The following is a 143557-nucleotide window of genomic DNA, read 5'->3' on the forward strand; positions in this document are numbered from 1 at the left end:
GGTGGTTTCCTGGTCAGAGCTTTAATTAAACCAGGACTAGGCTAATTCAGCTACTATTGCTTATCTTCAGATTACTGACTTCTAGACTATGGAGTCCTTGATTTAATGAACTAGGTGCAGGTGGTTATGATGTGAAAAGTTGGAAAAGTGGCATGTTTTAGATTTGGGTTGGGCAAGCAGAGTGAATTAGAGGCAAACAAAATACTTTAATTTAAACATTGATATGTTTTTTAATGATTATGTTTCAACACATTCTGTTTTTTCTATTATGTTAAATTGCTTTGTTTCCAGAAATATAATTAACTAACTTTTTACTCTAAAAACCATTTAAAATTGTCAGACAAACATCCAAAACAAAACAAAAAAAACAAAAAGGGGAACAAGGAAGTGATGCGTCTATTTTCTTTAAGGTCTCACTTCAGCTCAAACAAACTCCATTAGCCATGTGCTCTCATCAAATGAAGCCGTTACATGCTCAGACAAAAACTGGGATCCACCATGAATGTAACCATGAAATGTTTACTCTTTATAAACATTAAATTCAATTGGTTAATCTTCAGTGCTTCATGAATGTAGATTTTTTTAAATATTCCAATCTCAACAGTATTTTCTCTAAACAATACATGCAAAAGGTTATTTAATCTAAACAGCTAAAGGTAATTGGTAATTAAAAGGTAAAAGGTAATTGTGTAAATTGTGCACCAATAATTAATTTTAAAAGCCTGTTATGTTAAATGAAGTGCCCTTTAATATAGACCACTTGGAGAATTCAAAAAATCTGACTTGCATGACTAAAGACTTGCAAAAGTGCACAAAATTATGCATTTTGACATTTCCTCCGTGCACACTGTGACTTTTAGGAAGATTTTAATGCATTTAACCCCAACATTTCTTCATGTTTTCACCATCATTAAAGCACTAGTTATGTTGTTGCTTTGACAAAGTCATTTCTGAAGAGTATTATTTATTTCATGTGATTATTGATTCAATTACGTCTATCCCTCATTTTATAGGGAGGGTTTGGGATTTTGGCAATGAGGCCCTTTATCTACTTCCCCAGAGTTAGATTAACTTTTTTTGCTAAGTAGCGTTAGTGCAATGACTGGAAGTCCTGTAGACTTCCAGTCATTTCACTAACACTTGTTAGCATTGGGTTGCAAAACGACTTCCTTCATATTTGACGCAGATACATAAAAAAAGTATCCACGAGTTCATATGAATCTGGGGAAGTAGATACAATAATTTGATGATGCCAGAAAGTCACATTAAAGTTTGATCCTGAGATTAACACTTTTATTTATTCTGCTTCAAATGAGAAATGTACCAGAGTCCTCTGTGGTAGCAGAATCAGAATCCTTTAGGTAACATTGATAAATAAGATGTTTATCAATTTTCATAAAGTATGCTTATGTGGGTAAAAGTTACTTGGGGACCAGAGAGGGGAGAGGTCAGGTTAGGTTAGTCTTATCTGTGAATGTGTCTGTAACTATTCCTAAACCATGTGAAGGGATGGTGTGATTAATGGGGAACCAGTTAGGTTGGCTCCACAATGTCTGTGTGCCAGTCACTCCTCTCTGTAAGCTTGTCCAGGAGGGGTTGTATTTGTTATGGGAGTATCTAGAAATTGACTATTGATATATGCCATTGGATGAGGTAATGTTTTGGTTCTAAGTGGTACCAAGAACGAGATAAGAACTTCGGTTTAGGAGAGGGCAAACTGAACGATAATTTATAGCTAATGCTGTCTGGCTATTGGATACTCCTTTTTCTGGTAAAAGGTTCTTTGTGTAATGTTCCTAAGATCTGTTATTTGTCATGTGAGTTTAGATGGGTGTGTCTTTGCTATAAAGGTTCTCAGTTGCCATTATGTTGACACTCTCGGAAAATTCATTTATAGACACTGAATTGATCTGAGATTCACAGGGCTATGTGAAGCTCATATAATTAAAGATGGACTTTATGATAACTCTGACTTGTGTGGTTTGCTCTCTCATGATTTGGTAATACAGGACATTTCCACGACACATCTCACCAGAGATACTTTACAGAGAATCTAGGAAGATCCATTTAGTTAACAAAGTAGGACATTTTCTCTGAACTTAAACTTTAGATTCAATATAACAGAAAGTCAGTGAAGATGCTTAGAGAGCTCCTATGTTCCTTCACTCTTTTGGATCAAACCAATAGACACGTTTACTCATACAGAAAAACACTTGTCGACAAGCACGGAGAGTATATTCTTATTCATTGCTTGTAGTTCTGTTAGCAATTGCATCATGTAGTTTTGTTGATTCATATATTTATGTATATATTTTTATTTCACCTTTATTTAACAGGTAGTTGAGAACAAGTTCTCATTTACAACTGTGACCTGGCCAAGATAAAGCAAAGCAGTGCGACACAAACAACAACACACAGTTACACATGGAATAAACAAGCAGGAATTGGCTTTGGGGGTGACTGCCGGAGTGCATGCTACGGGTGGGTGCTGCTATGGTGACCAGTGAGCTGAGATAAGGCGGGGCTTTACCTAGCAAAGACCTAGATGACCTGGAGCCAGTGGGTTTGGCGACAAATATAAAGCGAGGGCCAGCCAACGAGAGCATACAGGTCGCAGTGGTGGGTAGAATATGGGGCTTTGGTGACAAAACGGATGGCACTGTGATAGACTGCATCCAATTTGCTGAGTAGAGTGTTGGAGACTATTTTGTAAATGACATCGCCGAAGTCAAGGATCTGTAGGATAGTCAGTTTTACGGGGGTATGTTTGGCAGCATGAGCGAAATAGGAAGCCAATTCTAGATTTCATTTTGAATTGGAGATGCTTGATATGAGTCTGGAAAGAGAGTTTACAGTCTAACCAGACACCTAGGTATTTGTAGTTGTCCACATATTCTATGTCAGAACCGTCCAGTGTAGTGATGCTGGACTGGTGGGCAGGTGCGGGCAGCGATCGGTCGAAGAGCATGTATTTAGTTTTGCTTGCATTTAGGAGCAGTTGAAGGCCACGGAAGGAGAGTTGTATGGTATTGAAGCTCGTCTGGAGGTTTGTTAACACACTTTCCAAAGAAGGGCCAGAAGTATACAGAATAGTGTCGTCTGCGTAGAGGTGGATCAGAGAATCACCAGCAACAAGAGCGACATCAATGATGTATACAGAGAAAAGAGTCAGCCCAAGAATTGAACCCTGTGGCACCCCCATAGAGACTGTCAGAGGTCCGTACATCAGGCCCTACGATTTGACACACTGAACTCTGTCTGAGAAGTAGTTGGTGAACCAGGCGAGGCAGTCATTTGAGAAACCAAGACTGTTGAGTCTGCCGATAAGAATGTGGAGTCGAAAGCCTTGGCCAGGTCGATGAATACAGCTGCACAGTATTGTCTCTTATCGATGGCGGTTGTGATATCATTTAGGACCTTGAGCGTGGCTGAGGTGCATCCATGACCAGCTCGGAAACCAGATTGCATAGTGGAGAAGGTACGGTGGGATTCCAAATGGTCGGTGATCTGTTTGTTAACTTGGCTTTTGAAAACCTTAGAAAGGCAGGGTAGGATAGATATAGGTCTGTAACAGTTTGGGTCTAGAGTGTCTCCCCCTTTGAAGAGGGGGATGACCACGCAGCTTTCCAATCTTTGGGGATCTCAGGCGATACGAAAGAGAGGTTGAACAGGCTAGTAATAGGGGTTGCAACAATTGCGGCGGATACTTTTAGAAAGAGAGGGTCCAGATTGTCTAGCCCAGCTGATTTATAGGGGTCCAGATTTTGCAGCTCTTTCAGAACATCAGCTATCTGTATTTGGGTGAAGGAAAAATGGGGGAGGCTTATGCAAGTTGCTGTGGGGGGTGCAGAGCTGTTGACCGGGGTAGGCGTAGCCAGGTGGAAACATGGCCAGCCGTAGAAAAACGCTTGTTGACATTCTCAATTATCGTAGATTTATCGGTGGTGACAGTATTTCCTAGCCTAATTGCAGTGGGCAGCTGGGAGGAGGTGCTCTTATTCTCCACGGACTTTAGTGTCCCAGAACTTTTGGGAGTTTGTGCTACAGGATGCAAATTTCTGTTTGAAAAAGCTAGCCTTAGCTTTCCTAACTGCCTGTGTATATTGGTTCCTAACTTCCCTGAAAAGTTGCATATCACAGGGGCTATTCGATGCTAATACAGTATGCCACAGAATGTTTTTGTGCTGGTCAAGGGCAGTCAGGTCTGGAGTGAACCAAGGGCTATAACTGTTCCTGGTTCAAATTTTTTTTGAATGGGGCTTGCTTATTTTTAAGATGGTGAGGAAAGCACTTTTTAAGAATAACCAGGCATCCTCTACTGACAGAATGAGGTCAATATCCTTCCAGGAAACCCGGGCCAGGTCAATTATAAAGGCTGAAATGTTTAAGGGATCATTTGACAGTGATGATGGGTGGTCATTTGACCGCAGACCCATTACGGATGCAGGCAGTGAGGCAGTGATCGCTGAGATCCTGGTTGAAGACAGCAGAGGTGTATTTGGAAAGCAGGTTGGTCAGGATGATATCTATGAGGGTGCCCGTGTTTACGGATTTGGGGTTGTACTTGGTACAGTGCCTTGCGAAAGTATTCGGCCCCCTTGAACTTTGCAACCTTTTGCCACATTTCAGGCTTCAAACATAAAGATATAAAACTGTATTTTTTTGTGAAGAATCAACAACAAGTGGGACACAATCATGAAGTGGAACGACATTTATTGGATATTTCAAACTTTTTTAACAAATCAAAAATTGATAAATTGGACGTGCAAAATTATTCAGCCCCCTTAAGTTAATACTTTGTAGCGCCACCTTTTGCTGCGATTACAGCTGTAAGTCGCTTGGGGTATGTCTCTATCAGTTTTGCACATCGAGAGACTGAAATCTTTTCCCATTCCTCCTTGCAAAACAGCTCGAGCTCAGTGAGGTTGGATGGAGAGCATTTGTGAATAGCAGTTTTCAGTTCTTTCCACAGATTCTCGATTTGGATTCAGGTCTGGACTTTGACTTGGCCATTCTAACACCTGGATATGTTTATTTTTGAACCATTCCATTGTAGATTTTGCTTTATGTTTTGGATCATTGTCTTGTTGGAAGACAAATCTCCGTCCCAGTCTCAGGTCTTTTGCAGACTCCATCAGGTTTTCTTCCAGAATGGTCCTGTATTTGGCTCCATCCATCTTCCCATCAATTTTAACCATCTTCCCTGTCCCTGCTGAAGAAAAGCAGGCCCAAACCATGATGCTGCCACCACCATGTTTGACAGTGGGGATGGTGTGTTCAGCTGTGTTGCTTTTACGCCAAACATAACGTTTTGCATTGTTGCCAAAAAGTTCAATTTTGGTTTCATCTGACCAGACCACCTTCTTCCACATGTTTGGTGTGTCTCCCAGGTGGCTTGTGGCAAACTTTAAATGACACTTTTTATGGATATCTTTAAGAAATGGCTTTCTTCTTGCCACTCTTCCATAAAGGCCAGATTTGTGCAATATACGACTGATTGTTGTCCTATGGACAGAGTCTCCCACCTCAGCTGTAGATCTCTGCAGTTCATCCAGAGTGATCATGGGCCTCTTGGCTGCATCTCTGATCAGTCTTCTCCTTGTATGAGCTGAAAGTTTAGAGGGACGGCCAGGTCTTGGTAGATTTGCAGTGGTCTGATACTCCTTCCATTTCAATATTATCGCTTGCACAGTGCTCCTTGGGATGTTTAAAGCTTGGGAAATCTTTTTGTATCCAAATCCGGCTTTAAACTTCTTCAGAACAGTATCTCGGACCTGCCTGGTGTGTTCCTTGTTCTTCATGATGCTCTCTGCGCTTTTAACGGACCTCTGAGACGATCACAGTGCAGGTGCATTTATACGGAGACTTGATTACACACAGGTGGATTGTATTTATCATCATTAGTCATTTAGGTCAACATTGGATCATTCAGAGATCCTCACTGAACTTCTGGAGAGAGTTTGCTGCACTGAAAGTAAAGGGGCTGAATAATTTTGCACGCCCAATTTTTCAGTTTTTGATTTGTTAAAAAAGTTTGAAATATCCAATAAATGTTGTTCCACTTCATGATTGTGTCCCACTTGTTGTTGATTCTTCACAAAAAAAATACAGTTTTATATCTTTATGTTTGAAGCCTGAAATGTGGCAAAAGGTCGCAAAGTTCAAGGGGGCCGAATACTTTCGCAAGGCACTGTATGTGCGAAAAAGATTTATACACGGGACACAACAAGACGAAGACAAAGACGCCTGACTGCTACGCAATCTTGGATTATCATGATCTAGTTATTGTTAATTAACTTTTAAGCACACATTTTCATTAATAGTGCAATCAACAATTAATACATACAGTTAGACTTAAGTTATTTATATGTACCCATTGATTCTTGAAATATATATCTTATGTCTCATGAGCTTAATTCTCCTGTCATACCCCATCAGAACTCAATATATATAGTTATGCTTGTTTTACTCTGTTTGTAAACAAGGTAAACGTGAACAAATACTGTTTAGCCTCAAAACATTGTTAAAACTATAATTTTGGTCAGATAGTATCAACTATTACAGATAGTAATTTGAAAGCGGTTACATTTCTGCAGGCCAGTCCCTCAGCTGTTTTCCAAAGCAGAGGTGGGGGTGACCACTTTACCATTGGTTCAATTAAGGACTCTAGCTTTAATGCAATGTTGAAGATACAATTATTTTCCCATTCTTTTATTAATTAATGACACAGGGATCCTTTAGAGATCTTTGGGATTATACATGTATATTACTATAAACAATATGTCCAGTGTGTCCATAAAAATATATTTAAGTTATAATGACAACCCCTCCTCCCTATAGAGTCAAACCCAATGAGGATTGTGCTGCTGGGGAAAACAGGAAGTGGCAAAAGCAGTGCAGGAAACACCATCTTTGGAAGAGGAGAGGAAGAGTTCAAGATAGGTCGTTCACCCAACTCCGAAACACACATGTGCGAAACAAAGACCAAGGACATCGATGGAAGAAAGCTCACTGTAGTAGACACACCTGGACTCTTTGACACAAACATCCCTGAAGAGGAGCTGAAACCTGAACTAGTGAAATGTATTGTAGAGTGTGCTCCGGGGCCACATGCCTTCCTCATTGTGCTTAGAGTGGACAGGTACACAGTCCACGAGGAACAAGTCATTACAAAAATTGAGGAATGTTTTTCACCAGAGGCCTTCAAATATGCCACAGTTCTCTTCACTTACGGTGGGTGACCAGCTTCCTGAAGGAAAAACTATTCAGGATTTTGTGAAAACAAATATGAAACTGAACAAGCTTGTGGAGAAATGTGGTGGCCGCTGTCACGTCATCGACAACAAATACTGGAACAACAGTCGGCAGGATGAGTACAGGAACAACCAGTACCAAGTAGCAGAGCTACTCAACACCATAGAGAAGATGGTGAGAGAGAACGGAGGAGGGTGCTACACCAACGAGATGCTCCAAGAGGCAGAGAGATTAATAAACGCAGAGATAGAGAGTATTAGAGAGTCAAACAGCCAGATGTCAGAGGAAGAGATTGAAAAACTATCCAAGGAAAGAGCGAGAAAGAAACTCCTGATCAAGTTGTCAGGGGTAGCAACAGGTGTAGTGGTAGGAGCTCTACTTGGGGTTGCAGTGCCATTAGCAATAGTACTCTTACTTCTTGCAAAGCCATTGGGACAATTAAGTACAAAAGTAGCAGCAGCAACAGCAGCAAAAGTATCAGGTGTAGTAGCAGGAGGAGTAGCAGGAGGAGTAGCAGGAGGAGTAGCAGGAGGAGTAGCAGCAGGAGTAGCAGCAGGAGCAGGCGGGGCAGCAGGAGCAGTAGGAGGAGTAGCAGCAGGAGGAACTGTAGTTGCGGTGGAGACCGGAGGAAGCATTGGAGTTGGTGCAGGGTTAGGCATAGCAACAGGGTTTGTTATTGGGACAGGAGCATTAGTAGGAGCAATAGGAGGGGGGGTAGTTGGAGCTGCGGCAGCAGAAGATGCAGAGACACCAGGAGAGGCAGCAGAGAAAGCAGCTGAGGCAGTCCTTAAGAAGGGTAAGGGAATCTGGGTGGAGTGTAAAGCAGACTTGGTGGAGAGTAATGGAAGTGTGGAGAATGTAAGAAATATGTCAAAGGGGTACAGGAAACTGAGCTTAAGTAATGAAAAAATGTAGCAGGAGCACTCTAGGTATACAAATAAATAATTAAGGGTGATCACAACCTGTATTTCAATAGTTTTCTCAACACACCAGTCAGTGCTCTACACACCAATCAGTACTGTACACACCAGTCAGAACTATACACACCAGTCAGAACTATACACACCAGTCAGAACTATACACACCAGTCAGTACTATACACACCAGTCAGTACTATACACACCAGTCAGTACTATACCACAGAAGAAAAAAACAAGAACAAAAACAGTTTTAATGTCTTGTGAAAGTTAAGTAACAATTCAAACAAATCCCCAAAAATGTCAGACAACTCAAACATTATAGCATGTTATTGTTTAAAAAGAATTACAGTAGAATATAAGTAGAATATATTTGATTTCAATGTTTTAACAGAATTACAGGAGCAAATGTTGGATTGCTATTTTCAAATTATTAAAACATTTCCTTTCAATGTAAATTATATAAAATGAAAAATACCACACAAAAATACCACATTTTATGTAACATGCATGATTACATCATTGTCATTATAATGCTGTATGTTTTGAAAAAATTGGAGACACAGAGAAGCGACTCATAAAATCGTATTTACCACAATGTTGATTTTATATCAGGGTTTCCCTTTTCACAGCTTACGAGCTTTTAGTTTATGTAAGTGTAGTCAGTGACATCTGCTATTACCAGCATTGTGGAAATGTTAAGTTTATTCACTCAAAAATCTTCCTATTTTTTATGATCACTATGGTATTGTCTGTATTTACTATTTTTAATGATTGAGACTTTAGGAATGCAGACTGGCATGTATTCTACACCCTGTTGATTGAATTACTTACAAACAAAATAAAATGGTTCATTGTTCACAATCTGTTGGATATACATGTGTACATTAAAACAATCATTTATCAAAAGCATAAGAGGTATTTCGAGCATATCAGAGTTTTCCTTATTCAGTATCTTGTTCAGGGCAGCTCTATCGCGAAGGCAGATAGTAATGTGAAAGTTTAAGTTTAGGCAAGAAATGTGATTGCTTGCTTGAACTCAACCAATTCCAATCATCCTGTTATAAGAGCAGATCTGCCTCAAGGGCAGAAAATGAATGTGATTGTTTAAGTTTAGGCACAAGGAACCCATGTGTTGATGTGAATGATAGAGACGAAGCCTTGAATAGAAAGAGTCTGTAGCAACCCAGAAGGCTTTGGAATGTGTTTGATGAAGGAGAGAAGATCGACGTGTTGATATAGGGAAGATAGATGAATAGCTGTGGATTAGGTGGAGGGGTTGAGATCAGGAGGTGAGGGGTGAGGTCAGTTCCTCTAAGGGAGTAATCAGGGTTAGTATCTGGTTACCTTCCTTCTCTTGGGCATAAACTAAGGATTGGAGAGAGGGAGTGTCTTAAGTAGGATGTATTTAAACTGTGATGTGAGAAATGTTTTGCTGTCTGATTACAGCTGTACAGAACCTTTTGGAAGAATTAAACTTGGTTAAAGCTTCTCTAGTGTCCGTGGGTTATTTACTCTGAAAAATAAGAAGCTAACAGATGGCGTTGCGAGCAGGGTTCACCACGATTTATAGTCAAGGCATGGAGTCCAGTTTAGTGGAGTGGAGCGGAGCTGGCAACAAACAAAAGGTAGGCTAAGTTCCTATATCTGTTTCCACTCATTTTGACATCTTGGGGAGATGAGAATCGTTGGCTGAACTAATTATGGGATACGGACCTGGAGAGCCTAAGTTTAATACTATAGGCCCATTGTGTAACGACCGGTCTGAGAAGAGTTATGACCGGCAATAAAAGGTTGTTTATAAATGTATGTTCTAACAGGGGTGATGGGTGCGGAGTTGATCAACTGGAATTTGAGCCTTAATCTCAAAGTAAGCACTGGGGTCAGTCATTCCAAATTCGGGTTGGATAAGTTATAAATGTTTTCGTTGTGATTGGGATACTGAGAGAGAGAATGGCTAAAGCACGATGAGGGGCTGGGGCGCTGATAACATTTATGTGGCAGAGAGAGTTTCCAGAAACTCCCTTCACGTGTCATCGTGAAGGGAGGTAATTTGTTTGGGCGAATCAATGGATGACAGTTTAGGACAACCATGAAAGTTTTTTTTTGTTTTACCCTGTATTCAGAGTTTCTATGTTACATTGCATCATACTCACTTTTGTTGCCAGCAGTTTAGATATTAATGGCTGTGTGTTGAGTTATTTTGAGGGGACAGCAAATTTACACTGTTATACAAGCTGTACTCTCACTACTTTACATTGTAGCATTGTACAAGTGCCATTTCTTCAGTGTTGTCACATGAAAATATATACTCAAATATTTACAAAAATGTAAGGGGTGTACTCACTTTTGTGACATACTGTATATAACTGTGATGTGAGAAATGTTTTGCTGTCTGATTACAGCTGTACATAACCTTTGGAAAGAATTAAACTTGGTTAAAGCGTCTCTGGTGTCCTTGGGTCATTTACTCTGAAAAATAAGAACCTAACACTACATTCCTAAGGAAAATAATGTACTTTTAACTCCACACATTTTCCCTGACACCCAAAAGTACTCGTTACACTTTGAATTCTTAGCAGGCAGGATCCAATTCACTCACTTATCAAGAGAACATCCCTGGTCATCCCTACTTCCTCTGGCTGACTCATTAAACACACATGCTTCATTTGTAAATGATGTCTGAGTGTTGGAGTGGCCCCTGGCTATCCATAAATGAATAAAAAAACAAGAAAATGGTGCCGTCTGTTTTGCTTAATGTAAGGAATTTGAATTATTTACACTTTCACTTTTGATCTAAAGTAAATGTATCAAAAGTCAATTTAATTTCTCAAATATACTTAAGTATATTTAAAACCAAATACTTATACCATTTTACTCAAGTATTATTTTACTGGGTGACTTTCACTTATACGTGAATAATTTTCGATTATGATAATTCGGTACTTTTTCCAACACTGGCCTGGTGTAACCAGCCTGATCGCCGTGTTTGCCATTCTATTTCACTTTACATACTGTATGAGTCTGGCAATACTCCTCATTGAAACATTTTGAGCCTATTATTGTAATGAGGGGTATTATTCAAACTAACTTGACAGTGATTAGATCATCTTCAACCAATCAAAGGATAGCCCATTTCAAAGCACATTGTTTGGTAACGTAGGATTTTGCCCTAAACCCACCCATTGTTTTTGAGAAGATTCTGATTGGACCGGCAATTTTCTAACTTATTCCAAACACCCATCCATTGGAGAAAGACCAAACTGATGTGTGAAGTGAAACAGAATAGTGAACACAACCTGTCTCCTAGCAGGGCATTTTTTTATTTTACTCTGAGGTCGCTGTAAGCTCCACCCACTGACTGTTGAGATTTCATCCAACCAATCACATTAATTCAGACGTTCCCTCAGAACAACATTGAATAAGAAACTGCACTGAGCTATTTAGAAGTCTAGAGTGTTGGTTGCCATGTCTGTCATGGCTATACAGTGCCACCTACTGTCATCATTGCTATATAGTGATATATACTGGCATCATTGATATACAGTGATATCTACTGGCTATATGAAACTTTACCTTGGTCTTTTCTGACTCCAACATGACCAAGCTTTCAAATGCATCACCTCCGCCATCTTCTCCAGCCTGCTTGGTTGAACAACTGATGTAGCCTACAATGCATATAACACAATGGCTGTGATGTGACTGATATTTTTGTCGTGCAACAACACAACCATTGTGCGGTGTCACCACCACACTTGTGTAATTATCTTTGTGCAGAATAAATGTAATATAAAACACTTCCTGGTCCTGTTAAGACTTTTGTTAAGCCGTTTTCCCTACATTTTGCCCCAGGTGGGTCAGCCCAATAGCAATTTGAGTTTCAGCCAATGAGCTTCAGCCCAATATGAGTGACAGCTAGATAGATGCACATGACACATCCACAGCAGAGCAAAGAGAGAGAGCAATGACATGGTGCACGTAACAACTTTCGGGGATCACTTTTGGTTCGAAAGTGCTATTTCAGAACTACAGGCTAAAAAGTATATAAACGTATGGGAGAATCTGTTTAACCAAGACACCTTGAGTGTCAGGTTGAGGTTCTATGCTAATGTCCACTGATACTATACACAAGCTCTAATTCTGATGAGTGTATTAATTCAAATAATTAAGTAATGACGCAAGGATCTTTTCGGCCACTCACATTTTATTAACATTAAATGGATTTCATTTGATGAAAAGTGAGTAGAGCAGCGAAGAAAAATAAAAAATGAAATGAAAGTTGAACCCCTTGGTAAAAAATACAAAACAAACTTATTAAAACACCTAGCAACCTTACCAAAAGATTTGAGCCTTTTGGTACTGTACAATGGTTCTGGAATGACTGTTACAGGAACCAGGGTTCGAGTCCAAGTCAGGATATCCCCATAATTAACTAGACAGAGTCAGGAGTTGGATAACACCATTGAAAGCATGTCCCGGCAAAGTTTTAGACCGTTCATTTTTCAGAGGCATAGTTCTGCCATTTTTCATAATTGATGTCCTAGCTGAAATACAGTGCATTCAGAAAGTATTCACACCCATTTCATTTTCCCACATTTTGTTGTGTTACAGTCAGATTATTACATGGTTTAAATTGAGATTGTTGGTCTGGCTGGAACATGGCTGACGTTTTTCATTCTCCCAACCACTATTTTGTTATTTTTTTTGCATTTTGTTTAAGTTATTTTTGAACTTATTGTGTACATAATGTTGCTACTACCGTCTCTTATGACCGAAAATAACTTCTGGACATCAGAAAAGTGATTACTCACCGCGGACTGGAAGAAACGTTTTCCTTTAACGAGTCCGACGAGAAGGATATCCTGCTTTCACTGGAACAGGCCAAGATGAAAGAAAAGACCGTGGAAAAGGTGACACAGTCAGATCTCTACAAGTGCATAGGGCGCAGGGGTATTCAACTCTGACCCTACGAGGTTCGGAGCCTGCTGGTTTTCTGTTCTACCTGATAATTAATGGAAGACACCTGGTGTCCCAGGTCTCAATCAGTCCCTGATTAGAGAGGGTCATTGAAAAAATGCAGTGGAACTGGCTTCGAGATCCAGCGTTGAGTTAGAAGGGCGTAGGGTTTAGGGGTCAATTTGGGATTAATCCCTTATGTGTGGAAACCTGTGTTATGTTCCTCATCCACCATCAACCTAGCCTAGTGATCAGTCTGGTTTCACCAGGCTACCACCAACATGTCTCCTAGCGAGGCCTTTTTCCTTTTCACTCTCAGAGGTTGCTGTAAGCTCCATCCACTGACTATTGAGCTTTCATTCAACCAATCACATTAATTCTGCCCTGGAGGCAGACCTGCAATTAGAACAAAATTGAGTAAGGAAAACTGTAGTGAGCTATTTAGAAGTCTGGAGTTTTGGTTGCTGTCACGACTTCCGCCGAGTTCGGTTCCTCTCCTTGTTCTGGCGGCGTTCGGCTGTCGACGTCACCGGTCTTCTAGCCATCGCCAATCCAACTTTCATTTTCAATTTGTTTTGTCTTGTTTTGTATTCCCACACACCTGGTCATAATTTCCTCATTACATGTTGTGTATTTAACCCTCTGTTCCCCCCAAGTCTGCGTGTGTAATTGTTTATTGTTGAGGTTGGCACGCTTCCGGAGGGTTTATTTTATTACCCGTGCAGCCTGTACTTTGTACTTGTGTTTGTGTACTTTATGCTACCTTACTGGTTCGTTGGGCATTTGTTTTGTGACGCAATTGCTTTCTGTGCAAATTATTGCCTTAGTAGTGCTTTGTCCACTCATCTCTGCTCTCCTACGACTGACTTCGATGCACCAGATACACTCACCTCTTGACAGTTGCCTTGTCTATCATGGCTATACAGTGCCGCCTACTGTCATCATTGATATATAGTGATGTCTGCGGTCATCATTGATATATAGTGATATCTACTGTCATCATTGATATATAGTGATGTCTGCTGTCATCATTGATATATAGTGATATCTACTGTCATCATTGATATATATTGATATCTGTCATCATTGATATACAGTGCATTCAGATTGTATTCAGACCCCTTGACTTTTTCCACATTTTGTAATGTACTCCAAATTGAGCTTGTGTTCTTGGGGACCTTCAATGCTGCAGAAATGTTTTGGTACCCTTACACAGATCTGTGCCTCGGCACAATCCTGTCTCGGAGCTCTGTGGACAATTCCTTCGACCTCATGGCTTGGTTTTTGCTCTGACATGCACTGTCAACTGTGGGACCTTATATATACAGGTGTGTGCCTTTCCAAATCATGTCCAATGAATTGAATTGACCACAGGTGGACTCCAATCAAGTTGTAGACACATATCAAGGATGATCAATGGAAACAGGATGCACCTGACCTCAATTTCGAGTCTCATAGCAAAGGGTCTGAATACTTATGTAAATAACGTATTTCTGTTTTTTATTTTTTATAAATGTGCCAAAAATTCAATAAAGCTGTTTTCACTTTGTCATTATAGGGTATGGTGTGTTTAATACATTTAATTTAATACATTTTAGAAAAAGGCTGTAACGTAACAAAATTGTTTTTTTTACAGCAGTAATTTTGCTGTGTAACTGCAGTTAGAGTGCAGTTAAACTGCAGCACACTGCAGTTATTCTGAAATTACTGCGTCCAAAATACCACAGTTTACTGCAGTTACTGCACTTTTACTGCAGTTTCAAAACTCCAATCTTTTTTTGTAAGGGCCATCTTTCAGGGAGTCCCTTGTGTAAAGAGTAGGGAGTGTTACCAACCCTAATCCTAACCCTAACTTAACTCTTAACCATAGCCCTAACCATAACCATGATCTTAACTCCCAGACCTTCCAGTTGTGGTGTAACCTGAGGAAGTTTGAGCAGAGGATGGGCTGCCAGTACCTGACCCATGAGGGAGACATCACGCCTCTATCACTTCCCCTGGACCTCCGGGCATGACGGCAGCCCCTGTGACCCTAGGCCCAAACGTTCAAAGCTGGTTGGACAAGATAGCTACTGTATTTGTATTTGTATTTATTATGGATCCCCATTAGCTGTCGCCAAGGCAGCAACTACTCGTCCTGGGGTCCAGAGAAATTAAGGCAGTTTATTCCATTTCAATGTGTGTGTGTGTGTGTGTGTGTGTGTTGCTTTACAGTCCCAAAATAAGGTGTTTTTGAATCTGTTTTTAATTTTTTAATTTAATTTTTTATTTTACCCCCTTTTTCGTGGAATCCAATTGTTAGTAGCTACTATCTTGTCTCATCCCTACAACTCCCGTACGAAGGTTGAAAGTCATGCGTCTTCCGATACACAACCCAACCAAGGTTGCGCATCCAACCCGGAAGCAAGCGGAAACACTGTGCACCTGGAAACCTTGGTTAGCGCGCAATGCGCCCGGTCCGCCACAGGAGTCACAGGAGGCATTACTTAATATGCACTGAATGGAGCTGTATGCATGCTACAGAGTGATGCTGAAGTAAAGAATAAACCCCATACAAAACAAACCTTCCCCAGAGTCAGATTAACTCGTGGATAAAAATGTTTATGTCTCTGCGTCCAGTATGAAGGAAGTAGCTAACTGGTGTTAGCGCAATTGCTAACTAGCATTAGTGCAATGACTGGAAATCTATGGTATACTTCCAATCACTGAGCTAACACTAGTTAGCATTGGCATGTGAAACTACCTATTAACTTCCTTCATATTTGACGCAGGTAAATAAAAAAAGTATCCACGAGTTCATATGACTCTGGGGAAGTAGATAAAATTATTTGATGATGCCAGAAAGTCACATTAAAGTTTGATCCTGAGATTAACACATATTTATTCTGCTACAAATGAGAAGTGTACAGGAGGCGTCTCACCATAGAGATACTCTATAGAGAATCTAGGAAGATCCATTTAGTTAACAAAGTGGGACATTTTCTCTGAACTTAAACTTTAGATACAATGTAACAGAAAGACAGAGAAGTTGCTTAGAGAGCTCCTAAATTCCTTCACACTTTTGGATCAAACCAATAATCACGTTTACTCATACAGAAAAACACTTGTCGACAAGCATGGAGAGTGTCTTCTTATTCATTGCTTGTAGTTCTGTTAGCAATTGTGTCATGTAGATTAGTTGATTTATATAGTTAATCAACTTTTTACCACACATTTCATTAAAGGGGCAATCAAGTTAATACATCCAAAGCTATTACATCCATTGTTTGAATTTCGTATTAATTATATGTACTTATTGATTCTTGAAGTACACAGACCCCTTGACTTTTTCTACATTTTGTTACGTTACAGCCTTTTTTTAAATGTATTAAATATTTGTTTTTCCTCATCAATCTATACACAATACCCCATAATGAAAAGCGAAAACAGTTTTTTAGAAATGTTTGCAAATGTATACCTGAGCATCTTTTAAATATTTCTACAACTGGATTGGAGTCCACCTGTGGTCAATTCAATTGACTGGACATGATTTGGAAAGGCACACACCTGTCTATATAAGGTCCCACAGTTGACAGTGCATGGTTGAGCAAAAAACAATCCATGAGGTCGAAGGAATTGTCCGTAGAGCTCCGAGACAGGATTGTGTCAAGGCACAGATATGGGGAAGGGTACCAAAACATTTCTGCAGCATTGAAGGTCCCCAAAAACACAGCGGCCTTCATCATTTTTTAATGGAAGAAGTTTGGAAGCACCAAGACTCTTCCTAGATCTGGTCGTCCGGCCAAACTGAGCAATCGGGGGAGAAGGGCCTTGGTCAGGGAAAGATGAACGGAGCAAATTACAGAGATATCCTTGATGAAAGCCTGCTCCAGAGTGCTCAGGACCTCAGACTGGGGCGAAGGTACACCTTGCAAAAGGACAACGGCCCGAAGCACACAGCCAAGACAACGCAGGAATGGCTTCTGGACAAGTCTCTGAATGTCCTTGAGTTTCCCAGCCAGAGCCCGGACTTGAACCCGATCTGGAGAGATCTGAAAATAGCTGTGCAGCGACGCTCCCCATCCAACCTGACAGAACTTGAGAGGCTCTGCAGAGAAGAATGGGAGAAACTCCCCAAATACAGGTGTGCCAATTGTTTTCGCAACAAGGCACTAAAGTAATACTGCAAAAAAAACGTGCCAAAGCAATTCTCTTTTGTCCTGAATACAAAGTGTTATGTTTGGGGCAAATCCAGTACAACACAATACTGAGTACCACTGTCCATATTTTCAAGCATAGTGTTAGCTGCATTATGTTGTGGGTATGCTTGTAATCATTCAGGACTGGGAAGTTTTTCAGGATAAAAATAAACAGAGTAGAGCTAAGCACAGGCAAGAAAGAGGAAAACCTGGTTCTGTCTGCTTTCCAACAGACACTGGGAGACAAATTCACCTTTCAGCAGGACAATAACCTAAAACATGTTGCCAAATATATAATATAAGCAACTGGAGTTGCTTACCAAGATGACATTGAATGTTTCCGAGTGGCCTAGTTACAGTTTTGACTTAAATCAACTTCATAATCTATGGCAAGACTTAATAATGGCTGTCTATCAATGATCAACAACCAACTTGACAGAGCTTGAAAAATGTAAAAATAATAATAATGCAAAAAGGCAGCTGAAAGAATCACAGCTGTAATCACTCTTAGAGACTTACCCTGAAAGAATCACGGCTGTAATCACTCTTAGAGACTTACCCTGAAAGAATCACGGCTGTAATCACTTTTAGAGACTTACCCTGAAAGAATCACGGCTGTAATCACTTTTAGAGACTTACCCTGAAAGAATCACGGCTGTAATCACTCTTAGAGACTTACCCTGAAAGAATCAAGGCTGTAATCACTCTTAGAGACTTACCCTGAAAGAATCACGGCTGTAATCACTCTTAGAGACTTACCCTGAAAGAATCACAGCTGTAATCACTCTTAGAGACTTACCCTGAAAGAATCACGGCTGTAATCACTCTTAGAGACTTACCCTGAAAGAATCACAGCTGTAATCACTTTTAGAGACTTACCCTGAAAGAATCACAGCTGTAATCACTCTTAGAGACTTACCCTGAAAGAATCACAGCTGTAATCACTCTTAGAGACTTACCCTGAAAGAATCACGGCTGTAATCACTCTTAGAGACTTACCCTGAAAGAATCACGGCTGTAATCACTCTTAGAGACTTACCCTGAAAGAATCACAGCTGTAATCACTCTTAGAGACTTACCCTGAAAGAATCACGGCTGTAATCACTCTTAGAGACTTACCCTGAAAGAATCACGGCTGTAATCACTCTTAGAGACTTACCCTGAAAGAATCACAGCTGTAATCACTCTTAGAGACTTACCCTGAAAGAATCACAGCTGTAATCACTCTTAGTGACTTACCCTGAAAGAATCATGGCTGTAATCACTCTTAGAGACTTACCCTGAAAGAATCACGGCTGTAATCACTCTTAGAGACTTACCCTGAAATAATCACAGCTGTAATCACTGCCAAAAGGGATTCTAACATGTATTGACTCAGGAGGTTGAATACTTACCTAATCAAGATATACAGTGCCTTGCGAAAGTATTCGGCCCCCTTGAACTTTGCGACCTTTTGCCACATTTCAGGCTTCAAACATAAAGATATAAAACTGTATTTTTTGTGAAGAATCAACAACAAGTGGGACACAATCATGAAGTGGAACGACATTTATTGGATATTTCAAACTTTTTTACAAATCAAAAACTGAAAAATTGGGCGTGCAAAATTATTCAGCCCCTTTACTTTCAGTGCAGCAAACTCTCTCCAGAAGTTCAGTGAGGATCTCTGAATGATCCAATGTTGACCTAAATGACTAATGATGATAAATACAATCCACCTGTGTGTAATCAAGTCTCTGTATAAATGCACCTGCACTGTGATAGTCTCAGAGGTCCGTTAAAAGCGCAGAGAGCATCATGAAGAACAAGGAACACACCAGGCAGGTCCGAGATACTGTTGTGAAGAAGTTTAAAGCCGGATTTGGATACAAAAAGATTTCCCAAGCTTTAAACATCCCAAGGAGCACTGTGCAAGCGATAATATTGAAATGGAAGGAGTATCAGACCACTGCAAATCTACCAAGACCTGGCCGTCCCTCTAAACTTTCAGCTCATACAAGGAGAAGACTGATCAGAGATGCAGCCAAGAGGCCCATGATCACTCTGGATGAACTGCAGAGATCTACAGCTGAGGTGGGAGACTCTGTCCATAGGACAACAATCAGTCGTATATTGCACAAATCTGGCCTTTATGGAAGAGTGGCAAGAAGAAAGCCATTTCTTAAAGATATCCATAAAAAGTGTTGTTTAAAGTTTGCCACAAGCCACCTGGGAGACACACCAAACATGTGGAAGAAGGTGCTCTGGTCAGATGAAACCAAAATTGAACTTTTTGGCAACAATGCAAAACGTTATGTTTGGCGTAAAAGCAACACAGCTGAACACACCATCCCCACTGTCAAACATGGTGGTGGCAGCATCATGGTTTGGGCCTGCTTTTCTTCAGCAGGGACAGGGAAGATGGTTAAAATTGATGGGAAGATGGATGGAGCCAAATACAGGACCATTCTGGAAGAAAACCTGATGGAGTCTGCAAAAGACCTGAGACTGGGACGGAGATTTGTCTTCCAACAAGACAATGATCCAAAACATAAAGCAAAATCTACAATGGAATGGTTCAAAAATAAACATATCCAGATGTTAGAATGGCCAAGTCAAAGTCCAGACCTGAATCCAATCGAGAATCTGTGGAAAGAACTGAAAACTGCTGTTCACAAATGCTCTCCATCCAACCTCACTGAGCTCGAGCTGTTTTGCAAGGAGGAATGGGAAAAAATTTCAGTCTTTCGATGTGCAAAACTGATAGAGACATACCCCAAGCGACTTACAGCTGTAATCGCAGCAAAAGGTGGTGCTACAAAGTATTAACTTAAGGGGGCTGAATAATTTTGCACGCCCAATTTTTCAGTTTTTGATTTGTTAAAAAAGTTTGAAATATCCAATAAACGTCGTTCCACTTCATGATTGTGTCCCACTTGTTGTTGATTCTTCACAAAAAAATACAGTTTTATATCTTTATGTTTGAAGCCTGAAATGTGGCAAAAGGTCGAAAAGTTCAAGGGGGCCGAATACTTTCGCAAGGCACTGTATTATTAACTTGTTTTACAAATGTTACATTTTTTCTCCCACTTTGACAATACAGAGAATTATGTGTAGGTCGTTGACAAAAATATGACAATTATATCCATTTGAATACTTTCTGAAAGCACTATAAATCGTACTAATCTTACAGGCACATTACAGTGTTTACATTCATATAAGTATTACAGTTCTTGTATTTATTTTTAATTGATTATTTACTAATTATTTAATGTCCAGAAACTATCCTGGAAATTGGTTGTACTTGTGAACAGTTGCAACTGGTCTAACGTCAACAGTATTGCCACTCCTTTTATGGTGAACAATGGGAAATAAAAACACAACACAAAACTTCACATAGTAATATAGTTTCCCTTTTTAAAATTTATTCCAAGGTGTGTGTCTTTAACTTTGAAATGGATGGTATGGAAGCAAGCTCTTGGACTGGGTGATAGAACAGAATAAAGTGAGGAGGAGAGGAGGGGCATAATAGAGAAGACAGATGAGGAAAATAAAGAATTCATACACATGGGAGTTACAGATGCTGTCTCTGTCCCAAATGACACCCTCTTCCCTACGTAGTAAATTTGGTTACTTTGGATCAGGTCAAAAGTAGTGCACTACATAGGGAATAGGGTGCCATTTTGGACGAAGTCTGGGGCCTAACTATGGTTCACCATATCTCTTTACCTGATGTCCTGTCTCCCGCCCTCTCTCTCTCTTGCGCTCTGTCTCATTCTCGCTCTCTCTCTCATTCTCTCTCTCTATTTAACACCTCTCTCTGTCTTTCTCTCCTCTCAAAATGCACAGCAAACAGACAACCACAATACGAAGGGAGTGATGATAGAGGGTGACAGAGGAGAGAGGTGACGTCCTGTCCTTCAAACAAAATTAGCTTTCCTGTCTGCAGGGTGACGGGTGACCAGTGGTTGACTAACTCTTATCCACAATGCATTACTCAGGTTGCTCTCTCTTGTTGGGCCTATTGGGGGGGGGGGGGGGGGGGTTCATCAGATCTACTGCATTCATTTAGGGTGTGTCCAAAATAATCCCTACAATCACAGGCTAAATTTGATTATTGACAACTAATGTTAACATAACATTAATGGTTGACAACAGGTACTACGGTCTGTCTTTGTCTGTCTGAGTTGAAGGTGAGCTTGAGACTGCATGGCTTTCTTACACATAATATAACTAAACATGTATATCTTGGATAGTTGGGATTCCTACTTAATGACAACATTATGAAAATGTTGGCACAACGTTACAAGTTTCTATGGAAAGGGAGGGGCATGTCTTCTGGGATAAGGGGTGCTATAAAGAAGTTGGGGTGTAAGGGTGGATTCAACCAATCAGATTGGACAGCATTTCCACTACAGTATAAACACAATATGCATCTGCAACAATACATAACCAACCAATCTTCTTCCACATTTTTGTAAGCCATTTTACCAAAACATATTTTAATATTCTGAGAGGAGGACAGGTGTAAATTCTTAGAAAAAAAGGTGATCTCTGGAACCTAAAAGGGTTATTCAGCTGTCCCTATAGGAGAGCCCTTTGAAGAACCCTTTTTAGTTCCAGGTAGAACCCTTTTGGAACCCTTTTTCCTAAGAGTGTAGGGCCGGGGGCTGTGCTCCAATACTCTGCTACTGTTCAACCATTTTAGTATTTTTCTTTATTTCTGTTCTTTCTTTGTGATCTCTCTGTCCTGCTGATCATACTAAAGGTTAGTGTGAAGCGGATTATCGTGTGACTGCAGGTGTTCTGGCTCATCAGGCACTTGGTGCAGTACAGATGACAGTATGAATGAGAGAGGGATGACAGTTAAACAGTAAGATATCCAGACAGACCTAAACAGGACATGGTGAGTCTCTGAGTTTTGATTTGAGTAAAGCCTCCCACCGTCTCTTCCTCTCTGGGAAGTGTGGACAACATGGAGGAAGGTTTAAAATGAGGGAAACTTCAGTTGACTGAGAGGAGGAGGATAGAGGGAGGACAAGTAAGGGGAAAGAGGAGGAGAGGAGAAGGGAGAGGAGGGAAACAAGTCGCTCTCTCCATACAGGAGAGGGGGAAGATAAAGGGAGGAGAAAAGGAAGAGGAGGAGGAGGAGGAGAGGGGGTTTACAAGTCGCTCTCTCCGTAGAGAGCGCTGGAGAAGGAGATGTAGTCGAGGGCTCCGGCTGGGCCGTCAGCTCCAATGTACCTGGTAATAGATATACATTACATTACTAGAGAGGTCTAATGTACCTGGTTATAGAGATACATTATATTACTAGAGAGGTCTAATGTACCTGGTTATAGAGATACATTATATTCCTAGAGAGATCTTATGTACCTGGTCATAGAGATACATTATATTTCTAGAGGTCTAATGCACCTGGTTAAAGAGACACATTACATTACTAGAGAGGTCTAATGTACCTGGTTAAAGAGATACATTATATTACTAGAGAGGCCTAAGGAACCTGGTCATAGAGATACATTATATTACTAGAGTGGCCTACGTCATAGCTGATTATGTTTTACGTTATGTTGCTAGGATGCCAATGTCCATTCTAGTGTTGTAGGTCATTCTGTGTACCTGGTCATGCGGCTGATGCAGTACTCTGCCTGCTCTGGGGGCAGCTCCCTGCGTAGCTCATCAACCGTGATGTAGGACTGGAAGAGAAGAGGCCTATATTTATTTCATTTATTCCATTTGTATGTATTTATTTCATTTTACCAGGTTGTCCCACAGAAGTGCAAAGACCTCTTTCTCAAGGGAGACCTGGCCACAGTACAATGTTCTAGGTCACCTTGTCTGAGGCCAGGATCTTGAAAGAGGCCATGACCTGATCGGCTGTGTCTGTCTCGGCTGTCTCGCGGGTCATGAAGTCGATAAAGGCCTGGAAGGTGACCACTCCAGTGTTGTTGGAATCCACCAGCGTCATGATGCGGGCAAACTCCACCTCACCCTATTGGACAGGACAACACATTAGAGTAAATTAGAACACCTCACCCAATTGGACAACACCTTAAAGTAGAGTAGAAAACGTTATTATCATTAAAGCTGCATTATGTGACTTCTTGAGCGACCTGACCAAATTCACACAGAAATGTGAGTTATAGATGTCATTCTCATTGAATGCAAGTCTAAGAAGTGGCAGATCTGTTCTATGTGCACCTTTTCTATGCTTCACGTTCTTAAGTTTTGTTTTTGCATCTTTTGACTTTCGGTTTGGTACACCAGTTTCAAACAGCTGCAAATACAATAGTGTACATTATTGAGAACATATTTCACAGCAGTTTAGATGGTACAATGATTCTCTACACTTGCTTGTTTTGTCACATAAACTGAAATTAGGTGCACTATTAGAATTAGAATGGCGGAGCGATTTCTGCATATTGCACCTTTAAATTGTTTGCTATTAATTAAAGCATTACACATATACAAAGGTCAATCAATATACAGCAAACACCACCTCGCCCTACTGGTCAACAAGTTAGAATACATTACATCTTCATATCATTGTTGAGGAGAACATGTTTTGGAACATGAATGGAAACTAATGTCATTTTATACTATAGCTGTCTATGACCAGATAGACTAAAGTCATTTCATAAAAAGGGAGCACAGGTGGCTGGTGGCATCTAAATTGGGGAGGACAGGCTCATAATAATAGCTGGAGCAGAATAAATGGAATGGTATAAAACATATCAAACATACCATTCCATTGGCTCCGTTCCAGCCATTATTATGAGCTGTCCTCCCCTCACCAGCCTCCTGTGAAAGGGAACGTTGTATGTGAAGCTACTTCCTGTTGGTAGCTAGGCTACTCACCAGATCGTAACCCATGGAGATGAGACAGGCACGGAAGTCGTCTGGGTCCATCATGCCGTTTCTCTTCTGAGAGAGACAGAACACAACCATCAGTGTTTATGATTGGACACTATGACCAATGTAATGATCCATTATGTGAACGCTACACGCTAGTGATACAGTAACACTCTGTGAGGAGGAGCCACAATGATGGCAAGAAACCACTGAATATTCCAACATTCACACTTAAAACAACCACATTTCACAGGCATTGCAAGTAAAAACCTCTTCAAAATGGCCGCTATCTGCAAAATCAGAGCCAGGACAAGAGAAAAGAGACATGTGAGATCGAGAAAAGCAAGTCCAAGAACATGAAACTGTTTTAGTTTCATTACCCTGTCGAAGTGGTTGAAGGAGGCACGGAACTCGTTGAGCTGCTCCTGGCTGATGCCCTTGGCGTCGCGGGTCAAGATCTGGTTCTCCACCTCGTTGATGGTGCGGGCGATGGTGGTCAGGAGCTGCTCCCAGCCCACACGGATATGCTGCCGAGGTGAGGGGGGTGAGGGAGGAAGAGAAGAAGAGGAAGGGAGATGAAGGGTTTGGATAGTTGGTAAGCATCATAGGTCTACCAAGTTGGGGGTTAGTATGTGAGTGTCTGGGATGGTTGTAACATCTAGACTAAAGTAGTACAGGTGTGTATATTCAAATGCATAGGGATCTTCTCCAAAGTAGTTTATATGGTGTCAAATATTTATGTTACTTGGGTTAGGTTCCTTTACATCAGGGCTCTTCAACCCTGTTCCTGGAAAGCTGCTGTCCAGTAGGTTTTCACTTCAACCCTACTCTAGTGCATCTGATTTGAATAATTAGCTACTTGATACACTGAATCAAGTTATAACTGGGTTTGGAGCGGAAACCTAAAGGCCGGGAGCTCTCCAGGAATAATTTAGGAAGTATACAATAATTGATACGACTTCCATGATGTATTTGGTTGTGTTGTGTAGTTGTCTAGTTGTCTAGCTGTGTGTTGTGTAGTTGTGTGTTGTGTAGTTGGTTGTGTTGTCTAGTTGTGTGATGTGTAGTTGTGTGTGGTGTAGTTGGTTGTGTTGTCTAGTTGTGTGTTGTGTAGTGTAGTTGGTTGTGTTGTGTAGTTGTCTAGTTGTGTGTTGTGTAGTTGTGTGTTGTGTAGTTGGTTGTGTTGTGTAGTTGTCTAGTTGTGTGTTTTGTAGTTGCGTGTTGTGTAGTTGGTTGTGTTGTGTAGTTGTGTGTTCTGGTACCTCCATGGTGTAGTTGGTGTGCTTGTTATCGAAGATGAGGGACTCCTGGCTGAGCTGGTGGTCTCCCTCCAGCTTGTCAATGTTACACTTGTAGTTGATAATGTTTTGTTCATACTGCTTCAGGCTGTTCATCTGTTCCTCTAGAGACCCAGCAATGTCCACAGACACATGACCAATCTCCTGTAGAGGGAGAGGGGAAGGAGGAGAGGGGAGAGGGGAAGGAGGAGAGGGGAGAGAGGAAGGAGGAGAGGGGAGAGGGGAAGGAGGAGAGGGGAGAGGGGAAGGAGGAGAGGAGAGAGGGGAAGGAGGAGAGGGGAGAGGGGAAGGAGGAGAGGGGAGAGGGGAAGGAGGAGAGGGGAAGGAGGAGAGGGGAGAGGGGAGGGGGATGAGGGAAGGAAGAGAAGAGAAAGGGGATGAGGTAGAGGGGGAGAGGGGGAAAGAAAGGAGAGAAAGGAGAGAGAAACATGATGAGTGTTGAAGGTTTTGTGGTTGTGGTTTACACTATGCAATAATACAACACAACTTTATTCACTTCTTTAGTGAAATTAGCTCAGTGTCCATTAATGGCACATTTTGGAGGAGGTGGTGAACCCCTGCGTGTTCGGGGTTCGGGTTCTAGCTGTACTTGTACCTCCATCTTAGTCTGGATCCAGGGTCCGATAATGTTGGCCTGGGCAGCGAACTGGCGCCTCAGCCTCTCGTTGGCCTGCTGTCTGGCTACCTCCTCCTGCAACATCTGGTCCCTGAGAGGAACAAGGTGCTTCACCTATGGAGGGAGACAGGGACATTGGTCGTCAAAATACTGGTAGAAATGAAATCGTGTTACTCTGTTACTCTAGAGACTAACCCATTGCCATGAAGCAACTTATATCTTCAATCTGGAGTGCACAGACCTAGCTAGGGAAAAAGACATCCTTCTCTTTTGGCTTCTCAGTGTGTTTTAGTCACAGCCTTAGTGTAGGGGTTCACTCCTGACAGATTAATACTACTACTACTACTACTACTACTACCACTACTACTATTGTTACTACTACAACAATAACACTACTACTACTACTACTTCTACTACTATACTACTACTATTACTACCACCACCACCACCACTACTACTACTACTACTATACTACTACAATACCACTACTACTACTACTACTACTAATACCACTACTGCTATTACTACTACTACTACAACAGTAACACTACTACGACTACTACTACTACTACTATTATTAATACCACCACCACCAGCACTACTACTACTGCTACTATTATACTACTACAATACCACTACTACTACTATACTACTACAATAGTACTACTATACTACAGTAGTGTTGTACTCACGGTCTCCCACTTGTTGGTGATATCCTGGGGTGAGAGGTTGGTGTAGGGGTTGACTCCTGACAGCTTGATGCCGTAGGTCTGAGCGATCTTTACGATCTCACTCTGGATGCCCATGGTGGCCATGCGCTCCTTATCAGCCTCTGGCAGGGTGGCCTTGAACTGGTCATGGGCTGTGATCAGAGACTGGAGAGGAGAGGGGGATGAGAGGAAGAGAGGAGGAGAAAAGGAGTGAGAATGGAGGGATACAGTGGGAAGTAGTGATAGAGAGGAGAGTCCATCACACCGTTAATGTTACAGTACGTATTGTACGCACACACACACGCACACGCAGACACACACACAGACACAGACACAGACACACACACACACACACACACACACACACACACACACACGCACACGCAGACACACACACAGACACACACACACACACACACACACATACACAGACACACACACACACACACACAGACACACACACGCACACGCAGACACACACACAGACACAGACACACACACACACACACAGACACAGACACAGACATACACACACATACATGGATCTCCTCGGTGCTGTGGACGATGAACATGTCCTGCAGATCCTCCATGGCTCCATCCATCCAGTTGTTGAAGGGCGCCGCCCTCTTGGCGAACTCCAGGTACAGCTGGTCGATGGTCTCCCACAGTTTCTCCACACGCTGAGAAACACATAATATTACTACTACTCCTACTATAACTCCAGGTTTCTCCACACGCTGGGAAAGACCAGGAGAAGATTTAACATCAGTACACAGTATGAAGCCATCACTACTACTACAACTGCTGCTACTACTAGTAACTTGACTAAGTAGTCCCAGTAATACATGTAATAGCTTGACATGACCCCCACTAGTTGTTACCATTAGTTGTTACCACTAGTTGTTATCACTAGTTGTTACCACTAGTTGTTACCACTAGTTGTTATCACTAGTTGTCACCACTAGTTGTTACCACTAGTTGTTACCACTAGTTGTTACCACTAGTTGCTCTCACTAGTTTTTATCACTAGTTGTTACCACTAGTTGTCACCACTAGTTGTTACCACTAGTTGTTACCACTAGTTGCTCTCACTAGTTTTTATCACTAGTTGTTACCACTAGTTGTTACCACTAGTTGTTACCACTAGTTGTTATCACTAGTTGTTACCACTAGTTGTTACCACTAGTTGTTATCACTAGTTGTTACCACTAGTTGTTACCACTAGTTGTTATCAGTAGTTGTTATCAGAAGGGCCACATGGTCAGAAAAACTCTTGGCTCATGGTGGCTCAATTGGTTGAGGGTTCAATTCCTGCTGGGATCACATTCTCCAACTAAAAGTGTATGTACCTTCTGTTCGGTAAGTTGCTTTTGATAAGAGTGTCTGCTAAGTGGCATAATCAATATGACTATAGTGTGTAGTGCAGATAACCTCCTGCAGCCTCTTCTGGGTGAGGGTACCCAGGTTGTCCCACTGTGTGTGTGTGGGGTGTGTGTGTGTGTGTGTGTGTGTGTGTGTGTGTACGTGTGTGCGTGTGTGTGTGTGTGTGTGTGTGTGTACCTCCAGAGAGTCTCTTCTCTTCTGGGTGAGGGTACCCAGGTTGTCCCACTGGTCGCAGATGCCCTGGCAGCGGGTGTTCACTGAGGACGCATCATGGTAGTCCAGCTCACTGGGAGAGGAACACACTGATCACTATCACTGATCACATCATGGTAGTCCAGCTCACTGGGAGAGGAACACACTGATCACTATCACATCATGGTAGTTCATTGCACTGGGAGAGGAACACACTGATCACTATCACTGATCACATCATGGTAGTCCAGCTCACTGGGAGAGGAACATTCTGATCACTATCACATCATGGAAGTTCATCTCACTGGGAGAGGAACACACTGATCACTATCACTGATCACATCATGGTAGTTCACCTCACTGGGAGAGGAACACACTGATCACTATCACTATCACTATCACATCATGGTAGTCCAGCTCACTGGGTGAGGAACACTCTGATCACTATCACTATCACATCATGGTAATCCAGCTCACTGGGAGAGGAACACTGATCACTATCACATCATGGTAGTCCAGTTCACTGGGAGAGTAACATTCTGATCACTATCACTATCACATCATGGTAGTCCAGCTCACTGGGAGAGGAACACTGATCACTATCACATCATGGTAGTCCAGCTCACTGGGAGAGGAACATTCTGATCACTATCACATCATGGTAGTTCATTGCACTAGGAGAGGAACACACTGATCACTATCACTGATCACATCATGGTAGTTCATCTCACTGGGAGAGGAACACACTGATCACTATCACTGATCACATCATGGTAGTTCATCTCACTGGGAGAGGAACACACTGATCACTATCACTGATCACATCATGGAAGTTCATCTCACTGGGAGAGGAACACACTGATCACTAACACTGATCACATCATGATAGTTCATCTCACTGAGAGAGGAACACACTGATCACTATCACATCATGGTAGTTAATCTCACTGGGAGAGGAACATTCTGATCACTATCACTGATCACATCATGATAGTTCATCTCACTGAGAGAGGAACACTCTGATCACTATCACATCATGGTAGTCCAGCTCACTGGGAGAGGAACACTCTGATCACTATCACTGATCACATCATGGTAGTCCAGCTCACTGGGAAAGGCACACTCTGATCACTATCACATCATGGTAGTTCATCTCACTGGGAGAGGAACACACTGATCACTAACACTGATCACATTATGGTAGTCCAGCTCACTGGGAAAGGAACACACTGATCACTATCACATCATGGTAGTCCAGCTCACTGGGAGAGGAACATTCTGATCACTATCACATCATGGTAGTCCAGCTCACTGGGAGAGGAACACTCTGATCACTATCACTGATCACATCATGGTAGTCCAGCTCACTGGGAAAGGAACACACTGATCACTATCACATCACGGTAGTCCAGCTCACTGGGTGAGGAACACTCTGATCACTATCACTGATCACATCATGGTAGTCCAGCTCACTGGGAGAGGGACACACTGATCACTATCACATCATGGTAGTCCAACTCACTGAGAGAGGAACACACTGATCACTATCACATCATGGTAGTTAATCTCACTGGGAGAGGAACATTCTGATCACTATCACTGATCACATCATGATAGTTCATCTCACTGAGAGAGGAACACTCTGATCACTATCACATCATGGTAGTCCAGCTCACTGGGAGAGGAACACTCTGATCACTATCACTGATCACATCATGGTAGTCCAGCTCACTGGGAAAGGCACACTCTGATCACTATCACATCATGGTAGTTCATCTCACTGGGAGAGGAACACACTGATCACTAACACTGATCACATTATGGTAGTCCAGCTCACTGGGAAAGGAACACACTGATCACTATCACATCATGGTAGTCCAGCTCACTGGGAGAGGAACATTCTGATCACTATCACATCATGGTAGTCCAGCTCACTGGGAGAGGAACACTCTGATCACTATCACTGATCACATCATGGTAGTCCAGCTCACTGGGAAAGGAACACACTGATCACTATCACATCACGGTAGTCCAGCTCACTGGGTGAGGAACACTCTGATCACTATCACTGATCACATCATGGTAGTCCAGCTCACTGGGAGAGGGACACACTGATCACTATCACATCATGGTAGTCCAACTCACTGGGAGAGGAACACACTGATCACTATCACTATCACATCATGGTAGTCCAGCTCACTGGGAGAGGAACACTGATCACTATCACATCATGGTAGTCCAGTTCACTGGGTGAGGAACATTCTGATCACTATCACTATCACATCATGGTAGTCCAGCTCACTGGGAGAGGAACACTGATCACTATCACATCATGGTAGTCCAGCTCACTGGGAGAGGAACATTCTGATCACTATCACATCATGGTAGTCCAGCTCACTGGGAGAGGAACATTCTGATCACTATCACATCATGGTAGTCCAGCTCACTGGGAGAGGAACATTCTGATCACTATCACATCATGGTAGTCCAGCTCACTGGGAGAGGAACATTCTGATCACTATCACATCTTCTATTACACACTTCTATCCCTTTTTCTTTAACTTTACTACGTTTATCACTTCTTCCTCCTCCGTTCTTCCACACCTCCCTCACATCATCCCTCCCTCCTCCCCTCCTTACTTGAGCTCCTGTGCGATAGCAGCGATCTGCTCCACTCTGTCCTGGTGGGCGGCCAGGTCAGACTCAAAGGCCTCGTGTTTCCTCATCAGAGCCCTGATCTCCATCAGAGAGGCCGACTCATAGTCCTTCATGGACAGCAGCTCCTCCTTACCTGGACACACACATGGACACGGACGTACACACACACACACAGTTTATACTCCATCACAGAGGCCGACGCAGTTGTTCTCCCCTTCTCTCTTTCTCTCTCTATTTCCCCCATCTAGATCTCTCCCTCTCTCTATCTCTCTACCTCTCCTCTCCATCTCTCTCTTTCCCTCTCTCTGTTATTACCTGAGGTCCAGGACTGGTGCAGGGAACACTTCTGTTTGAACTTCTCAGCCAGGTGGTCCAGTCTTTCCAGACGTCTGATCTCAGTAAGAAGCCACTCCTCATATCCCTTCTCCACCTGCTCCAGACCCTTCCAGGCATTGGCTATGTCCTGGGGGAGGAGAGGAGAGGAGAGGAGAGGAGAGGAGAGGAGAGGAGAGGAGAGGAGAGGGGAGGGGAGGAGAGGAGAGGAGAGGAGAGGAGAGGAGAGGAGAGGAGAGGAGAGGACAGGAGAGGAGAGGAGAGGAGAGGAGAGGAGAGGCGAGGAGAGGAGAGGAGAGGAGAGGTAGAACATGGGTGGTTAGTTGGCTGATAAGGTGTCATAACTAATGTCCACTTTGTATTGATATTGTATTTATGTTCAAGTTGAAGTTTTTACCGGTATCCACATGAGTCAAATACATACAAATAAATACATACATAATAAAACATTTAAGTTCAAATCAATGCAATCCATGACAATATGTACATTTACGGGACTTGTTTTGTTGATGGATTTGCATAGGTAGGGCATGGTCAAATCTTTATCTCTCTTAGTCCTGGCCTGTGGAATGAAGAGCGGCTCTACCATACGTGGTTGACTCTACCTGGTGTTGTGAGGTTGGTGGAACAGTCAGATATCTGGGAGGTTATTCTCAAAACCACCACTGTAGATTAGCTGTGGTGTCCTGAGTAACCTGGGCTGAATGTGACGGCGCCAGGGCTACAGTGCCACGTGGACGTGATGTGTGACGTCACCTACCGAGACCATCTTTCCCTCGGAGGGCATGAAGGCGGGCCGGTTGCTCAGCCTCAGCTTGGTCTGCAGGGTGTTGAAGTTGATCTCCAGCTGACACTTCTCCTGGACGCGGGGCGGCTTGTGGACGCGGCGGTAGTCCCTGAAGTCCTCCAGCTTCTGCTGCATGGCTCTCATGTGATGCTCCGCCGTGCGGTTCTCCAGCCACGGGATGGTTTTGCGTATCCACTCCAGCAGCTAGGGAGAGGTCAGAGGTCAAGTGGTTAAAGATCAAAGGTGTGGTTAAAGAAGAGTTTTTACTTCAGATCACCTAGTTCACACAGGTTGTACAGCTCATATATAACACTTTTAACACAACAGATATTTTGGATGCGTTTTTCTGCAGTGTGAACTAGGCCTTTGAGAGGTTACATCTCATACTGTTTATCATAAGGTGCATAGCGATGCCTCTCTGGATGGGCTTTGGAAAGTAACATTAACTCTCACCTCACTGGCCAGCTTCTCATACTCCTCCATGAGTTTCTCATTCTCCTGGTTCACAGCCAGCACTTTACAGATCCTGTTAGCTGCTGTCTCAGCCTAAGACAGAGAGAGACAGAGAGACAGAGAGACAGAGAGACAGAGAGAGAGAGAGAGAGAGAGAGAGAGAGAGAGAGAGAGAGAGAGAGAGAGAGAGAGAGAGAGAGAGAGAGAGAGAGAGCAAGAGAGCAAGAGAGTAATGGGGGTGGGAGACCGTGACAAGTTTAGACAGTCAGTAGTGGATCTTAGATCTTGCTGAATAAAATGTAGATGCTGTTACTTGTTTCTCCTATGGAACCAGCAGAGACAGTGGAAGGTGTGAGTTACCTGCTCAGCGCCAGCGAAGGCGTGGTAGAAGCAGGACACGTAGGTCATGATGGCCTTCTCATCAGGCTTGGGGGTGTTCACAATGTCTGAGGGGTGACAGACAGGAAGAGCTCAGAGACATGAAATTAACTAAGACAATGCAACTCCAGCGAAATCACTGGGGAGCAGAGGAGGCTGGTGAAGGGAGGACAGCTCATAATAATGGCTGGAATGGACTTAATGGAATGGTTTCAAATCAAATCAAATTTTATTTGTCACATGCGCCGAATACCGTGAAATGCTTACTTACAAACCCTTAACCAACAATGCAGTTCAAGAAATAGAGTTAAAATATTTACTAAATTAACTAAAGTAAAACATGTAATAAAATGTAACACAATGAAATAACAATACCGAGGCTATATACAGGGGGTACCGGTACCGAGTCAATGTGCGGGGGTACAGGTTAGTCGAGGTAATTTGTACATGTAGGTAGGGGTAAAGTGACTATGCATAGATAATAAACAGAGAGTAGCAACAGTGTAAAAACTGGGATGTCAATGTAAATACTCCGGGTGACATGGAAACCAGGTGTTTGATGTGTTTGAGACTATTCCATTAATTCCGTTCCAGCCATTACTGTGAGCCTGTCCTCCCCAGTTAAAGTGCCACCAGCCACCACTGCTGCAGAGAGTCGGCAGAGACGAATGCTAGGGTTGAACATTTCCTGAAACATTCCCAAAATTCCCTGGTTTGACAGAAAAAATGTACTCACCCTCAGCATCGAGCATCTTGGGGATGTCCAGGTACTTCTCAGCCACCTCGAAGGCAGTGTTGAGGTTACCAATGGGGTCATCCTGTTAGGGACAGACACACAGACAGAGAGAGAGGTTTACACATAGAGAGAAAGATATAGGTCAGGGGTTTTTTGGTTTAATTCCCACTGGGGCCACCCATACAAAACATATGCACATGCATGAAAGCGCCCGCTAAATGGCATATATGATATATATATATGACTTATAGATCATAAGAGTTCTACAGAAAACAATATAAAGGGTAATAGATGTATAGAGAAATGATAGAAAATAGTAAGAGGCTATGACTGGTGTTGACCCTAGTGGACTCTAAGAGGAGAAGGGACTGGTGTTGACCCTAGTGGACTCTAAGAGGAGAAGGGACTGGTGTTGACCCTAGTGGACTCTAAGAGGGGATGGGACTGGTGTTGACCCTAGTGGACTCTAATAAGGACTGGTGTTGACCCTAGTGGACTCTAAGAGGGGAAGGGACTGGTGTTGAACCTAGTGGACTCTAAGAGGGACTGGTGTTGACCCTAGTGGACTCTAAGAGGGAAGGGACTGATGTTGACCCTAGTGGACTCTAATAGGGACTGGTGTTGACCCTAGTGGACTCTAAGAGGGAAGGGACTGGTGTTGACCCTAGTGGACTCTAAGAGGGAAGGGACTGGTGTTGACCCTAGTGGACTCTAATAGGGACTGGTGTTGACCCTAGTGGACTCTAAGAGGGAAGGGACTGATGTTGACCCTAGTGGACTCTAAGAGGGACTGGTGTTGACCCTAGTGGACTCTAAGAGGGAAGGGACTGGTGTTGACCCTAGTGGACTAAAAGAGGGAAGGGACTGGTGTTGACCCTAGTGGACTAAAAGAGGGAAGGGACTGGTGTTGACCCTAGTGGACTCTAAGAAGGGGAGGGGGGCACCTTTTTCAGTTTGGAGTAGTCAATGAGGTCAGGTCTGTGTCTGTGGATCAGGGCACACAGTGCCAGGCCATCTTTCCAACTGAATCAGTCACCCAATGGAGGAGAGGAGAGGAGGCGAGGAGGACCCAAAGGGAGGGAGGGAAGAAGGAGGGATGAGGAGAAAATATATAATGGAGAGAGAGAGATGAGAGGAGAACAATGAGCAAGAGGAGAAGACAGAATACAAGAGAGGAGAGGAAAAGCATTAGGACTTGGAAATTGTTGGAGGTAAAGTTTAAAGCAAGTGAAAGATCAAAGTAAGACAGAGATGACCACAGGGTGGCGCCCAGTGCTTGCCTGATGTGGAAGTTTTGAACGTTAACGTTCCTGTAGGGGGCAGTCTTCCTCTGGCACCATAGAAGAAGACCCTCTTTAGCAGAGGTCTCTGCATGGGGGGAGAAAGAGGAGAGACAGGGGGAGAGAGGGGGGGGGGCAGGGGGGGAGAGTGTTATCCTAAAGGAGGAGGCTAAATATGTTCCAGTAACCCTGTGCGGTGAAGGTGTCGAGCTTAGTGACCTGTGTGTGTTTGTGTGCGCGTGCGTGTGTGTGTGTGTGTTTGTGTGTGGAGCATTTGCAAAGTGTGTATGTAGCTGAATCTTGAGTAATATTTGAGTAATATGAATGTGTTAACAGTGTGTATTAGACTGAGAGTAGGCTATACAGTAGCCAAGTGGTTCTGCTATAAGAGTCATGTTATTTTGAGTGTGCCACATGTAGAAAGTGTCTACACCATGAGCCTATGACACCTTTATGAATGTGTGTGTAATTCATGTGTTGATCTGTTAGTGGCAGGCATATGTATAATGTTGTATAGTGCATGGGTAAAGAGTGGGCAGAACACACGTTGGGTTATTTTGAACCCAGCTAGTTGGGTTACTGAGCTATGATCCACCGGGTCAGATTTTTTTAAAAACTGGAGGTGTGGCTTAGTAGGGGCGTGTCTTTCAGATAGTTATTTTTGACCACCCATTAGAGTAAATGTCATTCCGGTTCATCTGTTCTGTTGTATTGCCAACATATGTTGAAAGCCATCATCTGAAAACCATGTCCCTACTAAACCACACCTCCAGTCTTCTGATTTGACCCGGTGGATTATAGTTCAATAACCCAACATTAACAACCCATCTTGAAGAAAGCAACAACTGACTTGGTCAAAATAACCGAACGCGTGTTCTGTCCAATATTTACCCAAAATGTGTTGCTTTTAACCCAGCATTTTTAAAGTGTGTATAGTCACCATGTTAATGAATAGCGTATGAATAAACAGTGCTACTGTGCGTCTGATATCTGTGTAAGTCTATGTAGACTTAGTGTACGTACTGTTCAACTGTGTTTACGTTCAGTGTGTGCACTGGTTTGGAGTTAGTGTTTATGAGTTTATGACGGGTGGAACTGAGGGGAAATGTTTGGTAACAAAGTCGCAAAAATGTATTTTTTAAGATGAATTGAACGACCATGTTCCAGATCCAAGAGTAACCTTTTTCCAAGTCCACTCCTGCATATACAGTGCCTTGCGAAAGTATTCGGCCCCCTTGAACTTTGCGACCTTCTGCCACATTTCAGGCTTCAAACATAAATATATAAAACTGTATTTTTTTGTGAAGAATCAACAACAAGTGGGACACAATCATGAAGTGGAACGGCATTTATTGGATATTTCAAACTTTTTTAACAAATCAAAAACTGAAAAATTGGGCGTGCAAAATTATTCAGCCCCCTTAAGTTAATACTTTGTAGCGCCACCTTTTGCTGCGATTACAGCTGTAAGTCGCTTGGGGTATGTCTCTATCAGTTTTGCACATCGAGAGACTGACATTTTTTTCCCATTCCTCCTTGCAAAACAGCTCGAGCTCAGTGAGGTTGGATGGAGAGCATTTGTGAACAGCAGTTTTCAGTTCTTTCCACAGATTCTCGATTGGATTCAGGTCTGGACTTTGACTTGGCCATTCTAACACCTGGATATGTTTATTTTTGAACCATTCCATTGTAGATTTTGCTTTATGTTTTGGATCACTGTCTTGTTGGAAGACAAATCTCCGTCCCAGTCTCAGGTCTTTTGCAGACTCCATCAGGTTTTCTTCCAGAATGGTCCTGTATTTGGCTCCATCCATCTTCCCATCAATTTTAACCATCTTCCCTGTCCCTGCTGAAGAAAAGCAGGCCCAAACCATGATGCTGCCACCACCATGTTTGACAGTGGGGATGGTGTGTTCAGATGTGTTGCTTTTACGCCAAACATAACGTTTTGCATTGTTGCCAAAAAGTTCAATTTTGGTTTCATCTGACCAGAGCACCTTCTTCCACATGTTTGGTGTGTCTCCCAGGTGGCTTGTGGCAAACTTTAAACGCTACTTTTTATGGATATCTTTAAGAAATGGCTTTCTTCTTGCCACTCTTCCATAAAGGCCAGATTTGTGCAATATACGACTGATTGTTGTCCTATGGACAGAGTCTCCCACCTCAGCTGTAGATCTCTGCAGTTCATCCAGAGTGATCATGGGCCTCTTGGCTGCATCTCTGATCAGTCTTCTCCTTGTATGAGCTGAAAGTTTAGAGGGACGGCCAGGTCTTGGTAGATTTGCAGTGGTCTGATACTCCTTCCATTTCAATATTATCGCTTGCACAGTGCTCCTTGGGATGTTTAAAGCTTGGGAAATCTTTTTGTATCCAAATCCGGCTTTAAACTTCTTCACAACAGTATCTCGGACCTGCCTGGTGTGTTCCTTGTTCTTCATGATGCTCTCTGCGCTTTTAACGGACCTCTGAGACTATCACAGTGCAGGTGCATTTATACGGAGACTTGATTACACACAGGTGGATTGTATTTATCATCATTAGTCATTTAGTTCAACATTGGATCATTCAGAAATTCTCACTGAACTTCTGGAGAGAGTTTGCTGCACTGAAAGTAAAGGGGCTGAATAATTTTGCACGCCCAATTTTTCAGTTTTTGAAAAAAAAAAAAAAAGTTTAAAAAAGTTTGAAATATCCAATAAATGTCGTTCCACTTCATGATTGTGTCCCACTTGTTGATTCTTCACAAAAAAATACAGTTTTATATCTTTATGTTTGAAGCCTGAAATGTGGCAAAAGGTCGCAAAGTTCAAGGGGGCCGAATACTTTCGCAAGGCACTGTATACACACACACACACACACACTGACCTTCCACGGAAATGTCCTGGATGGCGAAGCGCAGGATGATGGTCCAGATCATTCCCAGAGTCATCTTCGTGTTACCGTCGACGATCTCTGCAAGTCAATCACAGAGCCCCGTCAGAAACCATGGCAACATGGAGCACTGGCCAAAACTCAGTCTATGCTGGCATACTGTTCAGGTGTCTCTCAGATATAATACCTCACTCTATCCTTTAACAAGTATATAAACTCCTTGGGACTCTAGAACCACAAATAAAGAATAAATCAGAAATGAAGTGTCACCCTCAGCTCCGATGGACACCAGCTTGACTCCCTTGCTGCAGATGAAGTCCAGGGCTTTGTTCACGTTGGCGATCTTGTGGAAACGCATCTTGCCTTTGTCAGGTTTGGGCAGTCTCTCACCTGTATACAATTTTAAAAAATGCTTTAAACTTCTCTCTGCAACACAAAATGATTGGTGAAGTATTACTCAATTAAGAGAGGTCTGTGCCATTCTCCATTCATTTCTGCTGTATTTGACCTGATACCATCTTAAAGTGACTCAACGGTGGCTTAGCAGTGACTTACAGTGACTTTAAGTGGCTTAAGAGTGACTTAAGAGTGACTCCACTCCACTGTGACTTAAATAACTTGCCAGAGACTTAATAGTGGCTTAAATGACTTAACAGTGATATAATGTGACTTTTTAGAGTAACTTTGCAGTGACTTTGCAGTGACTTAAGAGTCAGACCCACCTGAGATGACCTCCAGCAGCAGCATGAGCTTGAGGCCATTCCTGAAGTCATCCTCTATGTTCTCGATCTGTGTCCCTGCCTTCCTCAAGTGGGAGTTACACCAAGCTGTGAATGTCTGGGAGTGAGGGAGGGAGGGAGGGAGGGAGGGAGGGAGGGAGGGAGGGAGGGAGGGAGGGAGGGAGGGAGGGAGGGAGGGAGGGAGGGGAAGATAGGTAGAGAAAGAGATAAAAAGAGAGAGGGAGACAAAAAAGGGATTAATTAACATTCTCTCTCAAACAAACAGACAGAGACTAAGCCTCACTAACAATGCCCGATAGCACCAACAGACCCCAACTTGAACCCTGTCCCACACTGATAAACAACCCCTTAATAAACATAAAGAAACAAATAGTCTAATCTAAAGTGAAGCCTTAAGCACTCCCTTCAAAAGACTGGTCAGGGTTTTCTTTCCCCAGCCTCTCTGACAGGTCAGAATGATTGGCAACACCCGAAGTGTCCAATCACATCTATAACCTTGTTACGGCATTACTGTGCTGCTCTGTGTCTGTGCCTGTATCTGTGGTAATAAAACAATGGGGAGGAGTGGCTATTTATGTAATATCTTCTCTTATGGCACAATGCTCTCTTAGGATCTCTATCCCCAAAATGTGTGAGCTATTGGTTATAAAAGTGGCCATAAGCCAAAATATGCATATATTTATTGCTGCGGTCTACCGCCCCCCAAGTCGCTTCGGCAGAGGCTGTTGGTATTATTTCTGATTATTTAAAACTCTTTCTGCTATCTGAACTGGCTGTGTTGGGAGATCTAAATCTTGATTGGCTTACGCCTCAGATCAGTTTAACAATATCTGTCTTGAGTTCAACTCAGCTGATAACGAAACCCACCCGGGTGAATGTAAAAAACGTAGCAAAGTCCACATAGATTGACCCTATCTTAACTAACCGTCCCCATAAGTATTTGGCTAGTGGTGATTTTGCAAATGATATCAGGGACCACTGTCCTATTGCTTGAATTAGAGATACCAAATAGAAAAACTCTGACCCCTCGTATAGTTGTGAAGAGAAATGTAAAAATGCATTCCTTCATGATTTATATTGTTCAGAGCTTTTTTCTACTAGCTGCACACCAGACCCTGTTTTGGCACCTCCATGTTTATCAGCCATTTTCACCTCTCTGGCTGATAAACATGCCCCTTTCAAGCAACTCAGTGTCAAAAAAACGGAACTAATCCATGATATTCTCCTGTACTCTCAGACCTCTATTTGATAAGAAATCAAGCCTGGGCCAAGGCTAGAAAAACTGTCTCTTTAGCTGATTGGCAGCTATTTAAGCAATTGAGAAATAGGCGCAACGCATCGGTTAAACAGGCCAAATCAAAGTACTTCCTTAGCCCTATGGCAGACTCTGTTAGTGATCCCTCTAAATTCTGGAAAACCGTTAATTCACCAAGGCGGGGTCATTCCTCTACTTCCCTGCCTAAGCAAGTCGTTTTAGACTCATGCATCATTACTGAAAAAGTTACGATTTGTGATGCTTTTACATTTTATCTCAGCAGGTTTCCTAATTTAAAGAAATGGTGCTCATACTGGTCTTGGCCATTCAGTTGACTGTTCATCCCACACACCGCCTCCCGTTGCCTCGAATGATCAGTCAACCTCACGTGACTTGGGAAATGTTATTAAGGGTTTTTAATTCACAGAAACTAGCAGTTTTTGTGCTACCACTCCATAAGGACGGGGATAGTCGTGATCTTGATAATTACCGAACAATTTCCAGGCTCCCCTGTCTTGCGAAAATCCTAGAATCCTTGGTCAACAAACAGCTATGTTATTTTCTCTCTGTAAATGGTATTCTTAATGTTTATCAATCCAGATTCAGACCTAAACATACCACTACGGCTACCATGCTTGTTGTAAATGATATTGCAAATGCCTTAGATGATAGAAAGGATTGTGCTGCCATGTTTGTAGACTTGTCAAAAGCTTCTGATACTGTAGACCATGTTATTCTGCTGAATAAGCTGTCCTCCATAGGGTTGGGTACTGATGCTTTCAGATGGTTTCATATTTATCTTAATGACACAACTCATGCCATTAGGGTAGATGGGTCAAATCTGAGTTCCTTGAGTTACGTAAAGGGGTGCCCCAAGGTTCCATACTCGGCCCACTACTGTTTACAATCTATATAAATAACATTGGTAATGCTGCAAAAAAAAGTTATATTCATTTCTATGCAGATGATACAGTGTTGTATTCCATTACTCCATCCATTGGCCAAGCCTTTTCACATTTGATTGTCAACCACTGCAGAGGTTGCTGTTGGATCTAAAGTTAGCACTAAATGCAAACAAAACACAATACATGTTTTTTTCTAGGTCCCATAACTCAGATGTAAAGGAATTTGTAATGACTAGTTTGAACAGTACATAAATTGAGCGGGTTCTTTCCTATAAATATCTTGGTATCTGGCTTTATGAAAAACGGTCATTTAATGTCACTGAGCTGGTGAAGAAGTTGAAGTTCAATGTTGGTTTATTTTGCAGAAACACAACTTGTCTGACTTTCGATAACAGGAAGGATATTGTCCAGGCCACTTTTATGTATATTTTAGATTCTGGGGATATTATTGATATGCATGCAGCAGCATCTACATGTACACTTAAACCAATGGATGCTGTTTTCCATTGTGCCATTAGGTTTATTACTGGTGATGGTTCTAGAACTCACCATTGTGTTTGGTATAAAAAAAAAGTGGGTTTGGCCTCATTGTATATAAGGAGAGAGCCACATTTTCTTGTGTTTATCTACAAAGCACTCATGCAAGAAATGTCTTATGTTTCAATCATCCTTAATTATATCCTCAATATATATTTACAAATAACCAAACCCGGTCTCAGGCTCGGATAACACTGGAGGCCCCTTCCGTCTCCACATAGTTAGGTAAAGCTGATTTTACTTTTTCTGTGACCTTTATGTGGAACAACTTCCAGAGATCTCTGAAATGACATGTTCTGGTCCCCCATGGTCAGTTCGGAGTAATGATCGGAGATCTCTATGTTGATAAATGTGTCTGTTATTCTTAATATGTTTTGTAAGTTTGTATATTGTACTGTATATTGTATGTGTTGGATGTATTTATGTAGGGCTCACCCTCGGCTCAGTATGACTTTCCTGTCAAAATAATACATCTTATAATAATAATATGCACAGTGACACTGATGCCACTAATATACTGGGCTAGAACACCCATCCTGACCTCAGATAGTCATTCTGCCTTGACAGCTTTGATAGATGAAATCATTGACGGATTGATCTGAACGTCAGTCCGTATTGAGGGGGCGGAAAGAAAGAAAACCAGCAGCAGTCGAACGACCAACTACAGAGGAGTGTGTGGGAGAGAGAGAAAGAGAGAAAAAAGATTCCATTAATCAGTAATGAAGCACGATGTGTGGTTTGAGACAGAACACAAAGGCAGAGTTCTCCATTAATGCAGTGTGTGTGTGTGTGTGTGTGTGTGTGTGTGTGTGTGTGTGTGTGTGTGTGTGTGTGTGTGTGTGTGTGTGTGTGTGTGTGTGTGTGGGCAGAGAGTGTGTGTGTGGGCACTGAGAGCCATTTAGCATGACAGAAAGGGAGAGAAGAGGAAGAAAGAGACATTCAGAAAGAGAGAGAGAGAGAGAGAGAGAGAGAGAGAGAGAGCGAGAGAGAGAGCGAGACATGGAGAGAAGAGGTAGAAAGAGACATTCAGAAAGACAGAGAGAGAGAGAGAGAGAGAGCGAGATTGAGAGTGAGACATGGAGAGAAGAGGTAGAAAGAGACATTCAGAAAGACAGAGAGAGAGAGAGAGACATGGAGAGAAGAGGTAGAAAGAGACATTCAGAAAGACAGAGAGAGAGAGAGAGAGAGAGAGAGAGAGAGAGAGAGAGAAAGAGAGAGAGACACAGGGAGAGCGAGAGGGAGACCATGCTTGCCAGGAGGCAAAGGCAGAACAGACAAGCAGCCAGGGGGAGGCCCTGGTCTGCATCCCAAATGTTATCCTATTCCCTACAGAGTGCACTACTTTTGACAAGAGCCCTACGGTCCTGTCCCAGCAGGTGTCCCCCCCCCCCCCACCCCTAGTCTCTACAGACCAAAACTGACACGACCCTCCTCACATGCATTACCAAATTTAGACAGGCTCCACATACAGACCACACAGCCTGCTAGTCTAGATAGACCACTAGACCAGAGTCTGCTGGAGAACAGGAGAGGAGAGGGAGGTAGGGAGGGAGGGAGGGGTAAAGGGAAGAAAGGGGAGGAGAGGGAGGTAGGGAGGGAGGGGTAAAGGGAAGAAAGGGGAGGTAGGGAGGGAGGTAGGGAGGGAGGTAGGGAGGGAGGTAGGGAGGGAGGGGTAAATGGAAGAAAGGGGAGGAGAGGGAGGTAGGGAGGGAGGGGTAAAGGGAAGAAAGGGGAGGGGAGGTAGGGAGGGAGGTAGGGAGGGAGGGGTAAAGGGAAGGAGAGGTAGGGAGGGAGGTAGGGAGGGAGGGGTAAAGGGAAGAAAGGGGAGGAGAGGGAGGTAGGGAGGGAGGGGTAAAGGGAAGAAAGGGGAGGGGAGGTAGGGAGGGAGGTAGGGAGGGAGGGGTAAAGGGAAGAAAGGGGAGGGGAGGTAGGGAGGGAGGTAGGGAGGGAGGTAGGGAGGGAGGGGTAAAGGGAAGAAAGGGGAGGGGAGGTAGGGAGGGAGGTAGGGAGGGAGGGGTAAAGGGAAGAAAGGGGAGGAGAGGGAGGTAGGGAGGGAGGGGTAAAGGGAAGAAAGGGGAGGGGAGGTAGGGAGGGAGGTAGGGAGGGAGGGGTAAAGGGAAGAAAGGGGAGGAGAGGTAGGGAGGGAGGTAGGGAGGGAGGTAGGGAGGGAGGGGTAAAGGGAAGAAAGGGGAGGGGAGGGGAGGTAAAAGGGAAGAGGAGGGGTTGAAGGAGGGGGGAAAGTGGGGAAGATAGGAGAGGGAGGCTAAATCGGGTAGCTATGGACACCAGTAGGGACAGCTGAGAAGGCAGGATTCCTAAGGTTGAAAGAGGGAGAGAAGGAGAGAGAGTAAATTACGACATAATGAGTGATGTCAAAACAAACTTGGTTTTTGGTGACCTCGGTTCAACATTTTTCATACACTCTCATCCAGAGTGATATACCTTTCTTCATACTGGTCCCCGTGGGTATCAAACCCACAACCCTGGCGATGCAAGCATGATCTACCCAGTGAGCCACACAGGACATTCAGATGCATGTTTTTTAAGGATTCACAGAAATGGTGTGACAACAAAATAACACATTGCCTTTAAACAGGAGACATTGGGATATCCTGCCTCTCAAATATAGGAAATCGTTAGAAAGATGCCCGACTTAAATCAAGTGAAGGCCTATTAAGAACAATTGAGTACAAAAAGCTATTAATTGGACTGAAGAGGTTATACAGCAGAGACCATGGTTACACCAATATCCATTCTAACCCATTACCTCAACTCTTAACATTGACTGGAGATGTCTGTAGTCAACTAGAGTGCTATGACTATGAAGTCACACCTCTTATCCTCCCCTCTTATCCTCCTTCTGTTCTGTTGTGTCTCCCCTATTCCTCTCCCCCTTCTCCTGTCCCACTGACTCCCCCTCTCCTCTGTCCCACCTCCCCCCTCCCTCTCTTCTCCCTGTTCCCCCACCCCCTTTCCCCTCATCTCCACCTGTTGAACTGGCCCTGAACACACACACGCACCTACACACACACAGTCATCCTGCTAAATGCCTGTCATTACTAAAGGAGGGGGGCAGTGGAGTAGGGGTGCCTTATGACCCTCAGCACAGCTGGGAGGACAAACACACACACCTCTCCTCCCATCCCAGACGTAGCCCCTGACACCACCTGTCCGTCAAGAATGTGATGCAACCACTCTAAGAGCCAATTAATGCTTGATCCCAAAATGTGGTCGGAGGCTCCGCTCCGTACCGGATCACTGTGGGCCTCCCAAACGGTGTAGTAAAACCAGTCTGTGGGAGCGAGTGCAGTAGGCCTAATACATTATCACAGCACATTGGCTATATGCCTGGCTTGCCAATACTGTTCTTCTCAGACCATATTATATTTCAGAACTTGAGCTTTGATAACAAAATAAAAAGGCTTTTTTATTTTACTTGACTGATGGTACTTGCATCAGATGGTCATGGTGGTCAAATCATAACATATCAGTGATCCAGAGCTCAAGAAGGATTTCCGACTTGGAATTCCGATTTAGTCCAAACCAATCGAACCCTGATTATAGCTGTCAGTCCAAACCAATCTAGCCCTGATTATGGCTGTTAGTCCAAACCAATCTAACCCCGATTATAGCTATCAGTCCAAACTAAACGAACCCTGATTATAGCTGTAAGTCCAAACCAAACGAACCCTGATCCACCTGGTTGCTAATGCTAACATCCCATTCCAGATTCCATATCTGCTGTTAACATCCTCTTACGAATAACAGGACAGAAGTATTCCTGTATCAGCTCAACTCAACAGCAGGGTAAAAATAGTCTGGCAACAATGTCTGCACACACCTGTGTGTGTGTGTGTGTGTGTGTGTGTGTGTGTGTGTGTGTGTGTGTGTGTGTGTGTGTGTGTGTGTGTGTGTGTGTGTGTGTGTGTGTGTGTGTGTGTGTGTGTGTGTGTGTGTGTCTGTCTGTCTGTCTGTCTGTCTGTCTGTCTGTGTAATGTGCTACCCCACCTATTCTATAGTAATGTGCTGTCCTATACCACATGTTCTATAGTAATGTGCTGTCCTATCCCACCTATTCTATTGTAATGTGCTGTCCTATCCCACATGTTCTATAGTAATGTGCTGTCCTATCCCACATGTTCTATAGTAATGTGCTGTCCTGTCCCACCTGTTCTATTGTAATGTGATGTCCTGTCCCACATGTTCTATTGTAATGTGCTGTCCTATCCCACATGTTCTATAGTAATGTGCTGTCCTATCCCACATGTTCTATTGTGATGTACTGTCCTGTCCCACATGTTCTATTGTAATGTGCTGTCCTGTCCCACATGTTCTATTGTGATGTACTGTCCTGTCCCACATGTTCTATTGTAATGTGCTGTCCTATCCCACATGTTCTATAGTACTGTGCTGTCCTGTCCCACATGTTCTGTAGTACTGTCCTGTCCTGTCCTGTCCCACATGTTCTATAGTAATGTGCTGTCCTATCCCACCTGTTCTATAGTAATGTGCTGTCCTGTCCCACATGTTCTATTATAATGTGCTGTCCTATCCCACATGTTCTATAGTAATGTGCTGTCCTAGCCCACCTGTTCTATTATAATGTGCTGTCCTGTCCCACCTGTTCTATAGTAATGTACTGTCCTGTCCCACATGTTCTATTGTAATGTGCTGTCCTATCCCACATGTTCTATAGTAATGTACTGTCCTGTCCCACATGTTCTATTGTAATGTGCTGTCCTGTCCCACATGTTCTATTGTAATGTGCTGTCCTATCCCACATGTTCTATTGTAATGTACTGTCCCACATGTTCTATTGTAATGTGCTGTCCTATCCCACCTGTTCTATAGTAATGTGCTGTCCTGTCCCACATGTTCTATTATAATGTGCTGTCCTATCCCACATGTTCTATAGTAATGTGCTGTCCTATCCCACCTGTTCTATTATAATGTGCTGTCCTGTCCCACCTGTTCTATAGTAATGTACTGTCCTGTCCCACATGTTCTATTGTAATGTGCTGTCCTATCCCACATGTTCTATAGTAATGTACTGTCCTGTCCCACATGTTCTATTGTAATGTGCTGTCCTGTCCCACATGTTCTATTGTAATGTGCTGTCCTATCCCACATGTTCTATTGTAATGTACTGTCCTGTCCCACATGTTCTATTGTAATGTGCTGTCCTGTCCCACATGTTCTATTGTAATGTGCTGTCCTGTCCCACATGTTCTATTGTAATGTGCTGTCCTATCCCACATGTTCTATTGTAATGTGCTGTCCTGTCCCACATGTTCTATTGTAATGTGCTGTCCTGTCCCACATGTTCTATTATAATGTGCTGTCCTGTCCCACATGTTCTATTGTAATGTGCTGTCCTGTCCCACATGTTCTATAGTAATGTGCTGTCCTGTCCCACCTGTTCTATAGTAATGTACTGTCCTGTCCCACATGTTCTATAGTAATGTGCTGTCCTGTCCCACCTGTTCTATTGTAATGTGCTGTCCTGTCCCACCTGTTCTATAGTAATGTGCTGTCCTGTCCCACCTGTTCTATTGTAATGTGCTGTCCTGTCCCACCTGTTCTATTATAATGTGCTGTCCTATCCCACATGTTCTATTATAATGTGCTATCCTGTCCCACCTGTTCTATTGTAATGTGCTGTCCTGTCCCACAAGTTCTAAAGTAATGTGCTGTCCTGTCCCACCTGTTCTATTGTAATGTGCTGTCCTTTCCTACCTGTTCTATAGTAATGTGCTGTCCTGTCCACCTGTTCTATAGTAATGTGCTGTCCTGTCCCACCTGTTCTATAGTAATGTACTGTCCTGTCCCACATGTTATATTGTAATGTGCTGTCCTGTCTCACCTGTTCTATAGTAATGTGCTGTCCTGTCCCACCTGTTCTATAGTAATGTGCTGTCCTGTCCCACCTGTTCTATAGTAATGTGCTGTCCTGTCCCACCTGTTCTATAGTAATGTGCTGTCCTGTCCCACCTGTTCTATAGTAATGTGCTGTCCTGTCCCACCTGTTCTATAGTAATGTGCTGTCCTGTCCCACCTGTTCTATAGTAATGTGCTGTCCTTTCCTACCTGTTCTATAATAATGTGCTGTCCTGTCCCACCTGTTCTATAGTAATGTGCTGTCCTGTCCCACCTGTTCTATAGTAATGTACTGTCCTGTCCCACCTGTTCTATAGTAATGTGCTGTCCTTTCCTACCTGTTCTATAGTAATGTGCTGTCCTGTCCCACCTGTTCTATAGTAATGTGCTGTCCTGTCCCACCTGTTCTATAGTAATGTACTGTCCTGTCCCACATGTTCTATTGTAATGTGCTGTCCTATCCCACATGTTCTATTGTAATGTACTGTCCTGTCCCACATGTTCTATTGTAATGTGCTGTCCTGTCCCACATGTTCTATTGTAATGTGCTGTCCTGTCCCACGTGTTCTATTGTAATGTGCTGTCCTGTCCCACGTGTTCTATTGTAATGTGCTGTCCTATCCCACATGTTCTATTGTAATGTGCTGTCCTGTCACACATGTTCTATTGTAATGTGCTGTCCTGTCCCACATGTTCTATTGTAATGTGCTGTCCTGTCCCACATGTTCTATTGTAATGTGCTGTCCTGTCCCACGTGTTCTATTGTAATGTGCTGTCCTGTCCCACGTGTTCTATTGTAATGTGCTGTCCTATCCCACATGTTCTATTGTAATGTGCTGTCCTGTCCCACATGTTCTATTGTAATGTGCTGTCCTGTCCCACATGTTCTATTATAATGTGCTGTCCTGTCCCACATGTTCTATTGTAATGTGCTGTCCTGTCCCACATGTTCTATAGTAATGTGCCGTCCTGTCCCACCTGTTCTATATTAATGTACTGTCCTGTCCCACATGTTCTATAGTAATGTGCTGTCCTGTCCCACCTGTTCTATTGTAATGTGCTGTCCTGTCCCACCTGTTCTATAGTAATGTGCTGTCCTATCCCACATGTTCTATAGTAATGTGCTGTCCTGTCCCACATGTTCTATAGTAACGTGCTGTCCTGTCCCACCTGTTCTATTGTAATGTGCTGTCCTATCCCACATGTTCTATAGTAATGTGCTGTCCCACATGTTCTATAGTAATGTGCTGTCCTGTCCCACATGTTCTATAGTAATGTGCTGTCCTGTCCCACATGTTCTATAGTAATGTGCTGTCCTGTCCCACCTGTTCTATTGTAATGTGCTGTCCTGTCCCACATGTTCTATTGTAATGTACTGTCCTGTCCCACATGTTCTATTGTAATGTGCTGTCCTATCCAACATGTTCTATAGTAATGTGCTGTCCTGTCCCACCTGTTCTATAGTAATGTGCTGTCCTGTCCCACATGTTCTATTGTAATGTGCTGTCCTGTCCCACCTGTTCTATAGTAATGTGCTGTCCTGTCCCACATGTTCTATGGTAATGTGCTGTCTTATCCCACATGTTCTATAGTAATGTGCTGTCCTATCCCGCATGTTCTATAGTAATGTGCTGTCCTGTCCCACAAGTTCTGTAGTACTGTCCTGTCCTGTCCTGTCCCACATGTTCTATAGTAATGTGCTGTCCGATCCCACATGTTCTATTATAATGTGCTGTCCTATCCCACATGTTCTATAGTAATGTGCTGTCCTATCCCACATGTTCTATAGTAATGTGCTGTCCTACCCCACATGTTCTATAGTACTGTCCTGTCTTGTCCTGTCCCACCTGTTCTATAGTAATGTGCTGTCCTGTCCCACCTGTTCTATAGTAATGTGCTGTCCTGTCCCACCTGTTCTATAGTAATGTGCTGTCCTGTCCCACCTGTTCTATAGTAATGTGCTGTCCTGTCCCACCTGTTCTATAGTAATGTGCTGTCCTGTCCCACATGTTCTATAATGTGCTGTAATGTGCTGTCCTGTCTTGTCCTGTCCCACCTGTTCTATAGCAATGTGCTTCTATATAGTAATGTGTCCTGTCCCACATGTTCTGTGTCCTGTCCCACCTGTTCTATAGTAATGTGCTGTCCTGTCCCACCTGTTCTATAGTAATGTGCTGTCCTGTCCCACATGTTCTATTGTAATGTGCTGTCCTGTCACACATGTTCTATAGTAATGTGCTGTCCTGTCCCACATGTTCTATAGTAATGTGCTGTCCTGTCCCACATGTTATATTGTAATGTGCTGTCCTGTCTCACCTGTTCTATAGTAATGTGCTGTCCTGTCCCACCTGTTCTATAGTAATGTGCTGTCCTGTCCCACCTGTTCTATAGTAATGTGCTGTCCTGTCCCACCTGTTCTATAGTAATGTGCTGTCCTGTCCCACCTGTTCTATAGTAATGTGCTGTCCTGTCCCACCTGTTCTATAGTAATGTGCTGTCCTGTCCCACCTGTTCTATAGTAATGTGCTGTCCTTTCCCACCTGTTCTATAGTAATGTACTGTCCTGTCCCACATGTTCTATTGTAACGTGCTGTCCTATCCCACATGTTCTATAGTAATGTACTGTCCTGTCCCACCTGTTCTATTGTAATGTGCTGTCCTATCCCACATGTTCTATTGTAATGTACTGTCCTGTCCCACATGTTCTATTGTAATGTGCTGTCCTGTCCCACATGTTCTATTGTAATGTGCTGTCCTGTCCCACGTGTTCTATTGTAATGTGCTGTCCTGTCCCACGTGTTCTATTGTAATGTGCTGTCCTATCCCACATGTTCTATTGTAATGTGCTGTCCTGTCCCACATGTTCTATTGTAATGTGCTGTCCTGTCCCACATGTGCTATTATAATGTGCTGTCCTGTCCCACATGTTCTATTGTAATGTGCTGTCCTGTCCCACATGTTCTATAGTAATGTGCCGTCCTGTCCCACCTGTTCTATATTAATGTACTGTCCTGTCCCACATGTTCTATAGTAATGTGCTGTCCTGTCCCACCTGTTCTATTGTAATGTACTGTCCTGTCCTGTCCCACCTGTTCTATAGTAATGTGCTGTCCTATCCCACATGTTCTATAGTAATGTGCTGTCCTGTCCCACATGTTCTATAGTAACGTGCTGTCCTGTCCCACCTGTTCTATTGTAATGTGCTGTCCTATCCCACATGTTCTATAGTAATGTGCTGTCCCACATGTTCTATAGTAATGTGCTGTCCTGTCCCACATGTTCTATAGTAATGTGCTGTCCTGTCCCACATGTTCTATAGTAATGTGCTGTCCTGTCCCACCTGTTCTATTGTAATGTGCTGTCCTTTCCCACATGTTCTATTGTAATGTACTGTCCTGTCCCACATGTTCTATTGTAATGTGCTGTCCTATCCAACATGTTCTATAGTAATGTGCTGTCCTGTCCCACCTGTTCTATAGTAATGTGTTGTCCTGTCCCACATGTTCTATTGTAATGTGCTGTCATGTCCCACCTGTTCTATAGTAATGTGCTGTCCTGTCCCACATGTTCTATGGTAATGTGCTGTCTTATCCCACATGTTCTATAGTAATGTGCTGTCCTATCCCGCATGTTCTATAGTAATGTGCTGTCCTGTCCCACAAGTTATGTAGTACTGTCCTGTCCTGTCCTGTCCCACATGTTCTATAGTAATGTGCTGTCCGATCCCACATGTTCTATTATAATGTGCTGTCCTATCCCACATGTTCTATAGTAATGTGCTGTCCTATCCCACATGTTACCTGTTCTATAGTAATGTGTTGTCCTGTCCCACATGTTCTATTGTAATGTGCTGTCCCACCCTGTATAGTAATGTGCTGTCCTGTCCCACATGTTCTATATGTACTGTCCTGTCTATAGTAATGTCCTGTATCCCGCATGTTCTATAGTAATGTGCTGTCCTGTATAGCAATGTGCTGTCCTGTCCCACCTGTTCTATAGTAATGTGCTGTCCTGTCCCACATGTTCTATAGTAATGTGCTGTCCTGTCCCACCTGTTCTATAGTAATGTGCTGTCCTGTCCCACCTGTTCTATAGTAATGTGCTGTCCTGTCCCACATGTTCTATAGTAATGTGCTGTCCTGTCCCACATGTTCTATAGTAATGTGCTGTCCCCACCTGTTCACCTGTTATAGTAATGTGCTGTCCTGTCCCCACATGTTCTATAGTAATGTGCTGTCCTGTCCCACCTGTTCTATAGTAATGTGCTGTCCTGTCCCACCTGTTCTATAGTAATGTGCTGTCCTGTCCCACCTGTTCTATAGTAATGTGCTGTCCTGTCCCACCTGTTCTATAGTAATGTGCTGTCCTGTCCCACATGTTCTATAGTAATGTGCTGTCCTGTGCTGTTCTATTGTAATGTGCTGTCCTGTCCTGTCCCACATGTTCTATTGTAATGTGCTGTCCTATCCCACATGTTCTATAGTAATGTGCTGTCCTGTCCCACATGTTCTATAGTAACGTGCTGTCCTGTAACGTGCTGTCCTGTCCCACCTGTTCTATTGTAATGTGCTGTCCTATCCCACATGTTCTATAGTAATGTGCTGTCCCACATGTTCTATAGTAATGTGCTGTCCTGTCCCACATGTTCTATAGTAATGTGCTGTCCTGTCCCACATGTTCTATAGTAATGTGCTGTCCTGTCCCACCTGTTCTATTGTAATGTGCTGTCCTGTCCCACATGTTCTATTGTAATGTACTGTCCTGTCCCACATGTTCTATTGTAATGTGCTGTCCTATCCAACATGTTCTATAGTAATGTGCTGTCCTGTCCCACCTGTTCTATAGTAATGTGTTGTCCTGTCCCACATGTTCTATTGTAATGTGCTGTCATGTCCCACCTGTTCTATAGTAATGTGCTGTCCTGTCCCACATGTTCTATGGTAATGTGCTGTCTTATCCCACATGTTCTATAGTAATGTGCTGTCCTATCCCGCATGTTCTATAGTAATGTGCTGTCCTGTCCCACAAGTTATGTAGTACTGTCCTGTCACATGTTCTATAGTAATGTGCTGTCCCACATGTTCTATAGTAATGTGCTGTCCTATCCCACATGTTCTATAGTAATGTGCTGTCCTATCCCACATGTTCTATAGTAATGTGCTGTTCCTGTCCCACATGTTCTATAGTAATGTGCTGTCCTGTCCCACATGTTCTATAGTAATGTGCTGTCCTACCCCACATGTTCTATAGTACTGTCCTGTCTTGTCCTGTCCCACCTGTTCTATAGCAATGTGCTGTCCTGTCCCACCTGTTCTATAGTAATGTGCTGTCCTGTCCCACATGTTCTATAGTAATGTGCAGTCCTGTCCTGTCCTGTCCTGTCCCACATGTTCTATTGTAATGTGCTGTCCTGTCCCACGTGTTCTATTGTAATGTGCTGTCCTGTCCCACGTGTTCTATTGTAATGTGCTGTCCTATCCCACATGTTCTATTGTAATGTGCTGTCCTGTCCCACATGTTCTATTGTAATGTGCTGTCCTGTCCCACATGTGCTATTATAATGTGCTGTCCTGTCCCACATGTTCTATTGTAATGTGCTGTCCTGTCCCACATGTTCTATAGTAATGTGCCGTCCTGTCCCACCTGTTCTATAGTAATGTGCTGTCCTGTCCCACATGTTCTATAGTAATGTGCTGTCCTGTCCCACCTGTTCTATTGTAATGTGCTGTCCTGTCCCACCTGTTCTATAGTAATGTGCTGTCCTATCCCACATGTTCTATAGTAATGTGCTGTCCTGTCCCACATGTTCTATAGTAACGTGCTGCTGTCCTGTCCTATCCCACATGTTCTATAGTAATGTGCTGTCCCACATGTTCTATAGTAATGTGCTGTCCTGTCCCACATGTTCTATAGTAATGTGCTGTCCTGTCCCACATGTTCTATAGTAATGTGCTGTCCTGTCCCACCCTGCTGTCCTTTCCCACATGTTCTATTGTAATGTACTGTCCTGTCCCACATGTTCCTGTCCCACATGTTCTATAGTAATGTGCTGTCCTGTCCCACCTGTTCTATAGTAATGTGTTGTCCTGTCCCACATGTTCTATTGTAATGTGCTGTCATACCTGTTCTATAGTAATGTGCTGTCCTGTCCCACATGTTCTATGGTAATGTGCTGTCTTATCCCACATGTTCTATAGTAATGTGCTGTCCTATCCCACATGTTCTATAGTAATGTGCTGTCCTGTCCCACAAGTTATGTAGTACTGTCCTGTCCTGTCCTGTCCCACATGTTCTATAGTAATGTGCTGTCCGATCCCACATGTTCTATTATAATGTGCTGTCCTATCCCCATGTTCTATAGTAATGTGCTGTCCTATCCCACATGTTATATAGTAATGTGCTGTCCTACCCCACATGTTCTATAGTACTGTCCTGTCTTGTCCTGTCCCACCTGTTCTATAGCAATGTGCTGTCCTGTCCCACCTGTTCTATAGTAATGTGCTGTCCTGTCCCACACCTGTTCTATAGTAATGTGATGTCCTGTCCCACCTGTTCTATAGTAATGTGCTGTCCTGTCCCACATGTTCTATTGTAATGTGCTGTCCTGTCCCACATGTTCTATAGTAATGTGCTGTCCTGTCCCACATGTTCTATAGTAATGTGCTGTCCTTTCCCACATGTTATATTGTAATGTGCTGTCCTGTCTCACCTGTTCTATAGTAATGTGCTGTCCTGTCCCACCTGTTCTATAGTAATGTGCTGTCCTGTCCCACATGTTCTATTGTAATGTGCTGTCCTGTCCCACGTGTTCTATTGTAATGTGCTGTCCTGTCCCACGTGTTCTATTGTAATGTGCTGTCCTATCCCACATGTTCTATTGTAATGTGCTGTCCTGTCCCACATGTTCTATTGTAATGTGCTGTCCTGTCCCACATGTTCTATTATAATGTGCTGTCCTGTCCCACATGTTCTATTGTAATGTGCTGTCCTGTCCCACATGTTCTATAGTAATGTGCCGTCCTGTCCCACCTGTTCTATATTAATGTACTGTCCTGTCCCACATGTTCTATAGTAATGTGCTGTCCTGTCCCACCTGTTCTATTGTAATGTGCTGTCCTGTCCCACCTGTTCTATAGTAATGTGCTGTCCTATCCCACATGTTCTATAGTAATGTGCTGTCCTGTCCCACATGTTCTATAGTAACGTGCTGTCCTGTCCCACCTGTTCTATTGTAATGTGCTGTCCTATCCCACATGTTCTATAGTAATGTGCTGTCCCACATGTTCTATAGTAATGTGCTGTCCTGTCCCACATGTTCTATAGTAATGTGCTGTCCTGTCCCACCTGTTCTATTGTAATGTGCTGTCCTGTCCCACATGTTCTATTGTAATGTACTGTCCTGTCCCACATGTTCTATTGTAATGTGCTGTCCTATCCAACATGTTCTATAGTAATGTGCTGTCCTGTCCCACCTGTTCTATAGTAATGTGCTGTCCTGTCCCACATGTTCTATTGTAATGTGCTGTCCTGTCCCACCTGTTCTATAGTAATGTGCTGTCCTGTCCCACATGTTCTATGGTAATGTGCTGTCTTATCCCACATGTTCTATAGTAATGTGCTGTCCTATCCCGCATGTTCTATAGTAATGTGCTGTCCTGTCCCACAAGTTCTGTAGTACTGTCCTGTCCTGTCCTGTCCCACATGTTCTATAGTAATGTGCTGTCCGATCCCACATGTTCTATTATAATGTGCTGTCCTATCCCACATGTTCTATAGTAATGTGCTGTCCTATCCCACATGTTCTATAGTAATGTGCTGTCCTACCCCACATGTTCTATAGTACTGTCCTGTCTTGTCCTGTCCCACCTGTTCTATAGCAATGTGCTGTCCTGTCCCACCTGTTCTATAGTAATGTGCTGTCCTGTCCCACATGTTCTATAGTAATGTGCTGTCCTGTCCCACCTGTTCTATAGTAATGTGCTGTCCTGTCCCACCTGTTCTATAGTAATGTGCTGTCCTGTCCCACATGTTCTATTGTAATGTGCTGTCCTGTCACACATGTTCTATAGTAATGTGCTGTCCTGTCCCACATGTTCTATAGTAATGTGCTGTCCTGTCCCACATGTTATATTGTAATGTGCTGTCCTGTCTCACCTGTTCTATAGTAATGTGCTGTCCTGTCCCACCTGTTCTATAGTAATGTGCTGTCCTGTCCCACCTGTTCTATAGTAATGTGCTGTCCTGTCCCACCTGTTCTATAGTAATGTGCTGTCCTGTCCCACCTGTTCTATAGTAATGTGCTGTCCTGTCCCACCTGTTCTATAGTAATGTGCTGTCCTGTCCCACCTGTTCTATAGTAATGTACTGTCCTGTCCCACATGTTCTATTGTAATGTGCTGTCCTATCCCACATGTTCTATAGTAATGTACTGTCCTGTCCCACATGTTCTATTGTAATGTGCTGTCCTGTCCCACATGTTCTATTGTAATGTGCTGTCCTATCCCACATGTTCTATTGTAATGTAATGTCCTGTCCCACATGTTCTATTGTAATGTGCTGTCCTGTCCCACATGTTCTATTGTAATGTGCTGTCCTGTCCCACGTGTTCTATTGTAATGTGCTGTCCTGTCCCACGTGTTCTATTGTAATGTGCTGTCCTATCCCACATGTTCTATTGTAATGTGCTGTCCTGTCCCACATGTTCTATTGTAATGTGCTGTCCTGTCCCACATGTGCTATTATAATGTGCTGTCCTGTCCCACATGTTCTATTGTAATGTGCTGTCCTGTCCCACATGTTCTATAGTAATGTGCCGTCCTGTCCCACCTGTTCTATATTAATGTACTGTCCTGTCCCACATGTTCTATAGTAATGTGCTGTCCTGTCCCACCTGTTCTATTGTAATGTGCTGTCCTGTCCCACCTGTTCTATAGTAATGTGCTGTCCTATCCCACATGTTCTATAGTAATGTGCTGTCCTGTCCCACATGTTCTATAGTAACGTGCTGTCCTGTCCCACCTGTTCTATTGTAATGTGCTGTCCTATCCCACATGTTCTATAGTAATGTGCTGTCCCACATGTTCTATAGTAATGTGCTGTCCTGTCCCACATGTTCTATAGTAATGTGCTGTCCTGTCCCACATGTTCTATAGTAATGTGCTGTCCTGTCCCACCTGTTCTATTGTAATGTGCTGTCCTTTCCCACATGTTCTATTGTAATGTACTGTCCTGTCCCACATGTTCTATTGTAATGTGCTGTCCTATCCAACATGTTCTATAGTAATGTGCTGTCCTGTCCCACCTGTTCTATAGTAATGTGTTGTCCTGTCCCACATGTTCTATTGTAATGTGCTGTCATGTCCCACCTGTTCTATAGTAATGTGCTGTCCTGTCCCACATGTTCTATGGTAATGTGCTGTCTTATCCCACATGTTCTATAGTAATGTGCTGTCCTATCCCGCATGTTCTATAGTAATGTGCTGTCCTGTCCCACAAGTTCTGTAGTACTGTCCTGTCCTGTCCTGTCCCACATGTTCTATAGTAATGTGCTGTCCGATCCCACATGTTCTATTATAATGTGCTGTCCTATCCCACATGTTCTATAGTAATGTGCTGTCCTATCCCACATGTTATATAGTAATGTGCTGTCCTACCCCACATGTTCTATAGTACTGTCCTGTCTTGTCCTGTCCCACCTGTTCTATAGAAATGTGCTGTCCTGTCCCACCTGTTCTATAGTAATGTGCTGTCCTGTCCCACATGTTCTATAGTAATGTGCAGTCCTGTCCCACCTGTTCTATAGTAATGTGATGTCCTGTCCCACCTGTTCTATAGTAATGTGCTGTCCTGTCCCACATGTTCTATTGTAATGTGCTGTCCTGTCCCACATGTTCTATAGTAATGTGCTGTCCTGTCCCACATGTTCTATAGTAATGTGCTGTCCTTTCCCACATGTTATATTGTAATGTGCTGTCCTGTCTCACCTGTTCTATAGTAATGTGCTGTCCTGTCCCACCTGTTCTATAGTAATGTGCTGTCCTGTCCCACCTGTTCTATAGTAATGTGCTGTCCTGTCCCACCTGTTCTATAGTAATGTGCTGTCCTGTCCCACCTGTTCTATAGTAATGTGCTGTCCTGTCCCACCTGTTCTATAGTAATGTGCTGTCCTTTCCTACCTGTTCTATAGTAATGTGCTGTCCTGTCCCACCTGTTCTATAGTAATGTGCTGTCCTGTCCCACCTGTTCTATAGTAATGTACTGTCCTGTCCCAACTGTTCTATAGTAATGTGCTGTCCTTTCCTACCTGTTCTATAGTAATGACTGTCCTGTCCCACCTGTTCTATAGTAATGTGCTGTCCTGTCCCACCTGTTCTATAGTAATGTACTGTCCTGTCCCAACTGTTCTATAGTAATGTGCTGTCCTTTCCTACCTGTTCTATAGTAATGTCCTGTCCTGTCCCACCTGTACTGTAGTAATGTGCTGTTCTATCCCACCTGTTCTATTGTAATGTGCTGTCCTGTCCCACCTGTTCTATTGTAATGTACTGTCCTGTCCCACATGTTCTATAGTAATGTGCTGTCCTGTCCCACCTGTTCTATAGAAATGTACTGTCCTGTCCCACATGTTCTATTGTAATGTGCTGTCCTATCCCACATGTTCTATAGTAATGTAAAGTCCTGTCCCACATGTTCTATTGTAATGTGCTGTCCTGTCCCACATGTTCTATTGTAATGTGCTGTCCTATCCCACATGTTCTATTGTAATGTACTGTCCTGTCCCACATGTTCTATTGTAATGTGCTGTCCTGTCCCACATGTTCTATTATAATGTACTGTCCTGTCCCACATGTTCTATTGTAATGTGCTGTCCTATCCCACATGTTCTATTGTAATGTGCTGTCCTGTCCCACATGTTCTATTGTAATGTGCTGTCCTGTCCCACATGTTCTATTATAATGTGCTGTCCTGTCCCACATGTTCTATTGTAATGTGCTGTCCTATCCCACATGTTATATAGTAATGTGCTGTCCTACCCCACATGTTCTATAGTACTGTCCTGTCTTGTCCTGTCCCACCTGTTCTATAGCAATGTGCTGTCCTGTCCCACCTGTTCTATAGTAATGTGCTGTCCTGTCCCACATGTTCTATAGTATGTGCAGTCCTGTCCCACCTGTTCTATAGTAATGTGATGTCCTGTCCCACCTGTTCTATAGTAATGTGCTGTCCTGTCCCACATGTTCTATTGTAATGTGCTGTCCTGTCCCACATGTTCTATTGTAATGTGCTGTCCTGTCTCACCTGTTCTATAGTAATGTGCTGTCCTGTCCCACCTGTTCTATAGTAATGTGCTGTCCTGTCCCACCTGTTCTATAGTAATGTGCTGTCCTGTCCCACCTGTTCTATAGTAATGTGCTGTCCTGTCCCACCTGTTCTATAGTAATGTGCTGTCCTGTCCCACCTGTTCTATAGTAATGTGCTGTCCTTTCCTACCTGTTCTACAGTAATGTGCTGTCCTGTCCCACCTGTTCTATAGTAATGTGCTGTCCTGTCCCACCTGTTCTATAGTAATGTACTGTCCTGTCCCAACTGTTCTATAGTAATGTGCTGTCCTTTCCTACCTGTTCTATAGTAATGTACTGTCCTGTCCCACCTGTTCTATAGTAATGTGCTGTCCTGTCCCACCTGTTCTATAGTAATGTACTGTCCTGTCCCAACTGTTCTATAGTAATGTGCTGTCCTTTCCTACCTGTTCTATAGTAATGTCCTGTCCTGTCCCACCTGTACTATAGTAATGTGCTGTCCTATCCCACCTGTTCTATTGTAATGTGCTGTCCTGTCCCACCTGTTCTATTGTAATGTACTGTCCTGTCCCACATGTTCTATAGTAATGTGCTGTCCTGTCCCACCTGTTCTATAGAAATGTACTGTCCTGTCCCACATGTTCTATTGTAATGTGCTGTCCTATCCCACATGTTCTATAGTAATGTAAAGTCCTGTCCCACATGTTCTATTGTAATGTGCTGTCCTGTCCCACATGTTCTATTGTAATGTGCTGTCCTATCCCACATGTTCTATTGTAATGTACTGTCCTGTCCCACATGTTCTATTGTAACGTGCTGTCCTGTCCCACATGTTCTATTGTAATGTACTGTCCTGTCCCACATGTTCTATTATAATGTACTGTCCTGTCCCACATGTTCTATTGTAATGTGCTGTCCTATCCCACATGTTCTATTGTAATGTGCTGTCCTGTCCCACATGTTCTATTGTAATGTGCTGTCCTGTCCCACATGTTCTATTATAATGTGCTGTCCTGTCCCACATGTTCTATTGTAATGTGCTGTCCTATCCCACATGTTCTATAGTAATGTGCTGTCCTGTCCCACCTGTTCTATTGTAATGTGCTGTCCTGTCCCACCTGTTCTATAGTAATGTGCTGTCCTGTCCCACATGTTCTATAGTAATGTGCTGTCCTGTTCCACCTGTTCAAATTGTAATGTGCTGTCCTGTCCCACCTGTTCTGTTATAATGTGCTGTCCTATCCCACATGTTCTATTATAATGTGCTGTCCTGTCCCACCTGTTCTATTGTAATGTGCTGTCCTGTCCCACATGTTCTATTGTAATGTGCTGTCCTGTCCCACATGTTCTATTGTAATGTGCTGTCCTGTCCCACGTGTTCTATTGTAATGTGCTGTCCTATCCCACATGTTCTATTGTAATGTGCTGTCCTGTCCCACATGTTCTATTGTAATGTGCTGTCCTGTCCCACATGTTCTATTATAATGTGCTGTCCTGTCCCACATGTTCTATTATAATGTGCTGTCCTGTCCCACCTGTTCTGTTATAATGTGCTGTCCTATCCCACATGTTCTATTATAATGTGCTGTCCTGTCCCACCTGTTCTATTGTAATGTGCTGTCCTGTCCCACGAGTTCTAAAGTAATGTGCTGTCCTGTCCCACCTGTTCTATTGTAATGTGCTGTCCTATCCCACATGTGCTATAGTAATGTGCTGTCCTGTCCCACATGTTCTATAGTAACGTGCTGTCCTGTCCCACCTGTTCTATTGTAATGTGCTGTCCTATCTCACATGTTCTATAGTAATGTGCTGTCCCACATGTTCTATAGTAATGTGCTGTCCTGTCCCACATGTTCTATTGTAATGTGCTGTCCTGTCCCACATGTTCTATAGTAATGTGCTGTCCTGTCCCACCTGTTCTATATTAATGTACTGTCCTGTTCCACATGTTCTATAGTAATGTGCTGTCCTGTCCCACCTGTTCTATATTGTAATGTGCTGTCCTGTCCCACCTGTTCTATAGTAATGTGCTGTCCTGTCCCACATGTTCTATAGTAATGTGCTGTCCTGTCCCACCTGTTCTATTGTAATGTGCTGTCCTGTCCCACCTGTTCTATTATAATGTGCTGTCCTATCCCACATGTTCAATTATAATGTGCTGTCCTGTCCCACCTGTTCTATTGTAATGTACTGTCCTATCCCACATGTTCTATTGTAATGTGCTGTCCTGTCCCACATGTTCTATTGTAATGTGCTGTCCTATCCCACATGTTCTATTGTAATGTGCTGTCCTGTCCCACATGTTCTATTGTAATGTGCTGTCCTGTCCCACATGTTCTATTATAATGTGCTGTCCTGTCCCACATGTTCTATTGTAATGTGCTGTCCTATCCCACATGTTCTATAGTAATGTGCTGTCCTGTCCCACCTGTTCTATATTAATGTACTGTCCTGTCCCACATGTTCTATAGTAATGTGCTGTCCTGTCCCACCTGTTCTATTGTAATGTGCTGTCCTGTCCCACCTGTTCTATAGTAATGTGCTGTCCTGTCCCACATGATCTATTGTAATGTGCTGTCCTATCCCACATGTTCTATTGTAATGTACTGTCCTGTCCCACATGTTCTATTGTAACGTGCTGTCCTGTCCCACATGTTCTATTGTAATGTACTGTCCTGTCCCACATGTTCTATTATAATGTACTGTCCTGTCCCACATGTTCTATTGTAATGTGCTGTCCTATCCCACATGTTCTATTGTAATGTGCTGTCCTGTCCCACATGTTCTATTGTAATGTGCTGTCCTGTCCCACATGTTCTATTATAATGTGCTGTCCTGTCCCACATGTTCTATTGTAATGTGCTGTCCTATCCCACATGTTCTATAGTAATGTGCTGTCCTGTCCCACCTGTTCTATATTAATGTACTGTCCTGTCCCACATGTTCTATAGTAATGTGCTGTCCTGTCCCACCTGTTCTATTGTAATGTGCTGTCCTGTCCCACCTGTTCTATAGTAATGTGCTGTCCTGTCCCACATGTTCTATAGTAATGTGCTGTCCTGTTCCACCTGTTCAAATTGTAATGTGCTGTCCTGTCCCACCTGTTCTGTTATAATGTGCTGTCCTATCCCACATGTTCTATTATAATGTGCTGTCCTGTCCCACCTGTTCTATTGTAATGTGCTGTCCTGTCCCACATGTTCTATTGTAATGTGCTGTCCTGTCCCACATGTTCTATTGTAATGTGCTGTCCTGTCCCACGTGTTCTATTGTAATGTGCTGTCCTATCCCACATGTTCTATTGTAATGTGCTGTCCTGTCCCACATGTTCTATTGTAATGTGCTGTCCTGTCCCACATGTTCTATTATAATGTGCTGTCCTGTCCCACATGTTCTATTATAATGTGCTGTCCTGTCCCACCTGTTCTGTTATAATGTGCTGTCCTATCCCACATGTTCTATTATAATGTGCTGTCCTGTCCCACCTGTTCTATTGTAATGTGCTGTCCTGTCCCACGAGTTCTAAAGTAATGTGCTGTCCTGTCCCACCTGTTCTATTGTAATGTGCTGTCCTATCCCACATGTTCTATAGTAATGTGCTGTCCTGTCCCACATGTTCTATAGTAACGTGCTGTCCTGTCCCACCTGTTCTATTGTAATGTGCTGTCCTATCTCACATGTTCTATAGTAATGTGCTGTCCCACATGTTCTATAGTAATGTGCTGTCCTGTCCCACATGTTCTATTGTAATGTGCTGTCCTGTCCCACATGTTCTATAGTAATGTGCTGTCCTGTCCCACCTGTTCTATATTAATGTACTGTCCTGTCCCACATGTTCTATAGTAATGTGCTGTCCTGTCCCACCTGTTCTATATTGTAATGTGCTGTCCTGTCCCACCTGTTCTATAGTAATGTGCTGTCCTGTCCCACATGTTCTATAGTAATGTGCTGTCCTGTCCCACCTGTTCTATTGTAATGTGCTGTCCTGTCCCACCTGTTCTATTATAATGTAATGTCCTATCCCACATGTTCAATTATAATGTGCTGTCCTGTCCCACCTGTTCTATTGTAATGTGCTGTCCTGTCCCACAAGTTCTAAAGTAATGTGCTGTCCTGTCCCACCTGTTCTATTGTAATGTGCTGTCCTATCCCACATGTTCTATAGTAATGTGCTGTCCTGTCCCACATGTTCTATAGTAACGTGATGTCCTGTCCCACCTGTTCTATTGTAATGTGCTGTCCTATCCCACATGTTCTATAGTAATGTGCTGTCCCACATGTTCTATAGTAATGTGCTGTCCTGTCCCACATGTTCTATAGTAATGTGCTGTCCTGTCCCACATGTTCTATAGTAATGTGCTGTCCTGTCCCACCTGTTCTATTGTAATGTGCTGTCCTGTCCCACATGTTCTATTGTAATGTACTGTCCTGTCCCACATGTTCTATTGTAATGTGCTGTCCTATCCAACATGTTCTATAGTAATGTGCTGTCCTGTCCCACCTGTTCTATAGTAATGTGCTGTCCTGTCCCACATGTTCTATTGTAATGTGCTGTCCTGTCCCACCTGTTCTATAGTAATGTGCTGTCCTGTCCCACATGTTCTATTGTAATGTACTGTCCTGTCCCACATGTTCTATTGTAATGTGCTGTCTTATCCCACATGTTCTATAGTAATGTGCTGTCCGATACCACATGTTCTATTATAATGTGCTGTCCTATCCCACATGTTCTATAGTAATGTGCTGTCCTATCCCACATGTTCTATAGTAATGTGCTGTCCTACCCCACATGTTCTATAGTACTGTCCTGGCTTGTCCTGTCCCACCTGTTCTATAGCAATGTGCTGTCCTGTCCCACCTGTTCTATAGTAATGTGCTGTCCTGTCCCACATGTTCTATAGTAATGTGCTGTCCTGTCCCACCTGTTCTATAGTAATGTGCTGTCCTGTCTCACCTGATCTATAGTAATGTGCTGTCCTGTCCCACATGTTCTGTTGTAATGTGCTGTCCTGTCCCACATGTTCTATAGTAATGTGCTGTCCTGTCCCACATGTTCTATAGTAATGTGCTGTCCTGTCCCACATGTTCTATTGTAATGTGCTGTCCTGTCCCACATGTTCTATAGTAATGTGCTGTCCTGTCCCACATGTTCTATTGTAATGTGCTGTCCTGTCCCACATGTTCTATAGTAATGTGCTGTCCTGTCCCACCTGTTCTATTGTAATGTGCTGTCCTGTCCCACATGTTCTATTATAATGTGCTGTCCTATCCCACATGTTCTATTATAATGTGCTGTCCTGTCCCACCTGTTCTATAGTAATGTGCTGTCCTATCCCACATGTTCTATTGTAATGTGCTGTCCTGTCCCACCTGTTCTATGGTAATGTGCTTTCCTGTCCCACCTGTTCTATAGTAATGTGCTGTCCTGTCCCACCTGTTCTATTGTAATGTGCTGTCCTGTCCCACATGTTCTATTGTAATGTGCTGTCCTATCCAACATGTTCTATAGTAATGTGCTGTCCTGTCCCACCTGTTCTATAGTAATGTGCTGTCCTGTCCCACATGTTCTATTGTAATGTGCTGTCCTGTCCCACCTGTTCTATAGTAATGTGCTGTCCTGTCTCACATGTTCTATGGTAATGTGCTGTCCTATCCCACATGTTCTATAGTAATGTGCTGTCCTATCCCGCATGTTCTATAGTAATGTGCTGTCCTGTCCCACAAGTTCTGTAGTACTGTCCTGTCCTGTCCTGTCCCACATGTTCTATAGTAATGTGCTGTCCGATCCCACATGTTCTATTATAATGTGCTGTCCTATCCCACATGTTCTATAGTAATGTGCTGTCCTATCCCACATGTTCTATAGTAATGTGCTGTCCTACCCCACATGTTCTATAGTACTGTCCTGTCTTGTCCTGTCCAACCTGTTCTATAGCAATGTGCTGTCCTGTCCCACCTGTTCTATAGTAATGTGCTGTCCTGTCCCACATGTTCTATAGTAATGTGCTGTCCTGTCCCACATGTTCTATTGTAATGTGCTGTCCTGTCCCACATGTTCTATAGTAATGTGCTGTCCTGTCCCACATGTTCTATTGTAATGTGCTGTCCTGTCCCACATGTTCTATAGTAATGTGCTGTCCTGTCCCACATGTTCTATTGTAATGTGCTGTCCTGTCCCACATGTTCTATAGTAATGTGCTGTCCTGTCCCACATGTTCTATTGTAATGTGCTGTCCTGTCCCACATGTTCTATTATAATGTGCTGTCCTATCCCACATGTTCTATAGTAATGTGCTGTCCTGTCCCACCTGTTCTATTGTAATGTGCTGTCCTATCCCACATATTCTATTGTAATGTGCTGTCCTGTCCCACCTGTTCTATGGTAATGTCCTGTCCTGTCCCACCTGTTCTATAGTAATGTGCTGTCCTATCCCACATGTTCTATAGTAATGTGCTGTCCTATCCCACATGTTCTATTATAATGTGCTGTCCTGTCCCACCTGTTCTATTGTAATGTGCTGTCCTGTCCCACCTGTTCTATTATAATGTGCTGTCCTATCCCACATGTTCTATTATAATGTGCTGTCCTGTCCCACCTGTTCTATAGTAATGTGCTGTCCTATCCCACATGTTCTATTATAATGTGCTGTCCTGTCCCACCTGTTCTATAGTAATGTGCTGTCCTATCCCACCTGTTCTATTATAATGTGCTGTCCTATCCCACATGTTCTATTATAATGTGCTGTCCTGTCCCACCTGTTCTATAGTAATGTGCTGTCCTGTCCCACATGTTCTATTATAATGTGCTGTCCTGTCCCACATGTTCTATAGTAATGTGCTGTCCCACATGTTCTATAGGAATGTGCTGTCCTGTCCCACATGTTCTATTATAATGTGCTGTCCTGTCCCACATGTTCTATAGTAATGTGCTGTCCCACATGTTCTATTATAATGTGCTGTCCTGTCCCACATGTTCTATAGTAATGTACTGTCCTGTCCCACATGTTCTATTATAATGTGCTGTCCTGTCCCACATGTTCTATTATAATGTGCTGTCCTGTCCCACAAGTTCTATTGTAATGTGCTGTCCTGTCCCACCTGTTCTATAGTAATGTGCTGTCCTGTCCCACATGTTCTATTATAATGTGCCGTCCTGTCCCACCTGTTCTATAGTAATGTGCTGTCCTATCCCACCTGTTCGAATGTAATGTTCTGTCCTATCCCACATGTTCTATAGTACTGTCCTGTCCTGTCCTGTCCCACCTGTTCTATAGTAATGTGCTGTCCTGTCCCACCTGTTCTATAGTAATGTGCTGTCCCAACGGTTATATAGTAATGTGCTGTCCCACCTGTTCTATAGTAATGTGCTGTCCTGTCCCACATGTTCCATAGTAATGTGCTGTCCTGTCCCACCTGTTCTATAGTAATGTGCTGTCCCATCTGTTCTATAGTAATGTGCTGTCCTGTCCCACCTGTTCTATAGTAATGTGCTGTCCCACCTGTTCTATAGTAATGTGCTGTCCTGTCACACATGTTCTATTGTAATGTGCTGTCCTGTCCCACCTGTTCTATAGTAATGTGCTGTCCCACCTGTTCTATTATAATGTGCTGTCCTGTCCCACCTGTTCTATTATAATGTGCTGTCCTGTCCCACATGTTCTATAGTAATGTGCTGTCCTGTCCCACATGTTCTATAGTAATGTGCTGTCCCACCTGTTCTATAGTAATGTGCTGTCCTGTCCCACCTGTTCTATAGTAATGTGCTGTCCTGTCCCACCTGTTCTATAGTAATGTGCTGTCCTGTCCCACCTGTTCTATAGTAATGTGCTGTCCTGTCCCACCTGTTCTATAGTAATGTGCTGTCCTATCCAACCTGTTCTATAGTAATGTGCTGTCCTGTCCCACCTGTTCTATAGTAATGTGCTGTCCTGTCCCACCTGTTCTATAGTAATGTGCTGTCCTATCCAACCTGTTCTATAGTAATGTGCTGTCCTATCCCACATGTTCTATAGTAATGTGCTGTCCTGTCCCACATGTTCTATAGTACTGTACTGTCCTGTCCCACCTGTTCTATAGTAATGTACTCTCCTATCCCACATGTTCTATAGTAATGTACTGTCCTTTCCTATCCCACATGTTCTATAGTAATGTACTGTCCTGTCCTATCCCACATGTTCTATAGTAATGTGCTGTCCTGTCCTATCCCACATGTTCTATAGTAATGTGCTGTCCTGTCCCACATGTTCTATAGTAATGTGCTGTCCTGTCCTATCCCACATGTTCTATAGTAATGTGCTGTCCTGTCCCACATGTTCTATAGTACTGTGCTGTCCTGTCCCACATGTTCTATAGTCCTGTGCTGTCCTGTCCCACATGTTCTATAGTAATGTACTGTCCTATCCCACATGTTCTATTATAATGTGCTGTCCTGTCCCACATGTTCTATAGTAATGTGCTGTCCTGTCCCACATGTTCTATTGTAATGTGCTGTCCTGTCCAACCTGTTCTATAGTAATGTGCTGTCCTATCCCACATGTTCTATAGTAATGTCCTGTCCTGTCCCACATGTTCTATAGTAATGTGCTGTCCTGTCCCACATGTTCTATAGTAATGTGCTGTCCTGTCCCACATGTTCTATAGTACTGTGCTGTCCTGTCCCACATGTTCTATAGTAATGTGCTGTCCTGTCCTATCCCACATGTTCTATAGTAATGTGCTGTCCTGTCCCACATGTTCTATTATAATGTGCTGTCCTGTCCCACATGTTCTATAGTACTGTGCTGTCCTGTCCCACCTGTTCTATAGTAATGTGCTGTCCTGTCCCACATGTTCTATTATAATGTGCTGTCCTGTCCCACATGTTCTATTATAATGTGCTGTCCTGTCCCACCTGTTCTATAGTAATGTGCTGTCCTGTCCCACATGTTCTATTATAATGTGCTGTCCTGTCCCACATGTTCTATTATAATGTGCTGTCCTGTCCCACATGTTCTATTATAATGTGCTGTCCTGTCCCACCTGTTCTATAGTAATGTGCTGTCCTTTCCCACATGTTCTATTATAATGTGCTGTCCTGTCCCACATGTTCTATAGTACTGTGCTGTCCTGTCCCACCTGTTCTATAGTAATGTGCTGTCCTGTCCCACATGTTCTATTATAATGTGCTGTCCTGTCCCACATGTTCTATTATAATGTGCTGTCCTGTCCCACCTGTTCTATAGTAATGTGCTGTCCTGTCCCACATGTTCTATTATAATGTGCTGTCCTGTCCCACATGTTCTATTATAATGTGCTGTCCTGTCCCACCTGTTCTATAGTAATGTGCTGTCCTGTCCCACATGTTCTATTATAATGTGCTGTCCTGTCCCACCTGTTCTATAGTAATGTGCTGTCCTATCCCACCTGTTCTATAGTAATGTGCTGTCCTGTCCCACATGTTCTATTATAATGTGCTGTCCTGTCCCACCTGTTCTATGGTAATGTGCTGTCCTGTCCCACCTGTTCTATGGTAATGTGCTGTCCTGTCCCACATGTTCTATTATAATGTGCTGTCCTATCCCACCTGTTCTATGGTAATGTGCTGTCCTGTCCCACCTGTTCTATGGTAATGTGCTGTCCTGTCCCACATGTTCTATTGTAATGTGCTGTCCTATCCCACCTGTTCTATAGTAATGTGCTGTCCTGTCCCACATGTTCTATTATAATGTGCTGTCCTGTCCCACCTGTTCTATAGTAATGTGCTGTCCTATCACACCTGTTCTATAGTAATGTGCTGTCCTGTCCCACCTGTTCTATAGTAATGTGCTGTCCTGTCCCACCTGTTCTATAGTAATGTGCTGTCCTGTCCTGTCCCACCTGTTCTATTATAATGTGATGTCCTGTCCCACCTGTTCTATAGTAATGTGCTGTCCTGTCCCACCTGTTCTATTATAATGTGCTGTCCTGTCCCACCTGTTCTATTATAATGTGCTGTCCTGTCCTGTCCCACCTGTTCTATAGTAATGTGCTGGCTGTCCTGTCCTGTCCCACCTGTTCTATTATAATGTGCTGTCCTGTCCCACCTGTTCTATAGTAATGTGCTGTCCTGTCCCACCTGCTCTATAGTAATGTGCTGTCCTGTCCCACCTGTTCTATTATAATGTGCCGTCCTGTCCCACCTGTTCTATAGTAATGTGCTGTCCTGTCCCACCTGTTCTATTATAATGTGCTGTCCTGTCCCACCTGTTCTATTGTAATGTGCTGTCCTGTCCCACCTGTTCTATAGTAATGTGCTGTCCTGTCCCACCTGTTCTATAGTAATGTGCTGTCCTGTCCCACCTGTTCTATAGTAATGTGCTGTCCTGTCCCACCTGTTCTATAGTAATGTGCTGTCCTGTCCCACCAGTTCTATGGTAATGTGCTGTCCTGTCCCACCTGTTCTATGGTAATGTGCTGGACTTGACACTGCTGATGGTGTGTTTATAAGGTCAACATTATAAGGTCAACATCCTCACACTTGGCTCACACACACCTTTACTATGGGGTCACAAACTCCACAGGAACACTCTACTATGCAAAATACAGTGTGTTTCTAATCCTCAGGCACTGCTATCCTGATGAGGTCTGATGCTGTGGAGAAAAACAGAAGCAGCCTTTATCATTATAAATAGAGAAGACAGCCAACCAGCCAGCCAGCCAGACAGACAGACAGACAGACAGACAGACAGACAGACACATACACACACATACACACACATACACATTAACACACATACACAGACACACACACACATTCACGTACACTGGAGAGCAGCCACCGTCTGAGGGCTGTTTGATGCTAACAATTGTTAGAGGAGTCTGAGAAACGTGTGGCCTGCAAACCTTCACACAGTGAAAAGGCAACAGTTCCCCTTTGGCCGCAGTACATTGCTGCTCTCCCAAACACACAGGTGGGGGGACAATGAGAGCGAGAGAACAACCACTGTATGTACTCACACACACACACACACTTACCGGTACACATATTCACAATGCAATGCTATACGCCGACCACGGTGACCCCACCTGACCCCTAGTACATCCTAATACGCCACTGAAGCTCAACCTGTAAAGTGTAGTTTTATAGACATTTTGCCTTTATAGCAGTCAGATTATTAATAGTATTTTGACCAAGTAAGATCTGTACATTTTGTAAAAACTCAACTCCTGATCCAGTCTTCTTCATCACTGCCTGCACTCTAAATAAATAGGACCTATTGTGGCACCTGATCTACAGACTCCGTCTCAGCTGTTGCTGCTCTACACCAACTAAGTAAGATGCTGACTTTCTTGACAGAGTGACTATAGCCATACAGTAACGTTTTAGTTAGATTTTTTGGACAGCTGACAGAAAGAGTTGCCAATGCTTATATTACCAGTTGTCAGTGGTTACTTGTAATGTATGTATGTGAAATGTCTATTTTTTAGTTTCATTATACAGTATAAGGTAGGGGAGGGGAGGGGGGCTAGGCCATACAACAGGTGTGACAGCACCCCCCTCCCCACATCGCTCCATCCCTTCATGAGGGTTTTAAATATCCCTGAGGCCTGAACTTGGTTGCCTGAGGCCTGAACTTGGTTGCCACCCCGCCAGGACTCTTTGGGACGATGATATAAGAGTAGAACTGAGACCCCTAGCCCCCCTGCTCGTCCCACCCCACCTTCCAACCTCCAATTCCAGCAATTCCACTTCCCACGAATCCCAAACAACCATTACCTCAAACACAACGGGACAAGAATAACACACATTATCAAATATATTATATTTTGAAAATAGATGTTCAAAATAGATTTCAATTCAAAAGATGTTCAATGGTGCTGTACATCAGGAAATACATTTCGATTTTTGAAGCCAGTTCCCAAAAAATGAGGAATCGTTTAGATTCTCTAGACCTTTTACCAGTGCTGCTTCTTCAAGTCACCAGATTTTCAGATTCCTACAGATCCCATTAGCAACAGGGGTTGAGAAAAGTGTTTATTCATCTCTTGTCATTTACCACACAAACATACAGTGCCTTGCGAAAGTATTCGGCCCCCTTGAACTTTGCGACCTTTTGCCACATTTCAGGCTTCAAACATAAAGATATAAAACTGTATTTTTTTGTGAAGAATCAACAACAAGTGGGACACAATCATGAAGTGGAATGACATTTATTGGATATTTCAAACTTTTTTAACAAATCAAAAACTGAAAAATTGGGCGTGCAAAATTATTCAGCCCCTTTACTTTCAGTGCAGCAAACTCTCTCCAGAAGTTCAGTGAGGATCTCTGAATGATCCAATGTTGACCTAAATGACTAATGATGATAAATACAATCCACCTGTGTGTAATCAAGTCTCCGTATAAATGCACCTGCACTGTGATAGTCTCAGAGGTTCGATAAAAGCGCAGAGAGCATCATGAAGAACAAGGAACACACCAGGCAGGTCCGAGATACTGTTGTGAAGAAGTTTAAAGCCGGATTTGGATACAAAAAGATTTTCCAAGCTTTAAACATCCCAAGGAGCACTGTGCAAGCGATAATATTGAAATGGAAGGAGTATCAGACCACTGCAAATCTACCAAGACCTGGCCGTCCCTCTAAACTTTCAGCTCATACAAGGAGAAGACTGATCAGAGATGCAGCCAAGAGGCCCATGATCACTCTGGATGAACTGCAGAGATCTACAGCTGAGGTGGGAGACTCTGTCCATAGGACAACAATCAGTCGTATATTGCACAAATCTGTCCTTTGTGGAAGAGTGGCAAGAAGAAAGTAATTTCTTAAAGATATCCATAAAAAGTGTAGTTTAAAGTTTGCCACAAGCCACCTGGGAGACACACCAAACATGTGGAAGAAGGTGCTCTGGTCAGATGAAACCAAAATTGAACTTTTTGGCAACAATGCAAAACGTTATGTTTGGCGTAAAAGCAACACAGCTCATCACCCTGAACACACCATCCCCACTGTCAAACATGGTGGTGGCAGCATCATGGTTTGGGCCTGCTTTTCTTCAGCAGGGACAGGGAAGATGGTTAAAATTGATGGGAAGATGGATGGAGCCAAATACAGGACCATTCTGGAAGAAAACCTGATGGAGTCTGCAAAAGACCTGAGACTGGGATGGAGATTTGTCTTCCAACAAGACAATGATGTTGATTCTTCACAAAAAAATACAGTTTTATATCTTTATGTTTGAAGCTTGAAATGTGGCAAAAGGTCGCAAAGTTCAAGGGGGCCGAATACTTTCGCAAGGCACTGTACCATGTATAAGTGCTACCAAGTGCACTGACAAAGACAGCAGAGGAAACCAAAGAGAGACAGAACACTCCTCTCCCTCACCCCCTCATCCAACAGAGTGCCACTAAGAGGAGACCATGGGGCCCAAATGGCAGACAGACAGAGCCTGGGTCCTGGGTCCTGGTCAGAAGTAGTGCACTATACCAGGGCCCGGCTCTGGTCAAAGGTATGCACTATTAAGGGAATAGGGTGCCAGTTGGGATGCAGCCAGAGCCTCTGGAGGCCAGCATCCTAAACCCCAGGCCTAAAAATTCTACATTTGGAGGATCAGGGGCTTTGGCTTGCCTTCACTGCCAGGCTGAATGAGTGCTTGGAGGGCAGCGGGCACACCTCCTCTGCCAGCCCAACTCTGTCTCAGCTGCCAGCCAACCCCTGAGCACGAGGGCTGCCAATGCCAGACAACAGGTGGCACACCTGATGGCAGCATGGAGCCCTCCTCGTCAAAGCCCCCCCTCACACTCTCACATCTGATTGATTTTTTTTTTTTACCAGGTAGGTTGACTGAGTGAGAACATGTTCTCGTTGAAACCAACAACCGTGCAGGGATGGAAGGAAACAGAGATAGGCCTCTAGCTACAACACGCTACATCATCAGGATGAAGAATGCTGCACTTGGTCTTTAACTCTGATCCGCAAACAATTATTAGACAGGAAATCTGAATGCTACAGGTTTAAAATGTGATTTTGTGTTCATGTGTTATTGATGAGGCTGACCGTGTGTGTGTGTGTGTGAGTGTGTGTGTGTGTGTGTGTGTGTGTGTGTGTGTGTGTGTGTGTGTGTGTGTGTGTGTGTGTGTGTGTGTGTGTGTGTGTGTGTGTGTGTGTGAAAGAGAGAGGGGGGGGCTTTGCAAGGACAGCAGTGAGGGGAGGTTCATTAATGTGCCGTGGGCTCTGTGATTAATGATTGCAGAGGGGATAAATTGCTTAAATAGGGGAGTAGGATTTACAGCTGAGCGCCTGTCTTATATGAGGAGGGGAGCGAGGGGGGGGTGTTCTAATTTCAGCAGGCGTGTCTCCTGTCAATAGGGCTAAACTGCTAGGACCTGTCTAGGATCAGTTCATCCAGGGTAAATGCTAGCCTTGACCATTAGGAAGTAAACACAATACTGATCTTAGATCAGATCATGACCTTCCTTTTGTCTTTTACTTCCTGATGTCACTTGTGACCAATGACGAATCTCTCATAAACTACAGCCTATCACTGGAACAATACTCAGGCACTGGTTACTGTGACAACACCCAATCACAGCTCTTGTAACTGCCAGACTGAGGATTACCATGTTGTCAAATGTGAATAATACCAAACTCAATCTAAGATATACACTTTTAGTGTGAATATTACCAAACCCTATGTAAGAGATGTGCCACTTATATTTTCAGTGTCAACATTACCAAACACAATGTAAGAGATGTGCCATATATATTTTCAGTGTGATGTGCCATGCCATTCAATTTTTATTTAACCTAAGGCAAGTCAGTTAAGAACAAATTCTTATTTACAATGACAATCTACACCCGCCAAACACGGACGACGCTGGGCCAATTGTGCGCAGCCCTATAGGACTCCCAATCACGTCCGGTTGTGATACAGCCTGGATTTGAACCAGGGTGTCTGTAGTGACGCCTCTTGCACTGAGATGTAGTGCCTTAGACTGCTGTGCCACTCAGAGCCCTGAGTAATTACAGTATTCCAATTGTTAGAGATTGAACGGGATCTTAAGCACTTACAAATTCATAACATATTGTATGAATTGGAATCCGTAACATACTATACCATACAAATATTTTTTTGCAGGATGCAACATATCAAATGAAATGGATGACATTATACACAATAGAGCACAATTTTCAAGGGACCCGTTTTGGCTCCTGAATGCTACTTTCAAAAGTTATACAAAAGTCTGAAGATTTACAAAACCTCTATAAAGGGAGGTATGACTATAGGTGTCAGTGTAAGTGTTGTGGCTGAGTCACAATCACCAAACTCCTATGAGCTAGCAGTTCTGATTTGTTATGACCTTATAAAACAGGATTCCCCCAGGAGTGGGAAGGTGAACGGAAAGGCTCTGGAGCAACGAACAGCCCTTGCTGTCTCTGCCTGGCCGGTTCCCCTCTTTCCACTGGGATTCTCTGCCTCAGACCCTATTACAGGGGCTGAGTCACTGGCTTACTGGGGCTCTCTCATACCGTCCCTGGAAGGGGTGCGTCACCTGAGTGGGTTGATTCACTGATGTGGTCATCCTGTCTGGGTTGGCGCCCCCCCCCTTGGGTTGTGCCGTGGCGGAGATCTTTGTGGGCTATACTCAGCCTTGTCTCAGGATGGTAGGTTGGTGGTTGAAGATATCCCTCTAGTGGTGTGGGGGCTGTGCTTTGGCAAAGTGGGTGGGGTCCTGTGTGAATTTAAGTGTGCTCTCTCTAATTCTTTCTTTCTCTCTCTCGGAGGACTACCTGACATGATGACTCCTTGCTGTCCCCAGTCCACCTGGCCGTGCTGCTGCTCCAGTTTCAACTGTTCTGCCTTATTATTATTCGACCATGCTGGTCATTTATGATCATTTGAACATCTTGGCCATGTTCTGTTATAATCTCCACCCGGCACAGCCAGAAGAGGACTGGCCACCCCACATAGCCTGGTTCCTCTCTAGGTTTCTTCCTAGGTTTTGGCCTTTCTAGGGAGTTGTTCCTAGCCACCATGCTTCTACACCTGCATTGCTTGCTGTTTGGGGTTTTAGGCTGGGTTTCTGTACAGCACTTTGAGATATCAGCTGATGTACGAAGGGCTATATAAATAAAAATACATTTGATTTGATATCAGATTATATACACACGCAGAAAGGTTTTTACTGCTGAAAGTGGCGATGCTTTTTCACACACACACACAGACACACACAGACACACACACACACACAGAGAGAGCGATACACAGTACACACACACTCCTCAGCCCTTCCTGCTGCCTCCCAGGACTCCTAGATCCACTAAGGTAGTTTATAGAATCCTCCCTACATGGACACAGCTTCTGGAATAGCAACTGCCATCTGATCTCACTACAAGCTCTCTATATCTCTCTCACCTCGCCTACACACACACTCTCTGTTCGGTTGGCCAGTTCAGTTCTGTCTTGCACTCACTTGCAGTGCGGGCAGTGTCAGACGGACAACTTATATCAGTGAACAACGCATTCTCAAGCAAGTACCATTGAACTCTGGTCCCACATCTGTTTGCGCTGCCTTTAGTCCAGTGGTCGAAACACTCATTGTCAAATACTCAACATCATTTCCTGACTCTCATAAGACACATTGTATAAGCTTGTCATAAGAGATGGCTGTTAAAGGACAGATCATTGGTGGACATCTGGATTAAGAAAACAATACCACATCTCCCCTAATCTCATTCAGTCTATCCTATCTCCCCTAATCTCATTCAGTCTATCCTATCTCCCCTAATTTCATTCAGTCTATCCTATCTCCCCTAATCTCATTCAGTCTATCCTATCTCCCCTAATCTCATTCAGTCTATCCTATCTCTCCTAATCTCATTCAGTCTATCCTATCTCTCCTTATCTCATTCAGTCTATCCTATCTCCCCTAATCTCATTCAGTCTATCCTATCTCCCCTAATCTCATTCAGTTTATCCTATCTCCCCTAATCTCATTCAGTCTATCCTATCGGCTACATTCTGCATTTGCCTCTTTTTTGCGCTAACTCTCTTTCACTGACTAATAACATACACACATATGCATACAGACGCCACACACACACGTTCACACTCACCACATACGCTGCTGCTAGTCCCTTTACCCCTATCTATACGTACACTACATACAGTGCCTTCAGAAACCCCTTGACTTATTACACATTTTGTTGTGTTACAGCCTGAATACAATAAATACAAAATCTCACCCATCTACACACAATACCCCATAATGACAAAGTGAAAACATGTTTTAATAAATGTTGGCAAATTTGTTGAAAATGAAATACAGAAATATCTAATTTACGTAAGTATTCACACCCCTGAGTCAATACATGCTAGAATCACTTTGGCAGCGAATACAGCTGCGAGCCTTTATAAACTCAGCAACAAAAGAAACGTCCCTTTTTCAGGACCCTGTCTTTCAAAGATAATTCGTAAAAATCTAAATAACTTCACAGACCTTCATTGTAAAGGGTTTAATCACTGTGTCCCATGCTTGTTCAATGAACCATAAACAATTAATTAATTAATTTATGAACATGCACCTGTGGAACGGTTGTTAAGACACTATCAACTTACAGACGGTAAGCAATTAAGGCACCGTTATGAAAACTTTGGAGACTAAAGAGGCCTTTCTACTGACTGAAAAACACCAAAAGAAAGAAATATGCCCAGGGTCCCTGCTCATCTGCGTGAACGTGCCTTAGGCATGCTGCAAGGAGGCATGAGGACTGCAGATATGGGCAGGGCAGTAAATTGCAATGTCCGTACTGTGAGACGCCTAAGACAGCACTACAGGGAGACAGGACGGACATCTGATCGTCCTCGCAGTGGCAGACCATGAGTAACAACACCTGCACAGGATCAGTACATCCGAACATCACACCTGCGGGACAGGTACAGGAAGGCAACAACAACTGCCCGAGTTACACCAGGAATGCACAATCCCTCCATCAGTGCTCAGACTGTCTGAAATAGGCTGAGAGAGGCTGGACTGAGTGCTTGTAGGCCTGTTGTAAGGCAGGTCCTCACCAGACATCACCGGCAATAACGTCACCTATGGGCACAAACCCACCGTCACTGGACCAGACAAGACTGGCAAAAAGTGTTCTTCACTGACGAGTCGCGGTTTTGTCTCACCAGGGGTGATGGTCGAATTCTGAGTGCTTTATCGTCGAAGGAATGAGCGTTACACCGAGGCCTGTACTCTGGAGCGGGATCAATTTGGAGGTGGAGAATCTGTCATGGTCTGGGGCGGTGTGTCACAGCATCATCGGACTGAGCTTGTTGTCATTGCAGGCAATCTCAACGCTGTGCATTACAGGGAAGACATCCTTCTCCCTCACGTGGTACCCTTCCTACATGAGCCATACTGCTCGTTCTGTGCATGATTTCCTGCAAGACTGTCAGTGTTCTTCCATGGCCAGCGAAGAGCCCAGATCTCAATCCCATTGAGCATGTCTGGGTCCTGTTGTATAGGAGGGTGAGGGCTAGAGCCATTCCCCCCAGAAATGTCTGGGAACTTGCAGGTGCCTTGGTGGAAGAGTGGGGTAACATCTCACAGCAAGAACTGCCAAATCTGGTGCAGTCCATTAAGGAGGAGACGCACTGCAGTACTTAATGCAGCTGGTGGCCACACCACACACTTTTGATTTTGACCCCCCCCCCCCTTTGGACAATTTCTGTTAGTCACATGTCTGTGAAACTTGTTCAGTTTATGTCTCAGTTGTTGAATCTTGTTATGTTCATACAAATATTTACACGTTAAGTTTGCTGAACATAAACATAGTTGACAGTGAGAGGACATTTCTTATTTTGGTGAGTTTATATACAGCTGTGAGCCTTTATATAAGTCTCTAAGAGCTTTGCACGCTTGGATTGTACAATATTTGCACATTCTTTTTTAAATTCTTCAAGCTCTGTCAAATTGGTTGGTGATCATTGCTAAACAGTAATTTTCAAGTCTTGCCATGATTTACATCAAAACTGTAACTAGGCCACTCAGGACTTTCAATGTCGTCTTGGTAAGCAACTCCGGTGTTTTAGGTTATTATTCCGCTGAAAGTTGAATTTGTCTCCCAGCGTCTGTTGGAAAGCAGACTGAACCATGTTTTCCTCTAGGATTTTGTCCTGTGCTTAGCTCTATTCTGTTTCTTTTTATCCCAAAAAACTCCCTAGTCCTTGTCAATGACAAGCATACCCATAACATCATGCAGCCCCCACCATGCTTGAAAATATGAAGAGTGGTACTCAGTGATGTGTTGTATTGGATTTGCCCTAACATAACGCTTTGTATTCAGGTCATAAAGTTCATTTCTTTGCCACATTTTTTGCAGTTTTAATTTAGTACCCTGTGCAAACAGGATGCATGTTTTGGAATATTTTTTTTAATCTGTACTGGCTTCCTTCTTTTCACTCTGTCATTTATGTTAGTATTGCAGAGTAACTACAATGTTGTTGAGCCATCATCATTTTTCTCCTATCACAGCCATTAAACTCTGTAAGTGTTTTAATGAATCCATTGACCTCATGCTGAAATCCCTGAGCAATTTCCTTCCTCTCCGGCAACTGAGTTAGGAAGGACGCCTGTATTTTTGTAGTGACTGGTTGTATTGATACACCATCCAAAGTGTAATTAATAACTTCACCATGCTCAAAGGGATATTAAATGTCTGCTTATTTTTACTCCTGAACTTTTTTAGGCTTGCCATAACAAAGGGGTTGAATACTTATTGAGTCAAGAAATGTCAGCTTTTAATTTGTAATGACTTAGTAAACATTTCTAAAAACATCATTCCACTTTACTTTATGGGGTATTGTGTGTAGGCCCGTGACACAAAATGTCAATTTAATGTATTTTAAATTCAGGCTGCAACACAACAACATGTGGAAAAAGTCAAGGGGTTTGAATACTTTCTGAAGGCACTGTAGATACCTTAACTAACTTGTATCCCTGCACGTCGACTCGGTACAGGTACTCCCTGTATATAGCCATGTTATTTTCTACTCACTATATACAGTATAGCCATGTTATTTTCTACTCACTATATACAGTATAGCCATGTTATTTTCTACTCACTATATACAGTATAGCCATGTTATTTTCTACTCACTATATATAGCCATGTTATTTTCTACTCACTATATACAGTATAGCCATGTTATTTTCTACTCACTATATACAGTATAGCCATGTTATTTTCTACTCACTATATATAGCCATGTTATTTTCTACTCACTATATATAGCCATGTTATTTTTACTCGTTATTATTATTCGTTATTCACTTTGCCAATATTCCAATTTTTATATTTAACTCTGCATTGTTGGAAAAGGACCCGTAAGTAAGCATTTCACTGTTAGTCTACACCTGTTGTCCACAAAGCATGTGACAAATAACATTTTATTTGATTTAAATTGATATCTATTTCTCGACCAACACACACACAGACACACACAGACACACACAGACACACACACACACCATCAAAGCCTACTTCCTTGGGCTCCCTGAGCAGCTTACAGGCCTTACAGAAAGACAGTAGCCACAACAACAACAACCAGTGATCGTTTTCTTGATGGATCAATATCTACTACTCAAAGATAAGCTCTCAAGTGTCCACGCCAAGCCTATGAACACTGACTGAGGTTGCAAACATAGTGCACTACAGGCCCATACGGCTCTGAAACTGAATCTGGTCAAAAGTAGTGCACTATATAGGGAAAAGGGTGCCATTTGGGACACAGGCTATGAGAGTGATCCTCTTCCTAGGGGAATAAGTCCAATGCGGAGTGGTTCACATTACATAGGCCCCTATAAAATCTGTTTCATTTTTAGCCTGATTCCATTTCGTTTTTCCCCTATTTATTTTTCTCCGTTTGTGTTTCCAGCTTTCCGTTTCCCCCAGTTTTTTCAGCTTCCCGTTTTCTCCAGTTTTTCAGGATTTCACTCTCAAAATCACACTTAAAAAAAAGAAAAACAACTAAATTGGATGTTCTCAGTCCACAACAATGCTTAAACTGCATCAGGAGACCAATTTTGAGGTCTGGGATAAATGTTTTTATTACATTTTTTGGGATGTAGTTACCCTTTAATGGGAGTGCCCACCAGCAAGAGAGTGTTGTTTGGTTAGCGATGTTTCTGGAACTCTCATATGATTGCAGAGTTTGCAAAACAAACGGCCACTGGATTGATGCAAATAATCATGATATCATTCTGCCAGGTACACATAAGCTACTTTGTAGTTAACATTTAATTGAGCGCAGATTTTATAGAGCCCTAATTGCATACTCTGGGTTTTCAGCTACTAACTGGCTAGCTAGCTGAATAACTGCTTGGCATCTCAGTAGCTCATCCTAACACTATGCGAACCTATATATAACCTATTACATATAACGGCAACAGTCTCAGCCTCACATTCTGGGTTTCTTAGAAGAGGAAGGTGTAAGCTTACCATCCACAGGGGAATGGCCTCCCTGATCATATTAAGTTGACGTCTGTTGTTTCTGAGTGTGAAACTGTGAATAGTCCACATCCTGTCATCACTGTGGTGATGAGGGCCCTCCTTGGCCAACTTAACACTCTGTGGTGTAAATTTAAGTTCATTTTTGTTTCGTTAGGGAGTAAGTTCTTAAAGAAGTGTTTATCAGGCTAATATGGATTTCAACATAAACCTAAAGTGTTGCATTATATAATATAGTCTGTAAACTGTGTCTATTTTATGTTTTTCCTTGGGGCTTGAGTGCCTCCCGAGTGGCGCAGTGGTCTAAAGCACTGCACTGCAGTGCTGGAGGTGTCACTATAGACCCTGGTTTGTTCCCAGGCTATGTCACAACCGGCCGTGATCTGGAGTCCTATAGGGCGGCGCACAATTGGCCCAGCAACGTCCGGGTTAGGGGAGGGTTTAGACGGGTAGGCTGTCATTGTAAATAAGAATTTGTTCTTAACTGACTTGCCTAGTGAAATAAAGGTTAACAAAAATGCTTAATAACGTCATAGTAACCTTTTTTATTGCATCAGTTACACAGAACTTTAAATACAGTAGAAACGTACAATACACACCTTCTTAGGCTTACGGCACTTTCACATAAAAGTATTGGATCAAATCATACAAAATAGCTCCCTAGCTCTCTATTTGCAGAAAAGAATGGCTGTGACAGAGGTAAGGCCAGAGAGGACAGGGTATGTGAAAAGAAATCGTTTACACCTTCCTCTCATCCATCATCCTTTCATTCTGAAATGCTTAGGCGGCCAACGCTCAGATACAATATATCACACCACTGTAACATGCTAATGACACTAGTGGCTTGTAAACTTAGTGACAAAAAACCTTGCCTTGAGACCTGAAGACTTGAGTTAGCGCCTCGTGTTAGGCTATTACCTAGGCTTTAGCTCAACGGGCTAACACAGTCTTGCGGCACTGGTTCGAACCTTGGTCAATCGCACTACTTCACCACTTATATCAAAATCCGACCCTATACATGAAGGTTATATAGATAAATATACACCCAAAGTAAAAATGTACAAGTCACCGGCAGTGGCAATAAACTAAAATGAGTGTGTCGTCCATTTCTGAAGCCGTATCATGTTCAACAGAGTCACAGTGTGTTGACAAACACTTTATTACTGAGCCTGTCTGCAGCCAAGGGTTTTTCCACTGAAATCTGGAGCATGGGGTTAGAACAGGTGCCCAGAGCCTCTTTCAGATCCATTTCACCACGGAATGATGCAGCTTTCTATATTTATGACATCAGCTTCTTGAGCTGTTCCTTAAAGTGTGTGTGTGTGTGGGGGGGGGGGGGGGTAAGCGGGGGTGAGTGTGTGTGTGTATTCTTGTGTGGGTGTGTGTGTGTGTGTGCGGGGGGGGGGGGTAAGCGGGGGTGAGTGTTTGTGTGTATTCTTGTGTGGGTGTGTGTGTGCGCGGCTGACAGGCACATATCGACTTACGCTCTATGAAGATAAACAGCTACACAACAACTTGTTGAGAAACAGAGAAGGTGTGAGAAAGACTGTTGGAGAGGGAACTGTCCAGGAGGTAGAAGAGAGAGAGAGAGAGAGAGAGAGAGAGAGAGACAGAGAGAGAGAGAGAGAGAGAGAGAGAGAGAGAGAGAGAAAGAGGGGGAGAGGGAGAGGAAGAAGAAGGGAGTAGAAAAGAGAGCGAGAGATGGGGGAGGAACAGAAAGTGTTCAGGAGTATTTTTAGGACATGTTTATTCGTGGGCCTGAAACGAACCGTTGGTGTACTTCTATAAGAGCCCCGTCTCTCCTCTCCTCCATTCCTCCTCTCCTCCAGAGTGGCCATCTGTTGATGTCTCTCACCCTTAAGGCCCTGTGAGCTCCGGTACAGTCACTGTGTGAAGGAAACTGTCCCATCATAGTGAGACAGGGGAGTTCCATAGACTCAAACTAAGAAATAGAATATAGAATGACTGACTTCTATGGACTCAAGACCTGAAATGACTCCATACATTACCTAATGAATGCTTGTATGCATATACACAGCAATTTTTTTTTATTCTGGTAAATTAATGGTAATTAAGTATACATAGGCCTAACCACAGACCAAAGCTATGGGTGCCCAAATATAGAAATGTAAGCCTATGACAGCTTAGCTGATGAACGGTCATGTATGGCCAGTAGAAGTTTGGTCATATACTCAATGAATTCCCTATTGTAGTATGGTTGTCCCCATCCAAGTTTAGGCCAGACCATAGAGCATATGCAGGCGAGGCGGACGTCATCGCTAACTGTCACATCAGACCATTTGACTTTTAGGTTTGACAGCTAGAGCTCATTAAATGCACCTGTCAACCTCTTCGGCGAGTAGGGCAAGGCCAACTGATCGCTAAGACAACGGGGGTCCCTTCACAACTCTCTACTCTAGGCTACACGACACTTTCTCAAGCACAGAATAATAATGGACACTCTCCCTTAGAGAGACAACTTGTAGTTTTGAGAGATAGAGTTTAAAAAGCATTCCGTTTATAATATATCAACGTATTTCTCTATATGTATAGGCCTGCTTTTATTGTGTAGGTCTAACTATTGACTGGTAGGCAGAAACATAGCTTAGGATTTCTGTAATTGGTCAAGTTGTGCCTATAGTGCATGGTGACCTGTTGGAAAAGTCGTGCGTAAAAGTCCCTATTTGTTGTATTAGTAAGCTTAAATATGTGGGGGTGGATATATATAAGTGCCTCTGGCAGGTAAATAAGTGAAAGACAACAAATATCTAACCGCTCTGCTCATAGCTTCCAGAACTGAGAGGGGGCAGGTCCGTGCTCCAACTCCTTAGCTCAGCAGCCAAGACGCAACCACCCACTCTCTCTCTCGGTCGTTTATGCTGTTTCATTTGACAACTTTAATAACTTTTAAAGGGGCTTTAGTAGCCTACGTGACATCCATTTGGTTCTGCCCGTGGGTACTTGTTGAACTCATAAAACACGCGCAACGAGTGGGCTAGACTAAAGCCAGAGCCCGTAACGCACAACGGCCGCTCCAGCCAACACTCAACTGCCACAGTGACTTCACTCACCCACTGCCCGATCCCAAAAGTGGCCTACCTTTCGCTGCTGTTTCTCCCAGGCGGGGTCCAGCAGTAGGTCCCTGTCCCACTCATCCTCTGGCGTCATGTACTGGTGTTCCTCGTTCATCATATAAGAGGTGGTGTATTGCGCTTGGGTTTCGACAGCCATCATCACGCCTTGTTGGGGTTTCTAGTACCCCCTTCTGATTATGCAGAAAATAAACGAGAAGGAACCCTCCTTGGGCTTGAAGAGTCGCTGTCTGTCAGGTGTGCTGGTCAGGAGAAAGAAGAGAGGCAGAAGCAGAGAGTACAGACTGCGGCGGAGGTGCAGCTCCCACTACCAGAAGCTCTGCTTAGCGGGTGCTTCTTTCCAAAAGTAGCACACGTGATCGCACCCCAAAAAGTGAGATACCGGGCGCACAGGTATCGGATTCACCCTAAAAAGGTGCAATGGGCGGGGTTGTGGTTGGGGAGTTGACCTATCCTTGGGCAGGGAGGACTGAGCGGGATGGAGACGTCAATCGCACCGCTTACTGACATAATTTATAAGCAAAAGCTTGTGGATTGCACCTGTTGCTTCTGGTAGGCACCACTATCCGGGATCCTTGGTACATGTGTCCCCTACACCCTAAGCTTAACCTCTACCCTTACCCTTACCCTAACCTTAAAGGGCAATAACACCACTTTTCAACCTCATATTCATCATCTCCAGCACCACGCCAACATCAACATACACTACATGATCAGAAGTATGTGGACACCTGCTCCTTGAACATCTAATTCTAAAATCATGGGCACTTCCCCAAACTGTTACCACAAAGTTGGAAGCACAGAATTGTCTCGAATGTCATTGTATGCTGTAGTGTTAACATTTATCTTCACTGGAACTGAAGGGCCTAGTCCGAAACATGAAAAACATCACCAGACCATTATCCCTCCTCCACCAAACTTTACAGTTGGCACTATGTATTGGGGCAGGTAGCGTTTACCTGGCATCCGCCAAACCCAGATTTGTCCGTCAAACTGCCAGATGGTGAAGCGTGAATCATCACTCCAGAGAACGCGTTTCCACTGCTCCAGAGTCCAACAGCGGTGAGCTTTACACCACTCCAGCTGATGCTTGGCATTGCGCATGGTGATCTTAGGCTTGTGTGCGGCTGCTCTGCCATGGACACCTATTTCATGAAGCTCCCGACGAACAGTTATTGTGCTGACGTTGCTTCCAGAGGCAGTTTGGAACTCGGTGAGTGTTGTAACCGAGGACAGACCATTTTTACACGCTACGCGCTTCAGCATTCAGCAGTCCCGTTCTGTGAGCTTGTGTGGCCTACCACTTCGCGGCTATATGTGTATGTGAAAATGTTGCATTTCTATGTTTTGTAGTAAAAAAGATACAAAAGTATTTCCAATGTCATCAACCAATTAGTGGACAATCAGGAGGCAATTAGTAATTACTGCCTACTCATAATTGTTTAAAATCACGATGCATACTGATGACTTAAATTCTTCCTCTATATATTTTTCATACAAAACATAGAAATGCACCATTTTCACATAACGTTGATGTTGGGGTGGTGCTCAAGAGGATGAATATGAAGTTGAAAAATTGTGAAATGTCCCTTTAATCGTTTTAAATTTCAACTGCAGTGAACTGACTTCTGAGTTGGGACATCCCAAGGATACCGTTTAGACTTTTGCTGTCGCTCAGGCTCCATACCCCTCACACCGACTCCAATGTTAAATACAGACCTCCGACAACTTAAATGTCCGTACAGCTACATATTCTCCTGAAGATACAGATGTGTCATTATAAATCATACAGACACAGTGTATCTTAAGATGTAGAAAGATATCATTTTGAATCGAGCGAACTGACTTAGGCTTGTTGGAACAGGCTTATTGCATCCATTTCCAAACCTGTCCTCGGGGACCCCCAGCCGTGCTATGTATTTTCCATGTATACATTCCATATGAATGTCAGAAGGCTAAACAGCATAATACAGTCAAACAAAGTGATTTAGGCCTACAGTATAACATATATATCAAATGTTTTATCACAAAAAAATATAATTAAATGGCACATATCACTGCTTATTAAAAAAGTGGCTACAAGTTGTTGGCTAAAAGCTTTTTAAATTAGCCTTATTGTGATTATTAAAGAGAGAATAAAACATGACGTTTATTTCAAAAACTCATTTATTTGGGAATGCCATGCAGACGGTACAGTGCCTCAAGACATAAGCAAGGCAAGGAGAAAGGGAGTATACATTATAGTCAATTGGGGTTATTCATTAGTCATAATACATTATGGGCAACATTTTCATGGTGCAAAAATCCTTTAAAACTCATCATCTGGAAGTGTGATTTAATTGGACACTTATTCAGCAATGTGCGTTATAAAAAGGCCACTGTTCATGCCTTGCTTAGTATAGTAAACTAGTTTATGCACTTTCTTATAACGCACATTGAAGAACAATGTCAAATTAAAATCACACTGCCAGATTATAATGAGTTTTAGGGTTTTTCTTTTGACAGATGTGAACAATTTTGCACTGTGGAAATGTCCCCCTTCATCTCCGTCAAGCATGCTGATTCTTTGTTTTAGTTTTTCCTATAAATGTGCTTAAAGTAATAAATGACTCAACATCGATCCATTGCAAAACATCACCACAACAATCCAGTTTGGTGTACAAAGATGCTCTTTCTCCCTAAACATGTCTCCTCCAACACCAAGAGAAATGAAAGGCCTCAGAGTAAGATCATAGGTATTAGATAACAATAAGAGCTAGCACTACATCAAGCTGCCTTTATACTGTAAGTCTATATATAGCTTCTTCCCTAACCACATGTAATCACACACCATTACACTGTAACCTCACTTGACTGGGCCCAGATTCTCAATTAAGTCAACTTAGTTACAGCATAGTTACAAGTAAGTTCTTGATTGTGAGAATATAATATTTGATGTGACTAGGTAGCATTTAGGCAACAACGTTATTAAGTGTGAACGACAGTAGACTTGGGTGTCGACCCAGGGCGCAAAACTGTGGCCCAATTCCAATTCTGTCCCCTCCCTTTGAAATGTGCACTCGTTCACTCCGTGAGGATTTAAAACCATGGGATTGGTATTGGAGACATGGTATACTTTGAGTTTCTATGTGTAAGGCAGCATTGATGGCTTCCCTGTCCTGTGCTGTGAAGAGAGAGGGAGCAGCCATGAGGTTGTCAGTCAGTGTGAGCCAATAGGGAGCAGACCAGGAGAACTTCATGGCTGGCTACATTTACTCAAACACCAGAGAGAGTCAGACTCCACACATCCAGGTCAGAGTGAGAGGTGACTGTGTGGGAAAGAGCATCACATCCTGATCATGGAGATCGAATAATCAGTTGTATTTTGGTGAACTTTAAGGGGGGATTTGTATCGATTACCCCCCAAAACGCATCAAAAACCATCTGGTGCAGTGGTAGACTACTGAGTTTATTTTGTGCAGCACCAGTGTTTATGACTTTCGTGTAGGGCCCCCCATGGTCAGGATAGAAGAGTTAGGGAACAGGGATGGATCAGAGCTGGAGATCCCTACATTACCAACTCACCTTCCTTCCATCTATCCATCCTTTCCTTAACTTCATTCATAAGACAGAGTGGGGACTCTCGTCTCTGCCCCCCACGGGCAATGCACTACTCAGCTGTTCAGACCACATGCCGGACACCTCAGATGAGTGGGTGTGTGTGTATTCAATCATCTCAACAGGAGAAGGAGATTCAGATACACGCATTGCAACCCACAGGTACAGCGGGTTGGTGTAGGGACAGCAGCTACCTCGAGAGAAATAGTCCCCATACCAAAGAAGTCCTATAGGAGTCCTGAGATTACAGTGAATCTGCAGGTAGTTGGGCCCTTACTGGGCCGGTCTGTCTTATAGGACGTTTTTGATAGGGCGAGAGGGCCATAGGGAACTCGCTGTTAAAAAACCTATTCCAAATGTTATCCTCCAGAGCAAGGTCAGTTTATCAGATTTAATTAGATAAGTTTGACTTGAGTCATTCAACTGCAAGGAGGTGGTGAATAGTGATTAAACTCCCATACACAGCCATGGCAAACCCAGCATCACAGTTTTAGCAAAGCAAAAAAACTCTCGCCCTACAAAGTCTCTGATGAGTTTATACTCTGTCCAGCCGTGTGACCCTACTAGGCCACCATACACGGTGTCCATTGTCATTCACTAGGTCTCTATGGTTATAGCCATAGCCAGGGGTGGGTGTGGCCAGTCGGGGGCTGCTGATCCACAGAGCCCAGCCTAGATCCAAGATGGCGGCAGGCGGCGGCGGCAGCAAGCTGTGTACGGCGGACAGGCGCAGAGGGGGATGGGTTGGGGGGAGGGGCGGCGAATACGGCGGTGTAGGAGTCACTAGCGGGGGCGGGGGATCCACATGTACCAAGCCTCAAAACACCAATGACATCACACACACACTCTCTCTCAGACACGGAGATTCAGTGACACACTCACTCACTCTTTAAACTACACACACGGTCTCTGGCTCTCAAACATGTAGTCACAGTCAGTCACACACACACACACACACACAGTCTCTCTCAGACACACATCAGCACGACAGAGAGAGACTGACAGCCCTGTCACTGTAGGTGCTGCATGGTGAGAGACAGGACAAGTCACTGGAAGTCTGGTAGAAGACATCACAGCGTGAGCAGTGACCCCCAAAAGAAGCCCCCCGGGCAATGTCAACGCAGGTGAGGGGAGCTACAGAGGGGGGGTGGGGTGGTGATGGCGGACGAGGAGGGGGGAGGGGTGTTTCGGTCAAGGCACAGTCAGAGAGGGGGACAGTGCTGTTTCATTACCTTGGTGGAGAAGATTGAGTTCCCACTTCCCATTTGCCTGCGCGACGTTTATTGTCTTCCCCCTCTCACCTCACACCTGCTGGGTGGTGTCTGGGCGGCCGGTACCTATTTCAGTTGGAATAGTAGGTCAGTATGTACGGGCTTTGGACAGAGAGCAGAGTGACATGCACATCTAACACAGCAGAGACAGACACATGGTGTTGGTGGTGAGGTTGTTGGGTAGGAGCAGACACACAGCACCCCCCCCCCCCCCACAGTCATTCTATCTGTGTGCCTCTCCCCAGGTCTCTGATGTTTGTGTTTGTCCACCCATTGTTAAAACAAGGAGTCATCTGCAAGCAAGTATTGCGCGCCACTCTACTCAACATTGACTCTGCAATTAAAATGGCATGAAATCGACACTAGTTTGGCACGAAGTAGAAATCAAAAAGATCAGAGGTGACGAAGCTGTTTTCAGACATGAGCGCATGGTAACAGCAGGGTAACACAGTAGCTGCCTTGTTGATGTACCTGCCAGGGCTATTGTCCCAGGTCTCTTTCCTCCTGAAGTATACACTTGTTCACAACTTCCCACATATGTTAAAGACATAGGATTAGCAGAGACATGGCCTAGAACCCTCAAACTTAACTCTGGATGTCAAAGCCTGATTTAGACCTGGGACACCAGGCGGGTGCAATTAATGATCAGGTAGAATAGAACACAAGCAGGATCTGGACCTCGTAGGGTCAGAGTTGAATACACCTGGCCTAGGAGTTGGCACCATAAAAACATCCTAATTCCAGTCATTTCCTCTCGCAACAGTAAAGGGATGTGAACAAGTGCACAGTTGAGGAGAAAATATATATTATTGGCACGCACCCAGGGTCTGTCTGACTGCGCTATAGGCCTAGAGTTTGGGTGAGGCTGGAGAGAGGAGCGCTGACCCCAGACCAGACTTACCCCATCCACGAGGCAGACTAGGGAGGGGGGGGGGGGGGGCACACACAGACGCTACTCCTCCTTGTCTCTGCCACCCTGGTCCCCAGTCATATGGGTGTGGTCATTACAACAAGGAAGGAGAGACGGGAAAAAACAAGAACGGGGAAATACATCCGAAACGCAGTTTTTTCTTTTCCTCACAGTAGTCAGAAACATTCTTTATTTTTTAAATGCTGGGTATGTGTAGTATACATATTAAAAAGCATGCCTTTTTCCTTTTTGTTAAAAAAAAAGAAATATTTTAAATAGTTCTAAAAATACGGTCAGAAACAAGGCAAGCAACAAGCATAACAAGAAAGGGTGTTTTTTTTCCTGATCGTCGAGATCCCACAGACAAAACTTGGTGTGTGTGTGTGTGTGACAGAGAGATTATATGCAAGATAAAATAGTAAATCACTAAAATCACAGGGAGAAGAGGAAGGACACAGGGGGTTACGGGGGTAGTGAGTCGTCTTACAGCGGGGTGCAAGGATACGTCGGAACAGGGAGACTGAAAGATACTGCTCCATCTCTCATCACCATATCATCATCGGTGTGAAGGTTACCGCACCACATTATCCTAACCCCTTTCCCTCCATCGCAGATTAAAGAGACTGACATGTAAGGGGGAAAAAAGCCCTTTAAAAAGGAGTTCTTCCCTCCGCTATACGCACTTCAAACAAAGCTTAGGCACAACGTTAAAGGGAAATTCCCACCCAAAAACAACATTTTGGTGTTTGTTTCATTAGTCCGCTGTTGACATAGCCCCAAAATGTTTTGCTTGTCAGCAATCGAGATATGTAACTTTCAAAACGCCGCATCATATGATGCTAAATGGATCATACAGGGATGACCTGTATTTTGAAAGTTACATATCGTTGAAAATGGATTCATGAAACAAACACCAAAATATAGTTTTTGGGTGGAGTTTTCCTTTAAACCTCATTGAAACTCATGATTCTCTAGCAAGTCTAAAAAGTTAACTTACTTATAAATCCATAAAATAATTCATACTTGATCTGAGGGGTTAGAATGTACTCTTCATCGACCCGACAACCAAAAAAACTAAGCTCAAATATTTAATACTTTAAAAGGCCTCTCAAGATGCACTGATGCAGTAAGACTCTAGTAGTACAGTACATAGAAAACGTTGTCCCTAAAACGTGTCATTCTTCTCCAAACTATTGACCAGGGATGGGGTCAATTCCATTTTAAATTAAGCTGAATTTGATTAAAATGGACCCCCAACCATGCAACTGACACTGGCTGATAAACTGTATGGATAGAAGGCAGACCATTCATATTCTAACCAGCTAACCTCAGTGCTCTCATTGTCAGAGGTAGGTATAGAGAGACTGAATGTTAAACTCTCTACTGTTCCCGTGGTGATCCCAGCATCTCATTTGGTTTACCCAGGCTAAGGTATAGACAGAGTAAATACGGGCAGAAATGCAGCAGTGTCTTTCAGTGTTGGGGTTACAGCGGTGTGAGGGAAGGAGGGGGTTGGAGAGGTAGAGGGTAGTTTCATATAGTACAGTGTGCCTATGTTCCTCGAATCTCCCCGGGGTGAGCTCATGAGGGAACAAGGCAGCACGTGTGGGAGTGTGTGTATTACATCGTAACAACAGAAAGCCAACGTCACTCTCCCACTCCCACACACACTCGCACCACAGTCCCGACGCGTACAAGACACACAGACCCCTCCAACCCTGGAGCTACGCAACACACCACAGCGCAGACTGTACAAGAATCGGTTGTGATATTTTTGACCTCATCTCTATGTTGAAGGCATTGACTGTCTGCTACTGGCACCTGTCTACCATTGAGAGTCAATAGCTAAACATTGTGTGGTGTCAGAATGTCTTCCTTCTCTAACTGCACTGTTAGTGTGGTACCAGGACCAAGTTGGGGTTGGGTTTTTACTGTAGTCAAAGGACAACTCCTAAACTCCAAACACACTCTCACACACACAAATCCCCACCGCCACAGTACACACACATATACCCACACACACAGATATACACAGACACACACAGCCGCTGAGAGTGAGGAGGGGTACGAGGGTGGTATACAGTGGTAGGCGGGGGGGAAACAGAGGAGGGGTACGAGGGAGGTGACTATCTGAAGGGGGGCTCAGGCGTGTGAAGGGAGAGTTCGGGGGCTCGGCGGAGGACGGCCTCCTTGCGGTTCGGTGGCGGCGGCAGCGGCGGCTCATACACTCTGGGCGCTGCCACCATGGCGGCGGCCACGGCGGAGGCGGGCACCACTGGCCTGAGGGCGGCGTCCAGCGCCGTGACGTGGGCCGGTTGGCCGTGGTGGTGGGCGTGGCCCGCCATGGCGTGGGCAGGGATGGAAGCCATGGCGTGGTGGTTGGGAGGCGGGTAGGCGTACTGGAGCTGTTGGAGTTGCTGGTACTGTTGGAGTTGCTGGTACTGCTGGAGTTGCTGGTACTGCTGGTACTGCTGGTAGTACTCTGCATAGTACCTGGGGGAGAGAGGGAATGAGAAGGAGAGAAGGGGGAGGGAGAAGGAGAAATCGAGTGAGACGGGAAGAGCGAGAGAGAAAAGGGTAGGGAGACAGACAGACAAGAGGGTTTGGGATTATCTACTAGGGATTGTATATTACAGTCTTTTACACACAAAAATTTGAGTGGGGGTACAGAGAGCCCTTCGGGGGGCGGTAGGTAGGGTAGGTAGCATACTGTAGCTGCTGGAGCTGCTGGTGCTGTTGGTGCTGCTGGTGGTAGTACTCAGCATACTGTTGGTACTGCTCTCTAAAATACACACGGAGGGAGGGGGAAAGATAGAGCAATTTAGATCATCTACCAGTAGGGAATTGTAGTCTTTTAACACCAAGGCATTGACTAGTAGGAAACTGTAGTCTTTTTACACAAACAGCCTTTCAGAAAGAGCGTTTTTACATAATCTACTAGGGAATTGTAGTCTTTGCACACAAAGAACAGGCTTTCAGGAAATGTACATGGGGTTAAGAGTCTCTGATGGCATTGAAAGATAATGTCTTGAGCAATTCAGTTCCAGGAAGTATGTCCACTACCACTCCTGAAGTCTGAACATCAGACAGAGGGTCACGTAGTGAAAAGGAGGAGAGGGTGTAGTGCATTGGAGAGGGTCAGAGAGGATTCAATAAGGTTAAAAGCTCCTAAAACCATTGGGGTGAACCCTAACCTCCACTGAAGTCAAAGTTCCACTTAGTCTTCCATTTGCGTCAGTGCAAGGCTAAGCCGAAATTGGACTTAAAGTGGACTTTCTTGACTTAAAGAAGTTTTGACTGGAAATTAGGATTCTCCTAATTACTGTAAGTGCTGGAGCTGCTGGTACTGCTGGTGGTTGTATTCAGCGTACTGTTGGCACTGCTCTCTAAGATCCACACGGAGGGAGGAAGGGAGGGAGAAAGGGAGGGGGACAGATAGAGCATTTAGATCATCTACCAGTAGGGAATTGTAGTCTTTTCACACAAACAGGCTTTCAGAAAATGTACAGGGGGTCAAGCAAGTCTTTGATGGAAATTAAGGATAATGTACTGAGCAATTCAGTTCCAATAAGTATGTCCACTACCACTCCTGAAGTCTGAACACTGAGGAAGGTTTGTAGTGAGACAGGGTAATGTAGTGAGAAGATAGTGTGTAGGGTGTAGTGCATTGGGGAGGGTAGAAGAGGCTTCAATAAAGAGATTAGGGTTAAGGGCTCCTAAAAGCATTGGGGTGAATAATAACTTCTACTTTAGTCCAGCACTGATGATGTCAATGGGAGACTAAGTCAAAATTCTACTTAGTGGACTTTCTTAACTTGTAATTAGCTGTAAAGTGAACTAAATCGTGAAGGGTCAAAGAGGGTTGGATAAGAAGAGAAGTGGTAGTACCTAGCCATGGGGTCCTCTCCAGCCTCCGCTGCTTCCTCTGCAGCTCGCCCGGCGGGGGTGGGGAGCAGCGGCCGGCGCTGCTTGGGGGCTCTCTGGTACATGAAGGGCTTCATGACGGGATCGGGCAGCAGGGACCCCGCAGAGCGCCTCAAGGGACTCCGGTCCCGCTCTCCAGACTTTGCCGCTTGTGCCGCAGCCACTGCCGCCGCGTTCTGCTGCTCGGCCAGAACCTGCTGTCCCTGGGCGAAGTAGTGCTGAACCCTCGCCGCTTCAAAGATGGCCGCCGACGGGTCTGCCGATGCGCTCATGGCGGCACCCATCCCCAAGTGGCCGTAGGCATGCTGGGCGCCCCCATAGAGCGCCGGCGCCATGGCGTAGGCCTGGTTGACTGCCGCGGCGGCCGCAGGCATCTCTACGCCAGGTGCAGCCAGGTAGATGGCCCCCGGATGGTGGTGGTTAGCCATGGCATGCGCGTAAACTGGTGTGGAGTAGGCGGCGGCAGCGGATGCTGCAGCGGGGCTGGCGGCAATCTGACTGAGCTGACCGTAGAGAGCGGCGTGGCTGGGGTTCATGGAGCTGGCGTACACCTGCGTGGCGCCCGCCTGCGTCAACGCTGCCGCCTGATTGGCTGCCTGGACCCCATAGAGCTGATTGGCCACGTTAGCGCCGTAGACCTGCGTCGCCAGGGCACCATACACCGCCTGGTTGACGGGGTTGCCTTCCGCCCGCGTGCCGGTGGTGAGGCCCGTCAACGCCGCGTAGGTGGGGTCAAAGGTCGAGGTGTTGTAGACAGAGTTGTGGACGCTTTGCTGGACCTGGAGGGGCAGGCCGGCTGCGGCGGCGGCAGCTGCAGCTAACACAGCTGCCTGGCTCTGGTACTGTTCCAGAGAGGACTTCCCTACAGGGCACTCCCCGGCATAGTGGCCCTGCTTCCCACAGCTCACACAGGGGATCTTCCCCGTCGGGGTCTGCTTGGAGGGCTGCACCTGTATAGAGACGGACATCATTTGTTAGCGAGCTTCAGGAACTGTCTTTACTAAGAGACAACCAGATCTAGCCTACAACTCAGAGCATTATAGGCACTGTAGTGGTTCTCAAACCTCTCCTCGGGGACCCCAGACATTTCGCAATTTTGTTGCAGTCCTAAACTAATTCACCTAGTCAAGGGCTTGATGATTAGTTGACAAGTGGAATCAGGTGTCCTAGCTGTGGAATAATTCAAATACATGGAATGGCTGGGGATCTGCGAGGAGAGGTTTGAGAACCACTGCGGTTGTACACCATGCTAAACCTTCAGGAACGCCTTCACCATCATAGAACTGGATATACAAGACAGGGCAGTATGGGTAATGTAGTACACAAAAATAGAATCACTAGAACAGGCATCACCCCTCAGACCACAGCAATTTGGCTGCACCCTCATGGGTACACTCAAAATGGTCACCGATCCTCATTTAACAATGCCAATTGACTTGAATGGAGGAGTGGGGGGGTGCCAGTCAAGGGATTCTATCTCCATGTCAGTGCATCGTGCTACAGCACCTTGGAGAGTTCCACGGAGAGCGGGCGTCCCTTGAAGGAGGTGCCGTGGAGGGCCTCGATGGCCTGAAGAGCCTCCTCCTTGTTCTCCATGTGCACGAAGGCGTAGCCTGCAGAAGAGGAGAGCCTGGCTGTCATTGAGCACAGGGACACCAGTTAGAACCACACCGGGCATGCCACACACACACACATCTTACCGCTCTATACACACACGATTCTTACTGATCTATACAACTACACACAAACCTTACCTGATTGTCAAGTTGCACAATGAAAAAGCCCCAAACAACTTAGAGTACCTTGGATCTTTACACTTTCAGCTAGCCATCACCGGTATGCAGTGCAATGACATAGGTGACGGTACTCATTTTGGGTGCTGGTACCCGTCATATATGAAAGCCAATGGCCTGTTCTATAAGAGGTGCAGCACTCCAGAGGTAGAGAATTAGGTGTCTGTACTCCATACTAGACGACACCGCCCGGCCTACTTCAAGCACCGGTACGCCATAATGTACTGTAAGTTCCAGGGTGAGATTCCCTCTAGGTACAGATCTAGGATCAGTTTCCCTTCCCCCAAACCTAACCATTAAAACACACACATATGTTTTATTGTCACATTCACCAGATTGGTGGAGTGAAATGTGTTGTTTTACAGGGTCAGCCAAATTAGTGTTAAGTGTCTTGCTCAAGGAGACAGACTCTTCACCTTGTCGGCTTGAGTATATACAAACCAGCGACCTTTCGGTTACGGGCCCAACGATCTGACCACTAGGCTAGTAGTGGGGGAAATGCAAACTGATCCAAGATCAACATCTAGGGTCAACTTCACCCTTCGCCATACTGAGCAATCTCTCCCTTCACCCTTATGAGTACCATTATAATAACGTTATTATTTTGGTGGGTGCTTATATTTGTCCTATTTCACACATGTACAAGTGTGTATTACATACATGTGTGAAGTGGAAATGTGTTCATTGCATATCCCAAATCCCCCTGAGACACCCTCGTAGGGATACTCCCTTCTCGTGGAGTACCCCTCAATGAGAAGGGGCGTGGCTCACCTTTGACTTTGTCGCACTCCAGCACTTTACCAAAGGTCTGGAAGAGCTCCTGGAGGTCCTCGGTGGTGCACATGCCCGACAGGTTCCCCACAAACACCTTGGTGGAGTGGAGCGGTCTGCCCCGGGACTCCTCCACCACCAGGTTCCTCCCCCGGAACTCCCTGCCGTTCAGCTCCCTGATGGCCCGCTCCGCAGCACCCTCACCCTGGGAGTAGATTTGATTAGAAAACAAAGTAAATGTCAAAATAATAAGACATTCATATAGATGAGGAGACTTTAAAGTGAGGAAAACTCAATGAGGAAATACATTTTCTACCATATCAACTCAATGTAGCCTATGTACACACAAAAACAATCACCATTTAAAAATGACAAACACACAGTTCTGTAGTGCACTCACCACCGGGGATTTAAAAGAATAGGATCGGTTGGTGTAAACATTGGCTGGAAGGCGTTTAGATCATTGTTATATCCATGACGAAGAGTGTGCAAGTGTACACTTTAGAAGAACTGAAGAGAATTGGGACTTAGACCTTAGTCCTCCCTATGGGATATCTATAGCCTACCTGTAGGTGTACGAAGGCGAACTGTCGGAGGACGCTGCAACTGACCACCTGGCCGTACGCCTCAAAGATGGCCGACAGCTCCTCCTGGGTGGTGTCTAGAGCCAGGTTGCCCACGAAGAGCTTCACCGTGTTGCTCTTGTCCATAGTGGAGCTGTGGTGGGACATGCACAGATACGGGCAGACACAGACAGATACAGGCAGACAGGGGACACAAGGGAGAGAGAGAGAGACAAGTGAACATACTGTAAAAAACAAAACATTCTTGTCCACAATGCTGGAAACACCAAAAACCAAACAGTTCAAGAGACACCCATAAGGGAGAAAGCAAGAGCTGACAAAATGAATGACGAGACCACAGGGGAAAAGGAAGTATGTGTCAAGAAAATATTTGACAATTGACCACCATGCAGAATAACAACATGGAAGACACCATAGAGTTCTAATATGTAATTATATGGAAGACACCATAGAGTTCTAATATGTAATTATATGGAAGACACCATAGAGTTCTAATATGTAATTATATGGAAGACACCATAGAGTTCTAATATGTAATTATATGGAAGACACCATAGATTTCTAATATGTAATTATATGGAAGACACCATGGAGTTCTAATATGTAATTATATGGAAGACACCATAGAGTTCTAATATGTAATTATAAGGAAGACACCATAGATTTCTAATATGTAATTAAATGGAAGACACCATAGATTTCTAATATGTAATTATATGGAAGACACCATGGAGTTCTATTATGTAATTATATGGAAGACACCATAGATTTCTAATATGTAATTATAAGGAAGACACCATTGACACTTGGTTATGTAGCCTTACTAGCCTATGCTATAATCATGCAACATGTTGAACTCTGACCTTACTTCTTTCAGGTCAAGAAGCACTAGGCTACCCTGCAGGTTTATCACAACAGTTTAGGGCCAGTTGCTATGCTAGCTGTAAATCGAAAAGCACAAAAATGTACTTTTCTGTGCCAAGCACATGTATAGAATACTGGAAATGCTCTACATGGTAGCCTTTCCGCTGAGATCAGATCAATGTTCAAGTTGTATTAGTCATGGTACATGGTATACACCGTCCAACGAAAAGCTTATATTTCCATCACTAAACCGACTTCAGTTGAGGCATCACTGGAGCGGGGAAAACTATTTATCTCTAATGGCGCAGCACGAGACAAAGTTTAAAAAATTAAAAATTACAAAAATGCTTGAACCATCGGGCAGTGTTGCCATGTTCACGATTGAATTCCGGTAAATTGGGCTACTTTGAAAACGATGAACTGGACGACATATACAACGATATAGCACAGGGTGCCTTCATCCGTTCAAAGGCCAAATGGATTGAGAAAGGTGGAAAAAACACATCTTATTTCTTTCATTTGGAGAAAAGTAAGCAGACTAGGAATAGTATTTCATCCATTTATGTAAACAACACTATATCTGATGATCTTGAAGTGATTAATAAGGAAATACACTCTTTCTAGAGTACACTGTATCAATCTCATCTTTCGGAAGGCGACTTGGATTCCTTTTTTGATTCTGTTAATAACTCTGTTAACCCTATAGAATAAAAGTTTAAGGAACTCTGTGATTCCGATATAGGTATTACTGAGTTTGACCAAGCCATTAAACAAATTCCTAGGTAAATAGGTAAATAGGTAAATCCCCTGGACCGAATGTCCTGACAGCTGAATTCTATTGAGATTTTTGGCCTGATATTAGAGAGTTATCGCTTTCGGTCTACAAAGAGGTTATTGACAATGCTTTCTTACCTCCTTTGAGACGGGGACAAATAGTTATAATACCCAAACCAAAGAAGGACCATTGGAGAACAATCATGTTGTTGGTAACTGACTATAAGTTACTAGCACACTATTGTTTGTACAGATGGTACCTTCAGGCGTTTGGATATTGCTCCCAAGGATGAACCAGACTTGTAAAGGTCTACAATTGTTTTTCTGGAGGTCTTAGCTGATTTCTTTTGATTTTCCCATTATGTCAAGCAAAATAGGCACTGAGTTTGAAGGTAGGCCTTGAAATACATCCACAAGTACACCTCCAATTGACTCAAATGATGTCAATTAGCCTATCAGAAGCTTTTAAAGCCATGACATCATTTTCGGAAATGTTCCAAGCTGTTTAAAGACAGAGTCAACTTAGTGTATGTAAACTTCTGACACACTGGAATTGTGATACAGTGAATTATAAGTGAAATAATCTGTCTGTAAACAATTGTTGGAAAAATTACTTGTCATGCACAACGTAGATGTCCTAACCGACTTGCCAAAACTATAGTTTGTTAACAAGAAATGTGTGGAGTGCTTGAAAAAGGAGTTTTAATGACTCCAACCTAAGTGTCTGTAAACTTATAGAAATTAAATCTGTCTAATCCTACCTCTATGTGGTATCATATCCCTAACAGTCTGTTTAATACACTCGAACTTGAATTTCAAAATAAATGTGACTTTGACCCTCCAAAATTACCTGTGAAATTGTCTAAGTTACACCAGAAAAAAAAAATTCTGGAAAAGGATATTCAAGAACAATTTCCCCTCCATAAAACAGTGATTTGAATAATAGCACTATTAAAATGAATAGGAACACTGTTATATTATGAGGTTGTTTCCACTTTACCAAGTTTACAAATTACTGACTTGAACCTTTTGGATAAAAAATTAAATGATAAGTGGATACGATTGTCAGTTAATTAAGTATATTTTGTGATTATAATTCAATATATTGCTATGGAAGTGACCAACCCATGCTATGGTCAAAAGCCATGACCTTTTACTTTAATTGTCCAGTTATCCCAACATTTAAAGAATGTTTAAAATATTTTCTCACATCTACCCTGTTAATTACTTATTGCACAAAATGTTACATTTTGACAAAAAAATGCTCCTCTGATTCAGAATCTTTAGAACATGTATTTTTTTCATGCCGCCATTCTAGTAAACTATGGATTGAAATTCATGGATGGTTGTGTATATAGTCTCCAAAATGACCTTTGATGACATTAAACGGCATTATGCTTATCCTTGTAAATTCCGATCATAACTATTTTATTAACATTACTATTCTCTTGGTCAAATATTATATTCACAAAATGTAAATAGGGTGGGAAATGTCAATTTTATTTTTATTGAACTTTTACAATTTTACAAATCCCTCAAACTTGTGAAACTTAAAAAGTAGGAAAAAAATATTAGAAGTCATGTCTCTGGATGTTTGTTAATGTCTCATTGCCTTGTCACATCTCAAATGTCCTTAAGTATTATTTATTTTTATGGTCCCTTGGTGTTTTATTATTTGATTTTATTCACAGGAATGTCCCTGTAATGATGTGTAAAATTGTTATTATTGTTGCAATAAAAATAAAACAATTTGCGGGGAAAATGTATTGGTGCGGGTGGTAGGTTTTTGGTCTACTTCTAAATTGCACCGCGGCCGCTATGGCATTTCTAAAGTTATATATATGTTTCACTGTGACCTGCTTACTGTGTATGTGAATGAATGGTGGAGAGGGGGAGGGCCGGAGGGGTGAGTGTGTGTTGAGGTCGCTGGTTGAAGAGAGTGCTGCAGCAGAGGCAGCTGAGTCACCGCGCGCACGTCGTGATAGTAGCCGCGCGCACGTCGTGATAACTTTTGACCAGTTGTATGTAGGCTATTTAGAATCCTCATTATGGAGACACCCTTTTTCCAACAAAAAAAAAAACATTTTAACGTGCTAGAACTGATACAATGGCGACCACGCATTGGAAAAAGACGTAATGCGCACTAGAGCTCTTTAGATAAATTCGCTCAGAGGTGGCCTAAAGTAAACTGCATTCTGATGTAGACTTTTCTTATGGATAACAGTATCAAGCGAAGGGTTTAACGCATGCTCAGTTCAAGGGTCTGCAGGACTGCGCGAGTGGAAATGGTTATGTAGCTTGTGTAATGGAAAAAGTCCACAATGAAAATTCCATTAATTGTAGAGAATGATTGGCTGCATTTGCATCTATTGACCATCAAGTAGGCTATTAACTTCTATGTCATCTACCATTTAAAATCAAATTGTAAGTGTCACATGCGCCGAATAAAACAGGTGTAGACCTTACCGTGAAATGCTTACATACAAGCCCTTAACCAACAATGCAGTTCAAGAACTAGAGTTTAAAAAATACTATAGTAATACTATATATATATATATAAAAATACAATAAATATATATTGAAATGACGATATCACTGGAGTCATTGCAAATAAATGTGTGCCACTTGTGAAGCCTACCCTGAGCTGGCAACCAGATGTAATAAATTGCCTAGAATTCAGTTTGTTGTTGTAGCCTTGTGATCATGGTCACAGCTCTATTGTAAATGTATCATTCTCCACATTTAATGTCAGTTTCATTGTGGATTTTTACCTGAAATTAGATTTTGGCATATCAGGGGCTATAGGCTACCTGCATCTAGCTCAGCAAACCACAGCAAAGTTGAATTGCAATTATAACCCCTGATTTATTTAACCCCTGAAATAAGTAAATCTTGCAAATAGGCCATTTATAACGGTTTGTAGTCTTAACATCTGGCACATAATAACGGCACAATTGCCAGAAAATAAGATAACATTAACATTTAAAACAAGGACATTCATCCAAGTGTTTCTTGCAGAGATTTCGAATTCCTCTGTCCAACTTTCATCACTCAAACTCTCCTGTCTAATGTATCTATAGTTATGCACATGCTGCAAACTGGATTTATTTACAATTATAAACTGGCTGGTTTGAGCCCTGAATGTTGATTGGTTGAAAGCCATGGTATATCAGATGTGTGTCAGGGGAATGACAAAAACATACTTTTTACTGTTCTAACTAAGTTGGTAACCAGTTTATAATAGCAATAAGGCACCTCAGGGGTTTGTGGTATATGGCCAATATACCACAGCTAAAAGCTATGTCCTAAGAACAGCCCTTAGCTGTGGTATATTGGGCAAATACCACACATTGCTCAATCATAGCAGCCAAAACAAGTTAAATGACGTCCACTTATGGACAATTATCTGGAGTTTAATAAGGGTGATTTATCTTTTCTCTAGCGACATTCTTAAACTGGCAAGAATTATCATTTTGATGGGAAACCGGATTTAGTTTATTAGCCTACGCTGTTAAAAAATATGTCGATATTCCTTCTTAATTCGCTCAATAAGGTTACGGAAAAGGGGTTTTGGGAAAATGTGGCAACTCCTCCCTTGCAACTGAAAAACATTTTTGGGCTAGTTGTCAGGCCTTGTGGGCGGGTTTTCAGAGGTCACTGGCTACAAATTTTAGCTTCACCTGGCAACCCTGCCATTGGGAATCTCCCATGGACGTTACAGATATGCATCAAAAACGTGGTTCGGGTTTACATGACTTTCCAATTCGCTGCTAAGACTGAGAAAACAATTGATAGACGACACGTTTTCTTTAAAATTACCCACATGGACTGGAGAGGATGCTTAGGTTTTGGTTGGTGTGACCGAAACTGAACAAACCTCGCGGCGAAAATGTGAGACGATTTGCCTAAGTAGCTGGAAATGGGGTTTCGATGCCATTGTTGTGTTATCATTAATCCAATCTACAAAAACAGTACACGAACTGTATCGGATGAGTGAGTGGTGGACATATAACAAAACAATGTTACATTGGAAATGTTAGTCACAGCATTTTTCCGCACTGGAACGGATACATTGCACGATAGCGAAAATGTCTTCAATGGAACGACAATACGCTTTCGTGTTTCGTGTCATTGGTTCTTCCGCTGACGATTAAAACCTAATATTTCTACGAATCGTTACTTATTGTTCATCTTTAGTAAATACATCGAATAAAAGAGGTACATACATCTACCATCTTACTTACCTAAGCAGTGCCGTGTTTCAAAATGGTAGCGCCTGCTTCCGTTTTTTTAGAAGGCTTCACCAATGGGGAAGTCAGGGGGTTGGGGGCTGCCACCACCAGAATGCTGATTCTTCACAATCGCCGTATTACATTTTCTAACAGATAGGCTATTATAAAAAATGGCTTTACAGCATGCTTCGATATAACAAGTCAGTCATTCTTCACCATAGTCCAAAGGGCAACTTTTATTGTAAATTTAATTTCAATGAGAAAAGTTGATGAGTAAGTTTCCTGAACTTGAGAAAGATAAACAAAATCACTAACAACACTAGCTACAAAGATTTTGATATAATAAGGATTCAAGTCATGGAAACTGCTCAATTTTAATCATTTAGCAGATGCTTGTATCCAGAATGACCCACAGGAGCAACTAGGGTCAAGCGCCCCACTCAAGGACACATCAGACTCTTCACTTAGTCAGCTTGTGGACCCGAACCATCGACCCCTCAGTTAGTGGTCCAACACTCGGCTACCTGCTGCCCTAAAGTATTTAAAATCGCTTCTCGAATCCCCCAAACTCATTGGAGAAGATCTGAGGTGATCTTCACCTCCAATGCGACTGGAGAAGGTAGAGAGAGGATGCGAGGAATCTGGGAAAGACCAGAGATTCACCCTAGTAGAATGGCATTCTACCAACAGGTAATTGAACCACAAACAGTCACCATCAATCAACACCCAGTTTAAAAACACAATGACACAATGAGCACATCCAGAGATCAAGAGAGATATTTAGACAGTAAAGCTGTTGAGATACATATGAAATTGTAATCAAACAGAATTACAACATTGACTGCTTAACAGTACAAAACTTAACTTAGTCGACAAAAACAGAATAGTTAACATGGAATATTTGGGCTTGGAATCCTGATCTTGCCTATATGGGAGATCACTAAGTATCTAGACACCTATATCATATTATTGTGCTGTCGTTTTTCTTTAGACTTATGACAGGTTTCGATCTCAAAATAATTCTATATGGCAATAATTATTACAGCTGAATAGACAAACATTTGGTTTCGGTTTCTCCTCTTCTTTTCTCCTACCCTCCCTCGCTCTCAGTGCAACTTCAGTCAGTGAGACATTCATGGGTGTATTCAGCGATACGAAACGTTCTGAACGTTGCAGATAGAAATATAATGAATAGTGCTGACACACATATCCATTCTACACAATACATGCATTTTTTTATGTTCTGTAACGTCACATCCTCCTGAACAGACCCCAGGTCACAGGTGAGCAGCAGGTGTCTCTGTAGTGGTCTTGCGGCGACCCGTCCCGGCCAGCGGTCTGTCCCTCTCCTCCCAGAGAGTAACCCCGTCACACGCACAGATCTGCTTGGCGTTCTGGAACAGGCCAGCGGCACGAGCGATGATCCCACAGGCCAGCCTGTACCCAACGAGCAATAGATAGAGAAAGAGGGGGGATAGAGAGTGAGAGAAAAGAAACAAATAGAAAAGATCAGCATTTTTCACTATAAAATGTTTTAATTCAACTTTGGCCTACAGTAAGTCCATCCAAACGCTACCCACGTCTCTCTTCTACCATGAGCTCACCTCTGGCCGGAGTTCCCGGTTAGTTTGGAGAGGGGGTGAGCCCCCCTTCCCAGGTCATCCTCCCCAGCATCCACCACCAGAGACCGACCAATCACGTCCCACACCTGCAGGAAGTGACAGAGGGGTAGGAGTGGCTACTGTCAATGGTTGGTACCGCTGACCAGTGTGCAATTGTGTATTCCCCAAGCTGGTATAACACCATGTACTCAATGCCTCTACTGTAATTAATACCTACCTATGTCACTACCCATGTAAATACATAGGTTTAGACCAAAAGGGGTAGGGGTGTGTGTGTGTTACCTTCAGCTCAGGGTCCTCTAGTCTGAATGAGGCTCGACCATCTGGTCCGGCCACAATATTCCCCAGATCACCTACATGCTAAAAGAAAACACATTTAACTGAATATCACAACTATTACTTATAAAAATAAGGTATTTCTATGTTATTTTTAATACATTTGCTACATTTTCTAAAACCTGTTTTCGCTTTGTCATTATGGGGTATTGTGTGTAGATTGATGAGATGTTTTATTTGTTTAATATATTTAAAAAATAATTCTGTAACATGACAAAATGGGGTCTGAATACTTTCGAATGCATTGTATATCGTCTCTGAGACAGTAAATAGGTACTTCCTGAAAGTATAACATCTCAGAAAGAATGTACCCCAGTTTCACAAGGAACTAAACAGAACTATACAGTATAGCCCTACTCTAGAAGAAGACAAGGGAACTGTACCCTGTCTGGGTCCTGCGGGGCTCCATGTTGTCTCCCATAGGGGTTATAGTGTTCTCCACAGCTGTGCAAACACACAGGCAGAGAAACATGAGTCATCTACTCCCATGATCCTCAGGAGCAAGCAGGTGCAACTGTGACCTTATGGGCTACAGTGCAATCATAAAGCGACTGATCTATTCAAGGGTTATTTTAAAATTGACTGAGGAAAAATTGGAAAATTGTGGGCAAAACAATGCATACAGTACAATGTTTTTTTTTTTTTACATATTAAAAATACCTCTGCACTAATAATGAATATGATTTGCATTTGGGTTGATAATATATCATGTTTCGCACACACACACAAAAAGATCACCTCTGGCAGTCCTGTGTGAGGTCTCCCAACGTGTGGACGTGGAGTCCGTGGGTGCCAGGTTCCAGACCATCAATGGTCCCGTCAATCAGACAGCGCTCCTCGGACAGCTGGAGGAACCGCACCACCCCCTGGACAGGACCAGTACCACCCATCATGGCCACCGCTGCACCCAGGTCTGATACACAGACACAAACATTGCATATACAGTACACACACGCACAGTAGAGTACACATACAGATGCACATATGCTGCCAAATACACTTGTGACAACATCCATGCCAAAACAGTTTTTATCCATCTAGAGTCCTCTATCTAACTCTATGGGCCGTGGCCACATTGGGATTTTGTGTCTGAGTATTTCGGATGGAGCCAATGCTTTTGCAATGGGAGTCATCCATTGCCGGTAGAATGACAACGGAGATTATTGTCCAACCCCCCAAAAAAATCACATATTCAACTCATCTGAAAAAAAAAGTAGAGATGAGTTGTACTTTTTGACAGACAAAAGTGGACAATGATGTACATCATATACAATTTAATCCGTGTTCATGCATCTCAGTGTGCCCGTACCTAATTCTGTTCCTCCGATGCCCTTTAGTACTGCCCTGCGCCCAGTGCTCTCTATGAGATCCTGCACCTCATGGGACGTCAGAGCAGACTCCACCAGAACCTCCTCCTTCCCCACATCTATCTTCACCGACTGCACTCCTGCACACAGAATAACGGGGAGGAGAGAGGGATGTAGAGAGATGGAATGAATGAGGACAAAACAGAAAAAAAGGATGAGAAGCGCAAGAGAGAGAAAGAAGAGATGAGTAGAAAACACGGGACAAATGAGTAAAATAAAAGAGATATGTCACTGACAAATACTGCTGCCATGTGTGTTAAATGCTTTAGATGGCTTTAGGTTGGTACATATATTGGAATGCATGGAGGGGCCCAGTGGTTTCATTCCAGTGTAATGTGTTCACCAAAAGCAAGAGCAGCCCCTGTATCAGCCTACTGAATGGCAATACAATAACAATAGTAAACAACATTCATAATTTGTTCTAATCTGTTACTATTGATATTAAGCCTAGGAGCAATACACAACTAAGTTAATGAGTATTCTGCACACTAGCAAAAGTGTAGTTACTAGCCTACTAAATTAATAACTCATTTGAGTGCTAGAATGGAAAGTTAAAAATGTACCTGGTTTTCCTTCCAGTGCAGCTCTGACTTTCTCTGCACAACTGTCACATGTCATCTGCACTGCAAACTCCAGCTGTGCGTAATAGATAAATAATGATCATTTAACTACCTAGCTAGGTCCTCAAAGTACAGTCAGTATAGCTATCAATCTCTGGATGTAAATTATGCTTTGATAGAGCAAGCCAACATCCCAACTTGGGATGTTGGCTTGGAAGTTTTTGGAACATACGTTTTTGGTTTCCCATAGGTTCTGGAAACAAAGCCATACATTTCCTGACCGGTAAAATGGAATGTTTTTTAAACATTCTGGGAACAGAAATTGAACTTTTAGGTCGCCGGGAGGTTCTGAGAATATTTTACTATGATTCCCATGTTTTCCTGGGAGGTTTTATTAATGTTCTAAGAACAGAAATGATTGGTTATTTGAAGGTAATTAAATAATGTTCTGAGAACATGTTTCAATAAGACTTTTAGTAATAGTGCTGGCTTAGATTGGGATAACTGTTTTGAACTTTAAGCACAAATAGGACACATGTTAATTTGCTTAGACACAGTGTCTATGATATTTGAACCTATGATCTTCTGTTTTCTATCCATGGAATTAGTCCACTGACCCACCAGGATGGAGCTAGCATGCCATGTTGTTTTTACTCATACAAACCTGTTCATTTTAGTTTATTCAAACAGACCCCATGTGCTGGCTATTGTTACTTTAGTTACTCAACAATGTTGCGTTCAACATCAATTGAACGCAACATCAAATACTCTACCACATATCTACAACACAAAATCCATGTGTACGTGTGTGTTTTTGTGTATTAGAGGTCGACCGATTAATCGGAATGGCTGATTTCAAGTTTTCATAACAATCGGAAATCAGTATTTTTGGACACTGGTTTGGCCAATTTTTTTTTTTTCACCTTTATTTAACTAGGCAAGTCAGTTAAGAACACATTCTTATTTTCAATGACTGCCTAGGAACAGCCTGTTCAGGGGCAGAACGACAGATTTGTACCTTGTCAGCTCTGGGGTTTGAACTTGCAACCTTCCGGTTACTAGTCCATTTTTTGGGGGCTCTAACCACTAGGCTACCCTGCCGCCCCAATCTTGCAACCTTACAGTTAACTAGTCCAACGCTCTAACCACCTGCCTCTCATTACACTCCACGAGGAGCCTGCCTGTTACGCGAATGCAGTAGAAGCCCAGGTAAGTTGCTAGCTAGCATTAAACTTATCTTATAGAAAAAATATATCAATCATAATCACTAGTTAACTACACTTTGTTGGTGATATTACTAGTTTATCTAGCGTGTCCTGCGTTACATATAATCGATGCAACGCAGGGGGATGATTTAACAAAAGCGCATTTGCAAAAAAAGCACAATTGTTGCACGACTGTACCTAACCATAAACACCAATGCCTTTCTTAAAATCAATACACAGAAGTATATATTTTTAAACCTGCATATTTAGCTAAAAGAAATCCAGGTTAGCAGGCAATATTAACCAGGTGAAATTGTGTCACTTCTCTTGCATTCATTGCACGCAGAGTCAGGGTATATGCAACAGTTTTGGCAGCCTGGCTCATTGCGAACTAATTTGCCAGAATTTTACATAATTATGACATAACATTGAAGGTTGTACAATGTAACAGGAATATTTAGACTTAGGGATACCACCCATTAGATAAAATACCGAACGGTTCCGTATTTCACTGAAATACTAAACGTTTTGTTTTCAAAATGATAGTTTCTGGATTCTACCATATTAATGACCAATGTGTGTTATTATGTTAGAATTAAGTCCATGATTTGATATTTGATAGAGCAGTCTGACTGAGCAATGGTAGGCAGCAGCAGGTTCGTAAGCATTCATTCAAACAACACTTTCGTGCGTTTTGCCAGCAGCTCTTCACTGTGCTTCATACATTGCGCTGACTTCAAGCCTATCAACTCCCGAGATTAGGCTGGTGTAACCGATGTGAAATGGCTAGCAAGTTAGCGGGGTGCGTGCTAATAGCGTTTCAAACGTCCCTCGCTCTGAGACTTGGAGTAGTTGTTCCCCTTGCTCTGCATGGGTAACGTTGCTTCGAGGGTGGCTGTTGTCGTTGCTCCTCCCTGGGCTCGAACCAGGAACACGAGGAGAGGGACGGAAGCTACACTGGCAATACTAACGTGCCTATAAGAACATCCAATAGTCAAAGGTATATGAAATACAAATTGTATAGAGATAAATAGTCCTATAAATACTACATTAACTACTACCTAAAACATCTTAACTTGGAATATTAAAGTCTCATGTTAAAAGGAACCACCAACTTTCCTATCTTCTCGTGTTCTGAGCAAGGAACTTAAACGTTAGCTTTTTTTTACATGGCACATATTGCACTTTTACTTTCTTCTCCAACACTTTGTTTTTGCATTATTTAAACCAAATTGAACATGTTTAATTATTTATTTGAGGCTAAATAGATTTTTATTGATGTATTATATTAAGTTACAATAAGTGTTCATTCAGTATGGTTGTAATTGTCATTATTACCAATAAATAAATATGTTTTATTTATTTTAATTTTATTATTATAATTTTAAAAAATGTAATTGGCCGATTAATCGGTATCGGCTTTTTTTGGTCCTCCAATAATCGGTAGTCGACCTCTAGTGTGTATATAAAGTGTGCACGTTATTGTGTGTTTGTATGCATGTGTCTGTGCCTGTTTGTGTTGCTTCACAGTCCCCGCTGTTCCATAAGGTGTATTGTTATGTGTTAAAAAAAATATATGTTACTGCTTGCATCAGTTTCTTGATGTGGAATAGAGTTCCATGTAGTCATGGCTGTATGTAGTACTGTGCACCTCCCATAGTCTGCTCTGGACTTGAGGACTGATGAGACCTCTGGCGGCATGTCTTGTGGGATATGCATGGGTGTCTGAGCTGTGTACCAGTAGTTCAAACAGATAGCTCAGTAGATTCAACACCTCTCACAAATACAAGTAGTGATGAAGTCAATCTCTCCTCCACTTTGAGCCAGGAGAGATTGACATGCATATTATTAAATGTAGATTAAGGGCCAGCCATGCAGCCCTGTTTTGAGATAATTGCAACTTTCCTAAATCCCTCTGTGGCACCTGACCACACGACTAAATAGTAGTCCAGGTGGGGTGGGTAGAATTGGTGGAATGTTCCAACGGGAATCTGTTCCAAAGACTTCGTAAAGTACAAGGATGCCAACAGACAACGCATACAAAGTGGCATGATCAATTCACCGAGTTAACTAGCTGCCGAATAGTCATCAACTCACCACGTAGTTTATTCTTAATGTTTGTCCACAGGCTACCAGAGTGAGGACAGACATTTTTCGGAATTAACGTGGTGAGTGAAAAACGTAAATAAATTGCACACTCCCTACCCGGTATCTTTATCTGCCGCTATACAACTTTGTATGCGTTGTTTGTTGGCAAACTTATTTACGAAGTTTTTCGAAGATTATTTACGAAGATTCCTGTTGGAACGTTCCACAAATTATACTCACCCGTCGTCTACATGCGACAACTAGGGCCTATAGGAACTGCCTTGTTGATAATGCTGTTAAGAAGGCAGAGCAACGCTTTATTATGCGTCAATATACTTTGACCATGACAGTTTACAATCCAGGGTTACTCCAAGCAGTTTAGTCACCTCAACTTGCTCAATTTCTACATGATTCATTGCAAGATTTAGTTGAGGTTTAGTGAATGATTTGTCCCAAATAAAATTATTTTAATCACGATACATTTTAATACTAATGATTGATAGCTAGCTACTGTATTACAGTCAATATCCGGTTGTTGTGTAAGCAGTCTTACTAAATAAGCGCTTGTTAACGTTCAGTGTTGACAAGTGTTTTCAATAAGACAAAGAAAGCAACATGCACAACTTGTCGTTTCAAGAAAGAATATTAACAGGTTCAAACCTTCGTAGTTCTGTCTGTATCCATTTTTGTGCAGCACGCCGTTGTCTGACCTATGATAACAGAATTTACTAGGAAACGTCTTACTTTCCCCCAAACAGGCACTAACCGGGAGAAGGTAGCCGCCATCTTTATGAGGTCGGTAAAACTGTATTTAGAACGTCATCGCCACCTATTGTCAACTGTCAGTCACTGAGTAGATTTGGTGTTCACTTTTTACGAAAGAACGGGACAACTTCAAGTAAATGTATGAGAGGGGAGTTGACTCACTGAAAATGGGGATCTATCCCAAATGGCACCCTATTCCCTATATACTGTAAATATAGTGCAATAATTCATATTTTAAAAGCCTTTCTGTCTACATCTGATGTTTACATTTACATTTTGATTATTTATCAGATAGATGCTCATGTCAAGAGTTCATTCAACTAAGGTAGGTAAGAAGATTGCTGATTTCAATGTTTTACTGCTAACCTACAAAGCATTACATGGGCTTGCTCCTACCTATCTCTCTGATTTGGTCCTGCCGTAAAACACAGGCCTCCTAATCCTAATTGTCCCTAGAATTTCTAAGCAAACAGCTGGAGGCAGGGCTTTCTCCTATAGAGCTCCATTTTTATGGAATGGTCTGCCTACCCATGTGAGAGACACAAACTCGGTCTCAACCTTTAAGTCTTTACCGAAGACTCATCTCTTCAGTGGGTCATATGATTGAGTGTAGTCTGGCCCAGGAGTGAGAAGGTGAACGGAAAGGCTCTGGAGCAACGAACCGCCCTTGCTGTCTCTGCCTGGCCAGTTCCCCTCTTTCCACTGGGATTCTCTGCCTCAGACCCTATTACAGGGGCTGAGTCACTGGCTTACTGGTGCTCTTTCATGTCCCTAGGAGGGGTGCATTACTTGAGTGGGTTGAGTCACTGATGTGATCTTCCTGTCTGGGTTGGCGCCCCCCCCCCTTGGGTTGTGCCGTGGCGGAGAACTTTGTGGGCTATACTCGGCCTTGTCTCAGGATGGTAAGTTGGTGGTTGAAGATATCCCTCTAGTGGTGTGGGGGCTGTGCTTTGGCAAAGTGGGTGGGGTTATATCCTTCCTGTTTGGCCCTGTCCGGGGGTATCATCGGATGGCGCCACAGTGTCTCCTGACCCCTCCTGTCTCAGCCTCCAGTATTTCTGCTGCAGTAGTTTATGTGTCAGGGGGCTATGGTCAGTTTGTTATACCTGGAGTTCTTCTCCTGTCTTATCCGGTGTCCTGTGTGAATTTAAGTATGCTCTCTCTAATTCTTTCTTTCTTTCTCTCTCTCGGAGGACCTGAGCCCTAGGACCATGCCTCAGGACTACCTGGCATGATGACTCCTTGCTGTCCCCAGTCCACCTGGCTGTGCTGCTGCTCCAATTTCAACTGTTCTGCCTGTGATTATTATTTTTTGACCATGCTGGTCATTTATGAACAATTGAACATCTTGGCCATGTTCTGTTATAATCTCCACCCGGCACAGCCAGAAGAGGACTGGCCACCCCTCATAGCCTGGTTCCTCTCTAGGTTTCTTCCTAGGTTTTGGCCTTTCTAGGGAGTTTTTCCTAGCCACCGTGCTTCTACACCTGCATTGCTTGCTGTTTGGGGTTTTAGGCTGGGTTTCTGTACAGCACTTTGAGATATCAGCTGATGTACGAAGGGCTATATAAATAAATTTGATTTGATTTTGAATTGATTTGAAGACAACCCCATCACAGTCATTTCAAGTAAAAACTTTCCTTAATAGAGGAGCTATATCAGCTAAATTTGTGCTAGTTTTTTTGTGGGGTTGCTACGGATTCAACTAATGTTTAACCAATGTTATGTTGAAATTATATGACATTCTCTCTCTATGGACATGTATGCTAGCCTACAGAGCTCTCCCTCGCCCTCCATTTGGTAAATCCGACCACAACTCTATCCTTCTGATTCCATTTTACAAGCAAAAATTAAAGCAGGAAGCACCAGCGACTCGGTCTATAAAAAAATTGTCAGATGAAGCAGATGCTAAACTAGAGGACTGCTTTGCTATCACAGACTGGAACATGTTCCAGGATTCTTCCGATGACATTGAGGAATACACCACATCAGTCACTGGCTTTGTCAATAAGTGCATTGAGGATGTCGTCCCCACAGTGACTGTACGTACATACCCCAACCAGAAGCCATGGATTACAGGCAACATTCACACTGAGCTAAAGGGTAGAGCTGCCGCTTTCAAGGTGAGGGACTCTACAAGAAATCCTTTACAAGACTTTACAAGAAATCCTGCTATGCTCTGCGACGAACCATCAAACAGGCATAGCGTCAATACAGGGCTAAGATTGAATCATACTACACCGGCTCCGAAGCTCGTCGGATGTGGCAGGGCTTGCAAACTATTACAGACCAGAAAGGGAAGCACAGCCACAAGCTGTCTAGTGACACGAGCCTACCAGACGAGCTAAATCACTTCTATGTTCGCTTCGAGGCAAGCAACACTGAGGCATGCATGAGAGCATCAGCTGTTCCGGGCGACTGTGTGATCACGCTCTCCGTAGCCGACGTGAGTAAGACCTTTAAACAGGTCAACATTCACAAGGCTGCGGGGCCAGATGGATAACCAGGACATGTGCTCCGGGCATGTGCTGACCAACTGGCAGGTGTCTTCACTGACATTTTCAACATGTCCCTGACTGAGTCTGTAATACCAACATGCTTCAAGCAGACCACCATAGTCCCTGTGCCCAAGAACACAAAGGCAACCTGCCTAAATGACTACAGACCCGTGGCACTCACGTCCGTAGCCATGAAGTGCTTTGAAAGGTTGGTAATGGCTCACATCAACACCATTATCCCAGAAACCCTAGACCCACTCCAATTTGCATAACGCCCAAACAGATCCACAGATGATGCAATCTCTATTGCACTCCACACTGCCCTTTCCCACCTAGACAAAAGGAACACCTATGTGAGAATGCTATTCATTGACTACAGCTCAGCATTCAACACCATAATACCCTCAAAGCTCATCACTAAGCTAAGGAACCTGGGACTAAACACCTCCCTCTGCAACTGGATCCTGGACTTCCTGACAGGCCGACCCAGGTGGTGAGGGTAGGTAGCAACACATCTGCCACCCTGATCCTCAACACTGGAGCTCCTCAGGGGTGCGTGCTCAGTCCCCTCCTGTACTCCCTGTTCACCCACAACTGCATGGCCAGGCACGACTCCAACACCATCATTAAGTTTGCTGACGACACAACAGTGGTAGGCCTGATCACCGACAACGACGAGACAGCCTATAGGGAGGAGGTCAGAGACCTGGCCGGGTGGTGCCAGAATAACAACATATCCCTCACCGTAACCAAGACTAAGGAGATGACTGTGGACTACAGGAAAAGGATCACCGAGCACATCCCCATTCTCATCGACGGGGCTGTAGTGGAGCAGGTTGAGAGCTTCAAATTCCTTGGTGTCCACATCAACAACAAACTAGAATGGTCCAAACACACCAAGACAGTCGTGAAGAGGGCACGACAAAGCCTATTCCCACTCAGGAAACTAAAAAGATTTGGCATGGGTCCTGAGATCCTCAAAAGGTTCTACAGCTGCAACATTGAGAGCATCCTGACCGGGTGCATCACTGCCTGGTACGGCAATTGCTCGCCCTCCGACCGCAAGGCACTTCAGAAGGTACAGTAGGTAGTGCGTACGGCCCAGTACATCACTGGGGCTAAGCTGCCTGCCATCCAGGACCTCTACACCAGGCAGTGTCAGAGTAAGGCCTTTAAAATTGTCAAAGACCCCAGTCACCCCAGTCATAGACTGTTCTCTACTACCGCATGGCAAGTGGTACCAGAGTGCCAAGTCTAGGAAAAAAAGGCTTCTCAACAGTTTTTACCCCCAAGCCATAAGACTCCTGAACAGGTAACCAAATGGTTACCCGGACTATTTGCATTGTGTGCCCCCCCCCTCAACCCCTCTTTTACGCTGCTGCTACTCTCTGTTTATCTTATATAGTCACTTTAACTATACATTCATCATTCATGTACATACTACCTCAATTGGCCCGTCCAACCAGTGCTCCCGCACATTGGCTAACCGGGCTATCTGCATTGTGTCCCACCACCCACCAACCCCTCTTTACGCTACTGCTACTCTCTGTTCATCATATATGCATAGTCACTTTAACCATACCCACATGCACATACTGCCTCAATAAGCCTGACTAACAGGTGTCTGTATAAAGCCTTGCTACTCTTATTTTCAAATGTCTTTTTACTATTGTTTTATTTCTTTACTTACCTACACACACACACACATACTTTTTTTTCTCCGCACTATTGGTTAGAGCCTGAAAGTAAGCATTTCATTGTTGTATTCGGCGCCCGTGACAAATAAACGTTGATTTGATTTGAAATGTTTATCAAAAAGTTTCTGTAAAACCCAGATAGTTATAAACTGGTTAAATCAACCACACCATTTCAACAACAAAAAAATCCAATGTGATGACGTTGAATCAACGTGGAAATCTGATTGGATTTGGAAAAAATCATAATCATAAACGTACATTTTGTGAATTTTCACCCAACTTTTAACCAAAATCCAATGACATGGTGAAATGTTTTGTTGAGTTCAGGTTTAATACATGTTAGTTGACAACTCAATTAAATGTAAATCAAAACTAGATGTTGAACTGACATCTGTGCCCAGTGGGAAGTAGATAATCTCACAGAAGCGTCAGAGGGGAGTGGGTTTGATGTAGTGTATGTTTGTGTGTGTGTGTGTGTGTGTATTTGTGTGGCTGTGTGTGTATTTGTGTGCATGTGTGGCTGTGTGTGTATTTGTGTGGCTGTGTGTGTATTTGTGTGCATGTGTGGCTGTGTGTGTATGTATTCATGAGGTTGGGTGACAGGTACATCCATTGGTATGAAAAAGGTGATAAAGTTCCGGCCAAGAAACAGTGATTGTTCTTCACTATACTTGGTATTGTAGACCTGTCCTCGGCCAGCTGTCTACTCAACTCCAAGCACCATACAGATCTTGATTAGATCTCTCTTTTGTTGTTGTGAATTGTCCAGCACAGCAGGAAATGCAAACTTGTAGTGTATTTGAGTTTTAAAAAGACTTCTAAAGTTTGTGATTTGCACTTAGAAATGTCAGACTTAATTTGCCTTAACGAAAAATGTATCAACCCCTACAAAAATGTCCATCCCCATAATAATTCACAATCCCTGTTGCTGCAGGATTATTTTCCTGCTGTAAGAAACTGGCTCAAATGACGATCCTACATCTGTACGTACACTAGGTTAAATGCTCCAACACTAATGCTATATTAATGACACACATGATACCAATACACTCTCTTCTTAAAGGGAAACAGAGCACTCAGAATACCCCTTTTAACATATAGCCTGCATACCAAATAGTACCCTGTTCCCTATATAGTGCACTACTTTTGACAGGGCCCATGGGGCACTACAAGGGGATTTGGTGCCATTTGGGACACAGTCATATCCTCCTTTCCTTGTCGGCTCATCTGTTTTGACCTTTGACCCGTTCTTGGTTAATGGCCAATTCTGTGTGTGTGTGTGTACATGTGTCACTTTAACTGGCAACTCTGGCACAACTCTGGTGAACTGCTCCAGTTGCTGAATGGGCAAACACACAAACACACACACACACATACATACATACAAACACACACAGGCACACACAGACACATGTACCCACATCAACAGACTTTGATATCATGCCGTGGATGAGGATGGACCCTCTGTAGTGCAACCAGATAGGGAAATAATGAAAGAGCAGCTTTACCATATAAAAGATGTAGGGAGCGCAAAAGGCCTTAACATGTAAATGCAATAATCACAGAAGATTAAGCAACCCCCCCACACACATAAACACACACACACACACTACACCCCAACCGCTAGCTCAATGCATGTACACACACCAACAGAGCACCGTTAATTCGTTCAGTGCTCAGCCAGGCCCTCCACCTCTCCCCAGGACTGAGCTGAGCTCTCTGAGTAAAGGTGGCTCTTGAGAGAGAGAGAGAGAGAGAGAAAGGGAGAGAGAGAGGAAGAAGAAGGGGGAGAGGGAGAGATTAACCCCATACAGAATTAGTGATCATAGCCTGGCAATTGAAACTGGGGGGTCAGGAGAGATCGAAGGTGAAGAACACTTTCTAATCACCTGCCTCAAATATATATTCATTAGATTCCTTCTTTCCCAAATTCTAAATAAAAAGTTCTATATTCACTGAACAATCAAACAAAGATACACTTTGTATACTTTTGGGGGAGAGTTGGCAGCACAGTAAATCACAGCTTACCACAAGCCAAGGGAGGAAACACAAAGTATACTATTTTCTCCATGTATAAGTAATTGACAATAAAAGTACCATTAGTCATTCAAAAGTATAATATCTACTATCCTTATTGCTGTCGCTGTTGTTTTCATAATTTGATATGTATCACTTGACCTTGTCATTCATGTCTGTAAAGCATATTGAATTTGAGAGAGCGAGAAAGAGAGAGATACTGGCCTGGTTGTACGGGAGGGGGAGAGAGAGACTGGCCTGGTTGTACGGGAGAGGGAGAGAAAGACTGGCCTGGTTGTACGAGAGGGGGAGAGAGAGACTGGCCTGGTTGTACGGGTGGGGGAGAGAGAGACTGGCCTGGTTGTACGAGAGGGGGAGCGAGAGACTGGCCTGGTTGTACGAGAGGGGGAGAGAGAGACTGGCCTGGTTGTACGGGACACCTGATCCTGGAGCAGTTGGGTTTCTCCTCCCTTCGAGAGGCAAGCTAGCACACAGACACAGACACGCACAGACACACAGAGACACACACAGACACACACTCTCTCTCTCTCTCTCTCTCTCTCTCTCTCTCTCTCTCTCTCTCTCTCTCTCTGGAGTTGAAACCCAAGCAGCACTAGATTAGCCCTGGCCGTACCACAGGGGCAGTGGAGTGGGGGATGGGGAGGAGGGGAGAGGGAGGGGAGGTGGAGGAGGAGGGGAGGTGGGGGAGGAGGGGAGGTGGAGGACGAGGAGCGGTGGAGGAGGAGGTCGAGGTGGTGGAGGAGGGGAGGTAGGGGAGGAGGAGGAGGGATGGTGGGGGAGGAGGAGAGGTGGAGGAGTGGTGGGGAAGGGGGGGAGGAGGGGATGAGGAGGGGGGGAGGAGGAGAAGTGGAGGTGGAGGAGAGGAGTGGAGGTGGAAGAGAGGAAATGGGGATAAGGAGGAGGGGAAGTGGGGGATAAGGAGGAGGGGAGGTGGGGGAGGAGTTCTACCTGGAACCAAAAAGGGTCATCTCGTGAGGACAGCCAAAAAAACCATTTTTTCTAAGAGTGTAGGGGGCTTATCGCTCCTAGATGGTGTGTGTGTGTGTGTGTGTGTGTGTGTGTGTGTGTGTGTGTGTGTGTGTGTGTGTGTGTGTGTGTGTGTGTGCATGCTTGCGTAAGGTGAATTATTCAACTCTTCCATGTTGGAAAATAAGAGGGCTTTTAGTGGCAGAGGGTCCCCCTCAGAGGTCACAACAATGTCACAGGCAGCACCAAAGACACACACACACACACACTGTCATTTCTTCACACTTCACATGGTAAACATATAAACATCTTATTTGAATGTGGTTCTATACGTTGTTTTATATTCCGTAAAGAACACAGACAATGAAGGTGCAATGATGAAGTAATGACATAAGTATTACACACTAATGGGTTCATGCATGATTAATATGAACCAGATGTACATGAGGTTCTATAGACCATTGTTGCTCTCATAATAAACTGTATCTATATTTCACACCAAGGTTACTTACTTATATTGTTGTCTAAAATGTTAATTTGTAATTATTATTTCATTATAGGAGGACAATCTTTTTCATAACTGAAACTCAAACTCATCAGATTGAATGTTGGCATCCAATTTCTACAGCTATTGTGGAAAGTTAATTTATGGCAAGTGTGCTTGACCAACAAACAAAAGCTATTGACAAACAGACAGATATCCCAGTGTAAAAGCCATAACTTTGAATAATGAAAAGTGTGACAACATTGAATCAGATGTAGGCCTATGCGGCCTATTAATAATCATGAATCATCATTTTTTTTAAAGCACAATTGTTGCAATCAAATAAAGTAATACATTCTACGAAACTATAAAACATTTTTGTTTTTTAAAATGCACGTAGAAATGTCCAATATTGTTGACCTACCAGCATTCATTGACTACGTCCCAAATAGCACCATGTTCCCTATTTACAAAACTACTTTTAACCAGGGCTTTGGTCAACAGTAGTGTACTATAGTAGTGTACTATATATAGGGAATAGCGTACCATATTGGACACAGCATTGTGAAGACAGTGGGATGTGTTCATAACAAGCGGAGGAACATGAACTTCATGGATCAACAAATGGTTCAATAACGAGACGAGACAGTGTTGTTTAATGAGGCATTGTCTCCCTCTATTGTCCAAGCAACTGTCTCTCTAGTCTATCCTGACCATATGGACACTGCAATATGGCGCCATGGGCCATCCATACACAACCCATCATCAAATCATAATAATATTCTAATTTAGGCCTATTGAGAGACTGAAGTTATAGGTGCACTAAAAATCATAATATTTAGTTTTCTAATAGGGCCAATATCTCATGTATCACTGAGTCAATCAGCAGCATCAGCAGCATCCCAGCCAACAACAAACGTTCCCTCAACTTTAGAGAACATTCCCTTAAGAGACTCATTAGGTCATTAAGTAACGTTTTCATAGAAATGTTCCTGTGATGTGCCAGGAATGTTTCCAAGAGACCCTTACCTTAATGTCAAATAGAACTCACCCAGAACGGGGTTACCATGTTCTCAGAACTTTAGATATTAATGGTCGAGACACGTTTCATGGGAACATTGCAAAAACATTAATGTGTCCAGTTTTCTGTGGGTTAGGACAATATTCCCTGAACGTCCCACCGAATATACACAGAACATGGTTGCCATGTTCTCAGAACATAAGATATTAAGGTCATGGACACGATTCATGGGAACATTGCAGGAACATTTCTGTTTATCAGTTGTCAGGGCATCATCTGATGGTCCCAAATTGATGTTCTCCCCCAAAACAAGTGTTTCCTTACACATCACGCCTTGTAACTGTTGCCAAACCAATCAAGGCCCTTATTGGTGAACCACTGATCCATTCATACTTACAAAGTGCTTTTAACATACAGTGTTTTCAACTTTGACACACTTCGATGTAGATGATTACATTGTGCATGTTAATTTATGCAGTAATTATTATTCAACATGTCCTTATCTGGGATTTCCACTTACAACCTCTTGGTTCACGGTACTCTGATCTCCCGGCGATGCCACCATGTCCGTGTCAGGTGTTGGTTAATCTGACTAGTCTCGTCATTGATTTGATTTACTAATTTCAGCAATTGAAATGTTATAGTCGTCTAATATTGGTGAGGGCATGTTAACCTGTTTTATTGATACTCCTGAATCACTATTATCTATAAAAATAGGTTTTCTTGAGTGTACTTTTAACACAGCTGAGATTTACTCCAAAGTGCATTCACCCTATTGCTTACACCTATCCAGTTGTTTCATCTACATAAGCGCTTAGGAAGGAGGGGTTAGGGTTTCTTCTGAATAGGACCTAACTATACTGGCCCAATAAGCACATGATCTGTAGCAGGGATCATCAACTAGATTCAGCCGCAGGACAATTTTTTCTTGAACGAATGGTCAGAGGGCAGGAACATAATTACTAGTAATTTGTAGACTGCAAATTGACCGCAAGAAGCCCAAACAGATACAATATTTGACTAAAACAGAATAATTTCAAACCGTGGGAATACTTTGGAACAGATTTTCTAAATTAAAATCACTTGGAGCTGATATACTGGTGTTCTTACAGTCCTTTATGTCCTTGGTTCAAGACCCGCCAGGGAGGTCTCCCTACTCTCAAACTCTTAGCAATATACAGTACCAGTCAATAGTTTGGACACACCTACTCATTTGTAGAATGTATTATTTCATAGTTTTGATGTCTACACTATTATTCTACAATGTAGTAAAATAGTAAAAAATAAAGAAAACCCTTGAATGAGCCGATGTGTCCAAACTTTTGGCTGGTACTGTATGTTAAAGTCATTATTTGGCAACAGTCATAACACACCTATCTGATCTAATTAAAATGAGTTTGTCAATGACACGTGTTTGTTCTACAAGATATATGCGGTGGAGATTTTTAAAAGATGATAGTTCTCTTTGAGATCCTCAGCTACAGTGAATTCTGAAAGTATTCACACCCCTTGACCTTTTCCATAATTTTGTTACGTTACAGCCTTATTCTAATGATGATCAATGGAAACAGGATTTCGAGTCTCATAGCAAATGGTCTGAATACTTATGTAAATAAGGTATTTCTGTTTTTTGGTTTTAATACATTTGCAAAAAAATCTAAAAACCTGTTTTCACTTTGTGATTATGGGGTATTGTGTGTAGATTGATGAGGAATTAGTTTAATTTCATACATTTTAGAATAAGGCTGTAACGTAACAAAATGTCGAATAAGTCAAGGGGTCTGAATACTTTCCGAATGCACTGTATATAGAATTAATAAATACTTGTAATTTGCATGGAAAGTGGAAATTTAGTCAAGGGGAAAATCCTACAGATTCCCATCTTTCAATGTTAATTAATTAGATCAGAGAGGTATGATGTAACTGTTGCCAAATAATGACATTAACATATTTTGGTGAGATTGGGATAGTAGGGTGATTTAACTTGATAGGTGTAAGGATGTAATCAATAGGGTGAATGCACTTTGAAATAAATCTCAGCTCTGTTAAAAGTACACTCAAGAAAGTATTTTATTGATCATAATGATTCAGAAGTAATACAGGTTAACATGCCTCACCAACATCAGACAACTATACTGAAAGCCCTTCAATAGCTGAAGTAAGTTCATCAAAAGAGGCTGTGAGTTCAAATCCCAGGTGAGGACTGTTGAATATTGACAACTGTAGAAATGAACAAGCACATTGTAATGATGTATGTCAAATGGTGTCAAATATGTAAGTTAAAAGCACTGTGTGGGAGTATCCCCCAACCTTGACAACAGACAAAGAGCTATGAATGGATCAGAGGTTCACCAATCAGGGCCTTGATTGGTTTGGCAACATTAACAAGGTGTGATGTGTAATTAGATTTTTGTTTTAGGGGGGAGACATTTATTTGATTCCATCAGGTGACATCCTGACAACTGATAAACATAAATGTTCCTGCAACTTTCCCATGAAACGTGTCTAGAACATGAATATCTTATATTGTGAGAACATGGCAACCATGTTCTGTGTATGTTTAATGGGACTTTAATGGAATATTCTCCTAACCCACAGAAAACTGGACACATGAATGTTCCATAAAACACATCCAGAACATTCATGTAGTATATTCTGAAAGCATTGCAAACATTTATTTATTTATATTTCACCTTTATTTAACCAGGTAGGCTAGTTGAGAACAAGTTCTCATTTACAACTGCGACCTGGCCAAGATAAAGCAAAGCAGTTCGACACATACAACAACACAGAGTTACACATGGAATAAACAAACAGTCAATAACACAGTAGAAAAAGTCTATATACATGTTCTAGATAAGTTGTTTGACATTAAGGAAATGTTTTCCTAACTTTAACAACAAATCCCGCTAAAAAGGTTCTCAGAAGGTTTTTGCTAACAGATAGAATATTCCCCTAACAAACAAAGGCACTGGACATTCAAACGTTAACGGAATATTACGGGTAACATTACAACAACGTTCTCTCTCCCTAGAATTGTTAGCTAGGATCCCCGTGTGTGTGCGTGTGTGTGTGTGTGTGAGTGCGCTAGCTTAGTTCATTCCGCCACCACGACTGGGGGACCGGAGAGCGCGTGCGCGCATTCAGTTTGGCTATTGAAGAAAATCGGTCTCGAAAGAACTGACTGTCTCGATCGTGCACGAGGGATCTCAAAGCATTGATGAAAGACAGCGGCGGAGCAGCGCAAGCAGCGACTTGCCGACTGCGACAGCGGGACAGAGCGGCAATTAAATGTAAAACGACCGATTTCACAGCGTTTTCGAAGTCCTACAGCCCTGTTCCTATCATGAATGAATAGATGACGAAGAGGAACCAGGGAAAGGAAGAGTGGAGGTTCGCTTCTCTCATCACGGGGTGCCGGTGAAAGAGGGGTAACATTGGTCATAAACGTAAAAAGAGAATAACCGCACCATTATCAGTCGCGTCTGTCTGTCGTGAGATGACAAAGGTGGGTGATAAAGAAAATGCTTTTTTGTTTATCTGTAAGAGCACCAGTTTTATTTTAAACCGCCTTTATCGCTATTTCATCCATTTTTATGGGGGGATGTGTATATGGGTATTTCCCCCCGTAGACTAGTCTAAATCAGAATACATTATTGTCTCGTTTCATTGTTTTCCAACGTCACCGCCACTGGTGAACCCCCTGCCCCCGGTTTTAAGTCTTTAAATGCTTGGCGCTGCGGTGTTGTCAGTCACAATGATGAACAGGCAACGACGTTCCCGTAGGCTGTTGTGACACTGACAATATACATCGTGCATGTGTCATTTCAACCCGTCAGTTGTTCGCTCGCCGGTTCTCATGTCATCATTATCATTATTATTGAGTGTGAATTAATTATCCCAATTCCCAATATTGACAGTTGGGTCTGAGTGCCGTGCTCATATTCTCCCGGTCTTGTCCTGCCCGGTCTATAGACCGCGGAGGTAGGTTACTTTGCGAAGATGTCCAGCAATCGCTTCAAGGAAACTCACAAGTCAATAGATTATGATGCTTTTTCTGTCATGATAATCTATCTGAAAGCTGTATGATTGATAATTATAGCCTCTCCATTATATTAAATTAAATTGGTTTAAAACTCTCCCCACGTATGCCTAATTCCTTTTCATGAAAGGAGTTTTATCATTTCAGAACATGAGATGGAGAGAGGAAATGGAGAGAGAAATTATGAAGATATGATAAGACATAAAAGAGGTCAAAGATAAGAAATATATTTTAAATGCATATGATTAAATGCTGACTTTAAAAAAATCAATAGTAATGTCCTTATCATATAGCCAAGCTATTTGAATTAGTTTCCTATGGGTTTATTTGCAGCGGACCTGGTATTTGGCCAGTCATTCTACCACAGACAACTTGTTCTCACGCTATTAGCTGTCAGGTTAACAGAAGTGTGATTGTGCTGAATGTTTTCATGTAATTCATTCACTGTCAGATTCGATGTAGTTTGGACGGCAGGACGTTGTTGTAATGTTACCCGTAATATTCCGTTAACGTTTGAGTGTCCAGTGTAAAATTGTTGTTTAGAATTCCCGAGCCGATTGGCAAAAAAGTATTTCGATGTTCCCTTGAGAAATGCACTTAACCAGAATTGTAAATTCTGTAAATTGCTCTGGGTAAGAGCGTAAAATGTGACACAAGTGAGGAATATGCCATGTGATGTAGCATACCCCCCCCCCCCCCCCCACCCCACCCCCACCCCCCTCCCCCGTGCATATGCAGATCCACCACTGTGTATTCCACTGAGGACAAATCAAGTGTATCGAGACCGTTGCACCACAGTATAGCATTAACCTCTAAGCCCAATTCATAAAGACTTGTATCTCATTAACTCATTCAGATGTATGACATACACATCACTCTAAATGCTATAGTATCAAGATGCAGAATCATAGGTCATGCACAAGCAAGTGTTGTAGTGTGTTGGCTTTGTCTTCCTGACTGTGGAAACACAATACAGAACAATGAATGTTTGCTCTTGAAGTGACAATGCAGGCTTATGGATAACAGTGATAACAGCCGCCACACACACACGCTTCCACACGCACAGTTACACACACTCTCTCTCCCCATCTCTCTCTCTCTCTCTCTCTCTCTCTCTCTCTCTCTCTCTCTCTCTCTACCTCCCCCTCTTTCTCTTGCTTTTACTGTCCCCCCCCTCTCTCTCTCTCTCTCTCTCTCTCTCTCTCTCTCCCTCTCTCTCTCTCTCTCTCTCTCTCTCTCTCTCTCTCTCTCTCTCTCTCTCTCTCTCTCTCTCTCTCTCTCTCTCTCTCTCTCTCTCTCTCTCTATGTGCCTCTCAATTCAATTCTCCCTCCCTCTCTCTCCCATCCTACCCCTTTCTCTGTCCCTGTTCCCATCTCCTCTCTCCCTGTTCCCATCTCATCTCTCTCTCTCTCTCTCTCTCTGAACCCCCTTCCTCTCTCTCCTCCCTCTCCCTCTCCCACCTCTCACTTTCTCTCCCCCTCTCTCCCCTTTCTCCCTCTCCTTCTCCTTCTTTCTCCCTCTCCTTCTTTCTCCTTCTCCTTCTTTTTCCCTCTCACTCTTCTTTGCTGTCCCCCTGTTTCTCTCTCCCTTTCTCTTGTTCCCTGTACCCTCCTCTCTCTCCCTTTCTCTTGTTCCCTGTACCCTCCTCTCTCTCTCTCTCTCCCTTTCTCTTGTTCCCTGTACCCTCCTCTCTCTCCCTTTCTCTTGTTCCATGTACCCTCCTCTCTCTCTGTCTCTCTCCCTTTCTCTTGTTCCCTGTACCCTCCTCTCTCTTCCTTTCTCTTGTTCCCTGTACCCTCCTCTCTCTCTCTCTCCATTTCTCTTGTTCCCTGTACCCTCCTCTCTCTCCCTTTCTCTTGTTCCCTGTACCCTCCTCTCTCTCTCTCCCTTTCTCTTGTTCCCTGTACCCTCCCCTCTCTCTCTCTCTCCCTTTCTCTTGTTCCCTGTACCCTCCTCTCTCGCTCTCTCTCTTTCTCTCTCTAGCTCTCTGTGTCCCTCTCTCTCTACATCTCTCTTCTCTCCCCACCCTCTCACCCCTCTCTTATTCTCTATCCCTCTCCCCCTCCCCTCTCTCTCTCTCTGCCTTTCTCCCTCTCTCTCAATTCAATTCAATTCAAGGACTTAATTGGCATGGGAAACATATGTTAACATCTCCCCCCTTCTATTCATCTCTCTCCCCCTCCCCTCTCCCTCTCTCTCTCTCCCTCCCCTCTCCCTCTCTCTGCTCAGTGGGAAAGTTAATATGATAAAGTGTGTTTACTCCATCGATCCAGATAACCTTTTACACAGTGGCTTGGACCGCTGGTGTCAAGGGACATATTACTCAGATGTATGTCTAGATTCTGTAGGCTCTATCTGTAGCCTGATCCCAGATCTATATATGCTTAAGCCAACTTTCTTGGCTGTTGTTATCATGCCGTATATAGCAACGACAGTCAGAGGAGTACACTAAAGCAGTGGTTTTCAAACCTCTCCTCTGGGACCCCCAGACGATTCACCCGATTCACATAGTCAAAGGCTTGATGATTAGTTGACAAGTTGAATCAGGTGTGCTAGCTGTAGAAGTTAAAATACATGGAAAGGCTGGGGGGCCCCGAGGAGAGGTTTGAGAACACCCTGGGCTAAAGCACTTACAGATCTGGGACCAGGCTGCATTGCTCCTCATACCACTACCTCATCCCGCTCTGTAGTTGTGTGGTGTGTAGTTGTATGGTGTGTAGATGTGTGGTGTGTAGTTGTACGGTGTGTAGTTGTGTGGTGTGTAGTTGTGTGGTGTGTAGTTGTATGGTGTATAGTTGTGTGGTGGCTGGTGGGCTCAGTGAAGACTGGCATTTAAGAAGGAGCGTGAGCCTGATTACAGACCTTGTGATTAAATATTTAATTGCAGCATCTCAGCAGCCGCAGAGGGATGTGTGTGTGTGTAAGAGAGAGTGGGGAGTGTGTGTGTGTGTTATATGAGAGATAAAAACAATGTGGTAATGGGGAGTTAGTTACTACAGTTAGGGTCCAGGAGTTTTCCCTGATCGTATCGATGGGCTATCCTCTCCTATGTTACCATTCTAACGAAGCGAGCATTCTGCATAGTGCCCACTGTCAGTCTGACAACGTGGCCTAACAGCTAGAGAAACAGATGGGCAGGGTTTGCAGAGCCGAGTGGGAGCCAGAGGTTGGGCGTGTGTCCAGTGGGCCCGGGCTGCCCTTGGTGGTGCAAAAACATCATTTTCATCTCTTTGTAGATGTACAGTACAACATCCCCATCCATGGGGACCTGGATTAAACGGACCGTCAGGGATTACTGTTTAAAAAGCCCTGTATCTGGCTGACCTCTATGCCGACTGGGGACTGGGCACAGAGACACACACACACACATGCATGCAAGCACGCACACAAACACTCACACAACAAACACAGACAAACACACACACAACAAACACAGACAAACACACACACAACAAATACAGACAAACACACACACAACAAACACAGGCAAACACTCACACACACAAGGGGTGGGGTGAAATAACGGGATGGGTGTGGTTGGCTTTGTATAGCAGGTGTGGATATGGATATTATTTGCCCTCAATTCCCTGTCCTTCTTTTGAGCAGCTGTTGATGAATGACCTCAAGGGATTTTCAGGCCAAATAGAATCTGATCCATCAACATGTTACCAAAAACGTTGAAACTCAAAGGTCGCGTTCGAACATGCAAGAATAAAGCAGCAAGTTTTGAAGCAGACAATTGTTATTGATCAAGTTTAATCCTGCTTTGTGCCTTCTAAACATGTCTTTGTCCTGATTGGCTGTATGTGGTTGGCACTTTGGGGCGTGGTTGTCATAGTGAAGGTCTGGGGTAGGGGCCTACACTACAGATGTGGCTGGGATCCTGGGTGAAGTTTCCCTATAGGTACAGATCTAGGATCAGCTTCCCAATGCCACAGTCCTAACCTTAACCAGTAGTAGGTGAAACTTCACCCTACACCAAAGCTGTGACTGGCAGAGTGGGCGTGGCTGTTAGAGTTGCCCTCCAGCTCCACCGCTATCGTTCTAATGAACCTGAGGAAAGACTACCCCCTCGGAGGAAGGCAACACAACACACTTCAACACACGGAGAGATCATCAAACAAACACGCCCCCTGCCGAACGGCTTCCACATACATAGGTTCAGTTTGGTCCTAGCAGAACTTGCCTAGGCGAAGCGAACATCTGTACTTGTACAGTGCCTTGCGAAAGTATTCGGCCCCCTTGAACTTTGCGACCTTTTGCCACATTTCAGGCTTCAAACATAAAGATATAAAACTGTATTTTTTTGTGAAGAATCAACAACAAGTGGGACACAATCATGAAGTGGAACGACATTTATTGGATATTTCAAACTTTTTTAACAAATCAAAAACTGAAAAATTGGGCGTGCAAAATTATTCAGCCCCTTTACTTTCAGTGCAGCAAACTCTCTCCAGAAGTTCAGTGAGGATCTCTGAATGATCCAATGTTGACCTAAATGACTAATGGTGATAAATACAATCCACCTGTGTGTAATCAAGTCTCCGTATAAATGCACCTGCACTGTGATAGTCTCAGAGGTCCGTTAAAAGCGCAGAGAGCATCATGAAGAACAAGGAACACACCAGGCAGGTCCGAGATACTGTTGTGAAGAAGTTTAAAGTCGGATTTGGATACAAAAAGATTTCCCAAGCTTTAAACATCCCAAGGAGCACTGTGCAAGCGATAATATTGAAATGGAAGGAGTATCAGACCACTGCAAATCTACCAAGACCTGGCCGTCCCTCTAAACTTTCAGCTCATACAAGGAGAAGACTGATCAGAGATGCAGCCAAGAGGCCCATGATCACTCTGGATGAACTGCAGAGATCTACAGCTGAGGTGGGAGACTCTGTCCATAGGACAACAATCAGTCGTATATTGCACAAATCTGGCCTTTATGGAAGAGTGGCAAGAAGAAAGCCATTTCTTAAAGATATCCATAAAAAGTGTTGTTTAAAGTTTGCCACAAGCCACCTGGGAGACACACCAAACATGTGGAAGAAGGTGCTCTGGTCAGATGAAACCAAAATTGAACTTTTTGGCAACAATGCAAAACGTTATGTTTGGCGTAAAAGCAACACAGCTCATCACTCTGAACACACCATCCCCACTGTCAAACATGGTGGTGGTGGCAGCATCATGGTTTGGGCCTGCTTTTCTTCAGCAGGGACAGGGAAGATGGTTAAAATTGATGGGAAGATGGATGGAGCCATCCTTCCATTCTGGAAGAAAACCTGATGTAGTCTGCAAAAGACCTGAGACTGGGACGGAGATTTGTCTTCCAACAAGACAATGATCCAAAACATAAAGCAAAATCTACAATGGAATGGTTCAAAAATAAACATATCCAGGTGTTAGAATGGCCAAGTCAAAGTCCAGACCTGAATCCAATCGAGAATCTGTGGAAAGAACTGAAAACTGCTGTTCACAAATGCTCTCCATCCAACCTCACTGAGCTCGAGCTGTTTTGCAAGGAGGAATGGGAAAAAATGTCAGTCTCTCGATGTGCAAAACTGATAGAAACATACCCCAAGCGACTTACAGCTGTAATCGCAGCAAAAGGTGACGCTACAAAGTATTAACTTAAAGGGGGCTGAATAATTTTGCACGCCCAATTTTTCAGTTTTTGATTTGTTAAAAAAGTTTGAAATATCCAATAAATGTCGTTCCACTTCATGATTGTGTCCCACTTGTTGATTCTTCACAAAAAAATACAGTTTTATATCTTTATGTTTGAAGCCTGAAATGTGGCAAAAGGTCGCAAAGTTCAAGGGGGCCGAATACTTTCGCAAGGCACTGTATATTCGCACTAAAGAGCTTCGCTTGAAAAATGAAAAAAAAAAAAAACGACAATATTACTGTTGTTTGTGGGTCTTGAGCCACAGTAGCAACAACATATCACTTAATCAAAATATATCAATCAAGAAATCAATTATTTTTTACGTTTTTGCAGAGGACATCCTAGTCGTGCAATTGTACATCCAGCTAAGATGTTTGGTGTATTACCTGTCAAGTGAAAAAATGTGCATGAAAATGCTGCACTCTCTCCTCTCTCTCGTTGAATGACAGCAAACACTTAATTGAAGAATCCTGTTCATTCTTCCCACCCCTACTGTTGACCAATCACCGACGAAGGGACGTAGACTTCGGCTCCCCAATTTCGACTTGCCTCAAGAAGAAATGTTGTGTGCTCGAACAGCCGGAAAAAAACCCAGCCGAACACTAAAATGAACAAAAACATATACAGTTGAAGTCGGAAGTTTACATACACTTAGGTTGGAGTCATTAAAACTCATTTTTCAACCACTCTACAAATTTCTTGTTAACAAACTATAGTTTTGGCAAGTCAGTTAGGACATCTACTTTGTGCTTGACACAACTAATTTTCCCAACAATTGTTTACAGACAGATTATTTTCCTTATAACACTGTAACGCAATTCCAGTGGGTCATAAGTTTACATACACTAAGTTGTCTGTGCCTTTAAACAGCTTGGAAAATTCCAGAAAATAATGTAATGGCTTTAGAAGCTTCTGATTTTGAGTCAATTGCATTTGAGTCAATTGAAGGTGTACCTGTGGATATATTTCAAGGTCTACCTTCAAACTCAGTGCCTCTTTGCTTGGCATCATGGGAAAATCAAAAGAAATCAGTCAAGACCTCAGAAAAGAAATTGTAGACCTCCACAAGTCTGGTTCATCCTTGGGAGCAATTTCCAAATGCCTGAAGGTACCACTTTCATCTGTACAAACAATAGAACGCAAGTATAAACACCATGGGACCATGCAGCTGTCATACCGCTCAGGAAGAAGATGCGTTCTGTCTCTTAGAGATGAATGTACTTTGGTGCGAAAAGTGCAAATCAATCCCAGAACAACAGCAAAGAACCTTGTGAAGATGCTGGAGGAAACAGGTACAAAAGTATCTATATCCACAGTAAAACGAGTCCTATATCGACAAAACCTGAAAGGCCACTCAGCAAGGAAGAAGCCACTGCTCCAAAACTGCCATAAAAAAGACAGACTACGGTTTGCAACTGCACATGGGGACAAAGATTGTACTTTTTGGAGAAATGTCCTCTGGTCTGATGAAACAAAAATAGAACTGTTTGGCCATAATGACCATCTTTATTTTTGGAGGAAAAATGGGGAGGCTTGCAAGCCGAGGAACACCATCCCAACCATGAAGCACGGGGGTGGCAGCATCATGTTTTGAGGGTGCTTTGCTGCAGGAGGGACTGGTGCACTTCACAAAATAGATGGCATCATGAGGAAAGGAAAATTATGTGGATATATTGAAGCAACATCTCAAGACATCTGTCAGGAAGTTAAAGCTTGATCGCAAATGGGTCTTCCAAATGGACAATGAGCCCAAGCATACTTCCAAAGTTGTGTCAAAATGGCTTAAGGACAACAAAGTAAAGGTATTGGAGTGGCCATCACAAAGCCTTGACCTCAATCCCATAGAAAGTGTATGGGCAGAACTGAAAAAGCGTGTGCGAGCAAGGAAGCTTACAAACCTGACTCGGTTACACCAGTTCTGTCAGGAGGAATGGGCCAAAATTCACCCAACTTATTGTGGGAAGCTTGTGGAAGGCTACCTGAAACATTTGACCCAAGTTAAGCAATTTAAAGGCAATGCTACCAAATACTAATTGAATGTATGTAAACTTCTGACCCACTGGGAATGTGATGAAAGAAATAAAAGCTGAAATAAGTGATTCTCTCTACTATTATTCTGACATTTCACATTCTTTAAAAAATATGGTGATCCTAACTGACCTAAGACAGGGAATTTTTTATAGGATTAAATGTCAGGAATTGTGAAAATTGAGTTTAAATGTATTTGGCTAAGGCGTATGTATGACCACTTCCGACGTCAACTGTATTATTTTGTCATAATATATGTGCAAACTGTTTAGACTGGGATGCATTTGGCAGGCTTTAGCCCGGCGCACAATGATGATGTAACTGAACAGCACCAGTGGCAATATGCCATCTGGGCTCACTCTAGAATTCTCATCGGGCCTGACATTTCGAGCCCAGTCTGACCCAAGTCCTGTGAGCTGAAGCCATTACTCAGGCTCAGTCTGACATCACAGAAATTAAATGTGCCCGAACTCGAAATAAATCCGGATTTCTACCTACCAGTATATTGATTTTATCTTGTTGATTTGAACTTCTAACTTGTGTTGAGAACAATGTGGTGGAGGCGGGCAGCAGCGGAGTGAGGGGACAAAGAAACATCCGTTGGGCCTAGAAAAAGCGCGGAGAGAGGAAATGTGACCTTAGTTATGATCAACCTAATGAAGCAACTGTTGGAATAAAGGAGACTAATGCAATTTAAGGCATGTACACTAGCTCATCTTGATAATCAATGTCCGATTTTTGTTTGGATATTTGGTAACAACTAGGCTGGGAAAATGTTTGCTAAATTGAGGTGAGTGCTCATCTTCACTCTAGTTTGAGCATATATTAATAAACAGAACATTTTGATAGCATGTTATGTACTTCTCCGCAGTAGTCTGTTCTACTGCCTAACAAAAGCCTGTGACTTGTCTGATAATCAGTCAATGTGATTTTGTTTCACTAAATCTCTTTCTGTATATTTGGTTCATTGATCGCTCACTGGGCGAGTGGAGTTGGTAGCTCATTTATTTGTTTGCTCATCTATCACTTTTCAGAAACATTTAGCATGCGATAATGTAGCCTAAATCAAATGTATTATTTTGCTCAACTCTCAATCTATCCTCCATTGAGCTGTCAGAAAGCGTCATGTCTTAACGTAACTCTTCCTACTTCTATATAATCAATCAATCATTAATTCATGTCATTACACAGCATGAGTCATTTATGTCTTTAAATAATTTGAAATAAAATAACAAATGGAGCCTTGTGTAATGAACACGAGGGGAGACAGTGTGCTGGTTTCATGCGAAGGGCGCAGCAGGTGTTTATTGTAAAGGACCACAGGAGGAGGCAGGTAGCTGGGTCCAGGGGCAGGCAAAAGGTCATACACAGGAGGAGCAGGTAGCTGCGTCCAGGGGCAGGCAGAAGGTCATACACAGGGGGTCCAAAAGGCAACAGTACAGGCAGGGAGAAGGCTAGTAACGTCGTCCGGGAGATCAGGCAATAGGTAGAGAACAGGAAATCCGATGGGCTAAAGTACAGGCAGGGAATAGGCAAAAGGCATCGTTAGTGAGTCAGGCGAAAACTATCATACACGGGAGGAGTAAATCACCAGGAAAAACCACAGCACTCTGAAAGACATGTCCCAAAACAAATAATACCTCACAGTGATGGGGTGCAAAGAACTGAACTAAATAGTGTGTGATAATGACATACAGGTGTGTGAACAGGTGATCAGAATTCAGGTGGTTGGGATCTGGAGAGTGAGCTGCGTTCAGGGGGATCTAGGTGTTTGAGAGTGTGGGCTGGAAAGTGAGCTGCGTTCAGGATATCTACGTGTTTGAGGGTGTGAGTTGGACGCAGACTTTACACCTTGAATAATGAAGCAATAAATAAATAATTAGATTTTCCGCCAAACTCCTATTTGAATAATCACTCAAAAGTGTTTTAAATGTATGTTTGATTAGAAAAACATTTTAATCAGATATGGGTCTGCTTTTGATAGATTACAAGGTCAAGGCGCATTAGCAGGGCAGTCATAGGGTGCATTTTGTTCGGATGTATCAGTGTTAACAGACGCCATTAAAATATGGTCTTCTTCTTTACTGAGATGCGCTGCCTGTCATGGTCTTGTGGATCACCATTCTCCTGAAGTGCACTCCAGCCTATTCCTATAAAAAATTGAAACATTTCAATCAAGTTTCTCTGGCCCAGCCAAGATTGGAAACCTGGTGTGTCACCAGCTGCTGTGGCTGAGAGAGAGCCATCCATAGTAGGCTAAAAGGTGCACAGACACACACCGTTTTCTTTCTTTTTAAGCCAGTAAGACAACCCGGAAATCCACCGGGCACTCTGAATAATGCTGTGAGTTGCTGTGAATTCATTTTGGACTTGGGGACTGTGAAGAGACCCCTGGTATGTCATGTCTTGTGGGTTGTGTATGGGTGTCTGAAGAGACCCCTGGTATGTCATGTCTTGTGGGTTGTGTATGGGTGTCTGAAGAGACCCCTGGTATGTCATGTCTTGTGGGTTGTGTATGGGTGTCTGAAGAGACCCCTGGTATGTCATGTCTTGTGGGTTGTGTATGGGTGTCTGAATGTTATTTGATTATGCAGACAATCTGGAATTTTCATGACAGTAATAGTTCTTATAAAAACTGGAAGAGAGGCAGTTAATCTCTCATCAACCCTCAACCAGGAAAAACTGACATGCATGTTGTTGATGTTAGTTCTGTGTGTGCAGTTCAGGGCAAGGTGTGCTGCTCTGTTTTGAGACAGCTGCAGCTTTGCTAGGTCTTTCTTTGCTGCACCTGACCTTATTACCAGACAGTAATCAAGATGGGACAAGATCAGAGCCTGAACAACTAGTACGGTTGACATTTGTGTCATAAACGGAGAACAATATTTTTTTATAACAGACATACATAAGACCGGGCCGGGCCGCCGGACACCATCGGGTTCAGGCTGATAATGAGAACTCTAGCTGACACAGGCCTACAAGAACAAACTGGATTGGCCGCCCAGTTATAGTGTCCAGTATCAGGACCGATTCTGTGGAAAGCCCCATTGGATATCCACAGGTGTGTACACAGGTGTCATAATAGACAACTAGACATTTCACTGCATAATAAAATACAGTAGGATGTTTCAAACAACTCTTTTCTTATTCAAACAAATCCTTACTAGCAGCAGCAGCCAAAAACATGATTTATTAAAAAGTTTTTCAACACAACAAACAATGCTCAAACAGAGTAGATAATTTGCGATGAAAACTTCAGTGTTTAAAAATACTGATGGATAAAAACAGATAAAACATTGATAAAATAATAGTGTAAAGGTCGTTCACCTTGAGGGGCATGACTGACTGGTGGGGGTCAGTCATACCGTTAATGTAATAAATGATTATCTTCCAACTGACCCGGCTCGGTGCGGAGCATTGTGTAAGTGTGAGAGAGAGAGTGGTGCAGAGCGACTCTCCCCTAGGGTGTCTGGAGGATTAATTAGTCTCTCCTCAGACGGAGGGGAGGGTCTCTGTAACCTATCTGTAACGCTGTTTGTAACATTGTTTTGTGGGGAAAAATATATAAATTCTGTGGATACATTTTGTGAAGAAGATGAATTCTCTGCTCTTTCTATAACACCTGCACCCCTTCCGCCTACACCTCCTCCTCCTGGTTGGTGTAGAGGAGAAAGAGGACCTCCACCTCCTCCTCCTGGTTGGTGTAGAGGAGAAAGAGGACCTCCACCTCCTCCTCCTGGTTGGTGTAGAGGAGAAGAGGACCTACACCTCCTCCTCCTGGTTGGTGTAGAGGAGAAAGAGGATCTACACCTCCTCCTGGTTGGTGTAGAGGAGAAAGAGGACCTCCACCTCCTCCTCCTGGTTGGTGTAGAGGAGAAAGAGGACCTCCACCACCTCCTCCTGGTTGGTGTAGAGGAGAAAGAGGATCTACACCTCTTCCTCCTGGTTGGTGTAGAGGAGAAAGAGGACCTCCTCCTCCTGGTTGGTGTAGAGGAGAAAGAGGACCCCCACCTCCTCCTCCTGGTTGGTGTAGAGGAGAAAGAGGATCTACACCTCCTCCTCCTGGTTGGTGTAGAGGAGAAAGAGGACCTCCTCCTCCTGGTTGGTGTAGAGGAGAAAGAGGACCACCACCTCCTCCTCCTGGTTGGTGTAGAGGAGAAAGAGGACCTCCACCTCCTCCTCCTGGTTGGTGTAGAGGAGAAAGAGGACCTACACCTCCTCCTGGTTGGTGTAGAGGAGAAAGAGGACCTCCACCTCCTCCTGGCTGGTGTAGAGGAGAAAGAGGACCTACACCTCCTCCTCCTGGTTGGTGTAGAGGAGAAAGAGGACCACCTCCTCCTCCTGGTTGGTGTAGAGAAGAAAGAGGACCTCCACCTCCTCCTCCTGGTTGGTGTAGAGGAGAAAGAGGACCTCTACCTCCTCCTGGTTGGTGTAGAGGAGAAAGAGGACCTACACCTCCTCCTCCTGGTTGGTGTAGATGAGAAAGAGGACCTTCACCTACTCCTCCTGGCTGGTGTAGAGGTGAAAGAGGACCTCCACCTCCTCCTCCTGGCTGGTGTAGAGGAGAAAGAGGACCACCACCTCCTCCTCCTGGCTGGTGTAGAGGAGAAAGAGGACCTCCACCTACTCCTCCTGGCTGGTGTAGAGGAGAAAGAGGACCTCCACCTCCTCCTCCTGGCTGGTGTAGAGGAGTAGTTAGAGGACCAGTATTTAGCGCCCGGCGAGCCACTAGAGTTAGAGGAAGCTCGAGTGGCGTGTGGAATCTGATTACCGTCTTTTAAAGCTCTTCGCCGCAGCAGCGAGATATCACATTTACTGCTGTCTGCCTGCCTGCAGCCCTCCCTCCCTCTCTCGCTCTGCCCCACCCTCTCTTTTTGCTTCCTCCCCTCTCTCCATCACCATCCCCGTTTCTCTTCTCTCTCCTTTTCTCCTTTTTATTTGTTTCTCTCTGCCCCCCTCTATTTGTATTTCCTCCCCCCTCTCATCATCACCATCTCTGTCTCTCTCCTTTCCTTCTTCTTGAACACCACATCTCTTTCAGAGGCTATGTGCCATCTGCTCTGGCATTTTTAGAATTAGGAGAACTTGCGGGAACAGCACATTTATTGTTACATCACAATTAATAATTCAACCAACCCCACTGGCAGACTCACAGGCACTAGCCTGAGCCCAGATCAGTTTTTACTGTTTTGCCATAGCCTTGGCACTCATTGTCACGCAAGACAGCACAAACAGATCCAGGATCAGGCTACACTCGCATGTCTATGAGGCGTTACAGTTCAATACATGGTGTACATCCTACAGAGGAAAATAACTTCAGACAAGTGGAGCTGTACATAGCTGACTCTCACAGGAAATAAGTACCAAGGAAATGACCCCCTTCATCATCATCATCATCACCAGTTTGACCTATGACCTTTACCCCCTGACCATTATGGCATGTGTGTGTGTGCGCTGTGTTTGTCTTCGGATCAACTGGTGTTATTTGTTTCTTATTCAAGTAATTATGTTCTTAGATCTTTAGAGCTGGTTTAATAAGGAGTCTCTGTCAATATGATACATGGGAGATGCTTACTTTGAAAATAATTGCATCTGGACTTGACAGAGTTTTCTTTACATGGCATTTAATCATTAAAATGTAGTTTCAATGTGTGATTTTGGTATTATTGATTTTGATCATTAAAAGTTATGGTAAAGTTGCAACCATAGCAAACATCATATTCATCGTATGAGTATATATATAGTGACTTGCAAAAGTATTCATCCCCTTGGCGTTTTTCCTATTTTTTTGCATTAAAACCTGTAATTTAAATGGATTTCTATTTGGATTTCATGTCATGGACAAATTGGTGAAGTGAAATGAAAAAATGTACTTGTTTCAAAAAATTCTAAAAACTTTGTTATGAAGCCCCTAAATAATGATATATATATATATATATATATATATATATATATATATAGTATTAGTCACAACAATATTAATCACTATGTAGAAATAATGAAGATCGCTGTGTGTGTGTGTGTGTGTGTGTGTGTGTGTGTGTGTGTGTGTGTGTGTGTGTGTGTGTGTGTGTGTGTGTGCGCGTGCGTGCGTGCGTGTGCGTGCGTGCGTGTTTGTGTATCACTTCATTTCTATGATGATACCATACAGATTGGAGTTATGAAACTAACCTCACGTTGCTTTGCTTGCTGCTGCTCTTTCATCCTAAACACAGTGTTCTGGGCTGAGAGACACCAAGCTCTTTCATCCTAAACACAGTGTTCTGGGCTGAGAGACACCAAGCTCTTTCATCCTAAACACAGTGTTCTGGGCTGAGAGACACCAAGCTCTTTCATCCTAAACACAGTGTTCTGGGCTGAGAGACACCAAGCTCTTTCATCCTAAACACAGTGTTCTGGGCTGAGAGACACCAAGCTCTTTCATCCTAAACACAGTGTTCTGGGCTGAGAGACACCAAGCTCTTTCATCCTAAACACAGTGTTCTGGGCTGAGAGACACCAAGCTCTTTCATCCTAAACACAGTGTTCTGGGCTGAGAGACACCAAGCTCTTTCATCCTAAACACAGTGTTCTGGGCTGAGAGACACCAAGCTCTTTCATCCTAAACACAGTGTTCTGGGCTGAGAGACACCAAGCTCTTTCATCCTAAACACAGTGTTCTGGGCTGAGAGACACCAAGCTCTTTCATCCTAAACACAGTGTTCTGGGCTGAGAGACACCAAGCTCTTTCATCCTAAACACAGTGTTCTGGGCTTGAGAGACACCAAGCTCTTTCATCCTAAACACAGTGTTCTGGGCTGAGAGACACCAAGCTCTTTCATCCTAAACACAGTGTTCTGGGCTGAGAGACACCAAGCTCTTTCATCCTAAACACAGTGTTCTGGGCTTGAGAGACACCAAGCTTTTTCATCCTAAACACAGTGTTCTGTCCTTGAGAGACACCAAGCTCTTTCATCCTAAACACAGTGTTCTGGGCTGAGAGACACCAAGCTCTTTCATCCTAAACACAGTGTTCTGGGCTTGAGAGACACCAAGCTCTTTCATCCTAAACACAGTGTTCTGGGCTGAGAGACACCAAGCTCTTTCATCCTAAACACAGTGTTCTGGGCTGAGAGACACCAAGCTCTTTCATCCTAAACACAGTGTTCTGGGCTGAGAGACACCAAGCTCTTTCATCCTAAACACAGTGTTCTGGGCTGAGAGACACCAAGCTCTTTCATCCTAAACACAGTGTTCTGGGCTGAGAGACACCAAGCTCTTTCATCCTAAACACAGTGTTCTGGGCTGAGAGACACCAAGCTCTAGCTGCCCAGGCTGTGGTCCAATGTATCAACCACGTCAGACGTATCTCAACCACACACCTGGTGTTGTTTTTGGCCCTGCGATCACTGGTGCTGTTGTGCTTAAAGGCAGGGTTAGGCTGTGTGTGTGTGTGTGTGTGTGTGTGTGTGTGTGTGTGTGTGTGTGTGTGTGTGTGTGTGTGTGTGTGTGTGTGTGTGTGTGTGTGTGTGTGTGTGTGTGTGTGTGTGTGTGTGTGTGTGTTTATGTGTGTGTGTTTATGTGTGTGTGTGTGTGTGTGTGTGTGTGGAGAGAGGGCAATGTGAAGAGCTTGATAATGTGGTTTTATAACAGAATACAATTTACAATTATCTCGCAAAATTAGACGCAGGTTGGCACAACAGCATCGTGATAACTGACTGTGCTTGGCAATATGACAGCATCCTGGTAACTGACTGTGTTTGGCAGTGTGACAGTATCGTGGTGACTGACTGTGTTTGGCAGTGTGACAGCATCGTGGTAACTGACTGTGCTTGGCAGTGTGACAGCATCGTGGTAACTGACTGTGCTTGGCAGTGTGACAGCATCGTGGTTACTGACTGTGCTTGGAAGTGCGACAGCATCGTGGTTACTGACTGTGCTTGGCAGTGTGACAGCATCGTGGTAACTGACTGTGCTTGGCAGTGTGACAGCATCGTGGTTACTGACTGTGCTTGGCAGTGCGACAGCATCGTGGTAACTGACTGTGCTTGGCAGTGTGACAGCATCGTGGTAACTGACTGTGCTTGGTAGTGCGACAGCATCGTGGTAACTGACTGTGCTTGGTAGTGCGACAGCATCGTGATAACTGACTGTGCTTGGTAGTGCGACAGCATCGTGGTAACTGACTGTGCTTGGCAGCGCTTGTGTGAAAGTGTTTCAAGTTTGTTTCAGAGAAGAGGGACCTGAAAATTAGTATTAATTAGTAAATTAGTATTAGTATTATTGAAATGATTGTGCTTGGCAGTGCGACAGCATCGTGGTAACTGACTGTGCTTGGCAGTGCGACAGCATCGTGGTAACTGACTGTGCTTGGTAGTGCGGGAGGATCGTGGTAACTGACTGTGCTTGGTAGAGCGACAGCATCGTGGTAACTGACTGTGCTTGGTAGCGCGACAGCATCGTGGTAACTGACTGTGCTTGGCAGTGCGACAGCATCGTGGTAACTGACTGTGCTTGGCAGTGCGACAGCATCGTGGTAACTGACTGTGCTTGGCAGTGCGGGAGGATCGTGGTAACTTGGCAGTGTGACAACATCGTAGTAACTGACTGTGCTTGGCAGTGCGACAGCATCATGGTAACTGACTGTGCTTGGCAGTGCGGGAGGATCGTGGTAACTTGGCAGTGTGACAACATCGTAGTAACTGACTGTGCTTGGCAGTGCGACAGCATCATGGTAACTGACTGTGCTTGGTAGTGCGGGAGGATCGTGGTAACTTGGCAGTGTGACAACATCGTAGTAACTGACTGTGCTTGGCAGTGCGACAGCATCATGGTAAATGACTGTGCTTGGCAGTGCGACAGCATCGTGGTATCTGACTGTTCTTGGCAGTGCGACAGCATCATGGTAAATGACTGTGCTTGGCAGTGCGACAGCATCGTGGTAACTGACTGTGCTTGGCAGTGCGGGAGGATCGTGGTAACTTGGCAGTGTGACAACATCGTAGTAACTGACTGTGCTTGGCAGTGCGACAGCATCATGGTAAATGACTGTGCTTGGCAGTGCGACAGCATCGTGGTATCTGACTGTTCTTGGCAGTGCGACAGCATCATGGTAAATGACTGTGCTTGGCAGTGCGACAGCATCATGGTAAATGACTGTGCTTGGCAGTGCGACAGCATCATGGTAAATGACTGTGTTTGGCAGTGTGACAGTATCATGGTAAATGACTGTGCTTGGCAGTGCGACAGCATCATGGTAAATGACTGTGCTTGGCAGTGCGACAGCATCGTGGTATCTGACTGTTCTTGGCAGTGCGACAGCATTGTGGTATCTGACTGTTCTTGGCAGTGCGACAGCATCGTGGTAACGGACTGTGCTTGGCAGTGTGACAGCATCATGGTAACGGACTGTGCTTGGCAGTGTGACAGCATCATGGTAACGGACTGTGCTTGGCAATGCTATAGCATCGTGGTAACTGACTGTGCTTGGTAGTGCGACAGCAACGTGGTAACTGACTGTGCTTGGTAGAGTGACAGCATCGTGGTAACTGACTGTGCTTGGTAGCGCGACAGCATCGTGGTAACTGACTGTGCTTGGTAGTGCGACAGCATCGTGGTAACTGACTGTGCTTTGTAGCACTACAGCATCGTGGTAACTGACTGTGCTTGGTAGCGCGACAGCATCGTGGTAACTGACTGTGCTTGGTAGAGCGACAGCATCGTGGTAACTGACTGTGCTTGGTAGCGCGACAGCATCGTGGTAACTGACTGTGCTTGGTAGCGCGACAGCATCGTGGTAACTGACTGTGCTTGGTAGAGCGACAGCATCGTGGTAACTGACTGTGCTTGGTAGCGCGACAGCATCGTGGTAACTGACTGTGCTTGGCAGCATGTGTGTGAAAGTGATTCAAGTGTGTTTCGGAGAAGAGGGACCTGAAGCGTAAACTAATTTGGTGATGAGGATGCGTATTATGTAAATGAACAGCTGACCTGTCAGTTCAAGCAGGGGCCAGCACCCCCGCCCCACACACACACACACACACACACACACACACACACACACACACACACACACACACACACACTCAGGCAGACAGACAGACCTAAATGCTTTATTTGGGGTGAATTATCCTTCCTCTATCCAAAACAACGAAAGTGGAGCAATCTTTTTGAGTGTTTTAGAGCATTAGGGCTCTATTTCTGATAGAATCTGAGTCAGTAATGGTCTGTTTGGGTGATTCAAAAGACTCACAGACCGTTTTCTAATTCATGATTATGGGAAAAGAAAATGATGATTGTTGTTTCCCAAATTGCTAATATGTTTGTTGTTCAATTGTATTTTTCTATAAATGGCAATGTTTTTATACGTTTTTATATAACCTACTTTTACTCTCCCTCTCGTTCTGTCTCTTTCTGCATCTTGTTCTTTCTCTCTCTTCTCTCTCTCTCTCCTCTCTGGGAGTGTTGTTCCTTCATAGAGGCAGCAAAACAGCAATGAACGTCTCAGGACCACAAAGAGTCTATCTCAGTGTGTCTGGCTAATAGGGTGTGTCCCAAGACAACGTCTGCATCCCAAATTAAATCCTATTCCCTAAATAAATAACCAGAGCACTAAGCCCTGTAGTGCACTGACAGGAACAAATACTATTCCTTGCCCCAAAACTAGGGGGTAATAGTGCACTACTTTTAACCAGAGCACTATGGGTAGCCCTGTAGTGCACTATACAGGAAATAGGGTGTCAGAAAGTGAATGGGCTTACTGTAGGGAGAAGGTGTTGGGGCGAGGAGAAGGGAAGGGGGTAGAGGTGAGGGGGAGAAGGGATTGGGCCGGAGGGGAAAAGGAGGGGAGAGGGTAGAGGTGGGGGGTGTAGAAGGATGGGGGATGAGGAGAGAGGAGAAAGGAGGAGTGTAGGGTAAGTGAGGGTATGAAGAAACGGTTGGGGATGGTAGGGGTAGAAAGGATGGAGGAGGAGGGAGGATGTTTTTCGGAAGAGCAGATAAAGAGAGGGGGATGGAGAGCGGGAGGGAGGGGGGGAGGCATGGGGAGGGAGGGAGGGAGGGAGGGAGGGAGGGAGGGAGGGAGGGAGGGAGGGAGGCATGGGGAGAAAAGGATTGGGAGGCCGTGCAAAGGACAATTTCAAGCCATCATATTATATCAGATAGATTCGGTAAGATAATGACAGCAAACAGAAAAGTCGACGGATTTCTTCGATTTGTTAGAACTGGGGCCGTACGTATCAAGCATATCAGAGCAGGAGTGCTTATTTAGGATTACTTTTGCCTTTTAGATCAAAATGAATCAGATGACATAGACAGGTGGGACCGGATTCTAAATCAGCAGATTGATGCTAATACAAACATTATGTCACATTAAAGGGATACTTCAGGATTTTGGCAATGAAATATAACAGAGAGGCACATCCCAAAAAGTCAATACTCTACTTAAAGGGATACTTCTGGATTTAGGCAATGAATCCCTTTATTTACTTCCCCACAAATGAACTGTCTCAAATCAAATCAAATTTTAGTTTGAAAGAAGTTCCTACTGGATGCAGAGACATAAAATGTTATCCATGAGTATCCCTTTAAGTAGTGGATAAATGTTATCAATGAGTATCCCTTTAAGTAGTGGATAAATGTTATCCATGAGTATCCCTTTAAGTAGTGGATAAATGTTATCCATGAGTATCCCTTTAAGTAGTGGATAAATGTTATCAATGAGTATCCCTTTAAGTAGTGGATAAATGTTATCCATGAGTATCCCTTTAAGTAGTGGATAAATGTTATCCATGAGTATCCCTTTAAGTAGTGGATAAATGTTATCCATGAGTATCCCTTTAAGTAGTGGATAAATGTTATCCATGAGTATCCCTTTAAGTAGTGGATAAATGTTATCCATGAGTATCCCTTTAAGTAGTGGATAAATGTTATCCATGAGTATCCCTTTAAGTAGTGGATAAATGTTATCCATGAGTATCCCTTTAAGTAGTGGATAAATGTTATCAATGAGTATCCCTTTAAGTAGTGGATAAATGTTATCCATGAGTATCCCTTTAAGTAGTGGATAAATGTTATCCATTAGTATCCCTTTAAGTAGTGGATAAATGTTATCCATGAGTATCCCTTTAAGTAGTGGATAAATAGTTATCCATGAGTATCCCTTTAAGTAGTGGATAAATGTTATCCATGAGTATCCCTTTAAGTAGTGGATAAATGTTATCCATGAGTATCCCTTTAAGTAGTGGATACATGTTATCCATGAGTATCCCTTTAAGTAGTGGATAAATGTTATCCATGAGTATCCCTTTAAGTAGTGGATAAATGTTATCCATGAGTATCCCTTTAAGTAGTGGATAAATAGTTATCCATGAGTATCCCTTTAAGTAGTGGATAAATGTTATCCATGAGTATCCCTTTAAGTAGTGGATAAATGTTATCCATGAGTATCCCTTTAAGTAGTGGATACATGTTATCCATGAGTATCCCTTTAAGTAGTGGATAAATGTTATCCATGAGTATCCCTTTAAGTAGTGGATAAATGTTATCCATGAGTATCCCTTTAAGTAGTGGATAAATGTTATCCATGAGTATCCCTTTAAGTAGTGGATAAATGTTATCCATGAGTATCCCTTTAAGTAGTGGATAAATGTTTTTTTGCCTCTCTGGATTTCTCTATTCGTTATTTCAGTATTGTGACACCATAGATACAGAAGGGCTCAAATGCTGTTGTCAATGTTGTCTCTGACAGACATTCTTCCCTCTCTCTCTCTCTCTCTCTCTCTCTCTCTCTCTCTCTCTCTCTCTCTCTCTCCCTCTCTCTCTCACTCTCTCTGTCTCTTTGTCTCTGTCTCTCTCTCTCTCTCTCTCTCTCTCTCTCTCTCTCTCTCTCTCTCTCTCTCTTTATCCCTCTCTCCCTCTCTCTCTATCTCTCTTTCTCTCTCTCTCTCTCTTTCTCCTTCTCTCTCTCCCTCTCTCCCTCTCTCCCTCCCTCTCTCCCTCTCTCTCTCTCTCTCTCTCTCTCTCTCTCTCTCACTCTCTCTCTCTTTTGTCTCACTCTCATCTCTCTATCTATCCCTTTGGTCTAACCCCCCCTCCCCTCTCCCACCTAACTACTGTAACTAACTCGCTCTCTATCAGCATGTTCCACTTGAAGGTTGAAGAGGGAAATAGAGGGGATAGAGATTAGGGGTGGAGGGTGATGAGAGGGGGAGAAAGGATGGATACATCTCAATGATTTTTCAGACAGTGACACTGACACACAGCACAGCATTAAATAGAACATACTGAAAGGGTAGGGAGGATCTTTCACCCACCCACTTAGCATCGTAAAGGGATAGTTCATACAAAATGCATCTATAATAATTTACAAACCATTCATAAGCATTTAGAATTGCTAATTCATTTAAGTTATTAAGTGTTACCAACATATTTGGGAAGTAACAGTATGGATGTGTTATGAGATCTAAATCAAATGGAAATCATGG

At 43.4% G+C, this 143557-nt stretch overlaps 4 protein-coding genes and 1 pseudogene across 7 annotated transcripts in view; 2 read left to right on the forward strand and 3 right to left on the reverse strand.

Moving 5' to 3' along the window:
• Positions 1-9663, forward strand: part of LOC139417475 (GTPase IMAP family member 8-like) — a 19814-nt pseudogene extending 10151 nt beyond the window's left edge.
• Positions 9664-20675: 11012 nt separating this feature from the next.
• LOC139415978 (alpha-actinin-3-like) lies at positions 20676-83584 on the reverse strand. The gene is made up of 22 exons (XM_071164188.1): positions 83006-83584; positions 38557-38671; positions 38105-38224; positions 37829-37915; positions 34964-35051; positions 34628-34706; positions 33684-33765; positions 32930-33015; positions 32570-32662; positions 32090-32320; positions 31312-31459; positions 30979-31129; positions 28324-28432; positions 27303-27443; positions 26746-26928; positions 26033-26167; positions 25402-25581; positions 24520-24666; positions 24146-24211; positions 23121-23279; positions 22907-22983; positions 20676-22528 (listed from the first exon to the last, which is right to left on the reverse strand). Exons 1-22 carry the CDS (start codon positions 83138-83140, stop codon positions 22447-22449), a joined length of 2694 nt encoding a protein of 897 aa, XP_071020289.1. The 5' UTR covers positions 83141-83584; the 3' UTR covers positions 20676-22446.
• Positions 83585-90647: 7063 nt separating this feature from the next.
• On the reverse strand, positions 90648-101756 carry LOC139415979 (RNA-binding protein 4-like). 4 transcript variants are annotated; one of them, XM_071164190.1, is made up of 8 exons: positions 101731-101756; positions 95831-95981; positions 95265-95469; positions 94207-94334; positions 92665-93650; positions 92100-92162; positions 91487-91558; positions 90648-91269 (listed from the first exon to the last, which is right to left on the reverse strand). In XM_071164190.1, exons 2-8 carry the CDS (start codon positions 95972-95974, stop codon positions 90903-90905), a joined length of 1965 nt encoding a protein of 654 aa, XP_071020291.1. In that variant the 5' UTR covers positions 95975-95981; positions 101731-101756; the 3' UTR covers positions 90648-90902. The 4 variants fall into 4 exon arrangements, with proteins under 4 accessions (XP_071020291.1, XP_071020292.1, XP_071020290.1 ...); XM_071164191.1 differs by lacking the exon at positions 101731-101756 and having other exon boundaries at positions 94207-94313; positions 95831-96255; XM_071164189.1 differs by lacking the exon at positions 101731-101756 and having other exon boundaries at positions 95831-96255.
• Positions 101757-101934: 178 nt separating this feature from the next.
• Positions 101935-109687, reverse strand: LOC139415980 (copper chaperone for superoxide dismutase). The gene is made up of 8 exons (XM_071164193.1): positions 109557-109687; positions 105607-105679; positions 104986-105123; positions 104415-104589; positions 104060-104120; positions 103623-103700; positions 103323-103426; positions 101935-103155 (listed from the first exon to the last, which is right to left on the reverse strand). The coding sequence occupies exons 1-8, from the start codon at positions 109680-109682 to the stop codon at positions 102996-102998; spliced, it is 915 nt and encodes a 304-aa protein (XP_071020294.1). The 5' UTR covers positions 109683-109687; the 3' UTR covers positions 101935-102995.
• Positions 109688-121592: 11905 nt separating this feature from the next.
• Positions 121593-143557, forward strand: part of LOC139417115 (galactose-3-O-sulfotransferase 3-like) — a 33785-nt gene continuing 11820 nt past the window's right edge. The window contains exon 1 of the mRNA XM_071166359.1: positions 121593-121872. The gene's annotated coding sequence lies outside the window, so the exon portion shown is untranslated. The remainder of the gene's footprint in view (positions 121873-143557) is intronic.

This window comes from Oncorhynchus clarkii, chromosome 9 (assembly GCF_045791955.1).
Source record: "Oncorhynchus clarkii lewisi isolate Uvic-CL-2024 chromosome 9, UVic_Ocla_1.0, whole genome shotgun sequence".
Classification (NCBI taxonomy): Eukaryota; Metazoa; Chordata; class Actinopteri; order Salmoniformes; family Salmonidae; genus Oncorhynchus; species Oncorhynchus clarkii.

What these genes read in the sequence shown, in the direction of transcription:
- LOC139415978 (XM_071164188.1), bottom strand. Translation starts at nt 83,140, where the DNA reads ATGATGGCTGTCGAAACCCAAGCGCAATACACCACCTCTTATATGATG. An exon ending in GCTGCTGGAGGTCATCTCAG is followed by an intron (nt 38,225 to 38,556) that starts GTGGGTCTGACT and finishes AATTGTATACAG; the next exon opens with GTGAGAGACTGCCCAAACCT. An exon ending in CAAGATGCTCGATGCTGAGG is followed by an intron (nt 33,016 to 33,683) that starts GTGAGTACATTT and finishes GTCACCCCTCAG; the next exon opens with ACATTGTGAACACCCCCAAG.
- LOC139415979 (XM_071164189.1), bottom strand. Translation starts at nt 95,995, where the DNA reads ATGTCCCACCACAGCTCCACTATGGACAAGAGCAACACGGTGAAGCTC. An exon ending in GGAGTGCGACAAAGTCAAAG is followed by an intron (nt 94,335 to 95,264) that starts GTGAGCCACGCC and finishes GCTCAATGACAG; the next exon opens with CCAGGCTCTCCTCTTCTGCA. An exon ending in CAGCAGCTCCAGCAGCTACA is followed by an intron (nt 91,270 to 91,486) that starts GTATGCTACCTA and finishes TCTCTCCCCCAG; the next exon opens with GTACTATGCAGAGTACTACC.
- LOC139415980 (XM_071164193.1), bottom strand. Translation starts at nt 109,682, where the DNA reads ATGGCGGCTACCTTCTCCCGGTTAGTGCCTGTTTGGGGGAAAGTAAGA. An exon ending in TGCACTGGAAGGAAAACCAG is followed by an intron (nt 105,124 to 105,606) that starts GTACATTTTTAA and finishes TTCTGTGTGCAG; the next exon opens with GAGTGCAGTCGGTGAAGATA. An exon ending in CTCACACAGGACTGCCAGAG is followed by an intron (nt 104,121 to 104,414) that starts GTGATCTTTTTG and finishes GTGTTTGCACAG; the next exon opens with CTGTGGAGAACACTATAACC.